General features: G+C 57.2%; 2 protein-coding genes and 1 long non-coding RNA gene across 11 annotated transcripts; all 3 read right to left on the bottom strand.

The window, feature by feature from the left end:
• Positions 1 to 713: 713 nt before the first annotated feature.
• Positions 714 to 18,629, bottom strand: MDFI (MyoD family inhibitor). The gene is made up of 4 exons (XM_077789038.2): positions 18,509 to 18,629; positions 6,928 to 7,110; positions 3,021 to 3,242; positions 714 to 2,082 (listed from the first exon to the last, which is right to left on the bottom strand). Exons 1-4 carry the CDS (start codon positions 18,561 to 18,563, stop codon positions 1,826 to 1,828), a joined length of 717 nt encoding a protein of 238 aa, XP_077645164.1. The 5' UTR covers positions 18,564 to 18,629; the 3' UTR covers positions 714 to 1,825.
• An 11,531-nt stretch (positions 18,630 to 30,160) lies between these two features.
• Positions 30,161 to 92,070, bottom strand: FOXP4 (forkhead box P4). Of its 9 annotated transcripts, none has more exons than XR_014950151.1 (18): positions 91,820 to 92,070; positions 70,805 to 71,012; positions 63,090 to 63,179; positions 54,817 to 54,939; positions 53,127 to 53,213; positions 47,104 to 47,251; positions 45,944 to 46,148; positions 45,597 to 45,701; positions 42,854 to 42,941; positions 41,152 to 41,235; positions 39,707 to 39,908; positions 39,533 to 39,609; positions 39,304 to 39,405; positions 34,197 to 34,318; positions 34,024 to 34,090; positions 33,400 to 33,566; positions 30,956 to 31,867; positions 30,161 to 30,722 (listed from the first exon to the last, which is right to left on the bottom strand). XR_014950151.1 is itself a non-coding variant. In XM_021542632.3 (17 exons), the coding sequence occupies exons 2-17, from the start codon at positions 70,994 to 70,996 to the stop codon at positions 31,723 to 31,725; spliced, it is 2,010 nt and encodes a 669-aa protein (XP_021398307.1). In that variant the 5' UTR covers positions 70,997 to 71,012; positions 91,820 to 92,065; the 3' UTR covers positions 30,161 to 31,722. The 9 variants fall into 9 exon arrangements, 5 of the variants coding, with proteins under 5 accessions (XP_021398307.1, XP_077645202.1, XP_085417345.1 ...); XR_014950149.1 differs by having other exon boundaries at positions 41,146 to 41,235; positions 91,820 to 92,061; XR_014950152.1 differs by lacking the exon at positions 91,820 to 92,070 and adding an exon at positions 90,769 to 91,311.
• A 9,515-nt stretch (positions 92,071 to 101,585) lies between these two features.
• LOC146765248 (uncharacterized) lies at positions 101,586 to 102,614 on the bottom strand. Its single transcript, XR_014950153.1, has 2 exons — positions 102,237 to 102,614; positions 101,586 to 101,707 (listed from the first exon to the last, which is right to left on the bottom strand). It is a non-coding gene; the product is annotated as an uncharacterized LOC146765248 (long non-coding RNA).
• Positions 102,615 to 121,896: the final 19,282 nt, after the last annotated feature.

The raw sequence follows: 121,896 nt of genomic DNA, 5'->3' as shown, positions 1-121,896 counted from the left end.
AGGGTTTGTCCCAGGGTTATCCCAGGGTCTGTCCCAGGGTTTGTCCCAGGTTTGTCCCAGGTTTGTCCCAGGTTTGTTGCAGGGTTTGTCACAGAGTTTGTCCCAGGGTTGTCCCAGGGTTTATCCCAGGGTTGTCCCAAAGTTTCTCCCAGAGTTTGTCCCAGGTTTGTTGCAGGGTTTGTCCCAGGTTTGTCCTGGGCTTGTCCCAGGTTTGTCCCAGGTTTGTCCCAGGTTTGTTGCAGGGTTTGTCACAGAGTTTGTCCCAGGGTTGTCCCAGGGTTTATCCCAGGGTTGTCCCAAGGTTTCTCCCAGAGTTTGTCCCAGGTTTGTTGCAGGGTTTGTCCCAGGTTTGTCCCGGGTTTGTCCCAGGGTTTGTCCCAGGGTTATCCCAGGGGTGTCCCAAGGTTTCTCCCAGAGTTTGTCCCAGGGTTTGTCCCAGGCTTGTCCCAGTGTTGTCCAAGGGTTTATCCCAGGGTTTGTCCCAGGTTTGTCCCAGGGTTGTCCCAAGGGGGCCAGGGCACTCCAGGAGCTCAACCTGTTCCCTGCAGCGCAGGACAGAGAGTCCTCTTGCATTTTCCTTCCCAGCACAAGGAGCAGCCAGGAGCGCCCTGGGGCTTTCACTGACCTGTCCCATGTCCCCAGAGCCAGCCAGGAGCAGCATGGGCCGCAGGGACAGGGGACACGGAGCCCCGCAGAGCACGTGCTGGGCCAGCTGCCAGTCAGAAACGAAGAAAGACCTTTATTTACAGTAAAAAGGAACAAAAAATTATAAAATACTGTGACACTTCCCATCTCCCCAGCCCGTCAGCAGGGTGTCACCCCCACCCAGCCACCACCCCTGTCCCCAGGATGGTGGCACGGGGCCAGCAACTGCTGGGGGTCATTTGGCACAGACCGAGCCCCTGGGACACGCGGGGGACACACGGAGCTCGGGGACAGCTCGGCACAGCTGCAGGAAAAGCTTCTTCCAGGAGGGGGTCGGGCTGCAGGAATTGCACTTGGCACGGAGGGCAGGGGGCCTGGCAGTGCCCCCAGCTCGGGAGGGACCCCGCAGCCGGGCTGGGGGCTCCAGCACCTCCCGGTGCCCCGGGGCACCCAGCCCGGGTGATGTCCCTGCTCCGTGCCACCCCCAGTAACCACCTGGAGCGCTGTCCTGGGGTGGCAGCGGGGTGGGATGTCCCCAGAGCAGGACTCGGGGTGGCTCTGCAGGGCGGGCTGTCCCCAATGTCAGGACCTGTCCCCAATGCTGGGGTGGCTCTCCAGGACAGGCTGTCCCCAAGGCCAGTTCCTGTCCCCAGTGCTGGGGTGGCTCTCCAGGATGGGTTGTCCCCAATGTCAGGACCTGGGGTGGCTCTGCAGGACGGGCTGTCCCCAAGGCCAGTTCCTGTCCCCAACACTGGGGTGGCTCTGCAGGACGGGCTGTCCCCAATGTCAGGACCTGGGGTGGCTCTGCAGGACGGGTTGTCCCCAGTGTTGGGGTGGCTCTGCAGGACAGGCTGTCCCCAATGTCAGGCCCTGGGGTGGCTCTGCAGGACAGGCTCTCCTGCTCTCGGCTCAGGTGGCAGGAGGCTCCTGAGATCCCCCAGTGCTGGCAGAGGTAGAGCAGGACGGGACACTGCCAGAGCCCCGCGGGGTCACCCTTCCCCGGGCAGGATCCGCCTCCAGGGATGAGGATTCCAGCGGGGGATTCGCTCTCCTCCTCCTCCTCCTCCTCCTCCTCCTCCTCCTCCTCCTCCTCGAGGTCTCCCGAGGGTCCGGCCGCAGCCTCGCCCGCTGCGGGAGAGCCCGGGGGGTCCCGCTGGGGTCCCCCCGGCCGGCGGGGCGCTCAGGAGGAGAAGCAGAGCCCGCAGCACTCCATGCAGATCTCCAGGCAGTCGGCGGACTCGCAGCAGGCGTCGATGATGCCGCAGTCCATGTCGCAGGGCAGGTCGCAGTCCGCGCACTCGCCCGAGTTGCAGCAGCAGCAGCAGATGCAGGAGTCCTCGGAGGTGCAGGAGCCGCAGGTGGCACAGTCCAGCACGATGTTGCAGAGGGTCAGGAACTCGCAGAAGAGGCAGGAGAGGATGCAGTGGACGCAGCAATCTGGGGAGGAACGCGCGGCTCAGGCGGCGCCCGAGGAAATCCTCCCTCAGGAATCCATGGAGGGGAGGGGAAAAGGGGGCAGCACTGCCCCAGGGGTCTCCCTCAGCACCCAGCCCTCAGGAGAGACCGATTTTGGAGGATGGGAGATGGCCCCGCTCAGCACCCACCCTGCAGAGGCTGCCAGGAGGGGCCAGGGGTCCCGCTGGGCTCGGAGGGTGCCACCAGGGATCCCAAGGGATGAGGGGCCCCAGGGTTTGGAGTGCCACCAAGAGACCCCAAGGGATGAGGGGCCCGAGGGCTTGGAGGGTCCCACCAAGAGACCCCAAGGGATGAGGGGCCCAAGGGTTTGGAGGGTCCCACCAAGAGAGCCAAAGGAATGAGAGGCTTGACAGTTTGGAGGTGCCACCAAGAGATCCCAAGGAATGAGGGGATTGACAGTTTGGAGGGTCCCACCAGGGATCCCAAAGGATGAGGGATCCGAGGGCTTTCAGGGTGCCACCAGAGATCCCAAGGAATGAGGGGCCCCAGGGTTTGGAGGTGCCACCAAGAGATCCCAAGGGATGAGGGGTCCGAGGGTTTGGAGGGTCCCACTAAGAGATCCCAAGGGATGAGGGGCCCCAGGGTTTGGAGGTGCCACCAAGAGATCCCAAGGGATGAGGGGCCCGAGGGTTTGGAGGGTCCCACCAAGAGATCCCAAAGGATGAGGAGCCCCAGGGTTTGGAGGGTGCCACCAATAGATCCCAAAGGATGAGGGGCCCGAGGGTTTGGAGGTGCCACCACGAGATCCCAAGGGATGAGGGGCCCGAGGGTTTGGAGGTGCCACCAGAGATCCCAAAGGATGAGGGGCCCCAGGGTTTGGAGGTGCCACCACGAGATCCCAAGGGATGAGGGGCCCAAGGAGAAGGGCTGGAAAGAGCCCCCCGTGGTTCATCCCGTACCTTCCTGCGCCTCAATGGGGATGTGGGAAGAGGGTGACTTGGAGCTGCCCTTGCTCTTCTTGCTGCCCTGGCTGTTGATGGAGTGGTGGGGCTGCAGCTTTCGGGGCGGTTTTGGCGCGCCGGGCACGGCCCGGCAGCTCCCATTGCCCGCCTCCCCGTTGGCACCGCCGTTGGGCAGCAGCTGGGTGCAGGGCCCGGGCGGCGGCCGCACCTGGGGCTGGCCTGGAGGGGAGAGCAGCGTTACCCACCCTGCCCTCCCTGCCGGGGAAACGCGAGCCCAGAGCCCGGAGGAAAACGGGAATCCACGCCCAGCTGGACGCGGGGTGAGCAGGAGGGTGCTGGTGGGTGGACGGTCTGAGGGGAGGGAGGTGGAATAGGAGATGTGGGAAAGGTGGCTGCAGGGAAGGAGGCAGAGGCTCCAGAGGGAGGAAGGGATGGAAAAACCCCAAGAAATGAAGATTTGTGGTGGAGGATGGCTGAGACTCATCAGAGGACCTGAAGGAGGAGGAGATGGCCCTGCACGGCCAGGAGGGATGAGGCCACCGAGGCTGCTGGACAGAGCTCCCGGCTGTCCCCTCTGCCCTCCCTAAAGCCAGAGGAGATGAGGCACCACTGCAGAGCCAGCCTGCTCCTCTCCCCAGCCCTGCAGGAACCGGCCACTTCCTTGAGGTCTCCGCAACCTCTGGCTGAACTTCTCTGCAGGAGGAGGAAAATAACTCAGCGCTGTGGCCGTGCCTCCCTCCAGCCTCTCCTGCTGCAGCCCCGTGTCCTGCCAGCACACTGCCAGAGCCAGAGGGGCTCTCAGCCCCTTGCTCCTGCCCGCTGTGCCCACGCTGCCTCCTCATCCTCACCTGGGAGCCAGCGCAAGGTTCCAGCACCCGTCGTCCTCCCCAGTAATGCCACAAAGAAAATAAAACAAAATCCTGCAAACTTTGCTTTTCCTCTCCCATGGCAGTGAACAAGGGATGATTCAGGGGAGAGGCTCGAGGGCAAAGGCACCTCTTGGCACCAGGGAACAAGAGCTGCTTTCTGTGCAGGGCACGGGGGGACATGGGTGGAGCGGGCACAGGAGGTCCCTGTCCTGCATCCACGAAAATAAAACGGATGGAAGGTGAAAATAAAGCAGGTGGAAGGTGAAAATAAAATCGATGGAAGGTGAAAGACACAAGCAGATGGTCGCAGTGCTTGGTTTGACCAGGCTGAGCTGGGCTCGGGTCGCAGGGGGAGGTTAAACTGGGAGCTTGGGCTTTGACACCCACTGGGAAAAAAGAAACTTAAAATAACCAGAGCTGAGCAGGAGAGGTGGGGGACTGGGGAGACAGAAAACAGGTCATCGATAAAGCAGGGATTGTCTCCCCTTCCTAAAAACCTCTTGGAGTGTTCACTTCCTGTGTGCCCTCATCCAGTGCCCTCTCCTGCCTCGTGCATGCACCGAGATGGCACCGAGGTGACCACGAGGTGACCACGAGGTGACCACGAGGTGACCACGGTGCCCAGGGCTGTGGCAGGAAGGGGCTGAGCCTGCAGGGAGCTGGGCAGGGGCTGAGCCAAGAGGGAGCCAGCAGCAGCCTGGATTCTCTGGGACTGCAGCAGGATGCACTTGGCGCTCCCCACTTCGCTGCATTCCTCAGATTGAACTCTTTGTAAATCAAAATCACGCTCGCTCCGGCGAGGGGCAGCCAAAGGCAGGCAGGAATCCCCCCCTCAAAGTTAGGGAAAATAGCTTCCATTTTTTTTAGGACAGCCTTTAAGACACGAGGCCAAAGCTCTGCTACAAGAGGCACCTTCAGCTCCTCAGTAATGCGAGAGTGGGGGGACCAGGCCTGGAAAAGAGGATTTTGAGGAAAACTGCCTGTCTACAGCTCTTCAATGACCAAAAACCTCCTGGATGCTCACTTTGGGTTTCCCACTGAGGTGATGCTCCTGGATCCCCTCAGGCTGTCCGAGGGTCCCCCTGCTGGGACCCTCCCCGAGCCACTGCCAGGCCTTGGAAGATTGTGCCCACCTGGGTCTGCTGCTCCTGCCTGGAGCTCAACACACAGAATTCCAAACCTGCCATCCCAGAGTTCCAAAATGCTGCAAAAACTGGATGTGAGCACCAGTGCTGAGCCTCGGAGGGGCCAGTCCTGGCACTGGCGGGCAAGGACGCGACCCAGCCCCGACAGCCCCTTCTGCCCAGCCCCTCCTGAGCCTGCACGGGCCAGGCTGGCACGGGAATGCCACCGCCCCACGGGAGAGCCCGAATGTGTCCCTCAGTGCCCGCCAAAAGGGGAATAACCCCCAAAAACCCACGGCGACCCCCGCCAAGAGCAGCACAGTGAGGAGCGAGGACACGCCGCTTGCTTCCCGGCGAGGAGAGGCGAAGGTCCCTTCAGCAGCACCGAGGGGAGGGTGCCCAAGTCCCTCCCAGCCCCGGGGCCCATGGGGGGCTGGGGGGGCTGGGCTGGGCTGGGGAGGGGGCCGTGCAGCGGCTGCGCTGTGACTCAGGCGTTCAGAATGTCTGTGGGCAGCCGGCCCAGCTCCCAGATGCTGCGCTCGGGCTCTGCCGCAGCCAGCGGCGCTCCCCCCGCCGCATTTCGGCCTCCTCTCCCCTCCCCTGCTCCTGTGGCAGATAGGGACAGGCGAACGGAAGATTTCGGGATGTGACGGAAAGCAAGACCTTTCCCCTCACCCTGCAATATGTTACCTATTACCCCCAAGACTTGTAACTCAGTAGTTTTCCACTCCTTACTCATCCCAGAAGACCCTACCTCCTTCCTTTGACATAGCAAAGTCCCCCTTGACTATTTAACCCCATGAGATAAGATAATAAACACCATTTGACCGTCCACCACGTTGGTGTCTGTGCGTGTCGGTGGCCCGAGTGGCCCAGACGAGGCTGGGCTGCCGTGCTGTTCCTCAAAACCAGGTCACCTTGCCTTCCCCTGAAGGCAACACGCTCCAGAGGGGCAGCCCTGATCCCTCATCCCGCTGGGAAGCTTCCATCCACTTCACACCCCCGGGACGGGGAAGCTGCGCGCCGGCATCCCGCAGAAAGGGAATGGCAGCCTGGGAGCGAATCCCTGGGACCCGGGCTGTGGCATGGGGACACCAGGGGATGTGGCACAGGGACATCAGGGGATGTGGCAGGGGGACATCAAGGGATGTGGCATGGGGAAACCAGGGGATGTGGCATGGGAACATCAGGGGATGTGGCATGGGGACATCCTGGGGATGTGGCATGGGGATATGGCAGGAATGTGGCATGGGAACGTCACGGGGACGTGGCACAGGGACATCCTGGGGCTGTGGCACGGGGATATCACAGGGATGTGGCACAGGGACATCACAGGGATGTGCCATAGGGACATCAGGGCTGTGCCATAGGGACATCACGGGGCTGTGCCGTGGGGACACGCAGGGCTGTGGCATGGGGACATCGCAGGGCTGTGCCATAGGGACATTGCAGGGATGTGGCATGGGGACATCGCAGGGCTGTGGCATGGGGACATCGCAGGGATGTGGCACAGGGACAGGGCTGTGCCGTGGGGACACCACGGGGCTGTGCCTATGGAAATACTCCGGGGCCGTGCCACAGAGCCATGCCAGGGCTGTGCCCACGCTTTTTGTGGCTCTCCTCTCTCCCACTGGGGTTTTGGGGGGTGCCCCTTTCCCAGGCAGGCTCATCCCTCTTCCCACCAGAGGATCCCAACCCTTCCCAGAGCGGCTCCAGTCCCTCCCAGGGCACCGGGAGCCAGCGCGGGTGCCGCCCTTCGCTTTCGCCTCTCCAGGTGACTCAGGCTCGGCTCCAGCTTTGATGTGGGGAGGAACAAAGCGAGGAGGAGCCGGTTCCCACCTCTGCCCTGCTTTGTGACGGGCACCGCTGCCGCGGAGAGGGCACGGAGCTGCCCCCGAGGGAAACACTCACATGTCACAGCTCCGGCAGCGCCGCAGAGCTCGGCCCGGGGGCTTCTCGTCAGCACTGCCGGGGATTTGGCATCTTCCGGACCTTTCTCCTTCCTCGGCACCGCGGGGCGGGCGGGGGACCGCGGCTCGGCCGGCGGCAGCGCTGGGATGTGCCGCGGGGCAGGGAGCGAGGGCTCGGCCACCTCTGCGAGAGAAACGGGGTCCGGGCTGAGCCCCGGGGTCCGGGCTGAGCCCCGGGTCTGGGCTGAGCCCCGGGACCAGAGCTGAGCCCCCGAGACCAGGACTGAGCCCCCGGGTCCGGGCTGAGCCCCCGGGACCAGGGCTGAGCCCCCGGGTCCGGGCTGAGCCCCCGGGTCCGGGCTGAGCCCCGGGACCAGGGCTGAGCCCCCGGGGCCGGCCGAGCTCCCAGCCCGGCCCCGGCGCTGCCCACGGTCGGGTCCGGCCGTCCGGGCTCCGCTGTGGCACACAGCACCGGGCACCACGCGGGATTTGCCACGGGCACAGCACCGGGCACCACGCGGGATTTGCCACGGGCACCGCGCCTGCATCTCTCGGCGGCTGCTCACCCCGCTGCAGCGCCATCCCAAAAAGCCTCCCAAACTCTCACATTCCTTCTCCAAAAAGCCAGGGGATCTGGTTACACTCAGCGGCTCAAGCTGGATTTTTCATCCCCCCTTCCCATGAAAGGGCCACTGTCTTCCCCGCGGGAGCTGGCTGCCACCTTCCCTCATCCTCCCGCACGCTGGAGCAGCAGCAGCCCCTGCAGGACCCCTGGATGGGGCAGGAAAAACCTGCGAGGAGCTGAGTTGTCCCCCACGGCAGAAATCCCGGCGCCCGAAACCCCCCTGCAGAAAGGCAGGAGGAGGCAGGACCACCTTCAGCGCCGCTGCGAGCCGGCTGCTCCATCCCACGGGCAACGTGGGGTGCCCGGGTGGGGGGCTCGGTGCCAGGCCACACTGCCCCAGCCCCCTCCCTCTGCCCATCCCCCGGAATAGCAACGTCTTGCACAACAGGGGCTGGAACACGCTTTATATAAAACTAAATTATAGGCTGGGCAGAGGGAGGGAGAGCAGAGAGCCATAATTGCCCTGGTTGGAACAGGAGCGCTGCGAGCAGCCCGGGAGGGGAGGGGAGTGGGGAAAAGAAGCCTGGGACGCTTCATTATCCTCGATAAAACCGGGGTGCCACACATCAGAGCCGAGGAGGAATGGAGGGCGATTACAGATAATTAAATATCACTACAGAAAATTAAAAGGAGTGCAATGAGGGAAGTTGGAGGGTGCCAGCTGCACCCCAGGATCAGCAGGAGCCTGGAAATGATGCAGCCGGTCCGGAGTGATGCTGCTCTGCTCTCAGCTCCACAACACCCTCCAAAGTCAGCCACGTGCCTCAGTTTCCCCTCTCTGCACTCTGCAGGGTGCAGATCCAGACAAGGTTTTTTTTTGGGAAGGAAAACCCATCCCAGCACAGAGCCCCGCTCACAGCTCTCACAGGTGAGGTGGTTTTGGAGCTCGACCGAGGGAAGGAAAGCCAGCAGCTCCAGCTGAATTTTGCACAGCAGCTTTGGCTCCAAATCCCAGTGGAGTGTGAGCACGTGAGCCCCAGATTGGAGAAGAGCCATTCCCAAGCCTCTGGACAGCCCAGAGCAAAATGGAGAGGTGAGGAGAGCAGGCTGCCACCTCCCCAGGGGTGCAGAGGTGTGGGGGCGAGTTACATCCACACGTTGCTGCCTCTGTCACGTCCCAGCCTGGACTGGCCCAAGTCAGCCCTGATCCAAAGCCAGACAGGAAATCCTGAGGGATGAGTGTGGGAAATGGATGATGGGGATGATTGCCCTGGCCAGGAAGGGTTTGGGGCTGCAGGAGTTTTTGGGGAAAGCGAGAGATGGCAGAGATGAGGAGCTCTGAGTGGAGCCAGAGGTGCCCAGGGCAGGGCACAGAGGGTGAAGCCCACACAGAGTCCCTGAGCTCTGGTTTCTGCTGTGAGATGTCCTGAGCGTGTTCAGGGCTTAAAACCCCTCAGGGCTGCCCAAAACAGCCACATCACCCCCCCAGATCCCCTTTCCTGTGGGTCAGGGATTGGGAAAAAGGGCTGGAAAAGCAGGAGAAGGGCTGGCACAGGGAGAACTCAGCAGATCCCTGTCCCAGCCCCTCTGTGCTGCCTCCAGAGCATCCCTGTGCCCGTTCCTGGGGACAAGGACGGTCTGGAGCTCTGTGGGACAGCAGCAGCCCTGGCTGGGTGGATCCACAGGGGTTTCCAGGCTGCTGCTCCCTCTGGGATGGAGCCCAGGCTCGTCCCTGCCCCGTCCTCTTCACACTCGTAATTACCCTGCACGGGGGCTCACACACAACCACAGCCACGCAGGGAGGAAGGTGGCAATTAAATTAACTCCCCCGGGAACGAGCTGGCCAGGAGAGGGACAGAAATAGATAGGAATGGAGTTTGGGTGAGCTGATCCTTCCCTGCCTCACACCCTGGCTGCTGCAGGGGACGTGGGGATGGGGCTGACCCCCAGCTCCCCCTGGAATGGGGTGGGAAAGGACCCAGGGAGGGGCTGGGAGAAGCTGGACACGCGTGGGCTCAGCACAGACCCCACAGCTGCCGGCCCCACAGGCTCCTGCCCCTGGGATCCACAGGGAAGTGTGAGGGAATATCCAGGGAAATGCAGGGGGAATATTCAGGGAAATGCAGAGGGAATGCTCAGAGAAGTGCAGGGGGAATGCCCTGGGAAATGCAGAGGGAATATTCAGGGAAGTGCAGAGGGAATATTCAGGGAAATGCAGAGGGAATATTCAGGGAAGTGCAGAGGGAATATTCAGGAAGTGCCGAGGGAATACTCAGGGAAATTCTTAGGGAATATTCAGGGAAATGCAGAGGGAATGCTCAGTAAAATCCAGAGAGAATGCCCTGGGAAATGCAGGGGGAATATTCAGGGAAGTGCAGAGGGAATATTCAGGGAAGTGAAGAGGGAATATTCAGGGAAGTGCAGGGGGAATGCCCTGGGAAATGCAGAGGGAATATTCAGGGAAGTGCAGAGGGAATATTCAGGGAAGTGCAGAGGGAATATTCAGGGAAATGCAGGGGGAATGCTCAAGGAAATTCTTAGGGAATATTCAGGGAAATGCAGAGGGAATGCCCTGGGAAATGCAGAGGGAATATTCAGGGAAGTGCAGAGGGAATATTCAGGGAAATGCAGGGGGAATGCTCAGGGAAATGAAGAGGGAATGCTCAGGGAAATTCTTAGGGAATATTCAGGGAAATGCAGAGGGAATGCTCAGTGAAATCCAGAGATAATGCCCTGGGAAGTGCAGAGGGAATATTCAGGGAAGTGAAGAGGGAATATTCAGGGAAGTGCAGAGGGAATATTCAGGGAAATTCTTAGGGAATATTCAGGGAAGTGCAGGGGGAATGCTCAGGGAAATGCAGAGGGAATGCTCAGGGAAATGCAGAGGGAATGCTCAGGGAAATGCAGGGGGAATGCCCTGGGAAATGCTTGAGCAGCAGCTCCCAAAATGCCCCCCAGAAGAGGCAACAGCTCTGCTGGCACAGGAGGAGGGGAACAGACCCTTCCATAACTGGCTCATCCCACAGCTCCCAGCTCCCTCTCCTCCTTTAAATTCCTCAATCCCTGCCCTGCCAAGCTGAGGCCTGCCCTGGACCCCTTCTCCCCCAGAACAGGACCAGGCTCGACCTAAATCCATCAGGTTTAAAACCAACCACGACCCTGGGGCAAACCCTAAGGTGAGCCAGCCCTTGGGATGGGACACCTCTCACTTTTCCCCAAAACTCCTGCACCTCCAGACCCTTCCTGGCCAGGGCAAATCCTCCTCAGAGCCTGGATGAGTCCAAGTCTCTGCACAAGGGAGGTGTGGAGGTGTGGAGCGGCTCAGATCTCTGTTTTTTGGGAACAGAGGGAATGAGGCACTCAAAACCAACAACCTCAGTTCAATAAATCCCAGCACTGCCTCGAGGCACCAGAGATCAGCACGGTGATAGATGTGGAGCTGCTTTCTCTTGCCAAGGCCAGGACATGCACATGGAGCCGCTTTTCTGACTATTCTCCCCGGTCCCAAACTCCAAATCCATCGGTCATGGAAGTCCCGAGACATCAGCGAGCTCCAAAATCCATCGAGGGGGTGGGAAAACAGGAGAGGAGAGAGATGCAAAGAAGCTGGAAGGTTTCATGGCTGGAACTGAGGATCCCATCGAATTCCTGCAAAGTCCAAAGTACCAGGGAGGCCCTGGGGAACACAGGAGCTTCTGGGGCCACCCCAGTGGAAAAGTGCTCTGTGCTCCTGGTGGGAACACACGGAATTCCCGACGAGCTGAGCTCAGCATTCCCAAAGAGCAGGGCAAACCAGAGGCAGGAGCAGCAGCCTGGAGGGAGCTGGGGTGAGCAAGAGTCTCTCCAGCAGCACAAAGAGGAGGCACAGCACAGCCACAGCTCCCAAAAACCCGCGGGTTCCCTTCTCCCAGCTGCCTGTGCTGCCCAGACCCCCAGGGGACGTGGGGGGAGGCAAGGCTGGAGCTGTGGTTCGGGGTCCCACCCTGCCAGGGTGTCCCGTGGCTCCTGCTCAGCGTTCCTGGGGTCTCGTTTCTCTGTCCCTCCTCCTCCCCAGGCTCCCAGGGAAGGGATGTGGGGCAGGAGAGGGATGGACAAATCCATCAGCAACCCAGCGCTGCGGCTCTGTGCGGGCTGGGAGCTCTCTGCTCTCCTTTTCACGCAGATAAATCCAGCCTGAGATCTCTCCTGGCCCTCTAGGTGCCTGCCTGACTGTTCCAGGGATATTCCAGGGATATTCCAGGGATATTCCAGGGACATTCCAGGTTTCCAGTGCAGAAGAGGTGGCACCAGAGCAAATCCTTCCCATCTAGGAGCAGAGGGAGGCAAAATCCTGGTTTGGAAATTTGCTCGGCTGGGAGAAATCCCAATGCCTTATTTAAATTTTGTCTGAATTAATGCACCAAAGCTGTCTCGGATTTTGGGATAGGCAGGGAAAGGAGAAGAAGGGTGGGAAGGGAAGAGATGCCCAAAGCACGGCCCAGACAGATCCAGCACGGCTTTGCTTCCCGCCTGGAAAACCTTTGGCCTCACCTGGGCAAAGCTTTGGATAAACAGGAAAAATGAGGAATCCAATCAAAAAACAAAGTGGTTTCTGTGAGAAGTGACTTCCTAAATGCACAAAAAACAAAACAAAGCAAAAAAAACCACCCCAAAACCACAAAACCCCCAAACAGCTCAGCAGGCTGGGAGTTGTTGTTATTTGTTATTTATAGAATTTGGGTGGGAAGGGAGGGAGGAATTTTGGGGCCAGACAGGCCAGGAGCAGCGTCCATCCAGTCCATCCCTGCTGGGAGTTTGACCTCAGCGACAAAACCCCAATTCCAGGTCGGTGTCCCTAAACAAACCCCATCCCTCCAAGGTCCTGGTGGCTCCTGCCAAACCAAATCCATGGGAGAATTGCTCCTCCAAGAGCTTTCAGGGAAGACAAAACAGAAATTCCCTGCAAGGAGCACCTCTGACACTGCGGCAGTTTGGGAGGAATTATTCCTTCAGCAGCAAGAATCGATTTAATTAAATATATTTACATTTTGTAGGTATTAAAGCACCATCCCAGCGTGGAGCCGCAAGGGAAGGAGGAATCTTTAAGCCCGGACTAGAAAAAAGGGACAACAAAACTTCCCAAAGCTGGGAAGGAGCAGGTTCCTTTCCTCATCTCCCAGCACCAGGCCTCATCCCAAAACCAACACAAAAACCCCAAAAACACTGTGGGAACAGAGAATGGGGGAAAACAGGGGGAAAACAACAGGGAAAAGACCCAGATTGGGATTGAATTTGAGTTTGAAGAGCGCCTGGGGCAGGATAACTCCCCAAAAGATGGAAAATTGGAGGAATCAGGGGAGGAAGGACACGGGAGGAAATCCTGGGTGTCCTTAAGGAAAAGCAATTATCCCAGGCGAGGCCTATCAGATCCAAGGAGATTCTGGGAATTACAGAGCAGGGAGAAATTACCGAGGGAGTAATTAAGTCCCAAACCAGGCTGGTAATTGGGTAACCTTGGGGGTTAAACCAGCACAGGTCCTGCCAGGGAAAAATTGTGTCTTCCCAACCTAAGTCCTTAAAAAGAAAAAAAAAAAAAGTTAATAGAGGAGGGGATCAACGGGAGCTGCTCAATAAATCTGCATTTCCCCAGCCCCTTTCATCCCAGCAGAGATTGAAACCAGGGCCCATCACAGCAGCCCTGAGCTCCAGGGATTTTCCTTAAAAAACTGCCTCGGTCGGTGGGGAAACTGAGGCACGAAAATGGGATTTTTCCCCAAGAAATATCCTGTGGGGGTGGAGCCCAAAAAACTTCTCAGTGCTGCTGCTCGCACTCTCTGTAGGTTGGGGCTTCTCCCCATGCCCAGATCTCAAAGCAGATTCCAAAATTTGGGGCACGGGAAGGGATTTTGGGGCTATCCTGGGAGCGCTGGTGCCCATCCCACAGGAGGGGGAATTCCAGGCATGGAAAAATCTGGGAAAAATCACCAGAACTGCAGCAAATACCCCGAGGAGGGCTTGGGTTTCTGCAGCTCCCAGGCAGGCGCTTTCCAAGGAAATTCAATCAGGATCTGGAGCGGGAGCAGGGGCGACACAGCCCCAAGGCCCGGCTTTGTTTTGCTCAAACCCAGAAACTTTGAAAAAAGCCAGAAATCTGCTTTTTTTTTTTTTTTTTTTTTTCCCCCTCAGGTTTCTTTTCTTTTTCTTCGTAAATTTTGTAGTTGTTCAAAGAACAAACAGGAGAGAAGAGTTTTTCGGGAGCTGACAAGAAAAACTTGGAAAGAAAAACAGAAATGTTGCAAAAAAAAAAGTCTTTCTGTGGGGTAAAAAAAATACACTTTTGTTTCTTTCATGGCTTTTTTCGGGAGGGGCTCTTTGCACTTTGAGGATGGCTGCGTGCAACTCTGCAATCCTGCATTTAAATCAGTGCTGAGACAAGGAAAAAACAAATTTATTTTGATTTTTGGATGGGTTTTTCCTTTGTTCCTACCCCTGCCTTAGGACAGGACGGTCTCAGTAAAGGGTTCCTGAGTGAGGTGCCCCGATTCCTGCTGAGAATTCCCTGCTTGGGCACCCCAGGGGTATTTTGGGTCTGAATGTTTCGTGTTTGGGGCTGGGCACGAAACAGCTTTTTCCGCCTCCTCTTGTACCTCGGGGCAAAATCCTTGGGAACAGGCAGAAAGAATTAAGGAAAAATGTGTGTCCCAAACGCCCAGCTGGGGACAGGGATGGGGACATGGATGGGGACACGAGGGTGGCAAATGTCCTGCTGGGAAGGGAAAAAGGAGGTGGGAATGAGCAGAGCCAAACCCGAGGAGGTTTTGGTTCTGGAGATGGGTTTGGGTCCACCATCCTCAGGAGGAGGAGGAGGAGGAGGAGGAGGAGATGGAGGAGAAGGAGAAGGAGAAGGAGAAGGAGAAGGAGAAGGAGAAGGAGAAGGAGAAGGAGAAGGAGAAGGAGAAGGAGAAGGAGAAGGAGAAGGAGAAGGAGAAGGAGAAGGAGAAGGAGAAGGATGAGGAGGAGGAGAAGGAGGAGGAAGAGGAGAAGGAGAAGGAGAAGGGGAAGGAGAAGGAGAAGGAGGAGAAGGAGGAGAAGGAAGGAGCCTCTCCCGCTTCCTGCTTTCCCTGCTCCCTCTCTGTGAAGGATCATCTCACCAAGCAAAAAACTTTTGTTTACCCCCCATGTTTTCTGCTAATTCCTCTAAAAAATTATTACCAGGGCAGACAGAGGCCTCTTCTTTCTGCAAACTACCTGAGGCTATTTCGGGGCCTTGCTTTGCCGTGTCCCCGTCCCTGCTGGCTGGGAGAGGCTGTGGTGGCATCCAGCCCACCTCTGGAGATGCCAGGGAACAAAATTCTGGGAAAAAGCTCCGTGTCCAGCTGGGGAACAGCAGCAAACCCCACCTGAGCTGCCCAGCGCATGCTGAGCTGGGCCCACACCACCCCTGTGCCTCAGTTTCCCCGTTTATTCCCCAGCCCGGGGTGATCCAAAGGAGCCAGTGTGGGTTTGTACAACTTGGGAAAGGGAATGGAGGGAGAATTCCCAGGCTCGGCGCTGCGTGACAGAGCTGCTGGCCCTGGCCCAAGCCACCGGGGCTGTGCTCCTGAGTGTCACAGGGACACTCATCCCTCCCAAAATCATGGAGAGGGAGCAGGGAGAGGTGGGAGAGGGGTTTGGGATGGGACGGCACAGAGCTGCTCCCTGAGGAGGGGCAGGGATGGGGTGAAGGCTCTGGGGCTGGGGCAGTGGGGGTTAGGGCGAGCCCAGGAGGAAGAGGAGGAGGAGGAGGAAAGCTCGGTCGGGCTCTGCGCGGGCTCACAGCAGAGCTGAGGAGGAGCAGCAGGGTTTGGAATGGTTTGGGATGAAGGTGAGACCCCCCTCAAGGTGGGAACACGGAATTGGGCACTGATGGATGCTCCTCCAGGATGGGAAAAGCGAATTGTGCAGGATGGATGTCTCCTAAACTTGGGAGAGCCAAACTGGGCGCTGATGGGTGCCCCTGAAATAGGGAACGGGGACAACAGGTCCCCAGTTTGGACACGCCAAATTGGGCACTGATGGATGCACCTCCAACAGGGAATGGGGACAACAGGTCCCCAGCAGAGACACACGGAATTGGCACTCCTGGATGGCCCTCGAACATGGAAACACCAAACTGGGCACTCCTTCCAACAGGGAACACTGAGTTGGGCACTCACAGACACCCCTTCAAACTGAGAAAACCAAGCTGGGCACTCAGTGCTGCCCCTCCAAGATGGGAACGCCAAACTGGGCGCTGATGGATGGCACTTCAACAGGGAACGGGGACAACAGGTCCCCAGTTTGGACACACCAAACTGGGCGCTGACGGATGCCCCTCCAACAGGGAACGGGGACAACAGGTCCCCAGCAGGGACACATCAAACTGGGCACTCACAGATGCCCCTCTCAGGTGGGAAAACAGAACTGGGCACTGATAGATGCCCCTAAAATTAGGGAAGACCAAGCTGGGCACTCAGTGCTGCCCCTCCAAGATGGGAACACCGAGCTGGGCACTCACAGGTGGCCCCCAGCACCTCAGCCAGGTCCCAGTGCTCCTGCCCAAGCCTGGGAGCTGAACCGCTCTCCCCACCCACAGCTCCCCGTGGCCACAGGGAAGGCAGAAAAGCTCCAAAACCATTTCCCCCAAAGCACTGAACAGATTTTTGAAGGCAATTTTTGAAATCCCCCCCAGCTGCTGGTACAGGAGTTGCGCTCAGCACTCTCCGAGCTGAGCTGGGGACGAGCCCCTTACAAAAAGCTCTTTGCATTCCCAGCTCAGCATTTCCCACCTGGAAAAGGAAGGAAATCCAGGGAAATCAGCCTCCTGCGGCTGCAGGGGCTCTTTGGGGCCGGGTTTGGAGCGGAGCTCGGCCGGGAAGCGGAGCATGCAGCTGGAGGAGCAGGGGAAGAGAACAAGAGGATGCATTCTCCGAGCCCCGGGCCGGCCGAGCCCCGGGCCAAAGCCAACAGCGGCCGGTCCAGCTGTGCCCGCGGCTCCGCTCGGCCCCGCCGCCAGGTTTGGAGATTTTGGGAGCTGCTCCCGGCGTGGATTTGGCCCCTTTTGTGTCTGGCCTGACAGACAGAGCGCTGTGCGCTCCTCCTGCTGGGGTGGGTTTTACTCTCACGGGGTTTTTGTGCAGTTTCTGCATGTGAAGCTTGGCCAGAGGGGCTCCGGGGGGCTCAGCGGGGAGGATTCCCCAAATTTTTCCATCCTTTTCGGCACGGCCAGGGCTGCAGAGCTGCCCCTCACCCCCATCCCTCGGCCGGGTTTAACTCACACCCCCCAGCTGCTCCCCGGCCTTGGCCCCGGGACAGAAACTGCGGCGGAGTTGGGGATGCGAAATCCCGGCAGGCTCCCGGCAGCTGCTGAGCTCACACACAAACACAGGCACAGGAAAAGGCCAGGGGCACCGGCGCACGCTGGGATGTCCACAGGCACACACAAACACACCCAAACACACCCAAACACTGCCAGTGCACACTGGGATGTTCACAGTCACACACAAACACAGCCAGACACTGCCAGTGCACGCTGGGATGTTCACAACCACACACAATCACACCCAAACACTGCCAGTGCACGCTGGGATGTTCACAGTCACACACAAACACACACAATCACTGTCAGGGGTACAAACACACACTCAGATGCTCACAACCCTGCACAAACACACACTTGGATGTTCAGGATCCTGCACAAACACTGCCAGGGGTACAAACACACGCTTGGATGCTCACAGCCCTGCACAAACACACACTCAGATTTTCAGAATCCTGCACAAACACACACTCAGATGTTCAGAATTGCACAAACACACACTCGGATGCTCAGAATTGCACAAACACACACTCGGATGCTCAGAGCCCTGCACAAACACACACTCAGATGTTCAGAATTGCACAAACACACACTCGGATGCTCAGAGCCCCGCACAAGCCGTCTCTCCTCCCCCACAGCCCGGCCGCTCTCCCGCTGCTGCCCCGGCACAGCCCCAGCCCTGCGCGCCCCCTCCTCCTTCCCCTTCCCAGCAGCGCATCCCCACACCCCCAAACTTCCAGCCAGGCCCCCAGAAATGCACCCCCGGGAGCCCTGCACACACCCCCACTGTGCACACCCCCCCCGGGATCCCAAAGCCTTCCACGGGATCCCAAAGCCTTCCACGGGATCCCAAAGCTTTCCTCGTGATCCCAAAGCCTTCCCTGTGACCCCACAGCCTTTATTGGGATCCCAAAGCCTTCCCTGGGATCCCAAAGCCTTCCCTGTGACCCCACAGACTTCCTTGCGATCCCACAGCCTTCCAAGAGATCCCAAAGACTTCCTTGGGATCCCAAAACCTTCCTTGGGATCCCAAAACTTTCCTCGTGACCTCGCAGCCTTTCTTGGGACCCCTAAATCTTCCCCGGGATCCCAAACCCTTCCCTGGGATCCCAAAACCTTCCAAGGGATCCCAAAACCTTCCCTGGGATCCCAAAGCCTTCCCTGGGATCCCAAAGCCTTCCCTGGAATCCCAAAACCTTCCAAGGGATCCCAAAACCTTCCCTGGGATCCCAAAGCATTCCAAAGGATCCCAAAACCTTCCCTGGGATCCCAAAACCTTCCAAGGGATCCAAAAGACTTCCCTGGGATTCCAAAACCTTCCAAGGGATCCCAAAGCCTTCTCCCAGATCCCACAGCCTTCCCTGGGATCCCAAAACCTTCCAAGGGACCCCACAGCTTTCCTTGCGATCCCAAAGCCTTCCAAGGGATCCCAAAACCTTCCCTGGGATCCCAAAACCTTCCCTGGGATCCCAAAGCCTTCCAAGGGATCTCAAAGCCTTCCCTGGAATCCCAAAACCTTCCTCGGGACCCCACAGCCTTCCTTGCGATCCCAAAGCCTTCCAAAGGATCCCAAAGCCTTCCTCGGGACCCCACAGCCTTCCAAAGGATCCCAAAGCCTTCCCCGGGGTCCCCAGCCCTGATCCCCGTCCCCCTGCGCCCCCGCCCCGCGCCCCCCTTTGTCCCCTCCGTGTCCCCCCGTACCTGGCGGCGGGAGCGGCTGGGCTCGGGGCTGCTCGGGGCTGCCGGGCCGGGACATGGGTGCGGGGTGCGGGAGCGCGGCTCGGTGCGGGGCCCGTCCCGCTCACCTGGGGCCCCGCGGGGCGCCGCGCCCGCCCCCGCGCCCGCCCCGCATCCCCCGGCCCCGGCGATGGGGGCCGGCCGGGACGCGGGGCTGCCTCTGGGCTGGGCTTCGGGGCTTTTGCGTCGCCAATTCCTTCCAAAAATAAATTTAAAAAAAAAAAAAAAAAAAAGAAGAAAAAATCAAATTAAGAAAGAAAGAAAGAAAAAAAAAAAAAGAGGTTGGGAGCGCAAACACGCGGCCAGCCCGCGGCCGCAGCGCTCCGGGAGCTTCTGCTGGAGGCTGGAGCGGCGCCGGGAGAGGGGAGAGGCGCGGGGCAGGCGGAGGTGGCTCCCGGGCCGGCCTCGGGGTTGGGATGTCACGGCTGCGCTGCGCTCCCGGCGCTGGGCTGCGGCCCCCGAAGGAAAATGGGGGGAGAGCAGCGGGGCTGGGCCGTGCCCGCGGCCCCCGCGTGGGTGGTTGGACCCCTCGGGTGGGTGGTGGAGACCCCCGGGTGGGTGTTGCAGACCCCTGGGTGGGTGTTTGTATCTCTCGGGTGGGTGTTTGTATCCCCCGGGTGGGTGTTGCAGACCCCTGGGTGGGTGTTTGTATCTCTGGGGTGGGGTTGGAGACCCCTGGGTGAGTGTTTGTATCCCCCGGGTGGGTGGTGGAGCCCCCCGAGTGGGTGTTTGGATTCCCTGAGTGGGTGTTTGGATCCCTCGGGTGGGTGTTTTGATCCCTTGGGTGGGTGTTTGGATTCCTTGGGTGGGTGTTTGGACCCCTTGGGTAGGTGTTGGAGACCCCTGGGTGGGTGTTTGGATCCCTCAGGTGGGTGGTGGAGCCCCCCGAGTGGGTGCTTGGACACCTCGGGTAGGTGTTGGAGACCCTCGGGTGGGTGCTTGGACCCCTTGGGTGAGGGTTGGAGCCCCCAGGCGGGAGCTCCATCCTGTCCACTCTCCCCCACGCAGGGAAGCCAAGAGAGAACTTTTATTCCCTGACTCCCTGGCGTGTCCAGGGAACGCCTCTGCCTCCCCCAACCCCTCCCTGCCTCAGTTTCCCCAACTGGAAAATGAGGTTCGGCTCCCTGGGGCGATGCCGGGGTGCCGCTGGGATGGGAGGTGACGGCGTCAGGGCCACCAGCAGCCCTGAGAACGCCGAGGAGCCCAGGCTGGAGCAGCAGCAGCAGCAGGGGTTGTCACACTGTCCTGTAGTAGGTGCATTTTCCCTCAAGATTTTTTCATAGAGGAGCACAGAGAAAACAATTTCTATTTCTGCTCCTTGTTTTTCCCATGTGGAATGTGTTTGGAGAATTGTTTACCTGGGGTGATGGCTGGGTTGGGTTCTGGTGAGGATTGTTTGAGCCTGGTGGTCAATCCAATCCAACCCAACCCAACCCAACCCAACCCAACCCAACCCAACCCGACCCGATCCGACCCGACCCAATCCAATCCAATCCAATCCAATCCAATCCAATCCAATCCAATCCAATCCAATCCAATCCAATCCAATCCAATCCAACCCAATTCAATCCAATCCAATCCAATCCAATCCAACCCAATCCAATCCAATCCAATCCAATCCAATCCATTCCAACTCAACCCAACCTACCTGGGGCTGGGCTCTCAGAGAGGGTCAGGAGTTGTGAGTGAGTTAGATTTAGTAGTTAGAAAAGTAGGTTTGTAGTTTTAGTATCTCCTTTAAATAGTATATTAATGTATTTTAGTATAGTTATAACAAAGAAATCCATCAGCCTTCTGAGCTGGAGTCAGCATCAGCATTTCTCACCAGGGAATTCCCGATGCTGTCCCGTGCCCTCCCCGCTGTGCCAGGCCAGGGGTCACTGCCCAGCCCCTCCGGAGCCGCTGGGTTTTGCAATCCGGAGTTTCGGAGCCGGGGGAGAGACCTGGGGGCTCCCCGGAGGTGCCACAACCCGCTGCCACCACTGTCACAGCGCTGTCACTGTCCCCAGCAGGGTGAGGGACAGGAGGCCGCCACCGCTGTGTCCATGTGGGAAGGAAACGGGTCGGGAAGTGGGAATGAGAGATCCTGGAGCACGAAGCGGGGCTGGAGCGCTCGGGGTTCGTCCTGAAGGCAGAGCTGGCACTGAGGGTGAAGCATCGGCACCCCGTGTTCTGTCCCTGGGCATCCGCCCCACCGCAGCTCCCGCGGATCCGCACGGCCCCGCCACCGAGGTTTGGAGATTTTGGGAGCTGCTCCCGGTGTGGATTTGGCCCCTTTTGTGTCTGGCCTGACAGACAGAGCACTGTGCCCTCCTCCAGCCTCCTGCTGGGGTGGGTTTTAGTCTCTCACGGGGTTTTTGTGCAGTTTCTGCACGTGAAGCTTGGCCAGAGGGGCTGCGGGGGGCTCAGCAGGGAGGATTCCCCAATTTTTTCCATCCTTTTCTGTATGGTTTGATCCCTGAAACCCACCCAGAGCTGCAAAGCAGCCTCCAGCCCCTCCTGCTTCCAGCAGGGCTCTGCCAGCTCTCCGCAGCGTTTTTTAGGGCAGCATCCAGGCACGGAGCTGGACCGGGGCTGGGGCGGTGCCGGCATCGCTGAGTCAGTGGAACCGTGCCAGCCCCACGCGATGCTGCCACGCCTTCCCCCTGCTCACCTGAGCACCTTCCCCCTGGTTACCTGAGCACCTTCCCCCTGTTCACCTGAGCACCTTCCCCCTGCTCACCTGAGCACCTTCCTCCCTGCTCACCTGAGCACCTTCCCCCTGGTTACCTGTGCACTTTCCTCCCTGCTCACCTGAGCACCTTTCCCCCTGGTTACCTGCCTGAAAATTCCTCCCCGCTCACCTTCCCACAAATCCCCCCCTGCTCACCTGAGCACCTTCCCCCTTGTTACCTGTGGGGCTCAGGTTCAGTCAAAGAGAGAAACGAGAGTTTCTAGCCAGGCAGGAGCCTGGGAAAGAGCTGGAGAAGAACGTAAATAATTCTTTATCTCTCTGGTTGTTCACATTGTTTGTAGTTCAGTTCTATCTCTGTGTGTCAAGCACTGTACACCAATAGGGTGAATGGTTTTCAGGACCAATGGAGTTGGTCCTCACAGAGCTCTGTATAAAGAGCGGGGTATTTTGAATAAATTGGAGTTTTACTCTCACAGCCTTCTGAATCAGATTTCTCTTCATTCCCGTCCTGCCTTGACAGCGACAGTCACCTGCCTGCGCCTTCCTCCCTGCTCACCTTCCCACAAATTCCCCCCTGCTCACCTGCCCGCACCCCTGTGGGTCCAGCCCTGCCTCGGCCCGGGCAGCCCCAGCGATGCTCCCAAAGGGAGCCCAGGAGCGCTGGGATGGGGCCGGAGCTTCCCCTGCTCTGCCAGGGCCAGAACGGAGGCAGGAGTGCGGGTGTTGGAGCTCGGCTCAGGGGTGGGTGGGGATCCCTCTTTCCCCAAACCGACCTATTAACCTAAAAAAAAATATTAAAGGCTAGTTGGGAAGCTTAATCACAATTCTGGGGGTGCAGGATCAGTGCAGCCATGGCTTTGAGGGGAACAGGGCTCCCCAGGCTGGCAGCCCCAGCTGTGCCATGCAGGGAAGGGTTTTACAGGGATTTTGGGGATGCAGAGCAGCAGGGCTTTACCTGGGGTGCCACCTGTGCCGTGGGCATTGGGACAGCCTGGAAAAATCCGTGCTGCTGCTTGGCATGGACAGAATGCACCAGAAACTCCTGTTAATCCTGGCTGGGGGCTGCTGGGCCCTGGGCAGGGGGGGCTGGGGGAAATCTGGCCCTGGAAAGCTCCAGGGATGGAGAGAGCAGGAAAACACTCGCTGTGTCCAGGGGGTCACGGATTGCTCAGCACACAGAAAGGAGTGTGGCCCATAAAAACAAGGATTTCCCCCCCAAAATATCATCCTCTGCAAAGAAAGGAGGATAGAGAGGAGCAGCCTGAGCAGGGCCTGGGGTGTGGGGGAGCCGCAGTGTCCGAGGGGAAGGCGGTGGGGTCTGGCTGGCTCCGGGAAAACAAAACCAGCCGTTCCTGTGGCTGTGTGGCTGCCCCGAGCCACATTCCCCAGCCCTGGCACCATTCCCCAGCCCTGGCACCATTCCCCAGCCCTGGCACCCGGCTCCGCTCCCGGCTCCGCCGCCGCCAAAGCAAACCCAGCCCGGCTCCCGCAGCTCCTGCTGCTCCTCGGGGGCAGCAGGGCCTGGGCTCCACCTCCCCTGGATCTGCACCCCAAAAAACCCGGATCTGCACCCCAAAATCCCCGGATCTACACCCCAAATCCCCGGATCTATGCCCCAAATCCCCCTGGATCTACAACCCAAAACCCCCGGATCTGCACCCCAAATCCCCAGATCTGCAGCCCAAAATCCCCAGATCTGCACCCCAAAATCCCTGGATCTACATCCCAAAACTCCCAGATCTACACACTAAAATCCCCAGATCTGCATCCCAAATCCCCCTGGATCTACACACCAAAATCCCTAGATCTGCACCCCAAAACTCCCAGATCTGCTCCTCATCACCCCCAGATGTGCACCTCATAGCCCCTGGATCTGTACCCTAAAACTCTGGATCTGTGCCCCAAAACTCCCAGATCTGATCCCCCAAATCCCCCTGGATCTACACCTCAAGACTCCCACATCTGCACCCCAAATCCTCCTGGATCTACATCACAAAGTTCCCAGATCTGTACCCCCAAATTTCCCAGATCTGCACCCCCAAATCCCCAGATCTGCACCACAAAGCCCCAAGATCTACACCCCAAAATTCCCAGATCTGCACCCTAAACCCCCCTGGATCTACCCCCCAAACCCCTGATCTGCACCCCAAAACCTGCGGGTTCCCCACAGCTCCCCGTGCCCCAGACCGGAGGCGTTGGAGATTTAAACCTCCTTGACCTTCCCGTCTCCGGCGAGGATTCAGCACCGAAACCTCGATTTTCGCTTCAAAGAGGCTTTTGCAACATTCCCGGCACCAACCCCTCGGCCGAGGCTTGGAAAAGAAAATAAATAAATAAGAGAAAACCGCGTGTGATCCTGGAAAACAAGGAACGAAACAGCCCTGGGGCCACAGAGTGTGGTGGGATGGGGCTGGGTGCCGGGACAGAGCTGGGCTTTGCTGGCCCAGCCGTGTTTTTTTGGGGTCTGAGCCATCACCCCCCGATCCGTGGAGCAGAATTTCCCCGTCCCTGTGCACGCACAAAGTCTCTAAACAAAATAACCTCCTCAAACCCTTCTGCTGGGGGAGGCTCTGCAGTGAATGACCCCAGTGTTTGACATGTGCTGCTGAAGGATTCTGATGAGTCACCAGCTATTTCTGTAAATAATTACAAAAAAAAAAAAAAAAAAAGAAAAAGAAAAAAGAAGGAAATGGACATTCGATATTTAAAAAAAAAAAAAAAAAATTGGGGCCCTGTGAACATCCATCTTTGGAAGATGGGAAAATTAAAAACTTCCCCAAAACTTCCCTCCGCTCTGTGTTCCATCCCAGGTTTCTGCAGAAGTGGGGATGAGCTGAAGGTTCTGGAGAGGTTGGGCTGGCAGAAGTGGGAGCTGACACCCAGCCGGGGCCTGCTCCCGCCACTCCTGGCCTTTTCCTCCCCACAATTATCCTTTTCCCCAGGAATGAGTGGCCCGAGTGTTTTGGGGTCCCTTCTTGGCCCCAGTCCCAGGGGATGCACCACAGAGACCCCCCGAGACAGCAGAGGCTCAGGGAAGGCCCAAAAGCAAGAACCCTTTGGACATTTCCTTTCCTGACCTTGATATTCCAATTTCTCAATGCTCATTTAAGAAAAAAATCAAACCCAAAACCCCCTTTAAAAAAAAAAAAAAAGGGTCTCCCTTTTAAAAAAGGAGGTTCTCCCTCTTTTTTCTGGGTTCTTTTGGAAGCTGTGCTGGCTCTGGGTTATCCAAGGCAGTGACTCCCCCCGGTTGTGCTTCAGGAGTGAGGAAAAATCCCAAAGATTTGGGGCAAAATATTGAGGTGGGCAAAAATTCCAAAGATTTGGGGCAAAGCATCGAGGAGGGCAAAAATCCCAAAGACTTGGGGAAAAGCATCGAGGTGGACAAAAATCGCAAAGATATGGGGAAAAGCATCAAGGTGGGCAAAAATCCCACCATTCCTGGGATTTTCCTTCCCATAATTATTCTTCTTCCCATTTTTTTGAGCCCCCAGAGCAGGGTTGCCCCAGGAATGAGTGGCCCAAGATTTGGGGCAAAACATTGAGGTGGGCAAAAATCCCAAAGATTTGGGGCAAAGCATTGGGGTGGGCAAAAATTCCAAAGATTTGGGGCAAAGCATTGGGGTGGGCAAAAATCCCAAAGATTTGGGGCCCAGCTGGAGAGAGGGGGGGGATCCATGTGGAGCAGGAGGGGTGGGTGCCTCCTGCCAGCGTTTTTTGGGGTACAGGAAATCGTGCACAAGGCCAGAGTGACCTGTCCCAGTGTCCCCTCCCATCCACTGACTGGTTTTGCAATCAAACTGGGAGAGTTTCACGTCTGTGCCAAGGGAAAAAGAAAAAAAAACCCAAAAAACTATAAAAAGCAACTAAAAAAAAAAAAAAAAGGGATTGAAAAGTTTCTAGTTTAAAAGTTAAAATCTCCAAGTGTTAAATCCATCAGTGCCGGGGGGAAAATGAGAAACCAAAACCCCCAGAGATGGGGAGGGGAGATGGGACCCCCAAACCCCCAGAGATGAGAAAGGGGAGATGGGACCCCAAACCCCAGAGATGAAGAGGGGAAGATGGGACCCCCAAACCCCCTGAAATAGGAAAGGGGAGATGGGACCCCAAAACGCCAGAGATGGGAAAGGGGAAATGGGACCCCAAACCCCAGAGATGGGAAAGGGGAGATGGGACCCCAAAACCCCCTGAAATAGGAAAGGGGAAATGGGACCCCAAACCCCAGAGATGAGAAAGGGGAGATGGGACCCCCAAAACCCCAGAGATGGGACCCCCAAACCCCCAGAGATGGAAAAGGGGAGATGGGACCCCAAACCCCCTGAAATAGGAAAGGGGAGATGGGACCCCAAACCCCCAGAGATGGGAAAGGGGAGATGGGACCCCCAAAACCCCCAGAGATGGGAAAGGGGAGAGGGGACCCCCAAACCCCCAGAGCTGCTGCAGCCCCCAGCTCACCCCAATGCTCACGGAGCAGCTGAAGCCACTTTTCGCCCCTCTCCTTCCCATTGCTCCTGGAGGGATTTTTTGGAAGGATTTCCTCACTGGAAAGGGGCTCAGGGATTGGGAAGGAGGTGCCCAGAGAGATGCTGGAGTCGCCATTCCTGGAGCTTTTCAATTTGGGGCTCACAGACAGATCTCAGAGCTCGATAAATCAATGAATTCTGTGAAAACTCTCACTTTTTTTGTGGCGTTTTTGGGTTTTTTTGGGTTTTTTTTGTTTTTTTTCCCCTTCAACAACCCGAAGCAAAGCAGGCCAGCAGCACGATAGGTAATTTCTTTTATTGCATTTTATAATGCCATTGTCCATACAGGTTACATGCAGCTAGACCTACTGTACAAGGGTTTACCGTCTGCCCAGGCAGACACACGGAGCTCGGGTACAAAGACACAGCCAGCAGCGCGGGGCAGGGCGGGCAGGCAGGGAGGGAAGGGGTCACTTTTTACACACCCACCCTCCCTCTGCCCCCTCGGAGCTCTGCCCACCTCCCCAGCATCACCTCCCCGCCCAGCGCCGCGCGGGATGGGAATAAAACAAAAAAAAACAGGGAAAAAATAATAAAAAAAACCAAAATAAATCAAAAAAAAAGAGGTGGTGGCAGGGCTGGATGTCCCCAACCTGTCGTGGCTCCATCCCCACCCCTCCACCAGCCCCTGGCTCTGGAGTGTCCCGACCTTCCCCCAGCGCTTCCAGGACAAAAACGCAGATCCAGGGAGATGCTGAGGTTGGCCAGGGGTGTAAACAAAGCAAAGAAACCCTTTGGTTTGATGCAGGTTCGGCTGCTGCTCCTCTCCAGCGGCTCCTCCCTCCCAGCACTGGGGTCTGACCCCCTTCCCCAGCTTTGGGGAAAAGAAATCATTGAGGAATTAATTTAAAAAAAAATAAACAACAAAAAAACCCAAAAATAAAACAACATGGAAAATGAATTCCTTCAGTGGGAGATACCAGAAAAACACATTTAAGGTCCAGGGAGGTGTCCACAGCTGCCCCTCACGGAAGTGCCCCAAGGGTGGAGAGAAACAGGAAATAAATCACAAAAATACAGAATAACCACCCCATTCCCCCCCACCCCAAAACTAAAAAAGCAAAATAAAAGAGAACAATTTGTGTTGGTGGGTGGAAAGCCAGAATATCCCTATCTCAATATATACAGACACGCAATTCTGCCACGTGTTTGGTCCTTGAGCCTCCCTCCCGCAGCGTTTTGAGGTAAAACTCGCAGAATTTGGGAAAATTCCAACCCAAAATGGAGCAGAGGGGTGGGGAGGGAGGAGGGGACACGCAGTACCTGGGCTGGGTGGGAGCCTGCAGAGGTGGCCGGGCTGGCTGGGGGTAAGAGAAAAAATTAAATTTACCCCTGAGTATCAAAGCGGGAACTTTTCCCTTTGGAATCTGGAATTCCCGGGGGGGGGAAAGGCATCACCTGGAGCCACGGGGCTTTTCCAAACCTGTGCATTGTGTTTTAAGGAAAAAAGAAATTCCTTTTTTATATTGATATATTTATTTTTATATATAGATAATATCTAGGGAGTGCTCTCGGGAGCCGGGATGGGGCCAAGGAGCATCGGGAATTCTCGGAGCAGAGGGGAAGGAGCCGGGTCCGTGTGGGTTTGGGGGTGTTGGGGGATTTTGAAATCCACGGGGGATCTGCAGGATTTTGGGGGTGTTTGTACCTGTGGAAAAGTTTAAAAAAATAATCACACCCCGAGGAGGTGGAAAAAAAAAAAAGGGAGAGGAGGAAAAGGGGAGCAGCTACTGAACCCCCCCCAAAATCAGTGAGGGGGCTGGGAAAGAGGGACAATAATTCCTAAAATCCCAAAAACCTGTGGAGGGTGGGAGCATCCCAAAGTCTGGAAGGTCCAGCCCTTCCTGCTCCTTCCCGGGAATAAAGCAGCAAAATGTGATAAAACCCCCATGGCAGCTGTAAACTTGTTCCAAAAATGACTTAAATTAAGGATTGGGGGAACAAAGGTGAAAAATAAAAAATAAAAGGGAGGAAAAAAGAGAGAAAAGAGAAATGGAAAAAAAAGGAGGAAAGAAAAAGGAAGGGAAAGGGGAAAAGTAGAAAGAAAAATGGAGGGAAAAGGGAAAAATGGGGGGGGAAGAAGAAAAAAGAAAATAGAAAAGAAAAAAAAAGGAAATGGAAAAAGGAAAAAGGAAAGAGGGAGAAAGGGGAATAAAGAAAAATGAAGGCAAAAAGAAAAAAGGGAAATCAGGGGAATAAAGAAAAAATAGAAGAGGAAGAGAGGAAAAAGGGGGAATAAGGAGAATAAAAAAAAAAAAAAAGGAAGAATAAAGGAGAAGAGGAAAAGGGGGAAAACATGGAAAAGGGAGAGAGAAAGAAAATAAGAAAAAGGGGGAAACCAGGGGGAAAAAAAGAGAAAAAGAGGAAAAAATAAAGTAGATGGGGAAAATCCACGGTGCTCGCAGCCCCTTGGGCAGGATGGGGGGGACTGGGATGGACTGGAATGGACTGGGAACAACTGGGATAGACTGGGATGGATGGGGATGGACAGGGATGGACTGGGATGGATCGGGATGGATCGGGATGGATGGGGATGGACTGGGATGGACAGGGATGGACTGGGATGGATCGGGATGGATGGGGATGGACTGGGATGGATCGGGATGGATCGGGATGGACTGGGATGGATCGGGATGGACTGGGATGGACTGGGATGGACTGGGATGGATCGGGATGGATCGGGATGGATCGGGATGGATGGGGATGGACAAGGATGGACTGGGATGGATCGGGATGTGGCAGCAAAAGGTGCCCCCCAGCCCGGGCTGGGTCTTTGGTGCCCGGCAGAGGCCGGGAAGGGGCCGGGCACGGGGAATGTGCCGGGAATGAGCCTGGAATGACCCAGGAATGTGCCGGAAATAAGCCGGGAATGAGCCAGGAATGAGGCCGGGAATGAGCCAGGAATACTCCAGGAATAAGGTGGGAATGCGCCGGGAATGCGCCTGGAATGAGCTGCGAATGCACCGGGAATGAGCCGGGAATGACCCAGGAATGAGCCCGGGAATGAGGCAGGAATGCTTCAGGAATGAGCCCGGGAATGAGCCCGGGGATGCTCCGGGGATGAGCCAGGAACGCTCCGGGAACGCCCCGGGAACGCTCCGGGAATGATCCCGGGGATGCTCCGGGAATGATCCCGGGGATGGCTCCGGAAACGCCCCGGGAATTCTCCGGGAATGAGCCCAGGAACGCTCCGGGAACGCTCCGGGAACGCCCCGGGAATTCTCCGGGAACGCTCCGGGAGGGAAGCGCTGTCCCGGCGCTCGGCACCGGCAGCCGCGGGCGCGGGTGACACCTAGAGGGGTGACCGGGGGAGCGGGGAAATAAATCCCGGACCGGGCACGGGACCGGCCCACCGAGCCGGGACACCCCCGGGGACACCCCCGGGACGTCCCGGGACATCCCGGGACATCCCGGGACACCCCCAGGACATCCCGGGACATCCCGGGACACCCCCGGGGACACCCCCAGGACACCCCCGGGGACACCCCCAGGACACCCCCGGGGACACCCCCGGGACATCCCGGGACACCCCCGGGACATCCCGGGACATCCCGGGACATCCCAGGACACCCCCGGGACATCCCGGGACACGGGGGTGGCACAGGGACCCGCCAGGCCCCGCAGCCAGCTGGGCACGGAGGATGCGCCGGGCAAGGAGAAGGATGAGGAGCCCAGGCTCACCCCACAGCGTCGGGAGCTCCTGGGGGGTCCCAGAGGTGACACATGGGGTGACACCAACACCTTTCCCTGACCCACGGCTCTGGGTGTGGCACTTCCAGCCCAAAACGCGGCTCCCGTGATGCCAGCGGTGACACAACCCCCCGGGAATGTCACATCCCGGGATAACGGGGACGGAGAGGGGCAGGGGAGAGCTCGGGGTCGCTTTGGAGAGCCCAGAGGTGGCTTTAAAAACCAGAGCAGCTCCAGGTCCAGGACTGCAAATCCCTGGTGACCCTGCTGGGTGCCAGCACAGCCAGAGCCAGCCCGGCTGTGCCAGGGAAGGGGGAACTCCCAAGGAAGGGGATGATTCCCAGGAAGGGGATGATTCCAGGGAAGGGGATGATTCCAGGGAAGGGGATGATTCCAGGGAAGGGGATGATTCCCAGGAAGGGGATGATTCCCAGGAAGGGGATGATTCCAGGGAAGGGGATGATTCCAGGGAAGGGGATGATTCCCAGGAAGGGGATGATTCCAGGGAAGGGGATGATTCCAGGGAAGAGGATGATTCCAGGGAAGGGGATGCTCCTGAGGGACTGTGATGCTCCCCAAAGCCACCATGGGAACACTGGCAATGCCACGCTGCCTCCCAGGAGGAGCCTGGCACTGGGTACCCACATCACCACCCCAGAAAGAAAGAGCAGGGAGAGGAGGGGCGTTTGGTTGTGTTGTTCACATTATTATTAATTTTTTTGTGGTTTCTTTCTTTTTTTTTTTTTTTTTGGCATGAATACCATCTGTCCACCTGAACTACGGACCTTCTGTCTCTAGAAATCTTTTGGTATCTTCCCATCTGGACGCAAACAAAAGGATGAGGAAAAGAAAAGATGAAAAGCAGAATTTCCTCCCCCGCCACCCCCACACCAGCAGGCAGATTTGGCCACCACAGGGATCCTCCAGGGCCAGCTTTGATGACCCCCAGGTCCTCTGCAGGTGCTCAGCCATGGGGATCTTGCCCCTTTGCTCCACCAAGCCCCTGGCCCAGCTTTGGGGATGGAAGGGGAGGCACAGGGAGCTTTTCCCTGAAGTGAAATGGGAGCAGTGGCCATCCCTGCTGGCTGGGAGGGGGCACCGCTGTGGCCGATGTCCAGCAGGAAGGAGGGAGCTGTGTCCTGGCTGGGGTGGTCAGTGCTGCTGGGATGGTCAGTGCTGCTGGGGATGGTCAGTGCTGATGGTCAGTGCTGCTGGGATGGTCAGCACTGATGGTCAGTACTGCTGGGGTGGTCAGCACTGATGGTCAGTGCTGCTGGGATGGTCAGCACTGCTGGGGTGGTCAACACTGATGGTCAGAACTGATGGTCAGCACTGCTGGGATGGTCAGCACTGATGGTCAGTGCTGCTGGGGTGGTCAGCACTGATGGTCAGTGCTGCTGGGATGGTCAGCACTGCTGGGGTGGTCAACACTGATGGTCAGAACTGATGGTCAGCACTGCTGGGATGGTCAGCACTGATGGTCAGTGCTGCTGGGGTGGTCAGCACTGCTGGGATGGTCAACACTGATGGTCAGCACTGATGGTCAGCACTGCTGGGATGGTCAGCACTGATGGTCAGAACTGATGGTCAGTACTGCTGGGATGGTCAGCACTGCTGGGGCCAGCAGCCCCCCAGCAGCTGGGGCTCAGGGAGGGTGGTCAAGCTGGGAGGCCCTGGCTCTGCTGGCCAGGCACAGGTGACAAGAGGACACTGTCCCACCACCGCGCTGCTCCGTGTCCATCCCGGCTCCGTGGCAAACCCCACATCCGGCAGAGGATTCAGCCCCGTTTCTGCCCTTTCTTTCCCCAAAAGCTGGGGGGAGGCAGCCCGTGGGCAGCGTCCACGATCCCTCCGTAGTGCAAAACCCAGCGGGGGACGCAGAGGTGGCAGCGGGGTCCTGCCATCGCTCCCCGGGGCGCGGGCACCGCGGCGGAAGAGGGGACGGAGGAGCCTTCCCTGCAGGGAGGCAGGAGGGACCATTTCGGACAGGAACCACCAACCTACCATCCTCGTCCACCAGTCACTAAGCAAGGGAGGAAGGCAGGAAAAGTCCAGCTCTTGGGGTTTTTGCTTCTGGTGTCGTGGCGGGGCCAGCGAGGGACACGCCAGCAGCAACAGGTCGGTGTCGTCGTCATCGTCGTCGTCCCAAGGAAAACCTTTTGCTTTGTGGAAGTGCCTTGAAAGAACCAGGATAACGCCAAGGTCACCTCGGGGAGGTGGGAGCGTGGCTTGGTCTCCGTCCAGGAGGGTGGGAAGGGTTTGCCCCTCGGTGGGGGAGGAGGAAGGAGTCCTTAGGACAAGTCCTCCACCGGCAGCTCCTCCTCCAGGTCCCTGTCGTCGGGGATCGTCACATTCTGGTTGGTGGTGGCCATCAGCGACACGGGTCTGCTGTCGTCCTCCGCCTCGGCCGGCTCCTCCTTCACGTGCACGGGGTGGCTGTGGGGAACGGGAGCCCTCAGCCTCGGGGAGTGGGTCCCACCACCCAAAACCCCCCCAAGTTCCTGGTCCAGAAGGCCCCTCACCCTGGGGATGGGATCCAAAACTCTCCTCACCCTGGAGCAGGAGCCCACAAGCAGCTCCCGGTGGCTGTGGGGAAGGGGAGCCTTCAGCCTCAGGGAGTGGGTCCCACCACCCAAAACCCCTCCGAGTTCCTGGTCCAGAAGGCACCTCACCCTGGGGATGGGAGTCAAAGCCCTCCTAGCTCTGAGAACAGGAGCCAAAACTCTCCTCACCCTGGAGCAGGAGCCCACAAGCAGCTCCCGGTGGCTGTGGGGAAGGGGAGCCTTCAGCCTCAGGGAGTGGGTCCCACCACCCAAAACCCCTCCGAGTTCCTGGTCCAGAAGGCCCCTCACCCTGGGGATGGGAGTCAAAGCCCTCCTAGCTCTGAGAACAGGAGCCAAAACTCTCCTCACCATGGAACAGGAGCCCACAAGCAGCTCCCGGTGGCTGTGGGGAAGGGGAGCCTTCAGCCTCGGGGAGCTGATCCCATCACCCAAAACTCCCTGAATTCTTTGGTCCAGAGCCCCCTTGCCTTGGGGACAGGAGCCAAAATCCCCTTTGCCCTGAGAGTGGGCACCCACAAGCAGCTCTGGGTCACTGTGGGGAGGGGGAGCCTTCAGCCTCGGGTTGTGGGTGCTACCACCCAAAACTTCCCGAATTTTTTGGTCCAGAGCCGCCTCACCCTGGGAACAGGAGCCAAAACCACCCTTGCTCTGAGAGCACAAGCAGCTCCTGGTGGCTGTGGGGAGAGGGAGCCTTCAGCCTCGGGGAGCTGACCTCATAACCCAGAACTGCCCGAGACTTTTGGGCCAGAATCCCCTCACCTGGGGATGGGAGCCCACAAGCAGCTGCTGATGGCTGCGGGGAGGGCGAGGCCTTCAGCCTCGGGGGGTGGGTGCCAACACCCAAAACTACCTGAAATTCTTGCTCCAGAACCCCCCTCACCCTGGTGATGGGAACCCAAACGGTGACGAGAACCCAACTCCCTCACCCTGGTGACAGGAACCCAAACCCCCTCACCTTGAGGACGGGAACCCAAACCCCCTCACCCTAGTGATGGAGCCCAAACCCCCTCACCCTGGTGATGAGAACCCAAACCCCCTCACCTTGAGGACGGGAACCCAAACCCCCTCACCCTGGTGACGGGAACCCAAACCCCCTCACCCTGGTGACGGGAACCCAAACCCCTCACCCTGTGGACAGGAGCCCAAACCCCTCACCCTAGGGACAGGAACCCAACTCCCTCACCCTGGTGATGGAGCCCAAACCCCCTCACCCTGGTGATGAGAACCCAAACCCCCTCACCTTGAGGATGGGAACCCAAACCCCCTCACCCTGGTGACAGAGCCCAAACCCCCTCACCCTGGTGATGGAACCCAAACCCCCTCACCCTGTGGACAGGAACCCCCAGAGCTGGCAGTGCCCCGCGTGCCAGGCTCGCCCAGCAGCCCGGGCAGGGCCAGGCTGACCTGTACTGCTGCGGGGACAGGCGGGGGCTGCTGCTGCCGTTGCTGTTGACCTGCTCCACGGTGCTGCTGACGTCGTCGTGGCCCACGTGCAGCATGGCGCTGGCCGAGCTGGTGTTGATCATGGTGGGGCTGCTGAGCAGGGGGAAGCTGCTCTCCGCCAGCGCAGCCTGCGGCAGGGAGCACGGGTTGGCACGGAATTTGGGTCAGAAGGTCCTTCAATGCCATCTCATCCCACCCTGCCCGTCGTGGGCAGGGACACCTTCCACTATCCCAGGTTGTTCCAAGCCCTGTCCAGCCTGGCCTTGGATGCTCCCAGGGATGGAGCAGCCAAGCAGATCCCAACGAATTCTTTGGAATTTCATGCCATTATGGCTGTCCCCTCGTTGTATTCTAAATATATCAGTATTTAGTTGTCAGAATTAAGGCCGGTTCCTGCAGCCACAGCTGCTCTGTGCCTCACCCTCACAGGGAATGATCTCCATATATCAAACCTGAATTTCCCCTCTTCCAGCTTGAACCCATCCTCCTTGTCCCTCTTTTCCCGATGAGAAGCAAGACCCCAGTGGAGATCAGGACTGTGGAGGGCTGAGTGTCCCCACGTCCCTGTCAGGGCTGGGTCCTTACCTGGTAACTTGCATTAAGTGCTCCATAACCGAGTCCTGAAATCATATTTTTGACTAAGGTGGGACTCCTGCAGGAAGAGAGAGAGAGCAGAGGGATGCAGGGCTGAGCATCCCTGGGCACCGGGGTGGTGGTGGCAGCTCTGGGGCAGCGTCCCGCGGGGGAGGAGCACCCACCCTGTCATCTTTGGTGGCCTTCGCTTTTGGTACTCGTGCTCGTCCACGGTCCACACGGCGCCCTTGACGTTCTCCACGCGCACGAAGCACTTGTGCAGGCTCAGGTTGTGGCGGACGGCGTTCTGCGGGCACGCGGCTCTCGGTCAGTGCCACGCCCTCCTCTTCCTCACCAGCCTCCTCCCCGCCCGGCCCCACAGCTCCTGGGGGTGTCCTGACACCCAAATTCTCCCCACAGCCCCTGGGTGCTCCTGGCACTGAGTGCCCACGACCCTGCCTGGAGGAGCCCGGCCTGATGCTGAGGAAGGTGGGGACGGGGTGGGATGAAGGACAGCAGCTCCACCAGCTCTGGTGATGCTCAGCAAAGCCAGCTCCTCTTTCCCTTCCTTTTTCTTTCCCCCTCCCCTCCTGTTTTGGTCCTTTCCCTCCCTTTCTTCTTTACATCGACCATCTTTACATTTCTAAATGTAAAATAAAGAGACACACACGTAGGCAGACAGCGCAGCCCCGAGAGATACCGGCTCCCTTTTCCCCTTCCAACTCCCTGCCATTTGCTACTGCCCCTATTTCATTACCAATTTTAATTTGCCTCTAATTAAATCCTGTGTATTTTTCCGACTCACTTGCTAATCCATGAGGGAGGCAGGAGGCTGGAGTGGAATCTCTCCGAGCTATAATTACAAAGGGCCTAATCACGCCGGGGCTCTGCCTTTGAATAAATTTCCTTGCATTAAGGTTCTCAGATTCTCTGCCTTGCAAATGAGAATGACCCCAATTTCAGGAAGTTGGCCTCGGAGGGTTTTTTTTTTCTCTCCTTTTTTTTTTTTATTTCGAGTCCTGATTCGTGATGAGAGACTAATTCGTTACGCTAAAACATTAACAGCAATTTAAAAGGTCGGGCGGGGGCTGTATAAACAAAGGAGCCTGGCCAGCACAACAAGGCAAGAGGAGACACAAGGACTGAGCCCCCCCCGCCTTCGAGGGCCAGAGCGCCCAGAACGCGCCAAAGGCTCCGGCATCGGCCCTTGGGCCGGGAATTTGGGCAGGAAAACAAAGCTGGGCTCGTCCCTTCTCATCCTTTTGTCCATCCTCCCATTCCTGCAGCCACCCATTCCTCCATCCGTCCATCCATCCATCATTCCATCCATCCATCCCTCCATCCATGATTCCATCCATTTATTTCTCCATCCCTGCATCCATCCATCATTCCATCCATCCATCCCTCCATGAATCCATTCATCCATCCCTCCGTCCCTCCATCCATGATTCCATCCATCCACCCTCCATCCACCCATGAATCCATCCCTCCCTTCATGATTCCATCCATAAATCCATCCCTCCATGGCTCCATCCATCCCTCCATCCATGATTCCACCCATGATTCCATCCATCCATCCATGAATCCATCCCTCCATCCATGATTCCACCCATTATTCCATTCATCCATGGTTCCATCCATCCATCTATTTCTCCATCCCTGCATCCATCCATCATTCCATCCATCCACCCTCCATCCATCCATGAATCCATGCCTCCATCCATGAAACCATCCACCTATTTCTCCATCCCTGCATCCATCCATCATTCCATCCATCCATCCATCCCTCCATGGTTCCATCCATCCCTCCATCCATGATTCCACCCATGCTTCCATCCCTCCATCCATGAATCCATCCACCTATTTCTCCATCCCTGCATCCATCCATCCATCCATCCATCCATCCACCCATCCATCCATCCACCCATCCATCCATCCCTCCATCCATAATTTCATCCATCCATGAATCCATCCCTCCATGGTTCCATCCATCCATCCATGAATCCATCTTCCATCCATGATTCCATCCATCCTCCATCCATCCATGAATCCATCTTCCGTCCATGAATCCATCCACCTATTTATCCATCCATCCTTGATTCTGTCCATCCATGATATCACCCATCATCCATCATCCTCCCTCCCTCCATCCCGCCATGCCAGGTGACACAGGTGCAGGTGACACACAGGTGCAGGTGACACAGGTGCAGGTGACACAGGTGCAGGTGACACAGGTGCCAGGACACACAGGTGCAGGTGACACAGGTGTAGGTGACACAGGTGCTAGTGACACACAGGTGCCAGGTGACACAGGTGCCAGAATGACACACAGGTGCTGGGTGACACAGGTGCAGGTGACACAATGACACACAGGTGCCAGGTGACACAGGTGCCAGAATGACACACAGGTGCAGGTGACACAGTGCCAGGTGACACACAGGTGCCGGGTGACACACAGGTGCAGGTGACACAGGTGCAGGTGACACAATGACACAAAGGTGCCAGGTGACACAATGACACACAGGTGCAGGTGACACAGGTGACACAATGACACACAGGTGCTGGGTGACACAGGTGCAGGTGACACAGGTGCAGGTGACACAATGACACACAGGTGCTGGGTGACACAGTGCCAGGCTGCTCCTGCCTCCTTCCTTCTGTCCCAGAAAAGCACTGGCAGTGCCCGGGAGCGTGGCAAAGCCACCAGCTGCCCTGCCCTCAGTGTCCCTTTGACACCCCCTGGAAAGGCTCAGGTGGGGATAGAATTAAAATTAGAAATAAATAAAATAAAATAAAATAAAATAAAATAAAATAAAATAAAATAAAATTAAAATAAAATAAAAATAAAAATAAAATAAAAATAAAATAAAATAAAATAAAATAATTAAAAAATAAATAAAATAACAAATAATAAAATAAAATAAACCAAAGGAAAATAAAATAAAATTAAATGAAATTAAATAAATGAAATAAAATAAAATGAAATTAAATGAAAAAATAAAATAAAATAAAATAAAATAAATAAAATAAAATAAAATAAAATAAAATAAAATAAAATAAAATAAAATAAAATAAAATAAAATAATTAAAATAAAATAATCCCTGGCAGCGGGCAGGGTGTGATCCTGCATCCCTGGAGCCCGCCGTGCCCCATCCCTGTGCGCTCCCGGGTCACAGAGGAGGTCCCAGGCCAGCCCCAGCCTGGGGGCAGAGGGGCCGCGGCCCCGCCTCAGCCCGGGCTGCCTTTTGTGTGGCGGGCAGTGTTTGCTCAGAGCCAGGCCCAGCTGCTCTGTTTGCTTCTCATCTCTCTCCTCTAATGATGTTTGCTCTGCACCCTCCAGCCTCTCCTGCTGGGTCTCCCCGTGCCTTCCCCACCTTGGTCCCATCCCAGGGGGAAGCTGCAGGAAATGAGGGAAAAACCCCAGAAAAGTGGTTTTGAAGGAGAGGAAATATGTTATTTTTTCCCTGTGTCTCCCTCTCCTTCAGAAGAAGCCTGGCCTTGGGCACTGCAAGTTGTGAAGGGAATTAAGCCTCCCCCTACCGGCTCTTTTTAATCCCCTGCCATCCCTTTTTGGTGATAGAAGAGGAAAAAATAAAGAACAAAAAAAGGGAAGCAGAAAACTGAGCGATGCCCTTCTCCAGCTCTGCCCTTGCTAACACGAGGTATGTGGAAACTGCAGAAAAAAACCCCAAAATGTTTATTCCTTACAGCCATAAAAAGGCAGGAAAAAGGCATTTTTACCTGCCATTATCTCCTTGCAGAGGGGGAAACTGAGGCCACGGGAGCGGTGATGGCCACAGAAGGCTCTGCCCCATTCCAGGGGTTTGCCAAAATCCCTGATATCTGCCCCAAAGCTTCCCGTGGAAGCAAAGCCTGCATCTGCAGCAGCGACACACGGGGGCCCTGAGCTCCTGGAGAATGGATTCCTCCTCCTCAAGCCTCTCCAAAAGCTCCATCTCACTTGCACCTTGCTGATTTTAATTATTTTTATTTAAACTAGCAGCTTTCCCTCTGCCACTCCACTCCTTGCTGCCCTGAGCGGGAGGGAGCCGAGCTGCCTCTCAGTAAATACATGCAGCAGGAAACAATAAATAAATAAATCTTCCCTGGTTGAGGCAAGAAGTGAAATCACAGAATCACAGAACTGCTCCTTCCACACCCCCCTGCTCCTCTGAGATGGCTTTTCCCAGCTCTGATTTCTAAAATACAAAGAGGGAGCAGCCCCAGCACTCGTGTGCTGCCCCAAAATTCACTCCAGCAGCTCAGGCTGGTGACAAAACCTCCTCAGTGACAAAAACTTTTGTCTGTGCGAGGGGTGGGGGGCTGCAGAGGGGTTTCCCTGCTGACGGTCCCCTTGCCTCCCTCCCTGCATTCCCAGCTCTGTCACCTGCCCCCAGGTTATCAATAACCTTATTTGCTGTTCCCATCTCTCACTCCTGCCTCCACCCTTGCTCTCCGCAGAAAATCCCTGGATTTTACCACACAGCCCTTTGCTGTATCCCACTGCAGGGGATGATGCATGCCCACAGCCCAGCGAGGCGTTTTAGGGGGGCAAAAAAAGTGGGGTTTGGTCCTAAAATCGCTTCCTGCAGCATTTTAGAGCTGGGCAATGAACCGGTCCTTTGGCACAGGAGCATCGCCTGCAGCAGCCAGGCCTGGGGGGATGGGGTGGGCGTGGGGGGAATGGGGTGAGGTATTGGGGAAATGGGGTGAAACATGGGGGGAATGGGGTGAAACATGGGGGAATGGGGTGAGATGTGGGGAAGACATGGGGGGAATGGAGTGAGAATGGAGGGAATGGGGTGAGCATGGAGGGAATGGGGTGAGAATGGGGAAATGGGGTGAGCATGGAGGGAATGGGGTGAGCATGGAGGGAAATGGGATGAGGCATTGGGGGAATGGGGTGAAACATGGGGGAAATGGGGTGAGACATGGGGGAAATGGGGTGAGATGTGGGGGGAGACATGGGGAGAATGGAGTAAGCATGGAGGGAATGGGGTGAGCATGGAGGGAATGGGGTGAAACATGGAGGGAATGGGGTGAAACATGGGGAAATGAAGTGAAATATGGGGGGAATGGGGTGAAACATGGGGGGAATGGGGTGAGACATGGGGGAAATGGGGTGAGATGTGGGGAGAGACATCGAGGGGAATGGGGTGAGCCTGAGGGGAAGTGGGGTGAGCCCAAACTGGGTTGGGATGAGCCTGGGGCAATGGGGTGAGCCTGGGGCAATGGGATGAGCCCAGGCTGGCTCGGGGAGAGCCCAGGGTGCCAGGCAGGGCTGCTCTCACCTTCCAGGTGGCCGTGTTCCTCCGGAAGTAGGCGAACATCCGCGTGAACCAGTTGTAGATTTCGTTCAACGTTAGCTGCCTGTCGGGGGTCTCCAGGATGGCCTGGGCAGCCGCAGAAGGGACAAGGCTGTCACTTGTAGGGTCTGACACCCATCCCAAGGGGCAGAGATGGGGTTCAGCAGGTTTGGGGGGGGGAGGTTTGGGGTGCACACCCCAAAGTGGCTCTCACCTGCCGGATGAGCGAGGCGTACGTGAAGGGCGGGCGGACGTCGGCGTTTTTGTAGAACTCGTGGTTCTGTGCAAGCTCTGCGGGGGGACAGCGAACGGGGAGAGGGGAGGGAGCTGGAGGGAAGGGACCCCCGGAGCCCCTCGGGAGGGCACCGAGCCCCAGCCCGGAGCTCACCTGAAGAGATCGGGGTGCAGAACTTCTCCGAGCTCCTCCTGCGGATGGGCCCCACGCTGTGTAAGGTGGAAGAGCTGATGACGGAGGGGCCCTGCCGCAGGGGCGTGATGGGCGCCGTGGCCGAGGTGGGGGGGTGAGGTAAACCGTCGGGAAACGTGTCCGAAGTGCTCTTGGAGAGGGTGGCACTGGAGACCAGGTTCAGCTGCACGGACAGGAGGGGAGGGATAGCGTTGGGAGGGCTGGGAGAGCCCCGGGAATGCCGGGAATGGCGGCGCCGCCGAAGGAGGCGGGGAGGGGACAGCAGAGGGGCACTGGATGGGCTTGGGAAGGGTGGGAGGGAACCATGGGGTGGGGATGGACCCGTGGGATGGGGATGGGCCCGCGGGATGGGAATAACCCATGGGATGGGAATAACCCATGGGATGGAATTAACCAATGGGATGGGGATGAATCCATGGAATGGGAATTAACCAATGGGATGGGGATGAATCCATGGGTTGGGGATGAATCCATGGGATGGGAATTAACCCATGGGATAGGGATTAACCTATGGGATGGGAATAACCCATGGGATGGGAATAACCCATGGGATGGGAATAACCAATGGGATGGGGATGAATCCATGGGATGGGAATAACCAATGGGATGGCAATAACCCATGGGATGGGAATAACCCATGGGATGGGAATAACCCATGAGATGGGGATGAATCCATGGGATGGGAATAACCAATGGGATGGAAATAACCCATGGGATGGGAATAACCCATGGGCTGGGAATTAACCAATGGGATGGGGATAACCCATGGGATGGCAATAACCCATGGGATGGCAATAACCAATGGGATGGGGATGAATCCATGGGATGGGCATTAACCAATGGGATGGCAATAACCCATGGGATGGGAATAAACCATGGGATGGGAATTAACCAATGGGATGGGGATGAATCCATGGGATGGAAATTAACCCATGGGATGGGAATAACCCATGGGATGGGAATTAACCAATGGGATGGGAATTAACCAATGGGATGGGGATAACCCATGGGATGGGAATTAACCAATGGGATGGGGATTAATCCAGGGATGGGAATTAACCAATGGGATGGGGATGAATCCGTGGGATGGGAATTAACCCATGGGAGGGGTTGAATTTGTGAGATGGGGATGAATCCATGGGATGGGGGTAAATTTGTGGGATGGGGATGAATTTGTGGGATGGAGATGAACCAGTGGAATGGGGATGACTCCCTGGGATGGGAATGAACCCATGGGATGGGGATGAACCCACTCCATGTCAGAGCTGGTGGAGCAGCTGCATTTGCCAGAGGGTGGCCAGGGCACAGCCATCCCACGGAGCCCAGCCAGGTGACGTGCACAGGGCAGGGAGGGATGGCAGCCATCAGCCAGGGGACGGAGAGGGCAAGAAGGGACTCACGCTTACAGGCTGGCTGAAAGGCTTTGGCTCTGAAGGTCTCATGTGGAGATGGGCCATCATTGCTTGGAGACGCTCGCTCTCCTTGGCCAGCTGGGGGAGGCAGGAGGCAGGACAGGGACGGTCACACCGCGCCCAAGTCACCACGGAGGTGCCCACGGCCTGGAGGAGCTGTCACCAGCCCCCAGACTGATCTGGGACAGGCAGCAACCCCCAGGGTGTCCCTCCAAGTGCCACCTCCTGCCTGATGCTGGCTCCTGAGAGCCCCAGCGGGGCTGTGGCAGCTGTGGGGGCTGCTGCACCCACCATGGAGGGCACAGGGGCCGCTCCAGCTCCGTGTGTGCACTGGGGGAAAGATCCACAGAGCCACTCCCAGAGCCCCCAGCCCTGGGTGTTCTTGTGGCCAGTCCCGCTGTCCCTGTGCTGTCCCCTCTGCCCTCCTGCTGTCCCTTCCATGGGTCCATCCATCCCCCCAGCTCCCCACACCGCTGTAATTGCTCCCTGCCCGCCGCAGTGAGCACCGGGCTGAAATATTCACTGTGGCACCAGGAGAGACTTCGAGGCCGGCGGAGCCGATGGGATCTGACACCCCACTCCCACCCCATCACCTCCCCTTCCCAGCGGGACCCCTCAAGCTCGGGGAGTCCCCGCGCTGCAGCCGAACCCCCTGGCAGGGCTGGGCGAGGAAGGGGTTAAAAGCGGGAGGCAGAGCAGGAGTTTGCAGCAAGTTTGGAGCAGCTCGGCTGCTTTCTGCTCATTAGAGCTGACAGCTCTCCCCTCGTGATGCAGCCGGCACAGCGGGAGCTCCGCGCTCCAAACTTTCTAATTGGTGGCTCCGTGGCAGGTTCCTCTCTGCACACACACACACACACACACACAGCTCTGCTCTCGCCCTTCAGATTTTTTTTTTCTCTTTATTATTATTATTTTTTTCCCCTCCTCCCCTTTTCCTTTCCCTCCCCTCTTTAAGCCTCAGTAATTGCTTTCAAGCTCTGGCTCTGCCGAGGGGATGGATGGCAGGGATGGCCCGGGCAGCCTCCACAGCCACCGGGGTTTGGCTGCATCCTCCCCATCCCATGTGAGGCCCCTAATTTTGGTCTGGGGGGTGTCCCAAGGGTGCTGCACTCATCCTGCTGGGCCAGTGGTGTGACACGGAGCCACGGGCACGCTGAGCCCCTGCCAGCCCCAGCACTGCCCCACCGTGGGGTCACCCCCTGCCCCACCCCACTCCCCAGACCCCCATTTCTTCCTCCCTCCCTTCTCCACGCACCGAATTATGCCGAGCACGCCGGGGGCTCGGGGAGGCAGGGAAAAGAACTATTTAAAGAACTGCCTTGCCAAAAATAGAGCCCCGAAGCTGGGCTCCAAAGACCACACTCAGCCACCGAAATAAAAGTGGCCTGGTTTTCAAGCAGACTCCCAGGGAGGTGGCACAGCCCTGGCAGGGACAAACCCTCCTGCCTCCCACATCTCTGGCATCTCCTTTTCCCCACAGGGACACTTTGGGATGAGAGGGGAGCTGGTTTGAGGGTTTGATTTCCACCCGGATGCAGGATTCCTCTTTGGGAAGGGCGTTTAAAACGAGTCCCCAGGGGGGTGGTTACAGTCCCCAGCCCTGTCACCGTCTCCTGAGGGGAGCAGAGGAAGCTCAGGGTGACACAGAGGTGGCTTTGTGTCCCTGTGCCCACGGGGGCTGGGGTGGGACACCCACCTGTATCTCCAGCTGCTGTACCACTTGCATCTGGACTCGACACTGGGCCGTGCTTCGGTCATCAAGTGCATGTTCTGTGTTGAGGTGTCTGGGCAGGAGAACACGGAGCTTTGGTTAGGCCTGGGCATGCCCAACACTCAGCCCCTCCACTGGGGCCACACCTGGGATCAGCCCTGACCTGCAGATTGCTCAGGGATGCTCGGGCACCGCTGCCCAAAGCGGGGTGAGCGCGAGGGAAACTGAGGCACGGGGGTGACCGAGCGAACCAGGCTGTGGCACCACCCCAAACCCAGGCTGGAGGACACTGAGCCCTGCCCAGGGCAGCCCCAGGGTGTTTAGGAGCCGCCCCTGGCAGAGGGAAAGCCCGTGGATCCTCCTGGAGCAGGGAGCTGGCAGGAGGTGCCAGCAGGACCTGAGGAGCAGGTTCCAGGACACGGGAGATTGCCTTCCACGCTCGGAGGGAAGCCCCGAGGGCAGAGGGTGGCATTTCCAGGCTCTTCCCCATCCTGCCTCCTGTTTATGAGGTGCTTTCTTTAGGAAGCACCGGGACCTTTGGTCCTCGCTGCCCTCCCTCCTCCTCGGGGAGGGGAAGGGCTGCGGGCGACAGAGCTGTCACTTGCTGCAGAGCCACCACCTCGCCCCCAAGCCCAGCAAAGCACCAGCCTGGGGACACAGCCATCCCCAGGATGTCACAGGGCCAGGCCGTGTCCTTGCTGGTGTGGGCACAAACCCCTTGCTGGAGGAGCTGGATAGTTTGGAGAGGGATTCTGGGCAAAGAGCACCCCTGGAACAGCCCACAAGGTGAGTCTGGGGGGTCCCAGCGGCCGTGTGCCAGATGCTCCCCAGGATTAAGGCTGAGGCACCCCAGGAGAGGCGCCTCAGCCTCCCCAGGCTGGCTCTGGGGGCTGGCAGGAGTCTCACCCTGCTGCCTGCCAGCGCCTTCCAGCCCCGGCGTGCACAGACAAGCAGGGAACGGGGCCCTGCTGCCAAACCCACCCCTGAGCAAAGCCCCCAGAGCCCCAGCCCTGCTGCTCTCCCTGCATGGCACAGCCCGGGCACGGCTGCTCCCGCAGGGCAGAAAAGCTGCGGGAGCCAGGCGGGAACGGGGCATTTCCCACTGACCCCTGCCCAGCACGGCCCCAAGGCCACGCTGCCCCTCCAGCCTGGCACAGACCACCCCAGGAGGAGCTGCCCGAGGAGGCTCCGAGCTGCTGCCCGCACCCACGGCAGCTCCGGGCTCCAGCCTTTGGGGGCTGCACGTTTTCTGTCTGTCCGTCCCACAGCCCAGCTCGTGCCCATGTGGGCAAGGAGGGCACCGAGACCCTCCTGCAGCGCTGCTGCGAGGGTGCCCTTGTGCCCAGGGGGCAGGAAGGTGGGACACAGGGACCCTGGCTGGCACAGCACAGCCCCCCCGACCCGGCTCTGAGCATTCCCTGCCAAACTCCAGATCCACTTCCCAACACGGAGCTTGCTCGGCTGCCCCGTGCCACTCCAACATGCCCTGCCAGGCAGGAGGAGATGCCTTATCTGGCTCACGCCGTGACTCAGAGGCAGAGGAAGGAGGGCACAGGAGGCTGAATCATCCTTCACTCATCCCCGGGCTGCCTTCACACCTCCTCACCCTCCTGGGCAAGGCCTCTAGGGGCTTGGCACAGCCAGTGGGATGTTCCCAGCAGAGCCAGCCCTGAGAGGGTGGCAGGGCACGGAGGATGAGTTTGGAAAACCCCAAAACCCGCCTGCAGTGGAGCCGAGCAGACAGCCGGGGAGGCGGGGGAAGGAGCCCCCGCCAGCCCGTCAGCTCCTTCTGATGTCTTTGCTAAAAATCCCTGCTACAAAGAGATCTAATTGCAAATGAACTAATTAAGTAAACCTCTGACGAAGCGTGAAAACAATTTGTTTGACCCTGACGCTAGCAGAGGGCTCTCCGACAGCAGAGTTAATCAGTCAGCGCCGAGCCCACAAGCGGTGTCAGCGGTGCCATCTGCCATCTGCTGCCTCCCCGGCAGGGCTGCCAGCCCCCCTCGCCTGCTGCCCGCCCGGCCTCTGCCCCCTCCACATCCCTCACTCATCCCAGGGCTCGGCTTGGAGGTGCTCATGAAGCTCCTCCCACGCCACCTTCGCCTTCCACTCCAAGCCAGCCTGGCCGTGGACATGTCCAAGGATGGGACAACACCAGCAGCAACCCCTGCTGTGCTTTCTCCTTCTCCACGTGGTCTCCTAGCTGATGTTACACACTTTGGGATGTCTAAACCAACTCCCAGGATCTTCCCCTGATGTCTTCTCCTCCATGTGCTTTCCTAGCTCATGGTTCACACTTTGGGATGTCTGAACCAACTACCAGGACCCTCCCCTGCTGTGTTTTCTCCTTCTCCACGTGGTCTCCTAGCTGATGTTACACTATTTGGGATATCTAAACCAACTACCAGGACCTTCCTCTGCTGTGTTTTCTCCTCCACATGCTTTCCTAGCTGATGTTACACACTTTGTGATGTCTGAACCAACTCCCAAGATCTTCCCCTGATGTCTTCTCCTCCATGTGCTTTCCTAGCTCAGGATTCACACTTTGGGATGTCTGAACCAACTCCCAAGATCTTCCCCTGATGTCTTCTCCTCCATGTGCTTTCCTAGCTCAGGATTCACACTTTGGGATGTCTGAACCAACTCCCAGGATCTTCCCCTCCACCAGCTCCATTCTGTCCCAGCCCGAGACAGAAAAACCTCCCCCAAAAAAGGTGACACTCACTTGACAAACTGCCCCAAGTCCTCACAGAGGGTTTCGCAGCCAGGCCACTTGCACTCTCCGTGGCCGTAGAGTGGGTGGGAGCCGGGGGTCTCTTCGTGGGAAGAGCTGCACAAGAGGGAAAGGAGCCTTAGGATGGGGCAGTGGGGATGCTCCAACATTCCCAGCCATGGCAGACCCCACAGTGACATCTCCCTGTCCTCCGTGGGTGCAGCACAACAGTGCCAGGCTGCTTTTATGAGGTGGGCAGAAACCCCTCACCCCTCCCAGCCCTGGGGGTGATGGATCCCAGCCCCTTCCACCTCTCCAGGAATAAAAACACAAAGTGCCAGGGCCCGACCCGGCTCTACCTGTCCCTTCTCGGCGTGTGCATGGTGCTCTGTCCATTGGGCAGAGGGTGATGGGAAATGGGAGGCGAGACCTTGGCGGCCGAAAACGAGGTAGAGTTGGAGGTGTTGGTGGTGAGGTCAAGACCTTCCTGCTTGATGCTGTCCTCGACGGGCTGGGCGGCCGTGACCTCCTTCCAGAGCTGCTGGAGGTCCGAGGGGCAGACAGCTGTGGCACAGGAGAGTGGCCGGTGTCAGCAGGGACACGAGGCAGCACCCAGGGCTTCCTCCCTGCTCCCTCACTCCCCACGTCCCACCCGGCTCGGGGAGAGCATGGCCTGGAGCTGGGCACAGCAAGGGGAAACCCCGACCAAGGCAGTGCAGCACCCAGAGAGCTGCTCCCAGGAGGGAGAGGAGCCTGGCTTCCCAAATCCTGGCACCCTTCTGCCAGAGGAAGAGAGGTGCCCCAAATCCTGACACTCCCCTGCCAGAGGAAGAGAGGTATCCCAAATCCTGACACTCCCCTTCCAGAGGAAGAGGTACCCCAAATCCTGACACTCCTCTGCCAGAGCTGCCCCAAATCCTGAAACTCCTGTGCCAGAAGAGGTGCCCCAAATCCTGACACTCCTCTGCCAGAGGTACCCCAAATCCTGGCACTCCTCTGCCAGAGGAAGACGTACCCCAAATCCTGACACTCCTCTGCCAGAGCTGCCCCAAATCCTGACACTTCTCTGTCAGAGGTGCCCCAAATCCTGGCACGCCTGTGCCAGAGGTGCCCCAAATCCTGACACTCCTCTGTCAGAGGTGCCCCAAATCCTGGCACTCCTCTGCCAGAGGTGCCCCAAATCCTGAAACTCCCCTGCCAGAGGTGCCCCAAATCTTGACACTCCTGTGCCAGAGGTGCCCCAAATCCTGGAACTCCCCTGCTAGAGGTGCCCCAAATCCTGACACTCCTTTGCCAGAACAAGAGGCGCCGCAAATCCTGACACTCCTCTGCCAGAGCAAGAGGTGCCCCAACCCTGCACCCCTGGAACCCGGACCCCAACCCTGCAGGGCTCCAACTGCTGACACCACCACCCCCCAAACTTCGGGGGCACCACCAAACCCCTCAGCACAGCCCCTCCCCAGCCCCCCTGATCCAGAGCAGGGGGCTGCAGCCCGGGACCCCCAGGCCGTGTCCTTACCTTGGGGCAGGGTCTGCAGGGGCACGGTGCCCTGCCCGGGCGGGAGGCTCACCAGGCCCTGGCGCTGCAGGTTTAACAGGTGCTGCTGCTGCAGCTGCTGCATCTGCAGGAGCTGCTGCTGGAAGGCCAGCTGCTTGTTCCCCAGCGGCTGCCGAGACAAAAGCAGGGACAAATCCAAGCTTTATTCCCGGCCCGGCGGGGCGGGCGGGGGCTGGAGGCGGCGGCGAGGGGCGGTGGTGGCAGCGAGGGGTGCTGGTGGCAGCGGTGGGGACCCCGCTGCCTCCATCCTCCTCCTGCGGGGCCTGCTCAGCTCCCGGCTGAGCCGGACGGAGGCTTTGATCTATCGGAAGAGGAGGGGAAGGAAAGGGAAAAGGGGAAGGGAAAAATAAAGCGCCGGGAAAGAAAGGGAGAGAGAGGAGCCGGGGGCTCGCTCGGGGCGGCGCAGGGAGGAACCCGCAAAGCCCGGCTGGGGGGTCCCACCAGGGAGGTTCAGCTGCGTGGTCGGTGTGAAAAAAAGGGGGGTCCCAGCAGGCAGCAGGCACAGAACCCTCCTGTAAGGCAGGGATTTATCCCTGTTTGGCAGAAATGACTGCTGCGTTGGCGAGGGGCTCGAACTGGCGCAGGGAAGGGGATGCCCAGTGCCCGTACTGGTGTCCCCAGCGTGGGCACAGCCACCCCCCAAGCAGGTGACTCTCCCTCACCCCCTGGAGCTGGCCAGGCTCTGACCAGCGTCGCTGGCCCTAAACGAGTTAGGCAGGACGGGTCCCTGGGGAGGCGCCGAGAAATCCATGAGAATTAAGTGAAGGGGAGAGAATTCAATTAGGGCTGGGGACAGGCAGCTGCTAATCCGGGAGAGGGGAGCTGCCCCCAGGCTGCCCGGCCTCATTAGCGGGGCAGGCGGCTCCGTGACCCCGTGAACCCCCCCAAATCCCCCTGTTGGGGCAGACGGAGCCGGGCTGGGGCACGTCCCCCCCTCGCTGCACTCTGCAGCCCCCCCAAAGCAGTATTTCCGTGTTTGTGTTCTGAGTGAGGAGCACAATGTCCTTGCTCGGTGAGCATGGGGGGCATTCAGCCCCCCAGGCACTGGGAATTCCAGGGAACTGGTCATCCCTGAGGCTGCATGGACAGGGAGCAGCAGACAGAATGCCAGGCCATGAGGGAGTTTGGGGTCACACCCAGGGTCTCACTGGATGCTGGTGGATCCCTGTGGGTGCTGTTGATGCTCAGCCTTGGCTTTGTGACCCAGATGAGCTCCAAACCCCTCTCTCAGCCACCACCACGAGTCCTGTCTAGGGTACAGATGGAGTTTAATTCCAGCTTTTCGGCCTCAGAAAGATGTGAGGACTCCCTCTGTCCTCTGCACCTCTTGGCCACAGCAGAATTGCCTGCCCAGAGTCAGACCTGGATCCTCCCTGGCTCTGTCTCAGCCCTGCACCTCTGAGGCTTAAAGATCAAGGCACAAATCAAAGCAATTCCTGCTCAGTGAAGAGAAATCCCTGACTCCTGAGCCACGAGGCCTCCAGGCCATGGGATCAGCGGGATGGAGGGAAAAGGGCAGGACCAGGCTGCAGCCCGAGAGCTTCAGCAGCAGCTTCTCTGTCCCCCGGGGTGTCCCCTCCTGGCGAGGGGAAGCTCTGCCACCGCGTGGGATGGACACACTGTCCCTGCCTTGCTTAGGAACAGCAGCTGGGGTGGGAAGGGATGGGACAGGATGGGATTCTCCTCCTCTTCCCGGCTCCACCACCGCCCTCCCTCCCCGAGGGCCCCGGGGCAAGCCCCAGCTCTGCTCCAGCACAGCCTCATCCACGTCACTTCCAGGCTGAGCTGCTGGCAGTGGACGAGGTCAGGAAGATCCCTGGGCACGCTGCCTGCATCCCACAGCCCAGCCGAGCTCTCCTGATCTGGCCTGGCTGGATTCAGACCCCCAGGCAGCCCTGACCCACTCGTGGCTCTGGCGGGGACGCTCTTGAACCTGGTGGTGTGAAGGTTGAACTTCCACGTGCCTCAAACCCACGTCCCTCCAGCTTCCACAGACCAGGAACAGCAGGAGCAGCCCCAGGAACACAAATCCAAGCCCAGCCTAGGCCTGACCCTATGGGGAAGCCAATCTGCCACCCCTGGGGAGCACTCTAAACCCTGAGTGAGGGGTGAGGGGGTGCAGAGCCATCCACCAGCCCGTGGGCTCCAAGCCAAGCTTTCCCTGGAGAAACCAGCCTGGGGAGAGCTTGGATGACAGCCCCAGCTTTCCCAAAAATCTCACACCCCACTGATACTCCAGACCCCCTTTCCTGTTGAAAAAGCCACTCCCAGAGGAGCTGGCTCTGCCTTGGGGCCGAATCCTGGGCTTGGCTCCTCCAGCCCGCTCCCAGCCCATTCCCAGCTCATTCCCAGCCTATTCCCAGCCCATTCCCAGCCCATTCCCAGCCAATTCCCAGCCCATTCCCAGCTCATTCCCAGCCCATTCCCAGTTTGGGGCTGGGGGTCTGCAGCATCACTGAGGTTTGGCTCCCGCAGCCCATTCCCAGCTCATTCCCAGCTCATTCCTGGCTCATTCCCAACCCATTCCCAGCCCATTCCCAGTTTGGGGCTGGGGGTCTGCAGCATCACCGAGGTTTGGGTCCTCCAGGCCATTCCCAGCCCATTCCCAGCCCACTCCCAGCCCATTCCCAGCTCATTCCCAGCCCATTCCCAGTTTGGGGCTGGGGGTCTGCAGTATCACCGAGGTTTGGCTCCTCCAGGCCATTCCCAGCCCATTCCCAGCCCGGGCCGGGGGTCTGCAGCCTCACCGTGCATTAGCTGCAGCTGAGTGGGTGCAGCCAGCGGGGCAGGAGGCGCCGTCACTTTGATTTATGAGCACATCAGGAGGAGTTTGCGCCGTGACATGCGGGACTGACAGCAGCACTTCATTAAGCTGACACCGGGGTTAGGCGCCGGCAGCACCCCCCTCCCCACCCTGCCTGCCTCAGCAGAGGGACAGCCCCTGCCCTCGCAGCTTTGGGGACATGCAGAGGGGGATTTTGGGGTCTCTGCACCCCGTTGCTGCGTGGAGGAGTAGGATGGGAGACACGAGCTGCAGCACAGCTCCTTGTTTCCCCCACACCCAGGAGGCTGGGGGGTGGCCCTCGCCCCCCAGCGCAGGAAAATGCTGCAGGAAGGGCTGGGAAGTGCCACAGCTCAGCCCCAGCCTGGCGGGATGCATGGATCCATGGATCAGCTGCTCCTTCCTCACGCCCCCCAGTGTGGCACAGCACCCATGGGCACAGAGCAGCCCCACGTCCTTGGGGACAGGATGCTGCTGCCAGGCTCTTCCCACACGTTTCCATCCTCCTGTCTGTCCTTCCCTTCTCTGGGGCGCTCAGAGCTGCTCCTCCCGGAGATGCTGCCCCTGCTCTCCCAGCTCCTTCCTGGTGTCCTTCCCACCTGCACATCCCACCTTGGGCTGCTGACTCAAGGAGTCAGCCCTTGGAATCAGGCAGAGGGGAAGCAGGAGGCGCTGGGTTTCCAAATCCTGCAGCGGGGCTGGAATTAAATCCGGCCCATAAGTTTCCAGGAAAGATCCAAGGGTGGCTCTGTGGAGGCATTCCAGACACTCCAGCTTTTCCCTGAGTTTCAGGGAAGCCACAGCATCACCATTCCCAGAGGCAAACATGAACACAGACTTTAGGAACAGCAGCTGCCCAAATGTTTGGGGTGAAACCAAAGCTTATCCAAGGATTTTGAGGAAGGGAAACACTGCCATCGCCTTGCTGACACACCCTCAGTGCTTTTCCCAGCAGGAAAGCTGGACACACACCACTCCAGCAGCACCCAACACCCCTTCCCCCCCTGCTACACCCTTTCTTGTTGGATAAATTTCCCATCTCCTCTGTACCATTTAATTAAAAGTTAACACGAGCTTTTTAAAGCGGAGCCCGCTAAGCAAGCGCTTTGTTAGAGCTTAATTATATCCCTGCTCGGTGCTGCAAGAGAACATCGCCAGGGCCAGCAGGAAAAGTCCTTGAGGAAGCTCACATTGACACCTCCCCCATCTCCCGCAGCACCAGCAGCTCCTGGAGATGGTTCTGATAACCCTGACCCTGTGATGCACCAACACCCCACGCTGGGAGCCTGCTGAGGCTGGGGCAGGCGGCCCTGAGCCACTGCAGCCACCCTGGTCCCCTGGTGCCAGCGTGGCTTTGCCCTCCTGCGCCACCCCCACATGCAGCCTGGGCTGAAAACCTTCCCTGGCTGGCACCAAGCTGAGTTTCAGGTGCTGGGTGTCCCTCGGGGTGCTGGGTTTTGGGAGGAGTGGTGGCCACGAGCAGCTCCAGCAGCCCTGCCTGCAGCAGGGACGGGGAGGGAGAGGCTCAGGAGAGGGTCCCTTGTCACTAGGAGCCTGTGGAAGGATACTCAGGGGAAGGGCAGCGAGGCCAGCCCTGAGTTCTGCAAAACTGCACAGCAAAAAACCTGTGTGGAGCATTGTGGCAAGAGAGAGGGGCAAAAATACCCGAGGTAAAGGAAAAAGGGAGCAGTGCTGTCTGCTGGCTGCACTCTGTCCCCAAAACAGTCTCTGTGTGACCCCAAAACACAGCCACAACCCACCACTGTGCCCTCGGGTGTGGAGTTGCGTTATTTGTATGTTTTATTATCCCTGTATTATGTATTGGTTTATTCCTTTGTACCCCCATATACAACTTGGTTTACCCCCAGTTTTCCTGCCTTGTCCCCCCTTCCCGCCTTCCCAGTATCTATCCATCGCCCTGGAAGGGGCGCAGTCTTTCCCTTTACCCCTCCCAGGTGCCTTGTCTGTCACTCGGTGCCCCTTCCCATCCATCCAGAAGCTTCTACTCAGGGCACCGGGTGATTGGGCGAGGACCTGGGGCTCCCCCCATATCCTTCCCCCATTGGACCCCACCATATCCCCCCATCCCGGAGCCACCCCCTATCCCTATCCCCATTGGTCGTTGGATACCCCTCCCTTACAGTTTATAAGCCAGTGCAAGCACCTTGTGCTTGTTCCTGTTGGCTGGCACCGTTCTAGGATATTTGGCCCCGTTGGGCTACAATAAACTCGGACTTAGCCCCCAGCAGGATCCGCTCTTCATTTACCACCACGAGGCTTGCTAGCGCTGCCCGGAACCCACAAAGGCACTCTCCAAACCCCAGCTGGGAGCGGCGGAGGGTGCCTCCATCGCCCGCCCTCGCCCCAGACTGAGAGCTAGCCGGGGCGGAGAAAAAGGGAACCGGGGTGGGAGCGTGGCAGCTGGCACCCCACGTTGGGCGCCAGCTGCCGCGCTCCCGCCCCAAATCCCTTTTCTCAATCGCCCGCCCTCGCCCCACAAGAGCTAGCCGGGGCTGAGAGAAAAGGGATTTGGGGCGGGAGCGCGGCACTCGGGGGAAAACCTGTTTTGTACAGGGGGTTCTGCAAGATTGCTGCGATCACAGGGGCACAAAGTGAGTCTCCAGCAGGCACTGCCCTGCCCAGCACTGCCAGCGTGATGCTGGGAGGCTGAGAGCCCTGCCGACCTCAGAGAGTCCCGCTGGAAAAGCCCTTTGCTGGGATCACTGCTGTTCCCCACACTCCCTGGGCTTTGGAGAGCCGCCCTTCCTGGCAGGAAAAGCCCAGCTCTGGTTGGCACTGAGCAGCCCTGCCCAGCCCCAGGGCTGCTGTGCCAGCTCAGCCAGGACTGGGCTGCCCAAGCTGGGCCTGGCAGGGCTGGACTGAGCCCACCACGGGGGGATTTGGGGTGCCCGCCCTCTGTTTCTGGGGGGTGGGACCTGTCCCTGTCACCAGTGGCCCCTCCGTGCTGCCCCACACCCCCCACACCTTGCGGATGCACCAGATCACAGAGAGGGAGGAAGAGAAGGAGGAAAAGGAGGGAGAAACAACAACTCCCAGGGACTGCAGCGGTCACCCTGCCGCCCCCAGAGCAGGATGTCCCACGTCCCACTGCCACAGGCTCCCTGGGGGCTGTCCCACACCTCGTTTGGTGCCGGTGCCCCTGAAATTCGCTGCCAGCCCGGTGCCATCCAGCCGAGCTCACCTCTTTGGGTTGCTGCTTTCCGGCTTGCTGCTGGGTCAGCAGCTGCAGGTGAAGCTGCTCCTGCTGCTTCTTGTAGTATTCCTGCAGCTGGGAAGGGGAGAGAGCAACGGGATCAGCAGTGGGACCACCCCGTGCCCACCCACCCTGTGCCCACCTTCCCACCCCGTGCCAGCTCCTGGCACTGTCACCAGGGCAGGCTCCCTGTGTCACCCGGGCAGGGCAGGAGGGAAAGCACCCAGCAGGGCAGTCAGGGCAGCAGAGGAACCCTGGGCACGCACTGCCAGGGGCTCTGGATCCCCACGGCCCTTGAAGCCCCCCAAACACTGCCAATGCCCACCCTGATGTTTATTTTAATGCCAACCTGCTGTCCCTCGAGGGAAAAGCAGGCTGGGGTGGGGAAAAAGAGCACTTCAGGGTGGGGAAACCCTAGTTTTGGCATGGTGGGACCCCAAAACACCCCTGGCAGGTGCTGTGAGAAGCAGTGGGGTCCCAGCTGGGGACAACCAGGAGCAGCCACAACCTCTGGCCCGTGAGAGCTGGGGGTTCAGCCCTACAGCCAGAACAGCTTTTCAAATCAAAGCAGAGCTGTTTGCTGGGCCATCAAAACAGGGATAACCCCCCTGGATCCACAGGGAGCCACCAGGGAGGGTCCCAGTGCCCACAGGCACTCGTGGCCCCTAAATAAACCGCGGGTGATGGATTTGCTGTGCGCAGGGAGGGGGGGAAGGCACGGGGAGGTCAGCGAGACCCCCCAGCCCCCTCGCAGGGGCTCAGGAATGTCTCTGGTGATGCCGGGGAGCCTTTATCAGCTCGGGGCCAGCAGCAGGGTGGCTGCTTGTGTCAGGAGAGCAGGTTTGGAGGGGCTGGGTGTTTACCCCCGAGCCAGCCCCAGCCAGGGCGCTGCGGAGCAGGAACATTGGGTCAGGGGTGAGAGGTGTGATGTTTGGTTTGCTGCCGGTGGAGAATGTGAGCTATTCCGGCCTGGGTTGTTGAATTTGCAGTCAAACGTGTTTCTTTATCCGGCTCCAAAGAGGCTTGTGGAAGGACCCACCCAGGGTAGTGTTTACCCTTTGTTCTTTCCCTGGGGCCAACCTTGAATCCTTATCAGCCTGTTTGGAGTAAACAGGTACTGGAGGCAGGAGGAAGGGTGTGGAGGACGCTTGTGGGGTTTCTCCCTCTCTCCCTCCTTCCCGCTGCCAGGAGCTGTTTACCCAAGCAGACCTATTTTGTTTCAGAGTGGAAATCTGCTTTTTTTTTTTCCTTCTCCTCCTTTTTCTTCCCTCTCCATCTGACCAAAATCTCTGGAAAGGCCGAGCAGGGCCATGAGAAACAAACCCCAGCTCTGGAGCTGGACACAGGCACCTGCCCACAGCCCGGCAGTGGCCACGGGGGCTCTGCCTGGGGCACATCCAACCAAAGCACCCGCCCCGACCTTGGCTTTTCCCAGCAGCTGGGCAGCCCCAAATCACCCTTGAGCAGGAGTTTTGCAGGTTTTGAGACCCTGGCTCAGGGTGGCAGCACCGGCACTGTCAGCACCTGCAGCACTTTTCATCCCTGGACTGGGAATCCCAAAAGAATATGTGGAAAGCAGAGGGAGGAAAGGAGCCGTTTTTCTGCCTCCAACAAACTCCATCTTTCCCAGAGCCCGGTGAGAACTACCTGGCTGGATTCAGCCCCGGTGCAGCGTTACCTGTTGCAGCATTATTGCCTGCTGCTGCTGCAGGAGGGCCTGGAGCTGGGGCGGGGACAGGATCTGCTGCATCTGTTGCGGCGTGATCATCTGCGGGGACATCATGGCCACGGACACGGGCACCTGGGACAGCAAGGACACGTCACCACTCCCAGCCCCGACCTGGGCGAGTCGCCCCAAATGCCAACAGTGCCTCTCCCAGAGCACCCTCCATGTCCCCCACATCTCTGTCACCTCTGGGTGAAGCCACTGCCTGTGCCCTGGGACGTGGCAGTGCCAGGGGGATGCCCCATGGCGCTGCTGGCACCAGGATGAAGCTCCCTGGACCGTGAGCTCCCCCAGCAAGCTGAGGGCTGCTCTTTAAATGCAATTTAGCTGGGGGAACTGGGCATCAAACCACAGCTCCCTCCCCTGCTGGGAGCATGGGAAGGGTGGAGGGAAAGGCCAGGGAAGTGGGAAGATACCGATCACCCAAATAACTCAGAGAGCAGAGCACCGAGGAAGAGGTTACGGGGTTCTCCAGACACATCAAAGCTTCACCTCCAGCTGACACCAGTAACTCCTGTAATTACTGTGCCAAGAGGAGGGAGGGCCGAGGGAACCTGCCAGCCCCTGCCTTTGGTTATCAAAACACGGGTCCACACCCCGGGCAAAGCTCCTGGGAAGGTGTCAGTGATGGATCCCAGCCCTGCTGGGTCCTGCCCAGGTGGAGCCATGCCCGGATGGAGCCATCAGAGCTGCCTCGTCCCAGCCTTCCACCCATCCCAAAGCCCTTCCCGAGGCTCTGGGCAGGGTTGGGGCCTGGCTGTAATTTAATGACCCTCCTGGATGCCTCCTATTCCTGGGAAAGCAAATAAGAATTGCTGGTCAGGAGCCACCAGCAGCCACGAGCTCTTCCAGGGGATCCCAGGAAGAGGCAGCAGCTCCTCGGCATGTGGGATGGGTCAGAGCCAGGATCCAGCTGCACGCCAAGGACCCGGTTCTGATCCAAACTAAACATCTCCTCAGCCCGGGATCTCAGGACCTCAAAGAGCAGAGAAACCCAGCAAAGCCCCCCTGAGAGCCTGGCTCCTGCCAGCCCCCCATGGCCAGCCTGCCCAGCCTGGAGCCCTTCCAGCCACTGCAGCGGCGATGGGAGCGCAGGGCGGCCCCGTGCACTCCCTCCCATCGGTGACGGGTGTCCAGCTGACCTTCAGGGGAGATTTGCAAAGCCTTATCTATTTACTCAGGCATCTGCTGCAGGGAGGCGCGGGACACGGGGCGAGCTCTGTTTGCCACCAGCGTTTCCCCCTCCAGCCCCCTCGGTGGCGGAGCTATTGATCAACTCCAGGGATGAGCCCCAGCACCCACCAGAGAGCCCCGAGCCCCTCCGTGGCACCAGCACCCAGCGAGGAGCTGCTGTTTGGGCACCCAGGTGCCGCCAGCCAGCTGTGCCAAGGCCTGGGTGCACATCTGGGCAGGAGGGAAGCTGGCGAGCAGAGCGCGGAGCGCGCCCGGGAGCGCCGCTAATTTCCCTCTGCCAATTCATCAGCCAGCAACGTGCTCGGAATGAGAGCCCCTAATTAATTGCTCCTCCACGTCCCCCCCAAGCCCGGGCGGGCTCCCCGCCCCCTCCCGCGGCCCCTCGAACACGTTTGCTGGCATTTTCAAATCGGAGGCATCCTAATTACCGGAGAGTTATAACACCTTCCATTTCTCGCCCAGCGGACTGACACCCTGTCAAGAGCAAAGAGAATTGCCAGAGGTTTTGACAACACTAATTGCCCCTATAATCTAAAAACACAAAGGAGAGGCGATTAGTCGAGAGGGCCCCAGCTCTCGATCCGACACGAGGTTTTCACAATGTTACAAGAAAACAAAAGTGACGCTTTTTAGAGTTTGATGGCTGCTAACAAAAGCAGAATTATATTTTCATACAACCTTTGTCTGCATTAAATGGCTTTTTTTTTTTTTTTTCTCCTTCTTACCCCCCCTCCCCCCCCGCGTTCGGATGCGGAGCTGACACGGAGAAATGCTGGCGGATCCCTGTGGGGGTGAGGTGGGAACGGGGTGAACTTGAGAGGGGCATCTGAGCTCTGCTGCTCCCTTGGTTCCCGTGAAGAATTCCCCCACAGCGTGGAAAACGTCCCTCTCCCAGTTAAGGTTTCCAGGGAAAGCAGCAACTTTTAGTAAAAGAGGAAATTCCCGCTTACAGGGAGAGCTGCTGCTCCAGCAAAACGAGACGGGGATGGAAACGGGGTTGGAAATGTCCATCCAAACGTGGCCAAAAGCCCCACGGGGTCATGCCCTGGCCCTAAGCCACCCGTTCACCTTCAGGGCCAAGATTCCCTCTGGCAGGATATGAAACCAGCCTGGCATGCCTGGAAAACAGCGGGAGCAGGGCAGCAGCTGCCTCAAAATCGGGGATGCAGGTGGTCAGTGTGAGAGCTGAAGGGAGCCAGGAAGAGCAGCACAGGGGCTGTGAGGGGTGAGTGTCACCCTGCTGTGACACCAGAGCAGCACAGGGGCTGTGAGGGGTGATTGTCACCGAGCTGTGACACCAGAGCAGCACAGGGGCTGTGAGGGGTGATTGTCATCCACCTGTGACACCGGAGCAGCACAGGGGCTGTGAGGGGTGATTGTCACCGAGCTGTGACACCAGAGCAGCACAGGAATTACAAGGGGTGAGTGTCACCCTGCTGTGACACCGGAGCAGCACAGGAATTACAAGGGGTGAGTGTCACCCTGCTGTGACACCAGAGCAGCACAGGGGCTGTGAGGGGTGACTGTCACCCACCTGTGACACCAGAGCAGCACAGGGGCTGTGAGGGGTGATTGTCACCCAGCTGTGACACCAGAGCAGCACAGGAGTTACAAGGAGTGACTGTCACCCAGCTGTGACACCGGAGCAGCACAGGAATTACAAGGGGTGAGTGTCACCCAGCTGTGACACCGGAGCAGCACAGGGGCTCTGAGAGGTGATTGTCACCCAGCTGTGACACCGGAGCAGCACAGGGAATGTGAGGGGTGTCACCCACCTGTGACACCGGAGCAGCACAGGAGTTTCGAGGGGTGACTGTCACCCTGCTGTGAACCCAGAGCAGCACAGGAGTTTCGAGGGGTGACTGTCACCCTGCTGCCTCCACCCCAGGCTCTGGAGCAGCCGGGAAACGTCCTGGCAGCCGCACATCCCTCGGGAAGCAGGTCCCGGCAGCAGCCCTGGAGCAGCAGCGGCGGCGGCTGGGGACCAGCCCGACGCGTCACCGGCTGGCATCTGCCAGACACCGAGTCAGGAAGGGTTTGACTCAGGCCTTGGCCGGCTGCCACCCCGCAGAAAGTGCTTACTAACAGCTCTGGCTGCTCCCAGAAACAGCCGGCGCTGCTCCGGCCGGCCAGCAGCATCTCCAGGGGCTGCTTTTGCTGAAATCCCCGTGCCAGAGGATGGGCCGGGAGCAGCAGGCAGCGGGGTGGAAAAGCAGGCAGGTATTCCAGGGAATATTCCCTCCCTGAGCCAAAGGCAGCTGAGGGAAGCGGGACTTGGCTGTGTGGAACGAGGCAGGATGGGGAGTGAGGCTCTTGAGAAATTTTTCCTAGATTATTATTTTTTTTTTTTTTTGGGTTGTTTCTTACGGGAAGCGGATTGAACTCCCGGGCACAAGGCAGAGCGGCGGCCCTGGGTTGCCATCAGAGGGCCGGTGCCCTCCTGGCCCTGGGGACAGCCGGCTTGGCACGGCCTGGGGACATCCTCCGTCAGCCTCCCAACATCCCTGCTCTGCCACCACCACCGCAGGAGTCGGCGTGTCCCCAAGGGCCACACGTCACCGACACTACAGGAAGGGGCAGCTCCTGCTCCACGCCTCAACCACACAGCCCAGACCTCGTTCCCCCATCCCCGCTGGCTCTGGGATCATCGGGATGAGCACCCCATCCTCTCTCTGTGCTCCGGGTTTCCTGCAGAGCTCAGGGCTGCACATCCCTGCTCCGATCCAGCCTTGGGGCTTAACTCCCAGTTAGGAACAGCAGGAAACACGTTTGTGCTGTTTTTCCTAATTTGAACCACTCTTTTCAAATCCAAACCCAACAGAAACAAATTGAGGAGACTGGGAACGGAAGGGGGGAAGCAGCCACCACAAGCAGCTTCAAGTTGTGCTGTTTGAAGGGCAGGGGACGAGCAAATCCCACCCCAGAGCACCCAATTCCCACAGGAGAGCAGCCCCAACCCTCCTGGCACATCCTGGCCTCCCTCCCTGCACTCAGCATCCCTGGGTGAGCTCCAAGAGCCAGCTGGCTCAGTCTGGGAGTGCTCCCCGTGCCCAGGGCCAGGCAGGGATGCCAGTGACACCGAGGTGACCCCAGCCATGGCTTATGAACCTCAAAGGGTGGCACAGGGCCACCCAAATGCTGCTGTGCCACCTCCAGACCTCACCAGGCTGGGGTGAGACAATGCACCAAAATCTGCCCAGGGTCAGAGGAGAAATGAAGCTCAGCCCCACGTGCCAGGCTGGGTTTTGAGGCTGTGGGTGGTTTTAGGAGAAATTTTAGGAACACTGAACAGCCCCAGCACCAAAGGCTGGAGTGGCTGGGGTGGGGTGGCAGCAGGGTGAGCAGGTGAGGGGACACCAGCGTGGAGGAGGACACCAGGCCCTGATGTTCAAGCTTCCTGTGAAGAAAAGGAGGAATCAATTCCCGGCATGTTCAGCCCAATGTGTATCCTCGTTAGAGCATCCTCATTAGCACATCCTCATTAGCACAGCCTTCCTTCCCGCTGGGGAGGCCCCAATCACACCTGGCTGGGCTCCAGTGGCTGCTTGGGGACAGTGGCAGCAGTGGTGACAGCACTGAGCCCCTCCTCAGCCCCCAGCACTACCAGGGCAGGGTCTGTGAGCACAGGCTGCGGGCACAGCTTTCACCCCGATGATTCCACAGGGATCAAAGCGACTTTGCTCCCCTGGGAACCCAAAACACCGATCCCAGCGTGGGATGGCGGAGGTGGCAGCGGGATTTGGGACAGGCAGGGATGCTCCAGGTTCAGGTGGAAAAGCCTCGGCGCGAGCCCAGACGGACGGGCTGGAGTTTCTTTTCCCAGAGAGGGAACGCAGAAGGGCTGGTATTGATCTGTCTTCATTGCCCATTTCACTCAAGTTTCAAATCAACAAAATGCACTTTTCCGCTCGGCTGCCCTCCCCGCCGCAGCAGACAAAAGAAAAGCAATTTCCCGCAGTTGGCTCCGAACTCCTCTTCCTCCCTGCCCCGAGCGCCCTCCAGCCCCTCTCTCCCCCCAGCCACTGATCCCAGCAGAGGCAGCTCGGAGGGCACCCAAAGGGGCACCCAAAGGGAGCACCCACAGAGGGAACCCAAAGGGAGCACCCAAAGGGGCATCCAAAGAGGCACCCAAAGGGGCACCCAAAGGGGCACCAAAGAGAGCACCCAAAGGGGCACCCAAAGAGGGCACCCAAAGAGGGCACCCAAAGGGGCACCCAAAGAGGGCACCCAAAGGGGCACCAAAGAGAGCACCAAAGAGAGCACCCAAAGAGGGCACCCAAAGAGGGCACCCACAGAGGGCACCCAAAGGGAGCACCCAAAGGGGCACCCAAAGGGGCACCCAAAGAGGGTACACAAAGAGGGCACCCAAAGAGGGCACCCAAAGGGGCACCCAAAGGGAGCACCCACAGAGGGAACCCAAAGAGAGCACCCAAAGAGAGCACCCAAAGGAGCACCCAAAGAGGGTACACAAAGAGGGCACCCAAAGAGGGCACACAAAGAGGGCATCCAAAGGGGCACCCAAAGGGAGCACCCAAAGAGAGCACCCACATAGGGCACCCAAAGGGAGCACCCAAAGGGACATCCAAAGGAGCACCCAAAGAGGGTACACAAAGAGGGCACCCAAAGAGGGCACACAAAGAGGGCATCCAAAGGGGCACCCAAAGGGAGCACCCAAAGAGAGCACCCACATAGGGCACCCAAAGGGAGCACCCAAAGGGACATCCAAAGGGAGCACCCAAAGAGAGCACCCAAAGGGAGCACCCACAGAGGGCACCCAAAGGGGCACACAAAGAGGGCACCCACAGAGGGAACCCACAGAGGGCACCCACAGAGGGCACCCCGTCATTCAGGTGCCTCCAAGCCAGCCCTTACAACTCGGGGTGCTGCTTTTCCAGCACCTCCTTCCATTGGCTTTGCTGGATCCCAGCAGGATCCCGGGGGGATCTGCTGCTCCCACCATCCCAGGACAACAGCGCCCTGCAACACCAAAAGCCCCCAAAAGCAACATTTTTGTCAGCGCCCACCAAATTTCCGAGAGTTTTAAAGTTGTAAAGAGATAAATCTATTTTTAAATGGTTTAGAACACCCAAAGATGGGGTTTTGGGTTTTTTTTTTCCCTTTCCTGCAGCTGTAACTGGAGCGACAACATGAGACTGTCCACACACACCTCCAGGCATCTGTGGGAAGAGGGTTCTTATTCCAAAAAACAAACCCAATCCAAGATGCTGCTGAGCCCAGCAGCTCCCTGGTTGTTTTTAAGCTCAGGCCATCGGGAATATCATTAATCCTACTGGCTTGGTGCCCCAAAAATGCCCCATCCCCATCAGCAGGGTGACAAGGGGAGTGTGTGGGCAAGCACGGGGGTCTCCTGCTCATTCCCCCAGCACTGGGGGCCAGGAGCTGGCTGCCACAGAGCCGAGGGGAGACAAAATTCCCCGTGGATGTGGCAACCCATCCCCAAACTTGTGGGGCTGCACATCCACCAGGCAGGGAGCCGGGCTGGCACCCCAAGGACACCCCGATTCCCAAACATTCCCATCCTGCCGTGCTTCCTGCTGCCTCCAAGCCACGGAGGGCTGCGCTGGGACCCAGCCTTCCTCCTCCTCCTCCTCCTCCTCCTCCTCCTCCTCTCGCAGCCGTCCTGGCCAGTCTCATCCACACCACTGTGCCTTAGATAAACTTCCTTTCAAAGGAGCCTGCTTAATCCCCTATCTCCCCTCGGTCAGATCCCGCTCCAGCTGCCGGCGGGGCCGCGGGGGGAGGCTCTGCTGAGTTATGAGCTATTTCTGACTCACGTCTACAACTTTCACAAGTCCTTTCTGCGATGAGGAGAGAGAAAAAAGGGAGGAGGGGAGGGAGGGAGGGAGAGGGAGAGAGAGGAAGGAGCTCCAGTTGGCTCTGGCCAGATGGGCAGGCAGGGAGGGGAGGCTGGGGAGCAGCACGGGATGTTCGGCTGCATCCAGCCGGGATGCCAGGGAGAGCACGGAGGGATTAGCAGGAGGAGGAGTGCAGGGACACACACCCACGGAGGGGAGCGAGGCGCCGGTTACCGGAATCTGACTTCACCCTGGCCGCCTTTGTCCTCTGCAGACATTTTCCATGCAGTGACTGCATTTCCTTCCTGCCGGCACCGCTGGAAAAAGCCGCCTGTTTGTGCCGGAGGAGCCCTGACTAATTCCCACTGCTCCCACCCGGCTGCTGTTGCCCAGCCCGGGGGGTTCTGGGCTCTCCTGACCCCCGGCAGCCCTGGGATTTGCTGCTGGATGGGGATCCCATCCAGGAGAGGATCCCAGGACTGCCCATCCCAGCCCAGCTCCTGCTGCCACCCGGCTCAGCCTGGCACAGGCAGGACCTCCAGCTCCGAGAGCGCTTGTGCTAATTACTTTCCTTTGTTAATTAAACCCACGTGGCTCTAATAAGGTAACCTGCTGTTCTCCGATAAATTTAATTAGCCTGAAGGGAGAGCCCCTCCGCACAGCTATTTAAATTGTCACTTCCCATCGCTTGGGCTTTGCTTCTCCCTGCCTCCCCCTCTCTCCAGATTTCACCCCTCTCCTGCCCATTTTCTGCCCTTTTGCTTTGGCAGAGAAGGGGAGCAAAGGGGAGGTCCCCATCCCTACAGGAGCAGGACGTGCCCACCCAAATCCCATTTTCCTGCCGGTGTCACGAATCCCCATCCCAGCTGGGCCTGTGTCCCATCCTGGAGGACCTGCCCTGGCTCCAGCCCAAAGGACTGCTCCCTTTTCCAGCCCTGTGCCACCCTCACAGCACCCAGCATCCTTCCCGAGATGCTCCAACGCTGGAGAACTCTGTCTCCAAAACACCCTCCCAAAAATCGGCGACGCGCAGTGACCTCCCCTCCGCAACCCTTCCCCACTCCCACGCACAAAACGCCTCCCGAGAAACTTCTGGAGCTTTCCAGAGGGTTTAACTCCCGGAGAGCTCCAGCCACGGAGGTGCCAGGGCTTTGTCCCACAGCCCTTCCCCAGGAGGGGGGTGACAGGGGACACCTGCACGTCCCGGGGGCTCACCTGCACCGCCGGCTGCTTGCCCTCGTTGCTGCTGGGGGAGCTGAGCCCCGTGGCCTGCTGCAGCAGGAACTGCCGAGCCACCTGCAGAGCCTGCAAGAGAGACACAGGGTGGGCATGAGGAAGGCTCCCTCCTCCTCCTCCTCCTCCTCCAGCTGCTTCTCCACGGATTTCCCTCACGGGATGGGTTTGCAGCGCTCCCCGACGCTCCCTCCTGCCACTCCAGTACATCCCAGTAGAGACCACCGCTCTCCCAGCCCCTGTTGGAACTCAAAATGTCCCTCAGACATTTTTGGAGGTTCCAGGCCTTGGTCAGAAGCATTTAAGACCCTGGCAGGCAGCTGCAAACAGCTGGGATTTTGAGTTTGAGCCATGGGATGAGTTACCAACTTTGGAGGTGGAACAACCAGTCACAAAGGGTTAGATAGGATAGTAAAAGTAGTTACAAAGTAGAGGGGAAATTTTTTTAGTATTGTACAGGGAGTTTTAACACCTGTACAGGGGAGGTTTTTACTTTGTGCATGGGGGTCAGAAGTTCTAAGATGGAGGAAAGTGGGCTGATCCTGTTCTTCCTCCTTCTTCTTCCTTGCCTCCATGTTCCTGGTGATGTTGGCACTCACAGATTGGTTTAGAGTAGAAAAGCACTTTGTAATATAGGTAGTAGGTATTGGGGAAAACTATAAACATGTAATATGTAATATATCATATAAAAGTTATTCCCTGCATTTTAAATCCCATTTCATGTCCTCCCTGTGCTCCTCTGCACAGGGAACTCTTGGGAAGAGCACATGAAAAGCAAATTGTAGCTGTGCTACATCTTTGGGTGAAAAACCCACCTGACCTGCTCTGTGCAGCTGGACAGGCACTACAAGGGCACGTGGAAAATGGGAAGGAATTTCCAGCTGGAAGCTGAGAGCAAAGGGTTTAACACACCCAGCCTTACTTAATAAAAAAATTGTAATTTCATAGCAGGAGGCCCAAACCAAACACCCCAGACACAGCGTTGGGCACCCTTGGCTGTGTTTGTCACTGTCACATGAACCAGAGAGCCCTAAGAAAATCAAAACCTGAGGAATTTTATAAGTAAAAGGACCCTAATTTCCTATTCCTGTGGTGAATTACCAGAGCTACGTCCCAGGATTGTGCACCCAGAGCTGCCCCATGGCCACTGAGCACCCCCAACCAATAACTCCCAAATTTCCTTTATCCAAACAACTCAAAACTCAGATCCTCGAGGATAAATACAGCGATTCACCGCTGGGAATCACCGATGGAAAAATCCCATGGTCCTGATCCTGCCTCAGCCCCGGCGTTTCTCCACGGGCATTTTATTTTCCCTGTTATTAGCAGGGATAGATGTGCATCGGTAATGCGAGCACAAAAACCCTGTGACAGTTATGACAGCTCAGGGTGTGATATTTTAATTACTTTTGGACATGAAAACAGTAATTCCAGTTAAAAGCCAAGGTGGAGGAATCAGGAATCCACCCAGCGGCAGCTCGGTGCCAGGCCCGAGGCTCCCACCAGGATGGGTGCTGGAGCACAGGGCTGCATCCCACATCCCCACAGAAAATCCCTGAGCTTTAGCTGCTTTTCCAAGCGTCTTTTAGCAGAGCTTTCCACGGATTTGGCTTCTCCATGTGCAATTCCTGCCATGTTTGAGAGCAGCACCTCGCAGAGGAGACCCGGCGAGGGCAGGGCAAAAATCAGCGCAGCAGGGATGGAAAACACAGCAGGGGGAAAAGCCCGAGGAGCAGAATTCCAGCACACAAGACTTGTCCAGAGCACAAAAAGTGCTGCACAAGACTTGTCCAGAGCACAAAAAGTGCTGCACAAGACTTCTGCTGGAATTCCTCTCCCCAATCCCAAGGCCTGGCTCGAGGCAGCAGCGCCCGCCCGGCTCGGCCCCGCCGCGCCGCCTCTCAGGGGGGAATTTAATTCACTCCCCGCTGGCTCCCTGACTTTGGTGTGCTCTGAAGCACGAAATTACAAAGATTTACAGGGGAAAAAAAAACCCGACGTGGCCTCACAATTGCACACAGGGGCGTCTCCCCGCCCGCCGCTGTCCCCTCTCCATCCTGAGCTGGGCTCCGGGGTGGAAACCTGCAGCAGGGCTGGACAGGAGCACCCAGGATGGAATTTCGGGATGCAGAGCCACCTGCCAGATGAATTTGTTGTCCCAACAATGCAGGAGGAGCAGCCCAGTGGTTGGGGGGGGGATGAAGCTTTTCCATAGGGAAGTGTCAGAGCCTCTCCATGGGGCTGAGGAGGTGGGAAGCAGAAAGAAAAGTTTCCCTGTGGGGGTAAACTCTGTCTGATCACCAAATTATCCCAGAAGAAGTTTGCAAATGATCCCAGGAAAAATCTGCAAAGGATCCCAGGGAAAGTTTGTAAATGATCCCAGGAAAAGTTGGCAAAGGATCCCAGGAAAAGTTTGCAAATGGTCCCAGAAAAATGTTTACAAATGGTCCCAGGAAAAGTTTGCCAAGGATCCTAGGAAAAATCTGCAAAGGATCCCAGGAAAAGTTTGCCAAGGATCCCAGGAAAAGTTTGCAAAGGATCCCAGAAGAAGTTTGCAAAGGATCTCAGAAAAGTTTGCCAATGATCCCAGAAAAAGTCTGCAAACGATCCCAGGAAAAAATTGCAAAGGATCCCAGGAAAAGCTTGAAAATGATCCCAGGAAAAAATTGCAAAGGATCCCAGGAAAAGCTTGCAAAGGATCCCAGGAAAAAATTGCAAAGGATCCCAGGAAAAAATTGCAAATGATCCCAGGAAAAAATTGCAAATGATCCCAGGAAAAGCTTGCAAATGATCCCAGGAAAAAATTGCAAATGATCCCAGGAAAAGCTTGCAGAGGATCCCAGGAAAAGCTTGCAGAGGATCCCAGGAGAAGTTTGCAGAGGATCCCAGGAAAAGTCTGCAGAGGATCCCAGGAAAAGCTTGCAGAGGATCCCAGGAAAAGCCCATCTCCGACACGGGCAGGGCTTGGCGCTGCCTCCCCGGGATGAGGAAGAGGAGGGTGAGCTGGCCGCCGCCGGGGAGGCGCAGATCTTCCCAGGGATGTGCAGACCTTCCCGGGGATGTGCAGACCTTCCCGGGGATGTCCAGACCTTCCCGGGGATGTGCAGACCTTCCCGGGAGGCGCAGACCTTCCCGGGGAGGCGCAGACCTTCCCAGGGATGTGCAGACCTTCCCGGGGATGTGCAGACCTTCCCGGGGATGTGCAGACCTTCCCGGGGATGTGCAGATCTTCCCGGGAGGCGCAGACCTTCCCGGGGATGTGCAGACCTTCCCGGGGATGTGCAGACCTTCCCGGGGATGTGCAGCACCCCTGGGATTGTGGGGACGGCTGGGAGATGCTGGCAGGAGAAGGGTCCGTGCTGGGATCCATCCCACCCTGCTCCCACAGCGCCGGAGGCTTCCCTGCTCCCAGGATCCCCCCAGGGATTCTCATCCCGCCCCTCAGCCCCCCCAAATCCTCCCACTCCTCTCAACCATCCCCAACTCCACACATCTCATCCCCCAGCAGGGGAGCAGCTTCTTTTTCCAACTTCCATCCAGTCTACCTGAGGATTATCCTGATTTTTTCCCCCTGGATGTGCTGGATGCTTCTCCAGACCCCAGGAAGGGCAGATTTTGGCAGCTTTTCCCATGGTAAACACCACAAATTCCCCTTTTTGCCATGGGGAAACACCAGGGAAAAAAAACCCCAAACCTGCCTCCAACCCTGGAAGAGCCCAGGGAGAGCTGCCTCACACCACACCTTGGATAAATGTGGAATTAATCCTCATCCCTGCTTTTTTCACCTCAAAACCCACCCCTACAGAGCCTCTCCAAGGCCTCCTGGTTGGGAAGAAATGGGTCAAGAGCTCAAAAAAAAAAAAAAAAAAATTTTTGGAAAGCATGGAGACATCCACGGGTCATCTGAAAAGGAGGAGCCACAAAAAAATCAACCCAAAATAATCCCAGGGCAAAGGAAAATCTTGCTTGGGGTATTTGAAAGTGCCTCGTTTGCCAGATATTTCACTTTATGAGGATGGAGTTTTTAATTCCAGCATGGATGCTCCAGCTGGGAAGAGCTGCCCAAAATCAGCTGAGGGATTTTCCACCTGGATCAGAGCTTTATATGTCGCTTTACCTTCCAAAAAGAGAAAAAGCACCTGAAAAATTCCATTAAAGCAAGGACTTTGCATGGAAAGAAGGAGGAAGGGAATTTTTACTTCCCTTTTCCCTCCGATCCTTTTGGAGAGTGGAAAGTGGTTGGGAAGGGCTGAAAAAAAAAAGGTAAAAAAAATTTAAAAAAAAGGAAGATTTTTTACACTAACCTCATAAAAATGACATCGTCGCATTCCAGAATTAGAGCCATTAAAACAACACACGGGGATATTTTTAGCTGGATATTAACAGTAAATGATGCCATATTGAGGAGCACTTCCACCAGCCCAGCCCTGGCCTCGCTTAACCAGAACCAAATGGCTCCAAGAGATCCAAATGAACAAAAAAAATGACACAATTCCTCACAGGAAAATGAAAAAAAAAAGCAAAAAAATAGAAAAAAAGCCTTTTTTACACCCAGCTCTGTGTCTGTGGCCCAGCCCCAGCTGTTCTGCCCTGCTCCAGAGCTCCTGGATTTTATTCCTCTGCTCCTGACTCCTTGCGGGCGAGGGGTTAAAACCCAGCCCCACTAATTAAGAGCACAAGGAAAATGCTCCTGACAATCCCACCCCACTGAAAAAAAGGGGAAAACAGGGGGAAATATAAGGGAGAAAGGGAGGAGAGGGGCAAAAAGGGGGGGAGAGGGAAAAAAGGGGAGAAAAAGGGGAGAAAAAGGGGAAAAAACAGGAAAAAAGGGTGGGGAGGGGAGAAAAAGGGGAAAAAAATGAGGAAAAGCAGGGGGGAAGGGGAGAAAAAGGGGAAAAAAGGGGAAGGGGAGAAAAAGGGGGAAAAAAGGGAGGAAAAAAAGGGGGGAGAAAGGCAAAACTGCTCCTGCATTTATCCTCAGTGAAATATTAAATATGAATCAGGGAAGCGAAGAGAGAGATGAGCTTCACTTAAGTGCTCCGGCCTCGTTTTTATCTTAAATACCCTAATAATAGAGGATTACACAATATATCTGAGATGTGATCACATGTTTTATGGAATGGTATCTCTCTCAGGGCAGCAAAATGCCTCTCCTCCCCCTCCACACCCTTCCCCAACTCCCAAAAAAGTCCCGCTCGCTCCTTCTCCAAAACAAGCCTTATTTTTGTTTATTCCTCCCCGTTTCTTTGACGCTGCCATTTTATTTTTGGGATTTTTTTTTTGCACCATAAAACAACCCCAAGCGATGCCAGAGCAGCTGGATTTTCCGGGCGGCTCCTTTTCCATGGATTTTTCCCGTGGGGTGCCAGGCTCGGGGATTGTCCCCTGGCTCCTCCCAGGACATCCCTGCTCCACGAGGTTGGCACGGATTTGGTTTCTCCACGTGCAGCTCCTGCCGTGTCTGCAGGGATCCTTTTCCATCCTTTTCCATCCTTTTCCATCCTTTTCCATCCTTTTCCATCCTTTTCCATCCTTTTCCTCCATTCCCTGTGCCCCAAACCTGCGGCCACCCCATCTCTCTGCACCCCCTGGATTCCGACACCGGCCGCTGGCTAAAAGTTGGGATTTTTTTGGGGCAGCAAATCTGCAAATAAAACCGTGGGAAACCCCAAATCTTGGCTGAGCAGCGCTTCATTCCCACTCCTAAAATTCCAGAGGATCCCCCAGCACTGGGAGGTGAGACCCCCGTGCCCCCTTTTCCTTCCTGCACCGGGAATTCCGGGGGGACCCAGCCTGGCAGATCCGGGAATTCTGGGGGGATCCAGCCTGGTGGATCTGGGAATTCTGGGGGGATCCAGCCTGGCAGATCTGGGAATTCTGGGGGGACCCAGCCTGGTGGATCTGGGAATTCTGGGGGGACCCAGCCTGGTGGATCCGGGAATTCCAGGAGGACCCAGCCTGGCGGATCTGGGAATTCCAGGGGGATCCAGCCTGGCAGATCCAGGAATTCTGGGAGGACCCATCCTGCTCTCCCCTTCCAGGCTCTGCCCTTCCAAACTCTGCAGGGCTGCTCGGAAGAGCCGTGGATTGGGAAGGTGAGGGAATGGTGAGCTCCAGGCTGGAGCTGCCACACAGCCACGTCCCCTTGCTCTGGGGACACCCCAAACCAAGGTCCCTGAGCACCCCACAACGTCCCCACGGCCTCAGGATCCCACCCACCTCAAGGCAGCACCCTCGGAGAGGAGCTGTCACCCAAAAACTCCCTGCCAAGACCTGTCTGGCCTCACACTTGCAAAAGCAGCGAGCTCACAGCCACGGGAAAAGTCAAATCCAGGCAAAAATGGGAGCAGGAGCTCCCCGGAGCTGCAGCTCCCACAGAAACCCCCACAGACACAGAGCTTTGAGCCCACCAGGGTGAGACATGGGCTCCCACCGCCTCCCGAGGTTTCTTGGGGGGGATTTCATAAAGTTCAGCGAGAAGGAGGATGGAGTGCTGACATTCCAGGATGAGGGAGCGAGCCCAGCCGCCCGAGAACCCGGCAGAACGCTGCGTGCTCCCGGGGATGGAGCAGAGCCTCCATCAAGCACCTAATTGTCCAAAACTCCTGCTGTGGGGACATTTATTCCTGACCCCAGCTGGTGCTCAGCCTGCTCCCTGAAGCAGGAAGATGGATAATCCTCGGGATGGGTGTCACTTGGCTCTTTTTTTTTGGTTTTTTTATGGAAGTTCACCAAACCCTCTGCTTTCCTAATTCCACATGCCAGCCAGCTTCCCGGCAGGAGGAAAGTGACGTGAAATAAAACATCAGCATCCACCGGGAGCATCCGCGAGGACGGAAAACCCGATTTTCTGGAGGAGATCCCCCGGTTCCCCGCCACGATTCCCATCTTTTTGGCCGGGAGGGAAGGCGGCTCTGCCGTTTCCCGGTGGGATTGCGGGAGGGAGAGCAGGCAGCTCCTGGGAGGACACTGGCAGCGGCATTACACGCATGATTACCCTTTGGATGCGGGGAACAGGGGCTTAGCGGCGTGCTAACGCCTGTTATCCAGGTAATGGATTTACAGCACTCCCTACTAAAGTATCAGACACAGCAATTTTTTACAGCTTTCACGCTGGAATTTATGGCTCAGGGAGGCGATCTCCGCACGAGGCGAGGGATCATTGCCTTATTTAGTAGCCGAGCAGGGAAATTGATGTTTTTTTGCCGAAGTTTGTTTGGAAAGGTAAGCTGCAGGCACGTCCTCAGGGCTGAGAGGGGACGTGTGTGGCGGGGAACACGTGTGGCAGGGGCTGCCCCAGGGGCACATCCGTGCACGTGTCACTGTCACGCGTGTCCTGGGCCGTGTGGGTGAGGTTCAACCTCCAGGAGCCACCAGGAATGGGAAAGCAGCTCCTGGACAACCAAAATCCTCTCAGGGAGGATCTGCTCCACGGTTTTTAGTGTCTCAGCCCCTCAGAGCGACGGGGCGCAGAGCGAGCAGCACCTTCCCCCAAAACCAGCCAGCTCCACCCCCAGGGATGGACGGGCTCTGCTTCCCAAGAGATCCAGGACAAGCACAAACCCATTTTTTGGGGCAGCTCGACCAGGAATGGCCAAACCTGCTGGAAGGAGGACAGAGCAGGGCAAAAACCTGGTGCCATCCCCAAGGCGCAGCCTCGCAGTGCCAGGTTTGAAGGAGCTGCTCGCCCATCCTACCTGCTGCTGCTGGAAGTGCAGGAGCTCCACAGGGCTCATCTCTCCGTTGGCCTCGGCTCCGGCGGCTCCGTCGCGGCCGCCGCCGGGGCCGGGGCCGGGGCCGGCACCATCGGGCTGGTTGCTCAGGCTGCTGACCCCGTTCTGCGCCGCGGGCGTGGAGCGGATCGTCTCCGAGGCCGATTCAACCATCATGACTCGCTAGCAGGACCTGAAGGAGGGGAGAGGAGAGCCTGAGGACGGGGCCCGAGATCCCGCTGGATGTCCCCCAGCCCGGTGGGGTGGGGTGTCAAACCCCGCTGGGTTTTAGCTGCGCTCTGTTCACCCCAAAAAATAAATGTGGAGCGGCTACAAACACGCTGCACGTCCCCAGGCAAAGCAAGTGCAACCCACTGCTTAGGAAAATTCACAATTCCGGCTTTCCCCGAACCTGGTGCAAGGCACAGAGCTCCAGGAATCCCTCAGTTTTCCCCAAATCCCAAAGTATTTCGCACAGAGCTCCAGGAATCCCTCAGTTTTCCCCAAATCCCAAAGTATTTCATGGTGAGAGCGAAGCTGGACACCAAGCACAGGGAACCTGCACCTCAGATTCCACCCTGAAAATCCTAACGAAGTCGGAGCATTCCCTCCAAGTGCTTCATCTCCCAGCAAACCAGCACTTCCCAGCAGGAAAAACCACCTGGCAGAAGGTGCCAGGCTGAGGAAACCCAAAGGAAGGGCAGAGCTGGGATGTGGGAACAAGAGCCCGGCGACGCACGGTTGGAAAATCCTTCCCTTCCCCCAGTTTTTGCTCAGTGGGCTTGGACGAGTGGCAGGTTGTGAAGCTGAGGGTGCCTTTTTCTGGGAGAAACTCCTGGATTTGGGTGGATTTCCTGGAGGAAAGAGGAGCAGCACACCCAGCGCTGCTCTCTGCCACAGAAAAGCGGCAGCACGGAATCCACGCAGGAGTGAGGGTCTCTCCCTCCTTCCCAGCACAGGTTCTCCTCCATGGAAAAGCAGTTTTATTTCCACACCCCTCATCCCACCGGCTCAGCGCTCACCCACCACCGCTGGCCGAGTTTGGAACAAGCTGGGAACAAAACCAGAGGGGTGGGATGAAAAAACACCACCCCCCTTTCTCCTTCCACCCTCTTTTTTTCCCCCCTATTTCCCCCCTCCACACCCCAAAAGGCAGCGAGACAAACCAGGAACAACATAATTGCTGAAATGTGGCGTGTAATAATCGCTATTCAGGGGCTGATCATTCATATTAAACAGGGAGCAGCGAGCTGCTCATTTGCATGTTGGAGATCATCTGCATTTCAAAAGTCATTTCCGCAGGGGATATGAGTGACATCCACTCCCAAGGGGAGCTCCTGGCTCCCTCCCACTGTCCCAGGGCTCTGGGGGTGACACTGGTGGCTGTGGGACAGCTCAAGGTTAAGGGGATTATTGGGATTTGGGTTTGGTTGGAGCAGCTTCCCAAGCATGGGATGATTACAGGATGCTGCGTTAAGAGCAAAAATCCACAATAAACCCCTCACCTTTTCCCTTAAAACTACATTTTTGCCTACCCCACTTTGAATTTCGAGGATTTCAAGTTGAGAAATACGAAATTATTGCGGTTCCAATTCCCATTTTCCCTCTGAAATCCACGAGGCCCCACGGGGAACGCTTCGTTCTGACACTCGAAACTCATCAGGATTCCAGCAGGGATCTGACTTTTACACGGAGAACAGGAATATCCAGAGTTACAACAGGAAGTATTAAAAAACGGAAAAAAAAAAAAAAAAAAAAAAAGAAGGAAAAAAAGACGGTTTTGGAAAGGATATAAAACTTTCCTGGCTTTGGGCATAAACTGGAGTTTAACTGTTGGGAATTAGGAGGAAATCTCTGCTGGTGGAGGAGCCGTGGGCTCGCTCTGGTGCTTCCAGCCCCTGCCAGAGGCGGGATGCTGGAGCAGATTATTCCTGCAGCCCGGGTGATTCCCGGAGCTGGGGACACCAGGCCAGCTGAGTTCCCTCTCCAAGTCCTGTAAAACTCCACTTCCCGTTCCCAAACCCCTCCGGGATGCTGAAGCGTCTGGGATCCCAACAACGCTGCGAGGGAAGTCATAAAAAAGAAAGTCATCATCATAATAATGGAAATATTTCCATTCCTATAAAAAGTTTTACAAAACCTTAAAGGGAAAAAAAAAGAAAAAACAAAAAAGAAGAAGAAGCCGGTGTCTGCGAGGTTATAAAGTGGATTTAAATTAGGAACAAGCGCTTTTCCAGCCAGGACGGATCTGGGATGAGTGGGAAGAGCAGAGCTCGGCTGAACGATGCCAGAGCACGCGTGCAGCCCTGCGCAGAGCCGGGAGGCACCCGCAGCATCCCCGCCGCTGCCGCTCGTCCCTCGCAGCTCCGGGATTCTCCCGCACGCATCCAGGGGGCTCGGCGGGATCCCACCTTCCCCGGGCACAGAGGCAGGGACGGGCAGCGGGCAGCTCCAAAACACCCACGGCCAGAGGGGAAGGGTGGGCTCGGCTGAAAGGGGAGGGAGGAGCCCCCTCCAACGGCAACAGCGGCAGAAGCTGCACAAATGGATCGTTAATTACCATTAATTACCATTTCAGACTCGCTGAACCACCGGCTCTGCGTTTTTTGTTCCCCCTTTTATCCAACCACGCACCTTGCGCAGGACAAAGGGAAGGAAACGGAGAATTACAAACGGAGCAACGAATCCCCCTGCCTTCGGCAGGACCATATGGCAACGAGGGTGTATTAATTACCGTGACTTTTAATTAACAATTGCTTCATCTGAAGCAGCAACATTTCCCTGACATCCCCCGGCTCGCCGCTAACCTGGCAGCCCAGCCATCAATCCCGCGTTATTGACATCCATCCCTCCCGCAAACAGCCGCGATCCCGCCGCTTTCCAATTAACACCTCCGCACTCTCTAATTAGCGCAATTAACAGGCTGATGGATGCCCGGAGCTTCCCTGGCAGGGAGGGGGCTCCCACCGCGTGTGCCACGATTCCCGTGGGAATTCCACGCGTGTGCCACCGCCGCGGAGCCTTGCAGAAGGGAAGGATGGACACGGAGCCCGTGGGATTTTGGCAGCAGCAAGAGCAGATGAAGCAGCGATTTCAAACCCCCCCCCAAAAAAACAAAAAAAAAAATCTCCCGAGGAATTTTGGGCCATCCAGGCCCGTGCGAGGCAATGCCACTGCTCCACCTGATCCAAGGACAAGGAATTCCAGTGGGCACTTCCCAGCCCCCCGGGACCTGCTGGAACAGCCACAGCCACATCACGACCTCCTCCGACACCAATTTCGGCAGCTTTCCCTGGTTTTCATCATCCTCGGCACCGCAGCCCTCGGCAGCTCTGTAATTTTGGGCTGCTCTTCGTGGGCCATGCGCGGACTCGGGTCACCTCCTCCCTGCTGTCCCATTTTTTTCCCAAAAATCCCATTTTCCCCCCATTTTTTCCCAAAATTTGCCATTTCTTCAATTTTTTTCCCCAAAAATCCCGTTCCCCCCCCCATTTTTTCCTAAAAATCCCATTTTCCCCCATGTTTTCCCCAGAAATCTTTTTTCCCTCCATTTTTCCCCAAAATTGCCGTTTCCCTCCAGTTTTCCCCAAAAATCCCATTTTTCCCCCCACATTTTTTCACCAAAAAATCCCATTTCCCCCCCATTTGTCTTCCAAAAAATCCCATTTCCCCCCCATTTTTTCCTCCTGGGAGCTCTGCTTTTAACCCCTCTGTGTTCTCAGAGGCTCTCCTCGATCCCCATCCCCAACCCCTGTGGGTTACCTTGCCCTGAGTGTGCCCAGCCACACCCTCCAAGAGCTCCTAAAGCATCGCCCAGCAGGGATGGAGTTGGAATAACAGCGGGAAACACCCCTGGGAAAACTCTCCCTGAGCTGGGACAGCACAGGTGACACCACAAACTGACACCGAGAGGTTCCGAAGGCTGTTCCCACCCTTTCCACCACATCCCAGCTCCAAAGCAATATTCCAGAGCCATCCCAGCTCCAAAGCAATATTCCAGAGCCATCCCAGCTCCAGAGCCGTATTCCAGAGCTGTCCAAGCTCCAGCCTGGCCAGGACACGGAGCCCGCGGCCTCTCCCCTGGGTACCGGCGGATCCCAAAGCAGCACAGACCCAGCAGAGCCCTCAGAAATCTGCAGGATGCACAGCTGGAAGGAGAAGAGGACTCGGGAAAGTTGGATCCCAGGCACTGGATCCGCTCCCAGCTACGGAAAGTTGAGCAACCTGCCCGTCCTGCTCCGGCAGCTCCAGCCTTTAGGAAGTGGCTGTTAATCCTAAAAGGCTTCGCTGGAAGAGAAGCAGCAGCCCAGGATTGCTCCAAGAGTGGCTTTTTACCCTTTAATTAACACATAAACACATGGAAATGTGGAAAGGGGATTAAAATAAAAGTCTGGGGGAGCTGAGCCGAATCCGGAGCATTACTGTAAATTAGAAGATATTTAAGGAACCAGAGACTGGCTAAGCCCAGGCACTGCTTTAATGGGATCTCACCTCTGGGCACTTTCATCTCCCACTTTCATCTCACTCCCAGCAACTTCTTTGGGAAGAGCCAACCTCTGGTGCTTCACCCTCACCCCCTGGCTGTCCTCACCTGCCTCGGTGCCAGCCCAGCCCAGCTACACTCGTGGGCACTGGGGACTGGCAAGGCAGTGAGGAGCCTTCGCTGCTCTATGGGAACCAGGCAGGGATGGCCACAGCGAGGTTCTCCTCCCTCCAAAAATCAGGGATGCTTGGATCAGCTCATCCGAGAGCTGGAGAGCACCTGGAAGCGTGAGGACTCCAGCCTGGGAAGCCCTGGGATTGTTCCTGCGCTCCTGGCAAGCTCCACCTGCTTCCCCAAAACCCGAGCATCCCTTGCTCCCCGGAGCTGCCCTGAGCGCAGCCAACCCCACCCGAGGCATCCCCAGAGGCACCAGTGCCCGCCTGGCACCTCTCCCACTCCTTTCCGAGCTTCCAGGAATACAAACCCCTCCCGGAGCGGGCGTGGGACTGGCTGAGGTGGCCAGACCGGTGCTGGGGCAGCGGAGCTGCTGCTCCATCCCGGAGCGTGCCTGGCACCCACTGCCCCATCCTGCTCCATCCCAGAGCATGCCTGGCACCCGCTGCCCCATCCTGCTCCATCCTGGAGCATGCCTGGCACCCGCTGCCCCATCCTGCTCCATCCTGGAGCGTGCCTGGCACCCACTGCCCCATCCTGGAGCATGCCTGGCACCCACTGCCCCATCCTGCCCCATCCCGGAGCGTGCCTGGCACCCACTGCCCCATCCTGCCCCATCCTGCTCCATCCCAGAGCGTGCCTGGCACCCACTGCCCCATCCTGCTCCATCCCAGAGCGTGCCTGGCACCCACTGCCCCATCCTGCTCCATCCCAGAGCGTGCCTGGCACCCACTGCCCCATCCTGCTCCATCCCAGAGCGTGCCTGGCACCCACTGCCCCATCCTGCTCCATCCCAGAGCGTGCCTGGCACCCACTGCCCCATCCTGCCCCATCCTGCTCCATCCCAGAGCGTGCCGGGCACCCGCTGCCCCATCCTGCCCCATCCTGGAGCGTGCCGGGCACCCGCTGCCCCATCCTGCTCCATTCCAGAACATGCCTGGCACCCACTGCCCCATCCTGCTCCATCCTGGAGCATGCCTGGCACCCGCTGCCCCATCCTGCTCCATCCCGGCTTCCCTCGCTGTGCTCTTGAAAAGATTAAAAAAAAAAAAAAGAAAAGGAACCCCACTCCATCTCATTAAGAAAGTAAACACAAGAGCCGTCTAAGTGTCTAATTAAGCTTCTAATTAGTCCCTGCTTGTTACTAATGCAAATTAGATTACGCCGCTTAACTACAGCATGTCCACAACACCCTTGTTAATTGCGGCCTTTTGAAATTAAATTACTCCCTAATTAGCATATCAAAGCCATTGATTCGGAGCCAGGAAAGATGAGGGCAGGAGGAAGCCTAACGCCAAGTTTTGTTAATCAGGGATGTCTAATTAAATAGTGACGTGGAGCACGGGGCTCCCACCTCGCTGCTCCGGAGCCACCACACGTGGGGACCTGGGGACAGCCCCTGGGTGGGTGCCGGTGGTCTCTGCACCCACCATGGAGCACTGCTGGGTTGGTGGAGCATCCTGTGGGCCAGGGTGCAGCTCCACCAGCCGTGTCCCATCAGGTGGTACCTGTGTCCCAGTGGGTCAGGATGAAGGTTTGGTAGCCATGCCCCGTTAGATTGGGGTGCAGGGCTGGTATCCATGTCCTGGTGGGTCGGGAGGAAGGTTTGGCACCAAAGCCCCATTAGATTGGGATGCAGGTCCCATGCCTGCGTCCCATCGGGCAGGGATGCAGATCCAGCACCTGTGGCCCATTGGGCAGGGATGCAGGTTTGGTACCTGTGGTCCATCAGGCAGGGATGCAGATTTGGTACCTGTATCCCATTGGGCAGGGATGCAGGTTTGGTACCTGTGGCCCATCAGTTTGGGATGCAGATTTGCAGGTTTGGTACCTGTGGCCCATCAGACAGGGATGCAGGTTTGGTACCTGTATCCCATCAGTTTGGGATGCAGATTTGCACGTTTGGTACCTGTATCCCATCAGGCAGGGATGCAGATTTGGTACCTGTGGCCCATCAGACAGGGATGCAGATTTGCAGATTTGGTACCTGTATCCCATCAGTTTGGGATGCAGATTTGCAGGTCTGGTACCCGTGGCCCATCAGACAGGGATGCAGGTTTGGTACCTGCATGAGGTGTGGTTAAAGGTCCAATTCCTGTGACCCACGAGGTTGGGATGCAGGACCAGTACCTGGTGTCCCATCGTGTCAGGATGCAGGTCTGGCACCTCTGCCCCAACAGTTTGGGATGCAGCCCCAGTGCCCAAATCCTGCAGGCTTCCCACTGGGACCAAGGCTGGGGGCACTTCCCAAAATCCAGGAAGCCCCCATGGAGCCACATCGGCCACCGCAGTGCCAGGACCAGCCCTGCATCCCCTAATTCCTCATCCCCCTAAAAACTTGCTTTCCTTCTGCCCAACACAATCCAAACGGGAATGCAGAGATCCCAAATCAGGGCCACCCTGTCCCCAGCCCCCAAAATCCTTGGTGAGCCCACACAGAGCAGGAGAGGCTCCTCAGGGAGCACAGGCAGGGCTGGAAGAGCCTCTCACCCGTCAGACCCCAAACCCAGCTGGGCACAAGAGGTGAGGGGACAGTGCAGGGCACAGGGGAGGTGACACCGGGGTCCTGGAAGAGGTGAGGGGACAGTGCAGGGCACAGGGGAGGTGACACCGAGGTCCTGACACCGAATCACCCCTGAGGGCACTGGACTGGGGGGACACATCCCCTCCCCATCCCTGAGGAGCCCTTGGGTGGGACACCCCCAGCAAATCTCCAACCCAGACCCTTCCCTCAAAGAAACCCAAAACCACCTCTCTGCTCTCAGCTGGGTTATCCCCCAACACCTCCAACCCCAAATTCCCAAGCGGGCATCAAGAACGGAGCCACCAGGGAAGAGACTGGATCCAAAGGCAGAACCACGCCAAGGAGAGTGAAAGTGAAGCCTAATTTTGAAGTTATTTCAATAACTTCCTGAATGACCCAGTTCTTCCCATTTTATAACTTTTCCTGGATTTTTTTTTTTTTTTTTTTTTTTTTGTTTAAAGAGGTGGGAAGGGAGAAAAAAAATAAAGGGATGAAGATTGGAAAAGTTTAATAGAGGGAGAAAAAGTCTATTAAAAAAAAAAAATAAGGCAGGCAGCCCGTCTCAGGGGAAGAGCTGAAATATTAAAGAAAGGAAAATCGCTTCTCCGGCTGCCGAGCCAGGGCAGGAGAATGGAGCAGCTGGAAGAGAAGGAACGGGGCACTTTTAATTGAAAAAAAGGAGATTCAAATGAAATATCCAATATCCCCCGTTAAAGAAAGGAAGAAAGACGGACCTTGGCCGCCGAGAAATTGCGAAAAGCCCCAACTTTTCTCTCTCGGAAGTTATAGGAAAGAGGGATGAGAGAAAGGAAGGGAAAAAAGGTTCTTTCATCCGAGAAGAACTCAGGGGGAATGGAAGATGAGGGCGGGGAGAGACAGAGAGAGAGCGAGCAAGTTTTATTCATTTATTTTATTTTACGAGATGAGTAAAAAATAATATATTTAAAATAAAAAAAAAAAAAAAAAAGAAAAGGCCGAGTTTTATAATGTCCCAGTGTTTGGAAGCAGCGGAAGGGAGCGGAGAGGGGGGAAAGCAACGAAGAACAGAAGGGCCGGCTCCAACCACCCGCTGCACGAGCCTCTCTCCCAACGAGATTCAATTAATTGATAACAAGAGGCATCAAATTAATTTTTCAAGGATGTTAGATTTTGATGAAGGAAAAAATCTCTCTGATTTTAATCGGGGCGGCGTTTAAAAGGCATAAATGAATATCCCTTTCTAATCATCTGAGGCGCCGAGGAAGCACCAAGCAGTTAACGTGGAAATTCAAATCGTTTAATTGGGGATGGGGGGGGGGAAAGAGGGGAGGTGGCCGTGGTGGGGGAAGGGGGCCCGGGGTTTTCTTTTTAAAGAGCTTTATGAAGAAATTATTTTTTTAAAAAATTATATTTCTTTCAAGCATCTTCGCTCTCCCTCTCCCCGTCCTTCTCCCAGCCCCGGAACGCAGCCGCACTTGGAAAAACCCATCTCGCAGCTTTTTGCTTTTCAATAGAGACTGTTTCCCAGCACAATCTAATTAACAAAAATGATAATGAAGACGGTGGGGAAAAAATTTCAGAGGGAACAAAATTTAAAAAAAAACAAAAAACCCTCCAAACTCAAACTCCCAGGGAAAAAAAAAGCCAAACTCACGGGATGAGATTCCCACCACGCACAACTCCCATCCACTGCTCTGTGCTTCCGCATGGGATGAGGGTTTTAGGATTTGGGATGAGGTTTCCAGCACAATCCCCCCAAAATCCCATTAAAATAATTGCCAGCAGCTCCCATCGCTGGTGTGGGATAGAGCTTCAAGCAACACCAGTTTTCCAAAGGTTTTTTCCAGCATCTCCCGGTAAATCCCAGCTCGGTTCAAGCCTCTCCCGCACACCCAGTGCCGGGCTCACACCGTTTTTGATGCTCACACGCCGGGGACACATCCCCCTGGTGCAAATCCCACCTGGAATTCCTGCTGCAGCCTCCCACCTGGAGCACACGGAATGCTCCGGCCAAAATCTCCTCCGTGCCCCCCGTTCCCAGCCAGGGTGGTCCCACACCCTCCTTGCAGAGCCTGGCACACCTGAGGAGCAGGAGGCACCTTCCTCTTGGATGGAGGCTCAAGGACAGCAGGGACACGGGAAAATGCCCCAGCTCAGCCTCTGGGAAGGCGAAATTGGAAAAGGGGAGCAACGGGGGAAGCTCTTAAATCAAATTAAACCCCAAACTCCAGGAGCTCCCCGCTCCTCATCCCCTCAGGAGAGGCTGCAAAGGGCAAGGATGGAGCCAGGGAGGAAGAAATGCCCTGGAGAAGGTCAGGGACACTCAGGGATGCCAGCGCTGGGACTCCCACGTCCCACCCCGAGCGAAATTTTCCAGCCGAGTTCACGGGAAACCACGACTGGAAGTGGCTGAAAGTCTCTCCTGGCCTTCAAATAATCCAGAGGGGAAGAAAAAACAGGCATGGTACCTATGGAGCAGGAGGGAGGAACTCGGATGCCACAAGTTTTCCCAGACTCCGTCGTGTCTGTGCAAAAATTCATCCGGAAAAGGCTCTGGCTGATGCGCTCCCCGATGCTTTCCACGGCAAATCCCATTTCCATGCAGGAAGAGGCCTGGTTTCCATCCAGAATTTATGCTGCTCATGAGGAGGGAGAAGAAAAAAGGCAGTGGGGGCGAGAACTATCCTTAGGCATTTTCAAACTCCTGGTCTGAAGTCCATTTTTGTTCTCATCCCGATCGGAGGCAGCGTGACCCGAGGCCGGCTCCGTCTCGCAGCCCTGCCAGAGCCCAGCTCCACACTTCCAAACAGCTTCCCTGATTTTATTCCTGCACAGCTTGGCTTCTCCATGCTTCTTTCAGCATCTCCTGGTTTTTCCGGGCACCTGCCACCCCCACGGAGCAAATGCAGCCCCGCAGACGAGCACGGCTCCCGACAGCTCGGCTGGGAACAACCCCGGAGATTTCTCCACTAAAATCTGGGAAGCAGCGTGTTCAGCAAGGCTGTGCTGGGATCCTGCTCTGGGAATGCTGCAGGATGCCCACGGAGGGGAGTGGGATGCTGCCTTTAATCTTGGAGGTGTTGGGAAGAGAGCACGAGAGGCAGGAGCAACCCTTGGCTGCGGGAAGCGCTTCCCACCGGGAGCCCGTGCTGAAGGCAGAAGGTCACCAGGGTGCCCTTCTTGGTGTCACCTGGGTGAGCCACGTCCAGCCACCACGTCCTCTTCCCAGGAACGTCCTTTTCCCAGGAATGTTCTCTTCCCAGGAACGTCCTCTTCCCAGGAACGTCCCCCTCTGTGGCTCTTCCATGGGGAACCCGGGAGGCGCCGCCCGGCCCAGCGCGGGTGGATCCTGCAGGGATGGCAGCAAACCTCTGCCACGGCTCCAGCGTCCCTCTGGATGCCAGCCTGGCACACAGGGAAGGGATCTGGTCCCACAGCACTGCTCCTGGCATTCCCAGGTCGTGTTGATCCATCCAGGCTCCCGGGAATCCCCCCAGCTCACGGCGTCTTCCCGAGCCCAGCACATCCCTGCTGGAGTGGGACAGAGCTGGGGAAGGGGACGGCAAATCCATGGCCTGCACCCCTGCTCGTCCCAGGCAGCTCTTCCTCCTGGGAATGGTGAGATCCTGAAGCCCAGCTTCAGGGCGTCCTGGCCCCCAGGTGGCTGCTGCTGCTCCGGCTCGGTGGCCAAGGAAGCCCCTGGCACCATCCCAGAGCGCCGTGCAAATCCCAGGGATTGCTCCTGGGAACTGGGCTCCCTCCACCCCTCCTAAAAATAACCCCCATCCTTTAAAAACATTAAGGAACGATTCACCAGCTGCTGCCACCCTCCTGCATTCCTGGGGTCCTGTGAGCACCCCGGGGTGCTGGGGCAAGAGGGGCTCGGGGTCCCCGTGCCCACCTGGCTCCCAGCGTGTTCCCTGCCTGAGCAGGACTCGCCACCGCACAACTGGAAGCAGCTTTTTTAGGGGAGATCCCAAAATCTCCCAGCTGAGGGCTCTGGCATGGGGTCAGGGGTGAGGGTGCCCACCTCGGGCTGGGTGCCCACCCTGTGGGTGTCACCTTTGTCCCACGGCAGCCACAGCACAGCCCCCGATCCCCGCGGGAGCTGCTCTGGTCACATCCTCTTCCCGCATCTCCTGCGAGACAGGGGCACACAGAACTGTCCCCACGCTGTCCCTGCGTGGGCACAGAGCGCTGGGATCACCCAGTGCAGGACACGGTGCCACAGGGGCTGTCACAGGCAGGCCACCAAGCCTGGGGATGTCCCCCGTTGTCCCCAGACCAAAAATCATCACGTCGTGGTGAGGGAAGGCAACAACACCGGGAGACAGAATCAGACAAGCTGTGAAGAGCTGGGGACACCAAATCCCTCAGGGACGTGAGCCACATCCCTGGCCCGTGTCCCCCGTGTGCTCTCCAGCCCCAGCACGGTCCTGCCCACTGCCAGGAGTTTTCAAGCCTGTTATTATTCCAAACCTCCAGATAAACCCAGCAGTTTGTGCTCGCTCCCACAGCGACTCCCAGGGCGTTGGGAAGGAGCCAGGCTGCAGTGGAAGGAGCTGCGTGTCCCCTCTGAGGGGACAGGGCTCTGTCCCTCCATCCTTTTCCCAGAGGGATGGGCACGGCCCTGCCTCCTCCAGCAGTTCCATCCCAAATTTACAGCTGGGAATTCAGCAGCAGCAGCGCTCCCAACACATCCCCTGCTCCGGCACGCTGGGGACACGAGGGACCAGACCCAGCAGCACCCCCAAACCACTCCCTGACCTGCCAAACTCCCCCCCACTGCATTCCCAAACGGAGCAGACTCTTCCTCAGGGAGGATTTGAAACCCCCAGCCCCACAGAGCAGGGGGATGACCCCAGCATTCCTCCTTTTCAGGCACAGCCCCCAGTGCCGGTGTTGGAGCCACTGGAAAACACTGGAAAACACTGGGAAAAAGTGGCTGCAGGAATGAGGAGGAGTTTGATCCACGGACAGGGCTGCTCTGACAGCTCCAAAGCCTGACCCAGATTTGGAGCCACGGCTCCACTTCCCAGGGAAAATGGAATTTGTTCTGTGGGAGCCCACCAGAATGAAGGGAAAGACTTCCAGGGATTTGGGAGCAGGCCCTGCCATGCATCCTTGTCTGAATAAAAGCTGGGTTAAAAGGAGAAGTGGGAATCACCCAGACAGGGCTGTGGGCTGCACCTGGAGGGTCCCGAGCATCCCTCAGGATGCTGAGCCCAGCCCTGAGACCCCTCCCGTGGGAAAGGGCCGAGCTGGACCCCGCAGCCCCCGGCACTTCGGGTTTGATTTTGGGAAAGCCAAATCCCAGCTCCAGCCCAAAGCCTGCTCCTGTCACTGTGGAAAAAGGGGATGGGGTGAGGATGGAGCGAAGGCCGTGCCGTGCCAGGGGGTGAAGCTCAGCCAGAAATCCCTTCCCGGGGTTTCTCTGGCACGCTCACACTCCCACCTCTCACGGGATGGATTTTTGGACATTTCCCTTCCCCTCTTTCTCTCGAGAGCACATTGAGGGAATCTCCCTTCCCCACTATGCACAAAAAGCCAAAATTGCAGAGTTCTGCCCCGATTCTTCCCCTCCTTCACCTCCATGGGGGAACAAGGGCTCTGCTGCCCCAACCCCTGCAGGCCCCCTACAAAAATCTCTGGGGCCAGAGGACAGGAATGGGTCCTGCCGAGAGACAGAACTGAGGAGGAGAAGCCAGGCCGTGAGTTCCCAGAGGCTGAGACAAGCTGGGAGCAGTGGGATGAGCAGGAGCATCACCCTCCTCCTCCTCCTCCTCCTCCTCCTCACCCCCCAGCCCCAGCTTTACCCACCCAGCAGGTGGCAAGGGCCCCTTCTGTTCCCCACATGAGGAATTCCTGCTGAGTTTGAGGGTTTGATTTATTAATGGGGGACATTTGTGGCAGCCTGGCTCCCCAAACCCCGCTCGGGCAGAGCTGAGCCCCAGGGCAGGGCAGGGCAGCAGGGGATGGGAATGGGGATGGGAATGGAAAATGGGAATGGGGATGGGGATGGGAATGGGATGGGAATGGAAAATGGAATGGGGATGGGAATGGGGATGGGAATGGGAATGGAAAATGGGGATGGGAAATGGGAATGGGGATGGGAATGGGAAATGGGAAGGGGAATGAGAAATGGGAAGGGGAATGAGAAATGGGAATGGGAAATGGGAAGGGGAATGGGAAATGAAATGGAAATGGGAATGGGAAATGGGAATGGGAATGGGAATGGGATGGGAATAGGATGGGAATGGGAAATGGGAATGGGGACAGGGATGGGAATGGGAAATGGAAATGGGAATGGGAAATGGGAATGGGGATGGGAATGGGAAATGGGAAATGGGAAGGGGAATGAGAAATGGGAATGGGAAATGGGATGGGAAATGGGAATGGGAAATGGGAATGGGAATGGGAAATGGGAATGGGAATGGGAAATGGGAATGGGAAATGGGAAGGGGAAATGGGAAGGGGAAATGGGAAGGGGAAATGGGAAGGGGAAATGGGAAGGGGAAATGGGAAGGGGAAATGGGAAATGGGAATGGAAAATGGGAAATGGGAAGGGGAATGGGAAATGGGAATGAGAAATGGGAATGGGGATGGGAAATGGGAATGGGGAGACCCCGCCCTGCCCACAAACCCAACCCCATCCCAGCAGGACCCTGCTGCAGAAATGCAGGATAAAAATCCATCCAGGAAGCTGCAGGGAAGGCAGGTTGGGGTGTAAAGGAGAAATGCAAATTCTCAGGAAATAATCCCAGAGAAAGGCAAAGCTGGAGACTTTCATAATCCCACCTGAATCCACCTCGATAAAAATCCAAGGGTTTGCAGCTCTGCCCGGCCCAGCACATTTCCAAAATTAACATTTCCTGCCTCAAAAGGTACAGGACACTTCTCCCCATGCCTTTATTTGCTCTTCTGTTTTTAACAGGCCCGGTGATGTTCTGTTCCTCTTCCCCATCCAAGTTACCCACGCTCAGGGAATTTCCCTCCCACTGCCAGGTCTGGCAGCATCCCCGAGGAAGGAACAACCTGCTGGGTGCCAGAAACCCTCCTGGGGGCACAGAGCTCCTCAGCACCTCCCTCCCTGCTGGGACAAGGGACACAGCCTGGCACCCAGAGGGGACACGGGAGCGCTCTTCTCCCTGTCAGTATTCCTGTCCAGATCCAGCCCAAAACTCTGGATCCTCAACGAGGAATTTCAGCTCTGCCAGCTATTTCCTGCCACAAGTTGTCCCCTCAGCCGGGGTGGCTCCTCCAAGCCTGTCGTGCCCACCCTGAGCCCCAAAAGCTTTTACTGAGGCTGCAGTGGGGCTCCTTCCCCCCATCCTGGGATGTCCCCTGGCATCTCTGCCATCCCTGCCATTCCCTGCCATCCCTGCCATCCCTGGAATTTCACTGCCATCCCTGCCATTCCCTGCCATCCCTGGAATTTCACTGCCATCCCTGCCATTCCTGCCAGGCACTCCCTGCCCCCAGGAGCTGGAGGTGAAGAATCAGGAGCTGAGGAAGCCCCAGGTCCCTGCAGGCTGTGGGGTCCCTCCTGCTCCAGCAGCACCCTCCCAGCAGCTCCAGGAGCGTGGGCACAAAGCGGGATGGTCCCTGCTGGAACCCCCATCCCCAGGGATCCCCGTGATCCCGGCACGGGATGGGAGGCACCGGCGGAGCTGTGAGCCTGGCACCAGCTCCAGGAGCACCAGCAGGAGGGCACTGAGGGCACATCCCCACTCCCAGGCGTGGCAGACACCCGGGACAGGCAGGAATCTGAATCCAAGGAGCCTCCAGATGGAAGGAACTGCTGGGAACGCGGGATCCCAGCTCATCCCTCGCTCCACAGCACAATCCTGGCCTCCAAGCTCAAGCCCTCCTCCACTGTTCCCTCTTTTCCCAATCCCTGACAGCTCCTCCAAGGTGCTCCCATCCTCATCCAGCTCCCAGACTCACAGTAAGCAGCGAAAGGAAAATCACCCAGCGAAAATCTACAGGTTGTGGAATACAGCAGGACTTGGAGAAAGCAAGGGAAGGGTTTGGGATCAGAGCCGACAGATCCCGAGGGAAGCTGGCAGTGGGATGCTCAGCCAGGAACCTGGAATGGCAGCGATTCTGTGCCTTTAGCAGCCTTGGAGCAGTGAAATCCCTGTGGATAAGCCCAGCTCTGGCCAAGGGCTGCTCCAAGGAGTTGTTCCTGAGCACCTGCTCCAGGCCCAGCCTCGGCTCCATGGCTGTGGCAGCAGGAGCAGCAGCTCCCTGAGCTGCCAACCACAACCTGCACAGCACCCAGGGCACAAACCCATCCCACCGGGGCTTCCTCCTCTTCCTTTTCCTCCTCCTCCTCCTCCTCCTCCTGCTCCAGCCAGGGCCACCCCGGTGCTCCCCAGCCCCACCTGCCCATTCCAGCTCTGGAAGAGTTTTCCCAACGAGGCAGAAAAAAACACTTCCAAATCACCACCAAATAATGTTTTTTTTTCCTCCTCTATCACCTTAATTTTTTTTGGTGCACTTTCCCACAGATTTGAAAGGAATCTCCCATCAAACCATTTTATACCATTTTATTACCCCGACTTCCACCTCTGATAAACCCAGCGCAGAGCCCCGAGCAGGGCAAGGTGAGATTTCCTCCACATCCACCCTCTGCTCCTTCTTCTCCCAGGAAAAGCCCCTGGTTTTGCTGCTGGCCTGGCTCTAGAGGCCAGGAGGAGGGACAGCTCCCTCTGCCCACGCTGCCAGCAGCCGCTGCCAACTTCCAGGGCACGGAGCCACCGGGAAGTGTCACCGGGGCCGGCAGCAGATCCCTGCACCAGAGAGAGCTCGGCACAACAGGCTGCAGACACGGCCTGGCTTTTCCTTAAAAATAAAATAAACCCCGGGAGGAAGGATCCAGACTCAGGCCAGGCTCCTTTCCCTGCCCATCCCGGTGCCAACCCCGTGCCCGTGGCGCAGGGATCCCTTCATGATTCCCTGCAGCTCGTCCCTGCTCCAGCAGGATCCCTGCAAAACAAATTCGGAGCTCTCCTCGCCTCCTCCTCTGCTTCTCCTGCCTCTCCCCTCTCTCCCTTTTCCCTGATGCCATTCCACTTCCAAACACGTTCTTGTCACGGGCAGCCGGATCATCGCAGCGCGTTCCGCGCTGGAGCCTCGCCCGAGCCGTGCCAAGAGCCGTTTAAATTAGGAAAACTTTGCAAAAAACAAAAACAAACCCTCAAGCGGCGTCTTGGCTGGATTTCACCTCCCAAACACTTGGAGAGGGGGGGAAGGAAAAAAAAAAAAAAAAAAAAAAATTAGGAAGTTTTTCAAGCTGTGCCCGGCCCCATCTTGATCTACGAGTTCTGTTTGACTTGAAAAGGTGCAGCAGCACAAGGAGGTTTTGTAAGAGATAAAATGGGTGCAAGTCCTTGCCCTGAGCTGGCCCGGGAGCCAGTGCTGCTGGCACAGCCCCACGGCCACTCGGGGGGCTCTGGGGCCACCCCGAGTGTCACCAGCTCCGTGCCCCAGCCCCTGGGGTTATTTCCCAGCCAGCTGCTCCCCCTGAGTTTCAATCAGGTGCATCCAGAAGCGGCTGACGGAGGAGTTTTACACCTTCCCAGGCAAACACATGGAAATTCCAGGCTCTGAGTGGTTTTATTTTCACTCTTTTTCCTTCCCTCTCCTGCTCTGAGGGGAGATGCCCATGGAGCTCTGCACCCTGCAGGATCCCTCCGGCCGTGCTGCAGGAGCTGCAAACCACAGAGGAAGGGACAGGAAATTTTCACCTTCCCACTTCCACAAGTGGCAGCGGGGTCATTTCGGGAGCAGAGCAAAAAACCCAGGGTGGCCCTGGAGGAGGAGGAGGAGGTGGGATCCCCTCCTGCACCCAGAAATGGGGAGCAACCTCTGGAGACCCCAAACCCACCTGCCAGCCCCATCCCAGCGCTCTGCCGGGCTTCAAAGCCACGGGGATGAAGGGGAAAAAAAAAACCAAAAAAACCATCACAGCCCTCCCTTCCTGAAATAATTTCCCCAAATCCTTCAGGCTCCCAAACCCCACCACTGAGGGGAAAGGCAAGGAGCCATAAATGTGTATGAGTTATAAACCCAGGGACCTCCGGGCTTCTCCTCCCGCCTTTCCCCGGTGGGAAGAATGAGCCCGTTCCCCTTGCCCCCCACCTTGCTGCCACAAAGGCAATCCCAGCCCCAAAGTCTCCCCGCCGGACCGACAAGAAAAGAGGAAAAAAGGGGTGGATGGGGGGGGTTGGGGGAAAAAAAAAAATTAAAAAAAAAAAAAAATCAAAGGAGAGAAAACCCTGAAAGCCAGAGCCCCCCGGCCCCTCCCCAGCCCCACAGCGAGACACAAACATCAGCAGACTCAAAGCATCCCCGAGCCAGCGGCGGAAAAGAAAAGCTCCCGGGCTCTCCGGGCAGCAACTTCACAACTGAGTGCACTCGCATTCCTGCCGGGCTATTAGCAGAGAAAGGCCGAGGGCCCGAGGAGATATTTTAGTGTCACTTGGTTTTGTACATTGCACTGATTTGTTTTGTTGTTGTTGTTGTTTTCCGATTGCTCCCTGCTCTTCCCCTTTCCGAAGGGGATGTAAAACCTACAGCTGCCTGGTTTCCAGGCAGGACAGCGGGGCTGGGCACGGATTTTACAGATATTTTGGTTATTATCTGTTTCTCCAGCCCCCTCCCCACCTCCCCCAGCAGCAAGTTTAATCCGTTTGATTCCACCTCGCTCCGTTTGCTCAGCCTTTCCCCCCTCCCCAGCCTTCGCCTCCTCCTTCCCTGACCCCGCTGGGCGACGCATCCCGGGCTGCAGGGGTTGGCAGGGGGATTTTCCACACCGATCCCCTTCTCCTGCACTTCTCCCCCCCATCAAACCCAACTTTGTGCTGCTTGGATTTTGTATTTTACCTGCCAGCGATGCTCGATCCACCCGGGAACGGACGCACCCCACATGGAGAATCCCGTTAAAAAAGGGGATGTGGGATGGGGGAGATCCACAAAAAAAAAAAAAAAAAAAAAAAAAAAAAAAAAACCAACAAAAAGATAAAAAAATAACAACACCCCCAACAAATAATAAATTAAAATTCCACGTCAAAATAAACGGGGAGCAGCTCAAAGCAGCAGCTCCCAGCAGCATTTCTGGGAGATCCCAGGAGCAGAGGGATCTGATCCACAGCCCCCAGTCCCACACCACAAAGGGCAGGAGAAGCCGGAGCCTCCCAGAGCTCCACGGCCCTGACAAAGCTGCCTGGTTTGGCACAGGGAATTCTACCCCTTCTCCCCCACATTTTCCCCTTTCCCAGTTCGATTTAAGCGACCTGAAGGAGAAAAAAATTAAATAAAAAGGGGGAGAGCAGAATAATTTTTCCAACCCTGATTATTTCCTCCACCCACCCGCTCCTGGAGCTTGTTAGATTTATTTTTGATGGACTTTTAAGGTGGGGTGGCAATTTAAAAAAAAAAATGTAAATCCTTAATTTAGAGTTAAGATTTTGGAAAAGCCTGAGACTTTGCTGTGTTTTAATGGAGGATATGGAGAGGCATGAAAGGGAACACATCCCTGCCGACACCCGGGACCGGGTCATGCCGCCTGCGTGAGACACACGTTGGGTTGATTTAACATCAAATCCCTGCTCTCCACGGAACCTATTCCCCGTGTAAAATTTTAACACACCAGCAGAAATTTGTAAAAGTAAATCCTCCTTCTGGTTTGGGTTAAAAACAACCCAACCTTTTAATGCAGAAACTAATAACAATTTTATTGTCTGCCCCACAGCTTTACGACGCTGGTGGAGAAGTGAGGTCTTAATCCGATGGAAGTTGGGGTGGAGGGTGGGAAAAGGAAAATCTTGGGGTATCAAGTGATGGGGAGGGAAGAGCTGCCTGAAGCTGAGGAGCGATCCCAGGCAGGAATTCGGACACAAATTCCTCCAGGACTATATTAAGAGCAGCAGAAAAAAGAAAAAAAAAATAATCTCAGCACAAGTTTTCCGTGCGGGCACTTCCCAGCCATGACTCCCGGCAAAGTGGGGTTGGTGAATTATTCCCGCTTTCTCCTCCGCACATTTTTCATTTGTATTAAAAAGTGCACAAGAGGGAGAGAGGGGGAGACACACGGCCCTTGGCTTGTTTGCGTTTTAAACGGGGTAAGAGAAACCAGCGTCGCTCCCAAACGGAAAAAGAAAACCCAATTACGCTCCACTTGTTCTCTCCCATCCACACCTCCGAACGCGCCTGCCAACTCAAAGCAGATTTCCTACACCCAAAGAAACATCCAGAGCCATCCGCGGCTCTTGCCGAAGTGCCCTTTCCTCCCGGAGAGGGGGAGAGGGGAGAGCAGACAGAGGCGCGTTTGTTTATCCCACGGAGCGGGGAGAGGCAGCCGGCAAGAATGGAAATAAATCCCTGAACTTTGCCAGCGCCGGGAGAGCATCGACACGGCGGCGGGCGCGGCGGTGGGAAGGGGATGCTGCCGGAGGCTGATCCGGGGGTCCGGCTGAGCCAGCAGGCGCTGTCTGCCCGGGAATTTCGGAACTCCCAGAAGACGATGCTCCGTAATAAAAACTCTTCCCGAACGCGTTATCGCTGCCGGGACCATCAGCAGCCGCTGCCGGCAGCGTCCCCGCTGAGCTCCCGCGGCATCGCGTCCGGCTTAGAGAGATCCCCCCCCCAAAATCCTTGGAAAAACCCCCCCAAACCTCTCTCCCCGTCCAAACAAAGGCGCAAGGAACCCCCGCAAACTTTACAACGCAAGCACGGGTGAGCCGCGGGGCAGCCGGCTGCCGTCAGCCCCTCCGGAATCCAAACCTGCGGGGGTTTCTCGGGAATATTCTCCAGCTCCATCCGAAGCCGTGCCTCGTCCTCCTCTCCCTCACCTTGCGCTCTGGGTTAGGGTTTTGGAAGCGGCGCCGGATTTTCCCAGGGCGCTGCGGGAGCGGCGGCCGGGCTGGCTGCAGGTTGTCGGGGACGGCGGCGGCTGCTGCTTCTCCCAGGAATTGCAAAACTTGGGGCAGACTTAGGGATTTCTCTCCAAGGAGGGAATCACACCCCCGGGCCCAAGCAGCGGCGGGTCGAGGCTGAGTTAAAATGTGATGGACGAGGGGAAAAAAAGGAGGGGGGAACCCACCCGAGCCCTCCAGCAGCCGGAATTAAACCAAAACTGCCGGAAAGAAAGGAAAAGATGGGGAGGAAATGGGAAGCACCAACAAAGGGAGCGCTGGGGCGGCTGCAGGGCAGGGACGGCCGAGCCCCCCCTCCCCTACCCCCACCCCGGTGCGCTGCCCCCTCGGGGGGTGCGGGACCCCCGAAACGCCGGAGCGGAGGCGGGTCCGGATCCGGCACCGGCGGCGCGGCTGTGCCGGCGGCAGCGCAACTTTCCCGGGGCTCGCCCCCCCCCTCGCCGAGGGGGCCGCGACCCCCCAGCCCCCCTCCCGGCCGCCCAAACGCCTCGGGGGCGGCGGCGACCCCCGCGCCCGCCCGCAGCCGCCCGCAGCCCGCACGCACCGGGACCCCCGCGCTGCTTGGGGCGCGGCGAGCGCGGGGAACCCCCCGCACCCCTCCACCCCACCGGGAGCTCCGCAGCGCGGAACGCCCCCAGCCCCGAAGCCCTCGGTGCCCCCCGCGGCCCGGCCCGCCCGCACCCCCGGCTCCCCCAGCGCCGGCCCCGCTCCCTTTGTCCGGGCGCCGTAACAAAACTTCCGAGCGCGGCGCGGCCGAGCGCGGGGCACGGCCCCGCCGGGGGCAGCGAGGGGACGCGGGGGGCGAGGCGGCCCGCGCCCCCCGCACCTGCCGGGGGGTCCCGCCCCGCGCCCCCCTCCCCGGGGGGACACCGCGGAGCCCCCGCGCCGCTCGCACCCACCTGGTCGCGCCGATGGCCGCGCTCCGGGGCGGGCATGAGCCGCGCCGCCGCTTCCCCCGGCAGCGCAGCGCTCCCGCAGCGGCACCTTCCCCAAACTTGGACGGGGCGGGCGCGGCGGGGCCGGAGGAGCTCAGAGGCGGCGCGGCATGGCCGGGGCCGGCGGCGGGGCTCGCTCCGCTCGGAGCGGGGCTGGGCAGCCGGGGCCGGCCGGGCCGTGGCCGCGCTCAGGTCCGGCTCGGCGCGGCGGCGGCGCGGGCGCGGCGGCGGCGCGGGGCGGGCGCCGGCCGCCCTACCATAGTTCCTCTAAAGCAGGTGCAGCCGCTTTCCCCGCCCGAGCATCCCCCCACCCCACGCCGCCCCCCGCTCGCTCGGGGGAGTTGGTTTATTTATTTTTTTTTTTTTGGGGGGGGGTCACCCCTGCTGGTGGGAGCACCCCGCTGGATGGAGCCTCCTCCCCCCCCATCACCATCACCATCACCACCCCACCCCCCCGCGTCGCCGTTCTTGGTGCCCCCACCACGCCGCGTTTTGCTCATTAATGCTTGCGCTAATTGGTTTCTGCCGCCTTCGGTCCCAGGCGCGCAGAGAAGATGCGGGTTTCGGGAAGGGGGAGAACGGCGGGGAAACTGAGGCACGGGGGGAGTGGGGACACGGCTCCGGGCGCTCCGTGGAATCCCAGGATCGGCCGGGTGGGGAAAGGACACGCGAAACATGGAGTTGAACGCGCGGGGCAGAGGCGGGACAGGGGCGCTGAGCCCCGTTTGACGCTGGGAACAGCGAACGGCTGAGCTGTGACCCCCACACCTCCAATTCCGCTCCGTGACACCCCCGGTGACACCCCCGGTGACACCCCCGGCGACACCCCGACATCCTGTCCTGCTGGGAGAGCAGAGCCGTGTCAGGGTGCTGCACCCAAACCAGCCCCGAAATATCTGCAGAGAGGCCCCAAAGCTCCGTGAGGGGTCCGGACCCAACCCAGCAGCCAGGGGCTGCTCCCAAAGCTCTCCCAGCACTGGGGATACGGGCAGGGGGACACAGCTGGAGCCGAGGAGGGACCGGCCCAGCCTTGCCACTGCCTCCGAGTTTGGGGGTGAATTCCCACCTGCCTCAGGCACCTGCACACGCTGGGGATGGATGATCCCGCTCCCACGTGGAGAGGTTTTCCAAAAGCCAGTTACATCTTGATGGCACCAAAGAGCAGCCACTCTGTTCCCTTTTTTTTTTTTAATTCAAAGGCAGCTCTTTTGAAATTTACATTTTATGGGCAGCGGAAGTAGCTTTAAGGAGTGAAATTGGAATGAAAAGTATTTCAACCTACCTGGATTTTTCTTTCCCCTATAATTTAATCTTTTACAGGAAGACTGTTTATGGTTGGTTTGGTTTTGTTTTTTTTAATAATCTGTTATTGAATGAAAAGTTAGGGAATTTCTGTGAGATGGGAAAGCTGGTTTTCTACAACGACATTCTGATGGCCCTAGGAAATATCCCATTGGTTTTGTCCTCAAAATTCTTCCATTCCAAGGGACAAAGAGGATGAGGGCGAGCACCAGGCTGGCTCCTGGGCTGCACTGAGCCTGAAACCGAGGTCTTAACCCACCTCTGTTGGAATCCCAGGATTTTCCAGAGGGTTTGGCTTGGGTCAGCCCCCTCTGGAGCTGCCTCAGGGATCTCCCTGTTCTGCAGAGCCCGTTCCTGGTGGAATGTTCATGGAAGAGGCTCCCCAGGCCCCGTTTCTCGGAGGCACCGTGGCTCCACTCCCTGCCAGCACCTCCCTCCACGGGAGGACAGCGTTCCCTGTCCCCTGCCACGGGGCACCAGGAGAACCTCCCCGGCCAGCTCTGGATTCTGGGTCACCCCTCGGAGCCAGGGTGGCCAGCAGGGCTGGCTCTGCCTCCCATCCCATCGCCCACGGGGCACCTCCACCAGAGCAGGCTGCTCCAGGGCCATCCAACCCAGCCTGGAGCGCTTCCAGGGATGGGGCAGCCGCTTCCTCTGGCTCCAGGCCCTCATCCAGATCCCTTTCCAGCTCTCCTGGAGCACCTTCAGGCGTGAGGAACCTGCACTTCTCCAGGCTGAACATTCCCAGTATGGCAGGGGAGATGTGGCACTCGGACCAACCCTGGATGGTTCAATCCAGGCCGTGCTCAGGACTCAGAGTTGTGGGATCCCACCCCACTTTAGGGGATCCCCACGTGGGAAGTGCAGCAGCTTCACCCCCCCAGTTCCTCCCGGATCCCTCCTGACACACTCCAAACCCCGGGAGCGCTGGAAGCTCCGAGACCTTTGTGAGTTACCCCCCCACCCACCAGCCCATGACAAACACAAATCCGCTTTTATTCCACCCAAAGTGGCACTTTGGTGAGCAAAAAACCAGCTCTGAGCGACGAGCCTCGTCCAACCTGCGCTTGGCCTCTTCTCCCTGGATCAGAGGAGCCCCTTGGAAGACATCAAATATCACCAGAGCGGGAAGGAGCTGCACGAAAAGCCGTGGGCAGCTCCAGCGAGGGCAGTTTGTGAATCCAGCACGGCCCCCAGATCCCTCTTGGCTCGGCCTGGGAGTGAGGCAGAGCAGGGAGGAGGGATCTGGTGAGCAGACACGGGTGGATCAGGGGCACACAGGGCTGGGACAGCTCCTTCCCTGCTGGGGTTTGGTCTCTGCGGGATCACCTCGCTCCTGGAGAAAGCGGTGGGGACATCAGGGATGCTGCAGGGATGAGGAAATTCCCGGGGAGGAGAGCACAGGTGCTCCTGCAGCAGTGCTGAGCTCCCAACAGACAGACACAGGGAGAAAGAGAAGGGGAAAAAACTTCCTTTTGTTCTGCACTAGGTGAAGCCTCGGGCGTGGATCAGCTCCAGAGGGTGCAGAGGAGGCAGGAGGATTTGGATGGAACCAGTTGTGTGGATGGAAAGCCCTGAGCCACGCGGGCAGAGCAGCAGAGTCAGAGCGGGGCGAGGGATCAGCCCCAAGCCCAGAGTCCTTCTGCCCTCCCAGGAAAACTCCACCTTCCCCCTGTTCCCAGCTCATCCTCACTCTCAGCATCTGCAATCCACTCCCAGCTGTTTTTCCCTAACAAAGTTGGGCTTTTTCTCCTCTGGGGACTGTCTGAAAAAACAGAAAACCTTTAAATCCTGAAACTTTTCAGCCAAAGGATGGTGGCCCCGTTTGCCTGGCATGGGAGCAATCCCAGTTTTGCTGTAAGGAAGCTGAAATCTGCCATGGAAAAAGTCACTTTGGGTTTGTCCTGAATCCCACCTAAGAAAAAGCAGCTCTCAAGCACCTCACCTGAAGCATCCTCATCCTTCCAGAAAAGTTCTCTCCAAGATGAATCCAAAACCTGCTTGCCACAGGTTGTGAACTGGCACTTCTGGCAAACAGCTAGTATCCTCTGCAACAAGTAACATCTCCTTTGGTTTCTCTTTTCTTCTCCTGAGGGAAGCGCAACTTCAGAAACAAAATCTGAGTTTTCTGAATGCATTAGCTTGAAAAATCAGTGTTTGGGTGATGGGAACAAGTCCCCCTGCACTCCTGTGCTTCCTGCCTCGTCCCAGATTTTCTCTCTCCTGCTTCCAAGACAAAATAAAGGAAAAAGCACATGGAAATATAAAGCGAAAGAGTATTTGGGATGGAAAAATTGAGAGAATGAAGGAAGAAAGTTATGTTTTCCTTTCAGAGCAGTGTTTTGGGGGTGGTGTTGTGCATTCACAGAGCTGAACTCCAAATTCCCATCCCTTCCAAGGAGGAAATTTCAACTGATGAGCAGTGAATCTGATTTCCCACCTAAATTTCACCATCACTTTTCACCCCAGCACCCCGTGACGCCCAGCAGTGCCCACAGCCCAGCCCCCTGCCCGTTCCCTCTCCCCCCTGAGCATCCAAACACGAACCCCCAGACCCATCCCAGCCCCTCCAGGGCAGGGCAGGCAGCAGGACCAGCCCTTCCCGGGGCCACCCCTGTCAGAATCTGAGGTATTGATGATTTTGAGATTGTAAAAGTCTCTGTGTTTTTGCCCCGTTGCCAAAGCAGAAGCCATAATTGGTCCGTGCTGGTTTCCAGGTTGTTTATTCTGTTTATCTCTCACATGTTCTGCTGCCCTGCCCAGCTCTGTCCTGCAGGGCAGCGTGTGGGGCTCTGCCCTCAGTGGGATGTGACAAACATTAAATACCAGAAACTCCCTGGGCTGGATTCACAATAACGTGCCAATATCTGTCACCTACGTTGGACAATGTGTCCCCAGCCTGAACCAACAGAAAAATGCCAACACCACAGTGAGACATGGAGGGCATGAAGAAGGAGAAAAAGGACAAGGCACATCCAACTTCCTCCATCTTGTCCCCTTTGGACCCCTCATCTAGAATCCTAAAATTTTACTTTTGCACCCGTGCCACACTTAATTATTACTGATATCAAACCCTCATAGCTGGTAATTCACCCTGTAAGATTGAAAACTCTTTTCCATGGGCAGAGATCACAGCCAGTGTCTCTGGGGGCTCTGTCCAGGGGGTTCCTGACCCCTGCCAGGCTCCCAGGGCAGCCAGAGGGATGCTCTGGGATTCCCACACAGCCCCGGGCCGGAGGGGCGGGGGTCGCACAGAGACCCCCGAGGTCAGCGCTGGCCCGGTGCCGCTCCCGGTGCCGGGCACACCCACGCTGCAATCCCGCCCTGCCCGGACGTGCCGGCGGGGCCGCGGCCGCTGCAGCTCTTGGAGCCCGCTCGGCTCTTGCGTAAGGCCGAGAAGGGATGATGCACCGAGTTCCCGTCAGCGATGAGAGGCTCCTGGCTGGCCGGGAAAGGCACGGGCTGCTGCCTGTGCTGCGGCTGGCACCGCTCCCCTCTGCAGCCAGCGGGATCCCGGCGCCCCGGGACAGAAATCCCCGGGATCCCCGGGCTGGGGGATCCCAACGCTCCCAGAGCCGCGCAGAGAGGGGAGAGCAAGGAAACCGGCAGCAGCTTGGGCTCAGCTCAGAGCTCGGGGCGGGTTTTTGGGGGAGCTTTCAGCACCTCACATCCCTGGCTGGTGGCCGTGCCGTGCCTCAGTTTCCCCCGTCGCACTCTGAGGGTTGGGCTCAGCCGGGTTTTAGGGAGCTGGAGGTCATGGATAAGGGAGGGAAACCCGCAGTGCCTGGGAGTGCTGCTGCCACACAGGGACACGAGGCTGTTCGGGCAGTCTGGGGATCCCCAGAGAGCGCCCCACGCCCTCTGTGCCTGCAGGAGAGGAAGGAGCGACCCCCCAGCCCGGCTGGAACTCCCAGATGTGCCACCACAGCTGGGCACGCAGGACACGCGGCTCCAGCCCTGCTTTGCCTGCGGGATTCTCCCCCCTCTCCTCGTTTTTTACCATTTCCCTGCTTTTCCAAGCGCGTTGCTCATCCGGAGCGGGGCTCAGCTCCCGTTTGCTGCTCCCTCCTGCTCCTTCAGGAGATGCTCACCCGCACGTGGTGGCTGCTGGCGGAGCCGTCACGGTGCCGGCCGGGAATTACTCACGGTGTAAGGTTGGAGGAAGGAGGGGGAAGGCCACATTCGCTGCTTTGTCTGCAGTTGTTCATTTCTCACCCTTTGATAGAATTTTTTTCCCCCCTCCTCTCTTTCTTCTCCTGCCAACGTTCTCCATCCTGGCTCCCTGAGCTCCCTGCTGCTCGCTCTTACCTTGGGGTTGGAGAATCTGGCTGCAAAAATGTTCTTTGCCGTGGTCACAGAGGGGTCCCCTCACACCTGCCTGGGAGAACCAGTCCCTCCCCTCTTCCCACTCTGCCACTTCCACATTTGCCCATTTCTGCTCATTCTTGGCCCAAACTTCCCCCCAGCTCTGTCACAACGTCCCCACACGTCACCAGCCCCGTGGCACCGACCAAGCCTGGTCCGCATCCCCCCTCAGACCTGGAGTGTGACACCTCGGGTGGCTTAGAGGAGGGCAAAACCCACCCAGAAAAGCCCAAATCCTCGCTCCAGGCTGTCGGAGGGAAGTGTGGCTGCGGGAATTCCTGTCCTGGCAATGCCAGGGCACATCCTGCTGCGCCTTGGGAAGACTCAGCAGAAAAGCATTCGGGACACTCGGTCCTTCCCCTTCTCCAGCACACCCGAGGCAGATCAATGAATATTTTAACAAAGAAATATTTCATTAAAAGAGTTGATTGCTTAATGAACTGTCCCTGTGAGCCATCAAAATGCAATGGGTTTTTTTTTTTTTTTTCCCCTGCCTTTAACGAAGGCGAAGATTCATATCACGAAGAAGTGGCTTATCAAATTACCGTAATAGCTTGAGTAGAGCCAGCCCGGGCAGCGGCGCGGGGAGCCCGGGTGCTGCTCCCACCACAAACGGGACCCCACGGGTGCCACCGAGCAAGCTGGGACCGGGGCAGGCTCCTCGTGTCCCTAAAACCAGAGCCTGGCATCGTGGCAAGCAGGTTTGCTTCCCTTCGGGCAGCCAGGATTGGAGGGAAAGACAATTCTCCATCCCTTTTTATTCCCAACGCGAGAGCGTTGTGATCAAGGGACATAAAAGGCATTTCTATCATCTGAGGCCGTGAATTGCACCAGGGCTCCAGCCTCCTCTGCCTGGCTCTTGGAATCACAGAATCTGGGAATGGTTTGGCTTGGAAGGGACCTCAAAGTTACTCCAATTGGGCGATTAGAACAGAGAGGCATCCGAAAATGTCATCACCGTCTCTTATCAAGCCTGGGTGCTCTGAGGAACCATCACTGCTGCTGCTGCTGCTGCTGCCCAGAGCTGCCAGGCAGGACAGGGGCTCGTCCTCCTGGCTTTGCCTTTGGAAGTTAAATGAAAATGTTGATCCCAGGTTTCCTGACGGCTCCTCCATGCCCAGGCTCCGGGCTGGGCACGGCTGGAGGGATGTGGCCATTAACAGGCGGGAAATGAACAATAACCTGACAAGAAACGACCAATTTTCCATCAATTAGAGCGAAGCCTCTTTTTGTCTTTTAGTAAAATTAAGTTTTGCTGACTGGTGATTACTTCGGTCTGATGACAATTCATTAACATTTACATGGGGAGGATGCTAATGGCGAGGAGGAGGAGAGGGAAGGTGCAGAAATGTGGGCTCGGAGAAGCTCTGGAGGTCGGGACGGGCCAGGGAAGGAGGGGAAGCATCCCCCAAAGCAGGGCAGCAGGAAGCCCTCCCGCCCCTCTCTGCAGGAGCACAAAAGTGCTTTGTTTGGGGCTGGAATTCTGCTCCTCGTGCTGCTTCCCCCGCTGGGGCTCTGGGTTTAGGGACACTGCAGCGTCCCTGGGGCCAGCACCAGGCCAGGGTCCCTCAGCGCCGCTCCTGGAGCGTGGGGACGATGGGGACAGGGTGGCAGCAGGGCTCTGAACTTGGCACGAGAGGGACCAGGGGTGGGCAGTAACAAAACCGACCAGGGGAGTGACCACCAGCACCTCGAAGCACCCAAACCAGGCACAATCAGCCCGAATTTCTGTTAGAGAGTGAAGGGGGAATTGGTGCTGAGTGGGAATATTTGTATACATGGACATGTGCGTGTGCAAGGCATGGGAATCTTCAAAAATCAAGTTATTGCCGGGATCAGAACCACCTCTGCTGCTGCAGCAGGCCTCTCCTCAGCTGAGAATCCAGCCCCAAAAGCAAAGGCAGAAGTTCCTCGGGCTGCTGGTCCCTTTGCACACTCCTGGGGTTGGAGACACCCGCAGCTGAGCAGGTTTGGGGGAAGAAACAGAAACCCTCCTTCCCACAGGAGTCACCTCAACCCTCATCTCCCCTGAAAAAAAAACTTCCTGGGGTGTTCCCAACCCCAAAACTTCCACTTTTATTGACTGTTTGCAGGAGCTGGCAGGGAAGGAGCTGCCTCTGCATTCCCCTGGAACGGGGCAGGGATTTGCTCATCCCCAGGGCGATTGGGAAAGCTCAGGGAGCATTTACTGTAAGAGGCCTTTGATTCAGTTCGAGGGCTCTGGCAGCGGGATGGGGAATGTGTTGAATCAGAGGCACAGCAGAGCCCTCCCTGCCCACACTCCAAACTCCTGGGATTTCCCCAAATCCCCATCCTGGATGGCCAGGCTTGAAGGATGCAAGGATTTAATAGGGGGGAAAAAAGGGTCAGGTTCTCACCGGGTTTTCTGTTCCTTCCCTCGAGTTCAGAGGGTGAAGTTTGGGTTTTGTAGCAGGATGGGTGACACAGGGGTGGTTGGCTCCCTGCGCTGTTTTGTCACTCTATTTATAACTTGATTTGGGAGGGGATTTCCACAAAACCCCATAAAAACTGGGGTTTCCCATCAAAAAGCTTTTCAAGTTCTTTCATGACCTTTGTTCAACAATGACCTAATTTCACTCAAACTCTGGCACAGCCTATTCCTGAGGTGGGAGGAGAAGTGGCATTCAAAATTGGGTCAGTTTTCATTAAAAACCCTTCCGTTTACTAATAGTTTTTCATGTGTCAGAAGGACTGGGATGGGCTCCAGACGCCGGCTGCCCTTCTTCACTGGAGAAATGGGTTAATCTTCCTGGGAAATCACCGCTCAAGGACTTTTTGGCCCTCTTTCTCCTCCCGAAAGTTGGGATGGAGGCGGTGTTTTTGGTGGTGCCCCCTCCCGAGGCTCCTGCTGGGGTGTTGGGTGTGAGGATTCAGGTGGGATGGGGCTGATTAAAGCTGGGCCACGCTGGCTGTGCCCGTGTCACCTGTGTCACCCACCCTGGGCATGCGACACCAGCCCTGAGCTGCTGGTGGGATCCCAGAGAGGCGCAGGATGGAAAGAGAGCAGCGGGGAGGGTGAAGATCCCACACCCTGACCTAATTCAGAGCCTAATCCAAATCTTGTCCTAACCGGGGGGAATCTGAACCTTCGGGTCTGATCTCCCAGCGCAGGGAAGGGGACGGGAAATGCGCTGGGAGCCGCGGAGCAGCTGCCGGGCAGCCGCGGAGGCTCCCGGGGATGGAGCGGGGAGTGGGAAGGGATCGTGGCCTGGGGTCTGCTCCCACAGTGCTGGGAGCTGCCCAGATTCCCTGCTTGGATCCTTTTCGGAGGATGGAGCCTGTGGCTGAAGCCCCTGAGAGCCGCGGGACGGGCGAAAAGCGGCGGCCAAGCCGGCACGAAGCGGGCGGGGCGGGGAGGGAGGCGCAGCCGAGAACCGGCGCTCGGGACCGCTCCTGCTTCTCAAATGTGCAAATTATGCAGCCATTTCACGGGACACTTAGGAGTCAATTTGCAACGCGGCTCAGGGGGGAAATTGGGCACATAATTCCCCTGAACAATAACCGGAGCGGCCGCTTAATTTAACTCCGCGCCTGGACCTCGTTAACGCGTGCCGAGGGGAGGATGCTGCGGGCGCCGGGGCCACGTGCGCGCATCCCCGCGCATCTTCCCGCATCCCTCCGCATCCCTCCGCATCCCTCCGCATCCTCCCGCATCCCCCGGGCCCGCAGCGATGCCCGAGGGCAGCGGGGCTGGCTCGGGGCTCGGCAGGTCCCAGCCCGGCTCGCACACGCTCCGGCAGCCCCGGCACAGTGGCAGCAGGCTGTTCTCATTACAGCCCAATGAGGCTGTTTACTCACCCAGCTGGAGACAGTTAGAGAGTGATAAATAATGAAAGAGAAAACATGATTTTCCCCTCTGTGGTTTCTATTTGTGTAACCATATGTCACAGCTCAATACGGCCGCGAGATTTTTTTTTTTTTTCTGCTTTATTCAGGAAAGAGTTGATTTTTTTTCCACAGTGCTGTGATTTTCCCCCCTGACTTCTCTCTTTTTTTTTTTTTTTTTTTTTTTTTTTTCCTTTTCTTTGCAGAGACAGGAGTATTTCTGTTTGTTTTCTTGTAAAACTCGCTCGGGCTCCGACTCCTTAAAGTCTGGCTTGTCCCAGGAACTGCGGAGGTTTGATAGGATTGTGCTCAGCTTCTTTTCAAATACCTGTCACGGGGCTGCGGGGAGAAGAACCAGCTGAGAGGAGCGTGGGGAGGGCTCGGCACCCGAGCCGAGCCGAGCCGGGCCGGGCCCGCGTCTCCCTGGCTGGAGCAATTCCCACGGAGGATAAAACCTTCCCTGGCACGGTTGGGTGAGGGCTGAGGAGTTGGTTTTGTATCTCGGAGCGTTTTGTGAGGGCAACAGAGCACGGCCGCTGCTGTCGGCAGGTGGGGAAACTGAGGCAGCGCGCACCCACAGGGCTCATCCAGGGACCCCGCAGCCCCCAGGCACCTGCGGGATCCACCCCGGCGCCTCGGGAGCGCGGTTTGAACTGGGGGAGAGAAGGATCTGAGGCAGCCTGAGAAGGAGAACTCAGCTCCCCCCTCCCCGAGGAAAGGCCCTGGCAGCGCCCCGCGCCGGGTGGCGGCCGGGAGAGCTCCGGGAGCGCTCCGGGAGCGCATCCCGCCCGTGCCCTGGGGAGGGCAGGTCCCTGCACGGCCCCTCTCCCTCCCCGCCAGCTTCCGCACACCTTCCTGCAGCAATTACCCGCGGCTGCCCGCGCCGCATCCCGCCTGCCGCCGTCTCTTCTGCTGCCATGCCCCCGCGGCTGCCGGCGCTCCCGGAGCTCCTGGCACGCTCCGGGGATGAGTTTCCCCTCGGAGCACTCCCGGCCAGGGGCGTGCGAGGTGGTTTGTTTTCGCCCCGGCAAGTTCGCCGGCTTCACAACATCCTCTTCCCGCAAGAGGCATCGCTCTGGGAGGGGAATTATCGCAGTGAGCTCATCCGTGTCTGCGGCATGAGGTCACAGCGCCCGGGGAGCCGCCAGCCCGGTCCCAGGGGTGTGCCCGGAGCTCGGCTCATCCCGATCCGGCCTTGGGCTCGCTCCAGAGCCCCGGCCCAGCTCCCAGGAAACTCGCAATTCATCGTGGCAAAATTCCCAGGGGCCAAAGCAGGAGCGCGGTGTGGATGCGGCAGGGAAGAGCCCGAGCGGCGCCGAGCCCTGCTGGGGGTTTGATCCGTGGGGTTCACCCCAGCGTGGAAATCGCCTCCCAGCAATTCCACCCGGTCCTTGAGAGGGTTTTCCAAACGCTGCTGGAGCTGTGGCAGCCTCGGGGCCGTTCCTTGGGGAGCCATTCCCCAGCACCATGTGGGGGAAAAGCCTTTCAGTGGTGTCCATCCCAAACCCAAACCCCTCTGATGCAACTCCAGCGTTCCCTGGGTGCTGTCCCTGGCCACCTTTGTCCTGAAGTGGCACCGAGTGTCTCCCTCACACGCAGCTCCTGCAGTGACCCAGCCTTGGTGGCTCCAGGCCCCAAGTGTGGAACCACAGCAACGTCTGATCCCTACAGCATCCCAAAGCCTCGGCTGTGTTTGAATCACCTCGATTAAACTTAGCAAGCACACCTCCTCCTGGGGCCGCTCCCTTTTCCCAGATGTAGGGAAAGCATTTCTGGGGGGGTTTTGTGCACAGGCAGAGCCATTCCCACACCCCCGTGGTGCCCACAGCTGCTCTGTGACACCCTGCACTGACAGCTCTTTCTGCCCCCTCCAGGTCTCATCGAGGTCCCACCAATGAGGCTGCCACCCAAAATGTGCCCAGATTTACCCAAATGCTGGAGAAACAGCTGTTCTCCACACTGCAGCCACCCCATCCCAGCAAAACCACCCCAGCCCGGAGGCTGAGCCATGTGCTGAGTGTTGAACACTTTAATGTTGATGGATTTGTCCTTCTTAAAAGCAATTAACTGAGGCGAATCAGCATCTTCTTGCTTCAGGTCACAAGAAGATCTCACTGCAGGGCTTGAGCTGCAGATTTGGGGGAGATAGACCCCACTGGTTCCCTGACCCCATTCCTGGCCCAGCGCTTCCACAGCCCAAAGCCTCTCCTCTCCTCTCCTCTCCTCTCCTCTCCTCTCCTCTCCTCTCCTCTCCTCTCCTCTCCTCTCCTCTCCTCTCCTCTCCTCTCCTCTCCTCTCCTCTCCTCTCCTCTCCTCTCCTCTCCTCTCCTCTCCTCTCCTCTCCTCTCCTCTCCTCTCCTCTCCTCTCCTCTCCTCTCCTCTCCTCTCCTCTCCTCTCCTCTCCTCTCCTCTCCTCTCCTCTCCTCTCCTCTCCTCTCCTCTCCTCTCCTCTCCTCTCCTCTCCTCTCCTCTCCTCTCCTCTCCTCTCCTCTCCTCTCCTCTCCTCTCCTCTCCCTGCCAGCACCACCAAAGGAGGGCTGGGAATTCCTCGCAGGTTAATTGGGGTTATTTCACATTAAAACCCCTTTTCCTCTGGAACCAAACCCGCCCAGCCCTGCTGCCTGTGCCGTGTCCTCGCTGCAGCTCTCCCTGCGTGGGGGGTTGTGCTGGGGATGTCCCCCAGGTCACCGTCCTGAGGGGGTCACAAACCCCAAACCCAGGTGCCAGCCTGGGGAGCTGCTGGCACTGGGGGGGATCCAAACCCTCTGGAGGGGATGGATCCTTTGCTTTTGATCCAAAGCCCGTTGGAAACGCCTGCCCGAGCTCCCTCCTGTGCCTGCAGCAGCTCATTGATGTGCCCACCTTTCCTGCCATAAACCCACAGGCTGCTAAAATCCAAATTTCAGCTGATCCCAGATCAGCTGGGAGCTGGATCTGACGCAACTGCAGGGAATATCAAAGCAGCTCCGTCCTGCCAGCGCTTCTACCTGCACATCCCTGGTCTCCAGGCCTCCAGCCACGGAGCATCCTGATTTTCCAAGGCTTTTTCCACTCCTGGCAGTGCAAACACCCAGCCCCTGCTGCTCTCCAGCCCCTCCCGGCAGTGCCTGGGTTAATGGGAGGCACTTGGATAGAAAAAAACCTTTTTTTTTTTGTTGTTGTTGTAGCAGGAGATAGGGAGAAGAAAAAGCGTTGGGCTCATTTATCTGGCTCACAGTGTCGCTAATGCCCTCGGCTTGAGGCCAGCGTGAGAGATTGGGAGGTAAATCGGCCAAGTCATGCTGTACAAACATTTCAAAAAAGAAAGATATTTCCAGGCTCTCTCGCAGGAATCCAGCCCTCCTCCTGCTGGGGGACTGCAGGATCTGGAGCCCACTTCACCTCTGTCTGTGGGTGTTCAAAAAGCAGAAGATCACCCAAAAGCAGTGCTGGAATTTGGCTGGGATGCTCAGGGCCTGGCCCTCACGGAGAATCCCCAGGGATATTCTGGTCTGGGCAGTGGGCACAGTTGGATTTTTAAATAATAACGGATTTAAACTTCCCAGGGACTATGTATTTTCAACAACATACACTGAGATTTTTTATTGCTTACAACATTTTAATGGATGGGTCCTTTGTTATTTGTTAAAGGCCCATTGAAAACGTCTCTCCGCTCTTGTTCCTGTTTCTGAAGGAGTTCATTAACATCCCCACCTTTCCTGCCATAAAGCCACGGACTCAGGCTCGTAAAATCCAAATATCTGCCAGTAAAGTCCCCGTGCAGAGAATAAAACCCCGCTCAGTGCCCACATAAACCAGGGGACGAGGTTTGTGCCACCTCCTGCAGCGAGGAGCGAGGGTGGCACTGCTGGGGCGTCCTGGCTGGGGGAAGGAGGGGGACAAATCCTCCCCAGGACCTCAAAACCTTTTTTCCCCCCCAGCTTGAAGGTCCCAATGCTTCTCTGGCATCTCAGGGGTGGAGCTGGGGGTGTTTTGGCGGGGGGTACCACCCCGGGAGCTGCCGGCCGTGCTCTCAGCCTGCCAGTTCTGCGGCGGCACAGCGGGCAAGGGCTCGGGGTGGGAGCGGCGAGCGAGGGAACGCTGCTGGAGAGCTGCAGCTGGGCTTGCCTGGGTTCTACGGAGGAAACCTGCCTCAACAGGGAGCCCGGGACTCGCCGCCGTGGAGCAGCCCCGGGGCTGGAGGCGTTTGGATCCGGCCTTTGGGGCCACCATGGCTCTGGAGGTGCTGAAACCCCGCAGCGTTCCCAGCGCTGGGACGGGATGGGGATTCACCTCTGGGTTCTTCCCCTTTCCTTCCTCATCTCGGGGAGACAGGGCAGGGTGAGCTCAGCCAGGCTCCATCACCGGGGGTGGCACGCACCCAGGGGACACCCCCAGGGCCACCCCTTTGTCCCCCTGCGGTTCGTCCCCAGCCAGGCCGGGCCGGGGACTCGCTCACACCAGGCTGGGCACCTGTGTGGGCAAGGGCAGGGCCAGCAGACCCCCGGCAGCCCCCGGCCACTGCTGGGTGTGCCACGGGGCGTTCCAGCCTCCCATCGACCGTGCTGGGCCGGGAAAGAGCTCCGGTGCCTCTTCACCGTAAGGACCTGACAGCGAATTTGGCAACACAGAGCCCCGGGGGGACGGGTTTGCCCCCTGGGCACCAGTGCCAGCACAGGCAGCAGCTCCCTTTTCCCTTTCCCACTTCCCCCTTTCCCTTTTCTCTTTCCCATTTCCCTTTTCCATTTCCCCTTTCCTTTTCTCTTTCCTGTTTCCCCTTTCCCTTTCCCTCTTCCCTTTCTCCTTTCTCCTTTCTCCTTTCCCCTTTTCCCTTTTCCCTTTTCCCTTTCCCCCTTTCCCTTTTCACTTTCATCTTTCCCCTTTTCCCTTTTCCTTTCCCCTTTCCCCTTTTCCCTTTCCCCTTTCCCTTTCCTCTTTCCCCTTTCCCTTTTCCACTTCCCCTTTCCTTGTTCTCTTTCCGTGTCAAACCATGACACTTCCCATTTTCCTTTTCCCTTTTTCCCTTTTCCTTTCCCCTTTTCTCTTTCCCCTTTCCCTTTTCCCTTTCCCCTTCCCTCTTCTCTTCCCATTTCCCCTTTCCCTTTTCCCTTTTCCTTTCCCCTTCCCCTTCCTCTTTTCCCTTTTCCTTTCCCCTTCCTCTTTTCCCTTTCCCCTTTCCCTTTCCCCTTCCCTCCTCCCTTCCCTTTCCCCTCTCCCTGCCCATCCCATGTTTTTCCTGCCCCCTGGGCTGGCCGCACCCCTCATCCCCCACCTCCCACTCCCGATCCCGGAGCATCCCCGGCCCCACAGCCCCGTCCCCGCTGCCCGGGCCCCCCGGGACCCCCGCGCTGCTCTGGAGGGCACGGACTGAATCCTCGAGCAGGGCAGAAATCTCCGAGTCCTCTTTCGGTGTCCCAGGAGGAGGCAGATCTGAGGGAAGGCAGCGCGGAGGATGCCTGCAGCAATGTCAGTGCTAGAACAGCCGGGCTGACAGGATTCAGAGCAGGGATTAAGGCTGGGATCAGGGATGCAGGGGAAATGAAAAAAGGCTCTGGCTTTCAGGCGTGTCTCCACCGTGTTTGTGCTCGTGTTTGCCGGGCAGGGACGAGCTCTGGGCTCTCAAAGGCTCCTGGAGAGGCTGGGGTTCACCTCGGAGCTCCCATTCTTCTTTCCCCTTTCCCTTCCGCTTCCCCCTTCCCCCTTTTCCTTTCCCTTCCCCTTTCCCTTCTATTTCCCTTTCCCTTTCCCCTTTCCCCTTTAAATTTGCCTCTTTTTTCCCTTCTAAATGTGCTTTTTCCAGGAGGAGGCAGTGGGGCCATCCTGCTGTCCCCGGAGCAGCCAGACCCGGGCAGAGCCAGCCCTGCCCCATGGGAGGCTGCACGGAGCATCCCTGGTTCCTCCCCAAACATCTCTGCCTGTTCCCAGGAGTTTCCAAAACCTCCGTGTTTCACTTCCCGACCCAACTATTCCCACTTTTGGGCCAGGACACCCCTGCCTCCCTCCCAGGCTGGGACTCCAAAGTGGTGACTGCAAACTCCAGCTGCAAATCCCTTTGCTCCAGGCTGGTTTTACTGCCCCAGGAAAAGCAGAGCAGCTGCCTCTCCCCGAGCTCCAGAACCTGCAAAAAATCAGGATCGTGGGAAGCTCAAGGAGAGTGAGAAGGGAGCAGGAAAATCCAGAACACTGGGAGCTGGGGCAGGCAGGGAGCACCTCAGTCCCCCAAGGCCACTTGTCACCCTGACACAACTTTCCCCTGTCCCCAGAGCCGGGCTGCTGTGTGTTTGCAATCCCAAATCCCCCTTCCCAAATCCTGCTCTGGGTCCTCCCCCCTCAGCTGCAGCCCCCAGAAGGTTGGTGCTGCTCTGTTCTCCTGGGAGAGCTGGGGGGGAAACAGGAGCAGGAAACAGGAGCCAGCCCCAGCGGGATGCTGGGGACAGCCAAACCTACCGAAAATTGCTTTTCCAGGGAGAAAAAATCCCACCCTCTTCGGAGCAGGCTGAGTCCTCAGCTGGGCTTGGAGAGGTCCCCTGTGCCCCAGCCCCCTCCTCACTCGGATCTCTGCAGAGGGAAGGGGTTTGGGGTCTGTCTGTGGGGCAGAGGCGGCGCTGGCCCCCAACACTCTCCAGAGCAGGGGCAGCTTTCATCCCCAGGCTCTGCAGCCTTCAGGCAACGCTTCCAGTCAAAGCAGAGCTGCTCTCTTCTCCCTCCAGCCCGTTTCCCTGCCTTCCTGGCCTTTCCCCCCTCTCTTATCTCCACACAGCCCACGAGCTTTCTCCCAGTGCTGCCCACCCTGCTCGGGGCTCCCCTGCTCGCTCTGTTCCCCCGGTTCATCCCAAGCGTCCCTTCCTCGCTCGGACCCGTGAGCGAGCCCAAAAACTCCCTGGAGCTGCTGGAGACCCCCTGATGGATCCCACGCTCCATCCTCCTTCTCCTCTCCACCACTCCACCTCTCTCATTCCACAGCTCCCTCTTTTTCCTGCTGGAGATGCAAAGGCACCAAGTTCTCCTCCCCATCCCTCTTTCCCCTTCTCCCCTCCCCTCAATTCATCCAACCCTCTCTTTTCCATGTGGGTTTTTTTTTTCCCTTCCTACCCCTCTCGCCATTTATTTTATTTTATTTTTTTATATATTTAAGTTTTTCTTTTAACTTTCAAGGTCACCACGGACAGACAATGCCACCAGTGCCTGTTTGATATGTGAGCGCTATTGGCGTCCATTGCCACGGTTTCCGTGGTAACACAGTAACCATTAATTTTCAATTAAAGTAGACAAAAAGCCCGATGACAGCTCCAGGTCTGCTGAAGATGTCAAGAATCCGTATTAATATACAGCAAGAGAGCATAATTGTGTGTCCATCTTCCCGAGCAACGAAAATGGAGGGATAATTACCAGCTAGAAAGCCACTCTGTAATTTTGTTCTTACTGTCACCACAACCCTACATATTAGCATAAATTAAAAGCAGGGTTTATTGTTACCAAAGTGCATTGATATTTCCAGCCTATTTTCTTCCTTTTAACTGTTTGTTGTTGATGGGTGACTCCTGGACACTGTGGGTGAGCCCACGGGAGCATCCAGGATGTCAGGAAGGAAGGGATGAAGATCTTGCGGTGCCACCCAGGTGGAAGGAAGGGAAGGGAGAAATTCCAGCTCCACGTGTGGCACTTTTCCATCCTCCTCATCCATCAGGAGCTCCGTGGATCCCAACTGCTCCATGGTGGGGGCTCTGTCCCATCCTACATCCTTGGGTTTCACCACGGAGCTGGGAGTGCTGCGAGTCCCCGGCTGCTCCACGCTCGGTGACAGCCGAGCTGAATTCATGAATTTAAGTGAATGGGAAAAAAAGTGGGTTCCTTGTATCATATCCAGGGAAAGCTGGCCTTCAAATGGGGATTGAGTGTAATTACCCTTGAGGGAGCGATCCTCGGGCAGTCAGTCACAACACTGACCTGCTGCTGGCATCTGACAGGGAGATTACAGCTCAGCAAAGGCCTTCCCTTCCCTTCCCTTCCCTTCCCTTCCCTTCCCTTCCCTTCCCTTCCCTTCCCTTCCCTTCCCTTCCCTTCCCTTCCCTTCCCTTCCCTTCCCTTCCCTTCCCTTCCCTTCCCTTCCCTTCCCTTCCCTTCCCTTCCCTTCCCTTCCCTTCCCTTCCCTTCCCTTCCCTTCCCTTCCCTTCCCTTCCCTTCCCTTCCCTTCCCTTCCCTTCCCTCAGGGTTTGGAGGCCCAGGAGCTCATGGATGTGGGGCTCAGAATTGTGGGGCTCAGGGACACTGGGATCAGGGATATTGGGATCAGGTGCACAGGATTTTGGGGCTCAGGGCCTCGGGGCTCAGGTGTTGCCTCTGGTGCCCAGGTAAGCCCAGGCTGCTGCATGACCCAGGATCGAGCTTCTCCTCCCAATTCCCAGGATGTTCATCCCTCCTTCATCCCATTCCCAGGTCCCAGGCGGGGATCCCTCAGAGCCATTTATCTCCCATTTATCTCCCATTTATCTCCCTTTCACCCCCCGTTTTGTGCCTGGCACTGCCATCCCACCTCCCCCAACAGGGGGAAACACCGCTGCTCCCCCAAACCACCCCAACCCCTCCAGCTTTGTCCCCAGCAGTGACCCAGGGACCCTGGGACACCCAAACCCCTCCAAAACCGCCCCAGCCCACGCAGGCAGAGCCAGCAAAGGGTCAAAAAGCTCCCAGCCCTCCTTTCCCCCCCTGGATATAAATACCAGCCTACCAGTCGACACAGAGTACATACATCTTAAACAAACACTTGGCCGGGCTGTTTATCTCCACAGCCTTTAAACAAACTCTTTCAAAGGTTTCTGCTGATATGAGAGATTTACTGAAAACCATTCGCCCTTCTTAAAAGCCTCTCAGTTTATGCTGCTCTGGGTGAAACGAGCGGTGTTTGAGCCTGGAGTTTTCTGTCTTCTGACCGCATGTTTATCCGAGGGGCCACTGCTGGCTTTGATACCAGAGCAGCACGGACACAAATCTTTACGAGGGAAAATATAAAATAAACTCCCAAAGTCGGGGTGTGCGTGTGCGTGCGTGTGGCACGGGTGGAGGGGAGCAGGGAGGAGGAGGAGGAGAAGTTTTGTCCTTGGCAGGGTCACGGAATCCCGGAATCACTGAGGTGGGAAAAGCTCTCCAGGATCACCAAGCTGTGCCCGATCCCCACCTCCAGTCAATCCTTGGACACCTCCAGGGATGATGACTCCAAACCTTCCTGGGCAGCTCTTCCAAAGCCTGTCCACCCTTTCCACGGAGAAATCCTTCCTGAAACTCCACGCTGGAGCCTGCGGCTCTGGAATTCCAAGTTGCTATCCCACCATGGACATAATTCCCATGACATTTCTCATCCCAGTGACCAGTGTGGGCCCCCCTGAAATTCAGTGTTTTTCTCAGCCCTGCCTGACAGCCAGCTCAGCATTCCATGGACGCGTCACTGTCACCACAGCTGGGCAACTGGGCAGGTGCCACAAAACACTGGGAAAGCTGAGGGACATCGGAGCTGCTGCCAGAGCAGCCAGGATGAGGGTGAGGATGAGGCTGAGATGAGGATGAAGCTGAGATGAGGATAAGGATGAGGATGACACACATCCCAGGCACTTTTTCCTGTCTCGGTGCATTTCCAGCCCCATTCCACAGGTTGGGAGCCTGAGGCGGAGGAAGATGATGAGCTCAGGGACATTTTGGGAAGTGAACGGGAGGAGTTGGACCAGAGTTTAAGTGCAAGAAGATCCCACTTTGAGGAAGCTATTTCTGACTCCAATATCAGCTGGGAAAATGGGAGAATGGACTGCAGGAGCTTGTGGAGGAGCTGAGCCAAGCAGTGGGGAGAACATTTGCCCTCAGTGCTTGGAAATCACCCGTGGCTCTGCCTGTGGCTCTTTGCCCCACCCTGGGTTGTGCCCACAGGGATCTCTCCTGGCAGCCCTGCCACAATTGCCAGGAAAACTTGGAATAAAGACAGTCCCCGCCTCAAACAGCCTGAATCTAGAGACAGGGCAAAATATTCCTTTTTCGATTCACTTGTCTGGTGTTTTGCCAGGCAGTGACTGAGCCCTTGAGGTGCTCCCGCGCCGTGCCAAGCAGGAATCTGCTCCCTGCTGCCAGCAGCTCTGCAGCATTACGTGTCATTCCTTGTTTACTGTCCTCCCTCGCTGATGACACACTCAGGCAGGGACCTGTTTGTTGTCACCGTGACACCCACGTCGGTAAACAAGGCGAGTTTACCCAGCCCTCAATCAGGGAGCTGTCGATGGCAGGCCCCCGCTCCCAACAGCACTGCAGCCTCGGGATGCCGAGGTCTGACTTCCAAACCCAATCCCCTCGGGGTCCCTCAGCCAGCCAGAGGACGAGGGGCTGCTCTTGCATCCCCAAAAATTAGCCAGCTCCACATCAGGCTCCGCAGGAGAAGTTTGCAAGCGGGCCTGGGCTCCTGAAGGTTTTGTTTCCTTTTACTGCCATGTGAATATTTTTCTCCTCTGGGGCTCCCTGGCTGCCTGATCTCCCGGGGTTTTAGCAGGAACAAAGCCACGGGACAGGTTTCAGAGTAAACAGCAGCCACCACGAGACTCGTGACACAACTGCAAAAACTGTGGCCGCCCTGCCACGCTGGGAGATGTGACCTTGCTGCCCGGCAAAGTGAGAGGCCATCCAGAAAACCCCAACAGATTTATCCCGGAGAGCCACTGCAGCATCGTGGCCTGGCTTTCCAGCGGTTTGGAAGGAGCTGGAGGCCCCACATGGGATTTGTGAATGCTGGCATTGATGGCACAGCTTTTCCATCCCTTCCCCGGCCCCTCCGCTCCGGGCGGGAGAAGCTCAGAAGATTCTGGGTCTTGGTGAGCCCAAGGTTGGGGTTGTGGGGAGGAGGAGGAGGATGGGGAGGAGAGTTCCCAGATGTGCCTGCACGTGGAAACGGGGCTGTTCAGGCTTCTCTGGCCTTTTGCGTGCTCTGCATTTAGGAGAAACCCGGCCAGAGAGCAAAGGTCGGGGCAGAAATGCCGGTATTTATTTATCCAGGAGAGCAACACGAACACCACGTCTTTGGGAGCCTTTCGAAACAACAGAACTCAGAGCTGCTAAACCAGTTTGGTGGCGACACCCCTGCACACAGCAGGGACACCGGGAGAGGCAGCTGGAAGCAGAGCAGCACATCCCAGTGGGGCACACCATCCCAGTGGGGCTCAACATCCCAGTGGGGCACACCATCCCAGTGGGGCTCAACATCCCAGCGGGGCTCAACATCCCAGTGGGGCTCAACATCCCAGTGGGGCACAACATCTCAGCAGGGCACAACATCCCAGCGGGGCACAACATCCCAGCGGGGCACAACATCTCAGCAGGGCACAACATCTCAGTGGGGCACAACATCCCAGCAGGGCACAACATCCCAGCAGGGCACAACATCCCAGCAGGGCACACCATCCCAGCAGGGCACAACATCCCAGCAGGGCACAACATCCCAGCAGGGCACACCATCCCAGCGGGGCACAACATCTCAGCAGGGCACACCATCCCAGCGGGGCACAACATCTCAGCAGGGCACAACATCTCAGTGGGGCACAACATCCCAGTGGGGCACAACATCCCAGCGGGGCACAACATCTCAGCGGGGCACAACATCCCAGTGGGGCACAACATCTCAGCAGGGCACAACATCCCAGTGGGGCACAACATCTCAGCAGGGCACAACATCTCAGTGGGGCACAACATCCCAGTGGGGCACAACATCCCAGTGGGGCACAACATCCCAGCGGGGCTCAACATCCCAGTGGGGCACAACATCTCAGCAGGGCACAACATCCCAGTGGGGCTCAACATCCCAGTGGGGCACAACATCCCAGCTCCATCCCGGGGGGCTCCGGGCATCCCCAGGAATCCCCCCCAGCACAGGGAGCCGTCCCATTCCTGGCACCTGGGCTGAGCAAAGGTCTGACACCGGGGTGAGGGGCAGGATAAGCTCAGTTCCAGGTGTAAACTAAGGGAGAAAAACCAAAATGTTGCTTTCCCAGAGGGAGAACCTTGGGGTGTTGCCCTCGGGTTTTTCAGAGCTTGGATTTCTGGTGTTTGCTTTAGTGGGGTGGGTGGTGTTTCCCCATGGGATCTCTGTGCCAAACCCTGCCCCAAATCAGTGTGGCCACTTTTGAGAGCTCCTGGCCGTGATGTGGAGCAGCCTCTGTGAGGTCACCTGGCTCTGAGCGGGTCTGGGCAGCACCAGCCTGAAACTGCCCCTGATTTTATCCCATTTTAGTGCTTTGCCCAGAATGCCAATGACCACAGCAGGAGGCACAAAGCAGGAGCCAGGCACACCTGGGGCTCCCAGAAGTTTCTGGCAGCTCGGAGGGAAGCTGCTCATGACAAAAGGGTTTCTCTGAAGCTCTCGCTGCTGGCTGGGTCCTGCAGGAGGGGGGGATCTGCACCCACCCCGATGCTTTCCTGGCAGTGCTTTGGTGGGCAGGGCTCGCCTGGTGGTGCCTGGGCCACGTGGCTGCCTCGGTGGCACCTGGGCACCACCCTGGATGCTCTTTCCCCTGGCTCCTGGGACAGCAAAGTGTCCACAGCGGGGGATTTTTGGGCACTGAGTGAACCAACTTGAGCTGGGCACGGCAGTGTGGCCAATGGCCCTGCCTGAGCTGTGCCTACAAAAGCTCAGATCGGCCTCCTCTGTCATTTTTGGGGGGGGATTTTGCCTAGGAAATGAATGACCAACCCCCCGAAGGAGTGACCTCAACTCCTCAACACCTCAGCCTAGCCGTGGCTCGGGAAGAAAAAAGAAACCCAGGCAAAACCTTTGACCCAAGCAGGACGCAGCTCCCGCAGCACCCGGGGATTTATTTTTTAGCTGCCCCCCAGCCTCCCCTTTGGGCTGCAGCCCTGTGGGGGCTCTGACACCCCCAGGGTTGCCGTGAGGAGCAGCCTGTCCCCTGTCCCCTGTCCCCAGGGGTGGTGGCAGCCCTGCTGCTGGCGGAACGGGGGCAGCGCCGCCGGGCCCCCGAGCGCGGAGCGAAGAGAAGCCTTTTTGTTCACATGTGTTGGCTCAGCTCAAATAACTCATCGGGGACCCGGGCTGCAGGCTGGAACGGGAAGAAACTCTCTCCAGATGAAAGGATGTCAGAAAATTGTATTTAGTCAACTGCGTGTGTGTGTTAGAAAGGGGCGGAGGGAGGAAGGGGCCGCGGAGGCTGTTACTGTGACTGACTTTCTGACTTCTTAACTTGTCAGCATATCCTAAAGTTAAAAATGCACATGCACACAGGCCTGCAGCCAAGGAGGCTGTCTAGCCGCAAATCCAGATGTGGGGGCCACTGCGCTCCCGCCAGCCCCGCTCTCCCTGAACCGACTTTCAGACTAAACAATTGTGACTTGGCTGTGAGAGCAGCGCAATTCCAGATGCTGCTTTCCTTGCACGTTGTTTTAATTGGGCTGGCAGGCGCAGGGGCTCTTTCAGTGAGAGCAAAGCTTCCCCACGGGACCGCAGCGTTTTGGCAGAGCTCCCACGCTGCTACCTTAAGAGAGAGAGAGAGGGGGAAGGAGAGGGAGAGGAGGGGAGGCAGGGAGGTGATGGTGGGGAGAAAAATTGCGAGCGGCTTCCCGAGGTGTTTACGGCCGGGAGCGGCCGCCGCGCCGCCGCTTTATCTGCTGGAATTCTCACCTGGTTTTCTTCTGGGTTCCTTTGGGGGGGTTCGGGTTGTTTCGTGTCCCCCTGGAAAAAAACCAGAAGGCTCAGGACACGGGGGTGTGCCAGGGTGGGGGTTTGCAGCCTGGCGTGAGCAGTGCCAGGACAGCCCAGAGGCACTGAGGGCACCCAGGGTCTGCTCCTCAGCCAGGGGCAGCGTCCACGGAGGGTTTCCATGGCATTCCCATGGCCTTCCCATTGGGATATTCCCCATCCATGCTGGCCATTCCCATGGCCTTCCCATTGGGATATTCCCTTTCTACGTTGGCCATTCCCATGGCCTTTCCATAGGGAGGGATATTCCCTTTCCATTCTGTCCATTCCCATGGCATTTCCACATGGATATTCCCCATCCATGCTGCCCATTCCCATGGCATTTCCATAGGGATATTCCCCATCCATGCTGCCCATTCCCATGGCATTTCCATAGGGATATTCCCTCTCCATTCTGGCCATTCCCATGGCATTTCCATTGGGATATTCCCTTTCTACCTTGGCTATTCCCATGGCCTTTCCATAGGGAGGGATATTCCCTTTCCATGCTGGCCATTCTCATGGCATTTCCACATGGATATTTCCCATCCATACTGGCCATTCCCATGGCCTTTCCACAGGGATATTCCCCATCCATGCTGGCCATTCCCATGGCCTTTCCATAGGGACATTCCCTATGTATGCTGGCCATTCCCATGTCATTTCCATAGGGAGGGATATTCCCTTTCCATTCTGGCCATTCCCATGGTGTTTCCACATGGATATTTCCCATCCATGCTGGCCATTCCCATGGCAATTCCACAGGGACATTCCCCCATCCCTTCCCAGACGTTCAGAGTCACCCACATCGATCCGGGATCCACGGGCTCACCTTCATCCTGAGCTGGTGGAGTTCAGATCCCTGCAAATCCAGACCTTTTTGGGCCCCTGCTCCTTGTCCTTGTCCCACAGCCCACCCGAGGGGGGGTGTCCCCACTGTGCCCTTGCAGGTTATCCCAGGGGGTCCCTGTGCCGTGGGGTGACACCCCAAATGCTCCTTTCTCACCCAGCTGTGGGCTGAGACCCCAAATTCCCCCAAATTCTCCTTTCTCACCCAGCTGTGGGCTGCGACCCCAAATTCTCCCAAATTCTCCTTTCCTCACCCAGCTGTGGGCTGCGACCCCAAATTCTCCTTTCCTCACCCAGCTGTGGGGTGAGACCCCAAATCCTTCCTCACCCAGCTGTGGGGTGAGACTCCAAATTTTCCTTTCCTCGCCCAGCTGTGAGATGAGTCCCCAAATTCTCCTTTCCTCACGCGGATGTGGGGTGAGACCCCAAATTCTCCTTTCTCACCCAGCTGTGGGGTGAGACCCCAAATTCTCCTTTCTCACCCAGCTGTGGGGTGAGACCCCAAATTCTCCTTTCCTCACCCAGCTGTGGGCTGAGATCCCAAATGCTTCTTTCCCTGCCCCGCTTGGGGGGTGAGACCCCAAACACTTCTCTAAATACCCTGGCAGGGGTGAGACCCCAAATTCTCCTTTCCTCACCCAGCTGTGGGGTGAGACCCCAAATCCTGCAGTCCCCGCCCTGCCAGGGGTGCCAGGCCTGGCTCTGCCAGCTCCTGGTGACTCAACTGAGCAATTTTAGCCTGGGCCGGGCTCCTCTCCCGAAGGCTCCCGAGCCAAGGGAGGCACAGCAGCCGCCGGGATGGGATTTTAAGGTAGACTCTGGAAAAAAACCTCCATGGGGAGCATGGGAAGGATGAGGGAAGCACAGAGCTGGAGCACTGAACCCGCTGCTGGCAGCCCCTGGTCATTTCCAAAACATTTGGGATGTTAAAAAAAAAAAAAAAGAGAAAAAAAAAGAAAAAGTTTTTCTATTTTTGGAGGGGGTGATAAAATCCCAGGGAATGCTGCCTGGCTGTGGAAAGGGGTTGGGCACCTCACCTGGGATCTGCCCTTGCCACTGCCCCAAAATTGAGGGTCTAGATTCCCCCTGGATACTGGAAAAATTCAGGAAAGGCCATCCAGCACTTCCAGGAGTGACAGGTACTACTGATCCATGGAAAATAAGGCCAAAAAAAAAAAAAAAAAAGTGCTTTTGGGGTCGGGGGCTCCGACAACACAAACAGAGCAAGGAACTGAAAGTGCTGCCCCAGCCCCAGCCTGGCTCCTGGGCTGAGTGCACTGGGAATGTTAAAAAATAATCAGGAAGGTTTTCTAGACAGAGAAAAAAATAAAAGTCCCAAACACATCCTTGGCCTGCGCCCTTACAAGTCCCTTAACTCTTTTCCCCCCGCTAAATGGAGAGGGGAAATAGTGGGGTTTGGTTTTTATTTTTTGCTTTTTCGGGGGGTTGTTTGTTTGGTTTGTTTTCAAACCTTGGCCTCATTAATTTCCAAGCAAAATTTCCCCCCAATAAAAGGCAAACATGGAAAGAAAAACAAACTATTAGAAAAGAGAGGAGGGAGGAAATGTTATTTAAAAGGTTACCAGACCACATCATTTTCCAATGATATTATATACTCCCTGCAGTATCCAAAATATATATGGGATTGGGGCCAAGAATTTAAAAAAAAAAAAAAAAACAAAAAAAAAAAAGGAGGAGAAGAAGGAAAAAAAAGGAAGAAAAAACACCCAGCGTAGACACAACATCTGGACAGAGGCTGAACAAAACCTCCATTTATCACACTTAATCCTGCAATGAAGCAGTCAACAGTTTACTTCTGTTTTGCTAATTTAGCTGCTTTCATGCTTCCGAGGTGGAAAAGCCAAAGGAAAAGCTTGGAATTAAGTGTCACTTTGGAAAGCTCCTTTTGCTCTATTTCAGCAAAGTTTCATCTCTTTTATTTATTTCTCTTTTTTTTGTTTTGTTTTAATCCTGTAATTTTATTAATTTCACTTTCCATCCCCCTCCGATTTCCACCCCCTTTTTTCCTTTTCCCTTTGGAAAATCTGGTGGCCTTGCACCCCTGGGTGCCCACAACCACATGGGGAATCCCCTGAATTCTTTCCCAATTTTCACCCAACCTGTCCCAAATCCCAGAAAAGATTCAGTGCTGGTGGGATTTACATCCGTTCCCTTCTTCCCTACACATTCCCATGCCTTTTCCTCCAGGAATAACTCGATTTTCATGGAAAACCAAACTACACCAAGGCTGGGGATGCCCTTCACTTCCAAAAAATGGGAAACCCAGGGATGCTCCGTGCATTTTGGAGGGGCCCTGGGGCTGATCCTTCATTTTCTCTGGAGAAAAACTCCCATTTCCAGCAGAGAAACCCCCATTTCCTGCCTCATTGGGTTCCAATGTGCGGCCACGTGTTCTCCTGGAATTCCCACAGCGGATTCCAGCGGCAGATTTCCCTGTCCTTGGGCGAGGCTCTTCCTTCCCACGAGCTCTGGAGCACCCGTGGGCCTTTTTGGGGGCTGGTGATGATAACCCCAAGCACAGCCCCAACCACAGCTCACCGCATCCCCCAGGAGCTCCAGCATCCCGAGCACTCCCATGGATCCATCAGCCCAAACTGGAAAATTTTGGCCGCTGGAGCTGGGCTCACCCAAAAATTGAGGAATTTGGGGCTCCCATGAGAAGACTGGGTTGTCCCAACTTGATTTTATTTAAAATTAAGGTGCAAACCCCATTTTTCTGTTGAAATTTCCACTGTTGTGATGGGAGAGGAGGGGAAAACCTCCCAGAAAATCCAGCTGGAGCAGGGAACTCGCCCATATTTAGCAAGCACAATTTTCTGCTGCTCTTGGAGCTTCTTCAGCTTATTTTTGTTGTGTCAAGAGCAAAAGAGACAACAAACATCCCTCCTCGGAGGTTTAATTAATATTTGTTAAGACCAGAATAAGCAACATCTCCGGAACTGCCTGGACGTGGAAGCAGCCCTGGGAATTGAGGTTATTTTTGGGGCTGTCTGGTTCCCTGCACTTGATGTGGGTTTTTTGTGTGTTTGTGTGTGTGTGTCAAAGGCTTGTCTCAAGACTTAAAACTGGTTTTTAAAAGAGAATTAATTAAATAATGAGCTGAGAGCTTTGAGATCAGCAGAGAACAAAAAGTCCTTTGGACTTGGAGATGCCCAAAGGATTCCTGGTTTCTCCTGGAATGCCACTGCCTTGCACATATTAGATTAGATAAAGAGGTGCTTATCTAATCTTATCTAATCTAATCCAGGCTGGTTGAGCAGAAAAAAAGAATGGATGGAGCTTGGAAAAATGGGAGCAGGAAGTTGCCAGGATGGCAGATTCCACCATTCCCGTTCCTGTTTCCATCCCTATTTCCATTTCCATCCCTATTTCCCATTCCCATTTCCCATTTTCCATCCCCATCCACATCACATTCCCATCCCATTTCCATCCCCATCTCCCATTTCCCATTCCCATTTCCATTCCCATCCCCATCCCCATCCCCATCCCATCCCCATCCCCATCCCTATCCCCATTCCCACCCCATTCCCATTCCCATTCCCATTCCCATTCCCATTCCCATTCCCATTTCCCATTCCCCATTCCCATTCCCATTCCCATTCCCATTCCCATTCCCGTTCCCGTTCCCATTCCCATTCCCATTCCCATTCCCATTTCCATTTCCCATTTCCCATTCCCATTCCCATTCCCATTCCCATTCCCATTCCCGTTCCCATTCCCATTCCCATTCCCATTCCCATTCCCATTCCCATTCCCATTTCCCATTCCCATTCCCATTCCCATTCCCATTCCCATTTCCATTTCCATTTCCCATTCCCATTCCCATTCCCATTCCCATTCCCATTCCCATTCCCATTCCCATTTCCATTTCCATTTCCATTTCCCATTCCCATTCCCATTCCCATTCCCATTCCCGTTCCCGTTCCCATTCCCGTTCCTATTCCCGTTCCCGTTCCCGCTGTGGAGCTCCCGCCGCATTCCCACGGCTCTCCAGCCCGCTGCAGCCCGGCCTGTCACTCCGGGGTCACTGTTCATGTTTACTGCAGGGAAGGAGGCCGCGGCGAACATTCCCAAATGTTCCCAAACATCCCCAAACATTCCCAAACATTCCCAAACATTCCCAAACAAACATTCCTGCTCGCTGCCTCGGCACGGGACACGGCGCCCGGCTCTGCCCGCCCGCTGCAGGTGCAGCCACAGGGGACGGGGCCTCGGTGGCCCTTTTGGGGGCTCCTCTGGGGCAATGAGGTTTGGGGGATTCGGGATCAGCCTGGAGAGCATTTGGATGGAGCCTGAGCACAGCAGCCCCTTCCCGGGTTTCTCCAGAGGGGAGCGTGACCCCAACCCCTTTACGCCCTCACGCTGCACCGTCAGGGGGTTGTGCCTCCCCAAATATCAATCCCTCTCCTAGGGGTTTTCCCCTCAGTCCCCGTGGTTAATAAAGCCCCAAGAGCCCAGCGCTGCTGCCCAAACTCAGCTTCCCTTCCCCGGGGGCAGCCGGAGCCCCCCTGAAGTTTTTGGGCAGGGAAAGCCCCACACATCTGGCAGGAGCCGAGCAGGAGCTGCCAGGGAGGGCAGGAGGTGGCCGGGGAGGTCAGGGGGACAGCAAACATCCCTCTGCCCTGCCGGCACAAAGAGCCCCTTCTGGAAGTGGGGCCGAACCCCTGGGGGCTTTGGGGAGGAAATTTGGCACTGCCTGAGAGCAGCTGAGGAAGTTTGGGAGCATCACTCCATGAGCTGGGGCGCAGGAGATGCTGAGTGACATCGGGAAGCCCCAAATCCCAAATCCACCCCTTCCTCAGTGTGGACAAAAAGCTTCAGGAACGGGGTCTGGGGAAGTCCAGCAGAACCAAGCCCTGTGCTCAGCTGGGAGCTCCTCTCTCCGTGCTGGGAAGGGAATTGTTTCCTCTGCTGCTCATCCAGGACTGCTGGGGGAGCGAGGAGGGAATTGGTTCTTCTGCTGCTCTCCCAGGACTGCTGGGGGAGCAGGGAGGGAATTGGTTCTTCTGCTGCTCACCCAGGACTGCTGGGGGAGCAGGGAGGGAATTGGTTCTTCTGCTGCTCACCCAGGACTGCTGAGGGAGCAGGGAGGGAATTGGTTCTTCTGCTGCTCACCCAGGACTGTTGGGGGAGCGAGGAGGGAATTGGTTCTTCTGCTGCTCTCCCAGGACTGCTGAGGGAGCAGGGAGGGAATTGGTTCTTCTGCTGCTCACCCAGGACTGCTGAGGGAGCAGGGAGGGAATTGGTTCCTCTGAGGGAGCAGGAAAGGAATTGGTTCTTCTGCTGCTCACCCAGGACTGCTGAGGGAGCGGGCTCGCTGGTATTTACCCAGGCCGAGGGGCTGCTGGGGCGAGCGCTGAGCAAACAGCTCCGAGCATCCCCGCCCGGAGAGCTCCAGGAACAAAGGAAACCTTCACAGACGCGCAGCGGGGACAAAGAGCCACCCAAGTGCTCTCCCCAAAGCCACCTGTGGCCGGGACAGAGCTGGGGGGACACTCAGAGACCCAGCCCAGGTGATTCGTGGTGACACAGCGGGGACCGGGCAGCCTTGGTGACACACAGGGGACAGGGAGTGAGTGCTTCCCTGTGCCAGCTTTTCCCTGCACCCCCTTCCCTCTCTGGGCTGGGCTGTACATACTCTGCACTTGGCCAGAACCCCCAGTTTTGCTGCTTTTTACCCAAAAAAGAGCAAGAAGAGCCTCTGGCTGAGCCACTTTTGGCATCAAACGAGGGACACTCGCAGCCAGAGCGGGCTGGAGCATCCCTGAGGATCCCAGGCCGGAGCAGTCCCTCCACCACCACTCCTCAAAGCCGCCTCTTTGGGGTTGTTGTCTGCTGCAGTATTCTTTTTTCATATTTAATATTAATGGTAATGACTGTGGCAGGGAGATAATAAGCTCCCAGCCAGATTAGAAGGGGGTCGGCTCTTATCTGGGCCTGTTGAAGACTCATGTCTTTCACCTGC

Source organism: Lonchura striata, chromosome 26, assembly GCF_050655825.1.
Source record: "Lonchura striata isolate lonStrDom1 chromosome 26, ASM5065582v1, whole genome shotgun sequence".
Classification (NCBI taxonomy): Eukaryota; Metazoa; Chordata; class Aves; order Passeriformes; family Estrildidae; genus Lonchura; species Lonchura striata.
The sequence above is the reverse complement of the archived record's forward strand: the minus strand, read 5'-3'. Positions and strand labels throughout refer to the sequence as shown.

Bases quoted from the DNA above. Each gene is read 5' to 3' on its own strand.
- MDFI (XM_077789038.2), bottom strand. From the start codon at position 18,563: ATGTCCCGGCCCGGCAGCCCCGAGCAGCCCCGAGCCCAGCCGCTCCCG. The intron at 7,111-18,508 runs GTACGGGGGGAC...TTTCTCTCGCAG, and splicing joins CCAGCCGCTCCCGCCGCCAG to AGGTGGCCGAGCCCTCGCTC. The intron at 3,243-6,927 runs GTGAGTGTTTCC...TCTCCCCTCCAG, and splicing joins CGCTGCCGGAGCTGTGACAT to GCCAGCCCCAGGTGCGGCCG.
- FOXP4 (XM_021542632.3), bottom strand. From the start codon at position 70,996: ATGATGGTTGAATCGGCCTCGGAGACGATCCGCTCCACGCCCGCGGCG. The intron at 63,180-70,804 runs GTAGGATGGGCG...TCTCTCTTGCAG, and splicing joins TGCACTTCCAGCAGCAGCAG to GCTCTGCAGGTGGCTCGGCA. The intron at 34,091-34,196 runs GTGGGTGCTCCT...CTCTTCCTGCAG, and splicing joins AGGCCACCAAAGATGACAGG to GAGTCCCACCTTAGTCAAAA.